The 139,412-nt window shown below is 47.9% G+C and overlaps 6 protein-coding genes, 2 long non-coding RNA genes and 3 other non-coding genes across 21 annotated transcripts; 7 read left to right on the forward strand and 4 right to left on the reverse strand.

The window, feature by feature from the left end:
- Positions 1–1,674: 1,674 nt before the first annotated feature.
- On the forward strand, positions 1,675–35,201 carry LOC149315315 (protein kintoun-like). Of its 3 annotated transcripts, none has more exons than XM_089522948.1 (3): positions 1,675–4,336; positions 27,608–27,754; positions 32,920–35,201. In XM_089522948.1, exons 1-3 carry the CDS (start codon positions 1,712–1,714, stop codon positions 33,418–33,420), a joined length of 3,273 nt encoding a protein of 1,090 aa, XP_089379074.1. In that variant the 5' UTR covers positions 1,675–1,711; the 3' UTR covers positions 33,421–35,201. The 3 variants fall into 3 exon arrangements, with proteins under 3 accessions (XP_089379074.1, XP_089379075.1, XP_089379076.1); XM_089522949.1 differs by having other exon boundaries at positions 32,923–35,201; XM_089522950.1 differs by lacking the exons at positions 27,608–27,754; positions 32,920–35,201 and adding an exon at positions 7,238–7,725.
- Positions 35,202–36,176: 975 nt separating this feature from the next.
- Positions 36,177–38,614, reverse strand: LOC149315316 (alpha-1,6-mannosyl-glycoprotein 2-beta-N-acetylglucosaminyltransferase-like). Its single transcript, XM_089522954.1, has one exon. The coding sequence runs from the start codon at positions 38,418–38,420 to the stop codon at positions 37,008–37,010; it is 1,413 nt and encodes a 470-aa protein (XP_089379080.1). The 5' UTR covers positions 38,421–38,614; the 3' UTR covers positions 36,177–37,007.
- Positions 38,615–42,567: 3,953 nt separating this feature from the next.
- Positions 42,568–55,228, reverse strand: LOC149315317 (leucine-rich repeat protein 1-like). Of its 5 annotated transcripts, none has more exons than XM_089522960.1 (4): positions 54,820–55,228; positions 46,421–46,519; positions 45,255–45,982; positions 42,568–44,146 (listed from the first exon to the last, which is right to left on the reverse strand). In XM_089522960.1, the coding sequence occupies exons 2-4, from the start codon at positions 46,460–46,462 to the stop codon at positions 43,894–43,896; spliced, it is 1,023 nt and encodes a 340-aa protein (XP_089379086.1). In that variant the 5' UTR covers positions 46,463–46,519; positions 54,820–55,228; the 3' UTR covers positions 42,568–43,893. The 5 variants fall into 5 exon arrangements, with proteins under 5 accessions (XP_089379086.1, XP_089379085.1, XP_089379083.1 ...); XM_089522959.1 differs by lacking the exon at positions 54,820–55,228 and adding an exon at positions 48,233–48,435 and having other exon boundaries at positions 46,421–46,573; XM_089522957.1 differs by lacking the exon at positions 54,820–55,228 and adding an exon at positions 47,839–48,066.
- Positions 54,944–55,240, reverse strand: LOC149315318 (signal recognition particle RNA). The gene has a single exon (XR_016281174.1).
- A 364-nt stretch (positions 55,241–55,604) lies between these two features.
- Positions 55,605–67,661, forward strand: LOC149315319 (small ribosomal subunit protein uS14-like). The gene is made up of 3 exons (XM_089523644.1): positions 55,605–55,746; positions 55,861–55,960; positions 67,460–67,661. Exons 1-3 carry the CDS (start codon positions 55,685–55,687, stop codon positions 67,559–67,561), a joined length of 264 nt encoding a protein of 87 aa, XP_089379770.1. The 5' UTR covers positions 55,605–55,684; the 3' UTR covers positions 67,562–67,661.
- Positions 67,662–73,383: 5,722 nt separating this feature from the next.
- On the forward strand, positions 73,384–81,758 carry LOC149315320 (zinc finger protein 174-like). Of its 2 annotated transcripts, XR_016281054.1 has the most exons (5): positions 73,384–73,532; positions 74,335–75,231; positions 76,880–77,000; positions 78,093–79,616; positions 81,470–81,758. XR_016281054.1 is itself a non-coding variant. In XM_089522963.1 (4 exons), the coding sequence occupies exons 2-4, from the start codon at positions 74,440–74,442 to the stop codon at positions 78,779–78,781; spliced, it is 1,602 nt and encodes a 533-aa protein (XP_089379089.1). In that variant the 5' UTR covers positions 73,384–73,532; positions 74,335–74,439; the 3' UTR covers positions 78,782–81,758. The 2 variants fall into 2 exon arrangements, 1 of the variants encoding a protein (XP_089379089.1); XM_089522963.1 differs by having other exon boundaries at positions 78,093–81,758.
- A 63-nt stretch (positions 81,759–81,821) lies between these two features.
- Positions 81,822–87,805, forward strand: LOC149315321 (uncharacterized). Of its 3 annotated transcripts, none has more exons than XR_016281056.1 (3): positions 81,822–82,942; positions 84,334–84,631; positions 87,673–87,805. It is a non-coding gene; the product is annotated as an uncharacterized LOC149315321 (long non-coding RNA). The 3 variants fall into 3 exon arrangements; XR_016281055.1 differs by lacking the exon at positions 87,673–87,805 and having other exon boundaries at positions 81,822–82,568; positions 82,811–82,942; positions 84,334–84,756; XR_016281057.1 differs by lacking the exon at positions 87,673–87,805 and having other exon boundaries at positions 81,822–82,250; positions 82,472–82,942; positions 84,334–84,756.
- Positions 87,806–88,073: 268 nt separating this feature from the next.
- LOC149315322 (small ribosomal subunit protein uS14) lies at positions 88,074–90,492 on the reverse strand. The gene is made up of 3 exons (XM_089522964.1): positions 90,353–90,492; positions 90,139–90,238; positions 88,074–88,265 (listed from the first exon to the last, which is right to left on the reverse strand). Exons 1-3 carry the CDS (start codon positions 90,412–90,414, stop codon positions 88,257–88,259), a joined length of 171 nt encoding a protein of 56 aa, XP_089379090.1. The 5' UTR covers positions 90,415–90,492; the 3' UTR covers positions 88,074–88,256.
- A 366-nt stretch (positions 90,493–90,858) lies between these two features.
- LOC149315323 (signal recognition particle RNA) lies at positions 90,859–91,155 on the forward strand. The gene has a single exon (XR_016281175.1).
- Positions 91,156–98,872: 7,717 nt separating this feature from the next.
- LOC149315324 (uncharacterized) lies at positions 98,873–103,900 on the forward strand. 2 transcript variants are annotated; one of them, XR_016281167.1, is made up of 5 exons: positions 98,873–98,896; positions 100,867–100,942; positions 101,108–101,183; positions 101,814–101,887; positions 103,354–103,900. It is a non-coding gene; the product is annotated as an uncharacterized LOC149315324 (long non-coding RNA). The 2 variants fall into 2 exon arrangements; XR_016281166.1 differs by lacking the exon at positions 98,873–98,896 and having other exon boundaries at positions 99,737–100,942.
- Positions 103,901–104,006: 106 nt separating this feature from the next.
- Positions 104,007–104,304, forward strand: LOC149315325 (signal recognition particle RNA). Its single transcript, XR_016281173.1, has one exon.
- The last annotated feature ends 35,108 nt before the right edge of the window (positions 104,305–139,412 follow it).

A 139,412-nucleotide genomic window follows, 5' to 3' on the forward strand; every position in this document is an offset into this window, starting at 1 on the left:
CAGAGGCAGAGATAATATGGAAAGTATAAGGATAGGTACCGACACAACACACAAACAAACAATGCAACAAGTTTCAGCAAACTTTTTATTCAAAACAACATGCATGTATGAAATGAAACAACCAGGTCAGGGAAGACATTCTGAGCATTCAAGAGACCATTTGAAGGCTTCTTCCAAAACGCATCCAAGGATGACTTCTTCTGTTACTTGTCTTTCTTATGATTTCTATCTTGGTGGCCATAAATCTTCGTTGCTCTGTGTCTCCAAGTCATTTTTTTACTTACAGTGACCCTAAAGCAAACCTATCATAGGGTTTTCTTGGCAGGTTTCTTCAGAAGGGGGTTGCCATTGGCATCCTCTGAGGCTGAGAGAATCTGACTTGTCCAACGTCATCCAGTGGGTTTACATGGCAGAGCTGGCATTCGAACCCTGGCCTCCAGAGTCCTAGTCCAATGCTTAAACCACTGTGCTTTAAAAAAAACAATGCTTGAGTAGCAGACTTGCCCTTCTTTCTTCTGTCTGTTTTGGTCTTCAAGTATCCTCTGTCAGGCAGACACTACTATCATAGGGCCAGCTAGATTAGCATCCTGCTCTTTCCCAGCCCAAGCTTTGTTGCACTGTCTACAGGAAAGAGGCTGCTGCAAATCAACAGTGGTCCAAAACAAACCGCAGAAATAACCCAGTTTGAGACCGCTTTAACTGCCCTGGCTCAATGCTAAAGGATTCTGGGAACTGTAGTTTTGTGAGACATTGAGCCTTCTCTGGCTGCATTGACACATGTTTTTCCTGGGTGGCTGAGATTGCACATACAGAACTGTAAGAAAGCAAAGATGTCACTACCTTTGCTTCATGCACAAAGCTATTTTAAAATACACAATTACTTTCAGGCTGTGTGTATAGAGTATATGAAAGGTACAACAACTCTTGTGTAGTGACTCCAGGATGGCTCTTGTACATATATGCCAATACAGGTATTCCCAAAACAAAACTCGAAGTCCAAAATCCCAAACACCTTTGGTCCCACGCATTTTGGGTCCAAAGCGCACTTCAGAAATAATCCAGTTTCAGACCGCTTTAAGTGCCCTGGCTCAGTGCTAAGGAATCCTGGGAATTGTAGTTTATTCTGGTGCCTGGCCAAACTGCAAAGCCCAGGATTTCTAAGGCATGTTTTATATTGTGTCTATTTTATGTGGTTTTATATTGACTACATTTTTATGTGATTTTTGTATTTTATACTGCGTCCATTTTAAGTGATTTTTATATACATTTTAATGGTTTGAATTTTGTAATAGTTTTAAAGGTTTTTCTCCGTGGGTCTCTCTGGGGAGGAAAAGGGGGGAGAGAAAACAATGAAGTAAATAATGAAGTAAGTATAAAGTATTAAAATAAATATACAATAAGTAAATAAAAATACTGTGTAATAAATAAAAACAATAAAAATAACGAACAAATAAAATAATAAAATAAATAATAAAATATTAATAAACTAAGATGGAGCCAATGCTCTGGGGCCTTTGCCGGTCTCCATGGCAACGCAGCCCAGCGGCGGCCATCTTGTTAGCCGGGTAACCATAGCAACCCGCCAGGCCCTCAGCGCCGCCGCCGCCGCCGCCATCTTGTTTGCCTGGGTCTCCCGGGCGACGGCGCGGCCTTCTCTCTCTGTCTCTCTCTCTCTCTGTCTCCGGCCAGCAGTAGCTTCCTCGGGGCCGCCATGGCGGCAGCGCCGCGGCCCTCGCCGCCCTCGGGGCGAGAGGAGCTGGAGCTGACGGGGGAGGAAGCGGAGCGTCTGGCGCGGGCCTTCCAGGACGAGGGCTTCCGGCAGCTGTTCGCGGAGTACGCGGCGGAGCTGGCCGACCCCTCGCAGCGGGCCTTGTACGAGGCGGAGGTGGCGGCGCTGGAGCGCGAGCGCGGCGTGGAGGCCCGCTTCCTGCACCCGACGCCCGGCTGGGTGCTGCGGACCAGCCAGGAGGGCTCCCGCCGCTGCTACCTCAACCTCTGCAGCCACGCCGCCGTCGGAAGGCCCCAGGCCCGCCCCGCGCCCGGAGGCAGCGCCTGGCGGCTCCCGCACTGCCTGGGCCCCGGCCGGGAGGAGCTGGGCCGCCGCCGCCCCGGCCCTGGGCCGCCCCGGCGCCACTGGGTCTACGACGTGCTCTTCCACCCGGAGGCCCTGCGCCTGGCCGCCCGCTCGCCCCGCTTCCGGCGCCTGCTGGAGGCCACCGCTCTGGAGGCCGTCGAGAAGCACTTCGCCCCGGGCCTCGACCGCGCCAACGCCGCCACGCTCCGCGGCGTCAAGTACAAGGGCGTCCCGCAGGCCTCGCTGCTCCGGACCCCGCTCCCCGGAGGGCCTCCCCCGGTGCCCGAGCCCCCCTCGCCCCTGCCGCCCTTCCCCTCGCCCTACGCCTACCCGCCCCCGGCGCCCCAGGCCCAGCCCCAGCCGCGCCCGCCCTCGCCGCCCCCCGACGCCGCCACCCCCCGATGGAGCCTCCTGCAGCGCTCCTTCGTGGACCTCCAGGACTACCGCCACAGCCGAGACTCGGCGCCCAGCCCCATCCCCCGGGAGCTGGAGGTCTCCGTGGAGCTGCCCTTGCTCCGCTCCGCCGCCGCGGCCCAGCTGGAGGTGGTCGGCAGGGAGCTCCGGCTCGACTCGCCGCCGCCGGCCGCCTACCGCCTCCGGCTGCCTCTGCCTTACGCCGTGGACGAGGCCCGCGCCAAGGCCGCCTTCGACAAGGCCAAGCGGCGACTGGTGGTCACGCTCCCCGTCCTCCGCAGCCAGGCCTCCCCTCGGCAGGAACAGGAAGAAGGAGAAGGGGAAGAAGCCTCCGCCTCCTCCGAGGCCCAAGGGCCGCCTCCTCCGCCTCCGCCTCCGCCCGGCCCCCACGCGGCCCAGGCCCCCTCGAGCCCCGCCGCCAAGGACCCCCATCTCCCGGCGATGCCTGGCCCCGATCCTGCCGCTGGATCCGCCCCCAAGAGGAGCCCCCCAGAGACTGCAACGCCCATCATCCCCGACCTGCCAGTAAGGCAGGAAGAGGCCGGGTCACTTGCCCTCCTGCCCTCCTCCTCCTCCTCGGCTGGGAGTCTGCCAGAGCAGCCCAGGAGCCCCGCCGGGAGCAGCATCCCTCCTGAAGGCCAGCCCCGTCCTTCCAAGGCGGACAGGGACCATCATCATCATCATCAGAGCCACCACGTCGCCCCACTGCTGTCTCCGCCAGCTGCCCATCTCTCCTCCAGCGCCATCATCTCCCAGCCTCCCGGGAGCCCCAGGGCAAGCAGTGACCATCCCAGCCTAAGTCAAGGCACGGAGCTCTCCACGGACGCACACCGCCCCATGCCACCTCTCTCAGATGCAGCTGCTGTTGCCCCTGCCTTGGCTGCCCAGAGTGGGGCCTCTGCCTCTGAGCCTCCTCTGCCCTCTTCAGCAGGCCTAGATCTTCCTCCAGTTCCAACCTGCAACAAGGACATGGATCCAGTGGTTCCAGACATGGCTGCTGCTGAATTCGCCCAGAAGAGGAGTCCTCCAGAGACTGCAACATCCACCATCCCCGACTTGCCAGTGGGCCAGGAGGAGGAGGAGGAGGAGGCCTTGCCCCTGCCCCTGCCCCCCTCCCTGTCTGCTGGTAAGACTTTGGAGCAGCCTGGCACCTCTGCCAGGAGCAGCAGCCCTCCTGAAGGCCAGCCCCATCCTTCCAAAAGTGACAGGGATCATCATCAGGGCCGCAACATTGCCCCACTGCTGTCTCCGCCAGGTGCCCATCTCTCCTCCAACACCATCTCCAAGCCTTCCGAGAGCCCCAGGGCAAGCGGTGACTGCTCCAGTTTAAGTCAAAGTACAGAGCTCTCCACAAATGCATGCAGCCCTGTGCCGCCTCTGTGCTCACAGTCACAGGTGGATGTTGTTGCACCTGCTTTGTGTCCCAGGAGTGGGACCTCCGCCTCCACTTCTCCTCTGCCCTCCTCTGCAGGCCCAGATGCTCCTCCGACTCCATTCCCTGGCCCTGACTCTTCAGGGTCCCCTGCCAGCCCAGCTCTGCTCCTGTGCCCTCCTTTTCATTGCACACAGGATGAGAAGGTGCTGACCCTCCTCTTGCAGGTGCCAGGCGTGGTTCCCCAGAGCCTCAAGGAGGAAGTGGGCACAAATCAATATAGGGTTAGTTTCCACAACAAAGACTCTGCCTCCTTCACCATCCTCTTGCGGTTCCTTCCTGAAAATAAATTGGCTCCTCCAGAGAGCGAAGTCAGTGTGTCTCCCAACAACGTCATCGTCATCCTGGCTAAGTCTCCGGAGGCCACCGGACTTTGGACCAAACTGTACTTTGGCCCAAATGTCGATACATTGCAGGTAATTATTTTTCAACTTTTCACACTGGTCCCATGCTTTATATGACAGACTCCTTGCTGTCTGTCAGATATTGTTGGGGGGCATTCATTTCAACCTAACATTGTGCAACATATTTTTGCCCATGCCACCCCGTGGTTTTATTTTCACAACAAGCCTTTGAGCCAGTGAGTTTTACATATATATAACTAAGGCCCCATACAGACTGCCAAAATAAAGCTGCTCCAGGTCACTCTGGAAGTATGCTGTTTAAATAATGCATGAGTCCTAAGAGTCCGGAATCTGTGCTCCAGTCCTTAGGGCTGGATTGTGGCTTTGGCACGGCTTCCAGACTCTTAGGACGCATGCAGCATTTAAACAGCATACCACAAAGTGACCCAAAGCAGCTTTATTTTGGCCTGTCTGTATGGGGCCTAAGTCAAACTAAGTGATACCCTCACATTCAGCCGTTCACATGCCAGAGACTTGGAAACAGGGCTGATATAGGGCTGGAGCAGACAAGTGGGAAAAAGTGGCTTGATCCTGGGTTTTCTAAATGCTGGTCAAAACCCCACTGTTCACATGTTCCTATTGCAAGGCAGGCCAAACAGCCACAAACACCACAACGTAGTGTCAAGCTGTGCCACTGGGTTATTTTTTTCCTCCTCCCTACAATGCATGCAAACCATCACACGAATGCAGCGCCTGTGACCACCAATTACATGCCCCCTTTCCCCCCAATTCACCTGATACCCCCCATGAGTTGTGATGTGACCAGACAGTATTTCTTAATACTGATTTGTGTATGTTGTAATTACATCCACTGCATTATTGGTAACCTTCTGTATTTGTCATACTGTCAAGTCATGGGGTGTGTGACAGCTGTGTGGTGTTGTTGGCCAGGCGTGCGCACATAAGCTCAAATGGCCACATCTCTCCAGGATTTTGTGCAGGGCTCTTTTCAATTTGTTGTGGCACCAAAGCTCTCTGATAGAGAAGGCTAAACGTCTCACAAAACTACAGTTCTGTTATAGTGCTGTCAACCTGGATTATTTCTGCAGTGCAGATATGGTCTTTGTCTAGTATGATGCTTACGTTTGTGAGAGGGAACTTCTGGACTTTCACCTGTTGGCTGGGTCTCTGTCAGAGCTCCAAAATGGAAATCAAAGGATTATTTCATCTTGCAGTGTTCACTCTTGTTCTGTGTTTATAAAGAGCAGCTCTAAAGAGAAGACATTGTTTAAAACGAAATTTGCCAGGATTTGCTACTCTGCTGTTCCATTATACTGTAACACTTTCAGAGCAGATCATGCTAATTGTAACGCCCAATAACAATAAATTAAACACTTTTTTTAAAAAAAGGGTAGCATTAACAAGAGATTCTGTATAAAACAAACACTCACCATCATCTAAAATGTTCTGGGCAAATATGTCTTTACCTTAATCCAAAAAGAGACTTAGATGCTATTCACATTTCCCTAAGGCATGGGTGGGCACAGTGCAGCCCATAGACCACATACAGCCCCTAGACTCCTTCTGTGGCCCCTGAAATCCCCTATCCATCCCACAAAGCATTTTCTGTCATGAAACACCACTGCAGAAAATGTCTCATCTCCAGGAACCATTTTTCTCACCTCCCAAGACAGGAAGACCTGGAAGGTGCTTGTAATAAGTGAAGAAGTTCATGCTGGAAAAAGGCCATTCTTCCACAAACTGGGTCCCAAGCTGTTTTGGGGTTCACATTTAAGATTATTGAATCTACTGTTCAATTAAAGACGTGTGAGCATAATACTCTGGGCCTTTGATATCTGCTGGGATTTTGTTCCAAGATCCCCTGTGGATACCAAAATCTGTGCTCAAGTCCCATTGTATACAGTGGCATAGTAAAATGGTGTCCTTCGTGTCAAATGGCAAAATCAAAGTTTGCTTTTTTAATTTTTGGGTGGCAGGGAATATTTTCAAGCCATGAATGGTGGAATCTGTGGATGCAGAATTCGTAGACTGTATTCAAAATAAATAAATGGCAGCTAACCCATTGCTCTGGTATTTATATTCAACAAGTATTTTATCTATTGCTCAGAGGGGCCTGAGTATCTTTACATTTACAGTCAACAGGTCAGCTAACTGCTAAGAGTTGCACCAGATCCTCATTGCACCAGATGTGTGCTTGCTTAAAAAGTCTATATCCATGAGGGAATAAGACAAAAGTGGCTCAACGGCTGCTCCCTTGTGACCAAATGAGGTTTGTGGTCTCTGTTCTGTAGAAACAGAAGCATCACAGAGAGCTGAAGGAAATACCCCATTGGGAGAGGTGGGCAAGTGGTGCAAGTCTGGGAGCTGTTTATCTTCTAATCTAGGATCTTTCAGAGGCTGCATGGATTGCCCAAAATTAAGCTTATTAAAAATAGAGAGAGAGAAGTCAGCTTCTGCTTCTGGAAAAAAACGATTTTTATGTTAAATAGTGTGTGTGTGTGTGTATGTGTGTGTCTGTTTCCAGTCTGTTTAAATATATGACTTGCCATTCCATGCCGTCCCATAAGCACACTTTGCTCGCTTCTCATGGGCAATCTGTCACTGCCTAGGAGAACAGGGACTCTACAAAGATTGGCATATAAGAAAATTCTATTCTTTGAAGTTGCTTTGATGTTGATATTATTAAAGTCTTTGTTCATGAAATCACTAGTGAGCAAAACCACCACCACCTGAACCTCATAGTGAATAAAGAGGTGTAGTGGTCTGGAATGTGCATTATTGTTATTGTTATTTATATTGTGCCCTTTTCCCAATACTGGGACTCAGGGTGGTTCACAACCTTAATAAACAGTACACTTAAAAGCATACAAAAATAGTACATTAAAATAGAATTAAATAATTACAATATTAAAACAAGTTACATGTTAAAAGATTTTTCTCATGTTTTTCCAGAAACGGGGAGGCACATCAAAAGTGTCCCTGCCTGCTTTGCCTCCCAAATGAGCACTTTTCAACTCTGCTCCTAGAAGATGACATTTGCAGATAATGGAAGGGCCTTTGTGAAGTCCCAGGGGTGCTGGAAGGTCCTGGAATTTGTAGATTGGATTTCTGTAGCATTTAAAGACTCAGATTGTAATGTTGAATTGGGGCAAGGCTATGAAGGAGGAGGAGAATATGCTGGTTTTGTACTTTTTGCCATTGTCAGGGCAGCTATTACTATGATTTTCTCTCTTGAAAAGGAGCCTTTTCCTTTTTTGAACTACTAACACTGAGAATCGGGTCAGTAGGGTCCTAGAGTGCCCTCTTGCTCTGTGATACACATCTGTTGCATTCACATTTTTCAATTTTAGATGTACAATTTTTGAGTATACAAAGTAATGTATGGCATTTACCCTTGGGAAATAATAAAATAGGGTTTTGTGGGTTTTTCGGTCTCTGTGGCCATGTTCTAGAAGAGTTTCTTCCTGACGTTTCACCAGCATCTCTGGCTGGCATCTTCAGAGAATGCTTGCCTGGAAAGGAGTTGGGTGTGTGTGTGTGTGTGTGTGTGTGTGTGTGTATTTTGTGTGACCTGGGAAGGCAGGAGTGATTTGCCTTCCCAGCAGACTGTAGAATTAAGCAAAAGCTAGCAGTTTGAAAATCTAGCAGTTTAAAATGTTAGTCACTTGGACAAATGAATTTCTGATGGCCTTTGTGTTGTGTCAGAAGGAAATGAAAGGTTCTTCCATAGGAAAGGAGTACCAATGCTCACACATGGCTGCTAAGAAGACCTTCTAATCAATTCAAGACAGTTTTGAATTGATTCTCTGAAGATGCCAGCCACAGATGCTGGCGAAACGTCAGGAATTTAACTCTTCTAGGACATGGCCACATAGCCCGAAAAACCCACAAAAAAACTACACTTTGGTTTATTTGTTTATAACATTTATGAACTCCCCCTCTTGAATATTTCAGAATGAGTACAATAGATTAAAACAAACAAATCTCCCCCCTCCCCCCCAAAAAAGATAGCAAGAATTAAGGTAGTAAAACCATAGTTGGATTATCACTCAAGACACACTTATGCAGAGACAGCAGTTTTCTGCAAAGACGAAAAACAAAGAAACATAGGCCTAACCACAGTTGATCCCAGGTCCAAGTGGGATGGACAGGAGCACTTCGTCAGAAGGCCTTGGTGACTGTCTAGGATGGTATTCAATTCAGGTGTTGGTGAATTGCAAAAGGGAGCTTCTCTGGGGTCTTAGTGTATAGAAAGGCCTATATTGAGAAACCATTGATTCTTGAAGTAAGTTGGTCACAAGCTTCTTAGGGATTAGGTTGGAATCTATGCCTGGAAGAGAACCAGCCACCAATAAAACTGTTGTAAGAAATAATAATCAACTGTTGTCATCAGTCTGAGCACAGCATTATGGACCAGCTGAGGCTTCTGTTCAATGGCTGCCCCATGCAAAGCACTAATAGTCTTGTTATGATAAAATGGTAAAATTAGTACCAAATCAGACTTCTTTGCAAAACCTTGCCACTGGCTTACCAACCCAACTTCAGCAGAGGCACCTCTGTCCACAGCCACTGCTGAAAAAGCAAGTTTCAAAGAGACCATGAACCTGAAACTCCGTAGAGTGCTGCCTCATCAAAGATAGTTTTATATAGAGTTGGCCTTCCATATCCATGGATTCAACCATCTGCGACTTGAAAATATTTCCAAAATGAAAAAAATTCCAGAAAGCAAACCTTGATTTTGCCATTTTATATAAGGGACACCATTTTACTAACACACTGTATATAATGGGGCTTGAGCATCCATGGACTTTGATATCCATGGGAGGTCGTGACCAAATCCTAGTAGATACCAAATGCCCATAGAACCAATTCTGAGGGCTGTGTGTGTAGGAATTAAAGAAATAATGATCTGACGTTACTTGTACTGTATATTGTTTGGACTAAAAATGATTTTAACACATCAAACTGCTGCTGCTAATACCATACAATACTAGCAGAAGACTCACAGAAGAGTATGTGAGTAACCACTTATAAATATATACTGGGTGCACAGCAGGTCTGATGGTTCTGCAATGGTTATTTCATCATATAAAATTGCTCTGTATATTGCTCAATGTTTTTGCATCGTTCAGGCTTCTGTCTTGCTCTGGAAGCTGTCACTTATGTTCTTGCTTTTCATTTCTGGTTTGGACTAAGTTTTTCTTCAAAGGCCTTTGCAACGCACACATGGGGTTTCTTGTTCAGAGCCAGTTCAGGACCTTTTAGGGCTAAGCAAAGAGGTTTTGTTCACTCTTTTCAGCATGCACATCCTCTAGGTCTTCCTCTGTTCCCTCAGTTCTTTTTTGGCCATCAGACTAGCAGAAGATCTGTAACACTCCTTGTCAAGTCTCCTAATACTTGTATTTTGCTCACCCTCCAGTAGAGAAGTTGTGTATTATGGTAACGTCTTGACCATATTAACCACATGTCTCTTCTTCTATAGCCAGCTCCTCAGTTTGGGAAACTAAATTGTCAAAAGGAGTGAGGGAGAGCTCCAGATAAGGATGATATTTTCCTATTGTGACTTCTTTATTGGTTGTGCCTTCTGGAGTGGCAATGTGACTTTTCGTTCAGAGGTTGCTTGAAGGTCACTGGTTTGTTAAATGGGTTTTCAACAGATCAAGTGCCCTTTTGCTTTAAATTATATTACCCCCTTCAGTGTGAATCAGTGATGGCAGAGAGATAAAAAAATAGCAGTGGCATTTCTATTAGAGGCCACTGAAAGGTCATTCATCTAGTGGTTTATAGAAACCATTAACTTCTTATGTCAGGCCTTGCCCTTGGGGGTAAGACTTCCACACTGGAGAAGATAAAATTGCAGATGACTGGTTTCAGTTCATCTCATTTTTCAACCAAGCTGTGCAGCAAAGGCAAAGAATGTTTTAAACCCAGAGAACAGCTTCCACCTGGAGAGTAGGGTTGGCCTGTGTACATGGACCCTCCTCTTTGACTTCTGCTGACCCTATGAAAGAGAGAAACGCAGTAATCAATAGCCTTGATGGACCAGTCTGTGCACCTGTTAGAAAACTGATTTTTCTTTTCAGCTGAGGGGTGTGGAGGGAATTGAAGGTTACCAAAAATGGAGGTGTGGTTAGTCCACTTCCACACTATTTCCACCCCTGCTGTTAGCTTTAGAGACCAAGGCAGGGCTGGGTATCTTTGAGAGGCCTTCAGGCCCTACATATCTATCTCCCCCTGGAACTCAGATGGTTGCCCATGTTCCCTCATTTGTTAAAAAATAGATTGGAAAATGCTCCTTTTGCCCTCCAAGGGGATTTCTTACTGTCCCTTGTGACTTATATTAGCCCAGGAGAAGCCTTCTTCTTTTTTCAAAACTAAAAATGATCAGAAGCAACTTTTTAATTCTGGGAATGGATGGGTACCTCTTATCCTCCAGCCGTTGCAATTTGCCAGGGACAGTCCTAAGTAATGCCTTATTGTCCCACTTTTTCAGCTGCTTTCAAAAGGAAGAAACTCTTCTAGAACATGGCCACATAGCCCGAAAACCCCACAAAAAACTATGCTTTCAAAATGTCCCAGCATCTCTCTCTTCCTTCCAATTTCCCCCTTTGTCCTCATCTGACTTCACCTGTTGCAATGTGAGCTCAAAGCATAAAAACAGTTTGCACTCCATTAACTCAGCAGGGGAGACTGGGGAAAAGGGAGCAGAGTTTTGCCCTTCCCAGCAAGTTCAGGCCAAAGCAAACTGCTGCAGTTTCTCCTAACTTGTGCATTTTTCCTCATCAATAACTTTTGCCAACTTCAGTGACACTCCAGTGTTTCTTGGCCATATGTGTCCCAGTTTTTATCTGTAAAATGTTGGGAGAGATGGGTACCTGATGCTGCATGTGGCCCACAGGCTGCACTTTGCCGTCTTAGTCTGAGAATTAAAGGCTTTTGGCCCCACTTTTCAGGATTCAAGCCTCATGGAGACAGAGCTATTGATAGAATCCTACAGTTGGAAGGAGCCTCAAGGGCCACTGAGTCCAGCTACCTACCCCCTGTTCAATGCAAGATCTCCAGCTAAAGTATCCCCAACAGGGAGCTGTCAAATCTCTTTTTGAAGGCATCCAGAGAAGGTGACCCCACCACCTCTCTAGGCAATGGGCCCGTTGCCAAGTCGCTCTTATTTCCTTCTAATATTCAGTTGAAATTGTGTAAATCTGCAGTGCTATATAAATAAAGCATAATAATAATAATAATAATAATAATAATAATAATAATAATGTTGAAGTTGCAAGAGGAGAGCAACCAAAATGGTGAAAGGTCTGGAAACCATGACCTATGAGGTATGAGGAGCAATGTATGCATGCTACAGGAAAATTGATTCCACCTCAAAATTAGAAAGAGCTTGTTGAGGGTAAGGGCTGTTTGACAGTGGAAGACGCTGCTGCCTTGGAGGGTGGTGGAGTCTCCTCCTCTGGAGTTTTTTTAACAGAGGCTAGATGGCCATCTGTCAAGGTCCTTTGATTGTGTAAACCTGCATGGCAGAATGGGATTGGACTGGATGTCCCTTGGGGTCTTTTACAACTCTGTAATTCTGTGAGTCTATCAAATCTGCTCTCCTGTAACTTTAAACCATTGGGCCTTGTTCTACCCTCTGCAACAGGCAGCTCTTGAGGTCTTTAAAGAAGGCAATCATGTCACCCAATATGCCCAGGTTCTCCAGCCTTTCTTCATCTTGCTCTCCATACCTCTTACCATCCTTTTTGCCTTTCTCTTAGCCTGCTCCAAGTTATCTATATGTTCAAAGGCAAGCAGGGATTCCAGGGGGAAAGCCTTCAAACAGAGGTGCATTACTTAGAAAAACTTTACTGAGGAATGAAAGGTACAGAATTACCAATTTAATAAAACAAACTCTTTGTCAAAGGTACAAAGAAGGCTATGTGGTTACAATCTACATATTTCCAACAGCAACGTCTCCCTGTATTTTAAATCCTTCTGGAGGCCACCACTGTCTTGCCACACTTTCAACTCTCACGTGGGGCCTGGAAATAAAATATATATTCAGGTGTAAACAGTAAACGCAATAGTTGTTTTTGAATTCTTCTTTTCCTAAAATTGATGCATGGGGAGTTACTGATAGGTTTTTGACACGCACATATCTTCCGATCACTCTTTTGGGAAAAGTTGTTGGATCATTGTCACATCTATTCCATGATTATTGGTCCACTTGTGTGTTGTTTTCTGTATAAATTGGCTAGGTGGAATAATTAAGGAGTGTGTATTTTTTACTCCACATGCACAAAAATGAGAGTTAAATTTAAGGGCAGGTGGATTTGTGTGTGTGCAACATTTCTGACCTTATCAGTTAAACATCCTTTGGCTTAAAGTGGGATGAAGGCACTTTGCCTCTCCAGATGTTTTGAATTATAACCCCCTCAGTCCCTTCCCATTGGCTGTGCTGGGTGGGAGTTGTAGGCCAAAACATCTGTAGGACCAAAAGTTCCTTATTCTGGCTGTAAAACTGCAAAAGATTGAAATCTTCTGAACAGTTAGTGGAAAATTCCAAGGGGAAATTGTATCTCAGCAGGCTATAGTGTGCCAGCAGACAATAAATTAGCTGCTCTGATTAAATATTGAGCTGGTAAAAAAGGGAACCAACAACAGAGATGAGCTGATAACACTTTTGCTGATAGTACAGTCCTTGTGACTGAAATGTGTGTAATTTGCTCCCCTGTAATTGCAGTTTTTGGCTCAGTCTCAGCCCTGTCTTAATCACTCTGTTACTCAAAGGTAAGTGTATCTCCCTGTTAGTTCTCTGCAAAATGTACCATGGTTTGTCACAGTAGCCTTCTCAAGCACACGGTGACCTTTGCAAGCTTCTTGATCCCAACATGACTGTGCAGTTGTAGGTTTTATACTAACTACAGTTAGTAGAACCTGGGTAGACTGTAGTTCATCTTGTTGTTTAATGGAACAAGTCAATTTCAAAACTGAGTATACAAATCTGGCTTGTTTCAATAAAGCATTATTTAATTAATCACCGTTTAGTGCGCTGATATAAATTCTAATTAAAAACAAGAAGCAAAGACTTCCATCTCATCTTGTCTGTGGCAGAGGGGGAGTGAAAAGTGTCAGCACTAAAGACTTACCTGGATTTGTTACCATAATGATAAGCTGAAGCTGCATGCTTAATGAAAAGGCTATGATATATCTTGGTGTGATAATATTAACTGGACCTTTGAGAAGTATCTAGTGCATAAGATAGTTCAAGTAAATGAAATAATCTCCCACAGAGTGGGAAAGCAACAGTTATTTTCTTCTAATTTTACATTTTATTTCTTTGCTGTAAGATGTGAGAATTACAGCTGCATGTTTGGAAAAAATACAGATAAACTAAGATCAAATATTTGAATCTTCTGAGTAAAAGAATTTGGAAAACATTTCTAATATTTTCTTTAAAATTTCCCCATTATATTGCAGTTTTATAAGAAACTAATAGTTTTGGTTTCCACTGTATCCAAATATATTCCACAATAGGTTCAACTTAATTTAATACAGTGGGCCCTTGTTAGCTGCTGGTTTGGTTCCAGGGCCCCTGTGGATACCAAAATCCATAGATACTCAAATCCATTATATGCAGTGACATAGTAAAATTGTGTTCCTTTTATAAAATGGCAAAATAAAGGTTTGCTTTTTGGAATTTCTATATTTTTAAAATATTTTCAAGCTGTGGATGCTTGAATCATCGGATAAAGAATCTGGGGATATGGAGGGATACAGGTTTAGTATCCCCTTATCTGGAATTCTGAATTCCGAAATAATCCAAAAACCAATTTTTTTAAATGGGTGGCTGAGATAGTGGCACCTTTGCTTTTTGATGGTTTAATGTACACAACCTTTGTTTCATTTACAGAATTATTTTAAAATACTGTCTAAAATTACCTTCATGCTATATGTATAAGATGAACATGAAACAAAAATGAATTTTGTGTTAGACTTGGGTCCCACCTCCAAGATATCTTATTTTGTACGTACATGCAAATACGGGTATTCCAAAATCCAAAATACTTCCCAGGCATTTCGGATAAGAGATTTTGGATCAGGGAGACTCAACTGATACTGTCAAAATTAACAGCTTTTTTCCTTCTTTGACTTGCCTCCAGTTTGCATGTTGCAGATGAAACCCATGTTAGGGCAGAATATTCTAATTTCCCCCCTGTCTTGCTATTTTTCTGTGATGCAAGTTTTCCCATGATTATTGGCTTCCATTGTGGCTCTGTAGATTATACGTTGGCCTTGCCATTTGTTTCCAAAAAGTGAGCAATTTCATATTTTGCCAGTGAAAGCCAAAATAGTTTTGGAAGCCTTTTAGTTCCTGGTGGTTTCCAGCTGAGCAGAGAAATGCCAGCTGGTTTGGTTTTGGCACTTGGCTGTTTTGAGGAGATACTCCATGGTGAAATATACTTTTAGAAAAGCTGCAACTTATTATAAACCAGCCTGTACGCAGTGAGTTTCTGCCTTGTAGTAAGTATGGGATGGATGTGTATACATGCGTCTGATTGTTAGTATGTGAGAGGATTTTTTTAAAAAAAAAAATGCTTTGCAGAGGCTTCCTTACCTTTGTATATACTCATTTGTGCCTAGGTTTCCAAACTTGAACCAAATCAGAATTACTGTTGGGATAAACCAAAACCTTTGGTACACATAAACCAAACCTTTGATACACCATTTGTGAAATAAGCAGACTGATTCACTATGCTTTGCATGAATAGTGACCTAAACAAGAAATCTAAATTTTAACTTAATCTTGTTAGAATCATAGAATCATAGAGTTGGAAGACACCACAAATGCCATCCAGTCCAACCCTATTCTGCCATGCCCCCTCTCTGGCTTTACTTCACAAATGAAGATTCAGGAAGGACTCATGATCCCGCACTTTCTTCAAGCGCATTGATGACTAAAAAGGCCAATCCGAGATAAACAAGTCCAGTTGCAGAAAGCACAGCAGAAAGTCTCCTTGGGTGATGTTTCTGGGTTATGGTTCTTTCTGATTGTCGTTTCTCTTCGAGACTCGTTCACTGTGAGCTTTCGAAAAAGGCTGCAGCATCGTGGATAGTGCGTATCCATGCCTCCAGATGCGAGGCCAGGGCAGACCATTGTTGATGATTGATTTGGCCAAGCCTGAGATGCTGTTTCAGGGAGTCCTTGTATCTCTTCTTTGGGGGCCCCTCTTACACTGACCCGTGGCGAGTTCACCGTAGAATACTATTATTGGGAGGCGATGGTCCTTCATCCTAGAAACGTGTCCTGACCAGTGCAGCTGCGTCCTCAATAGCATGGCCTCAATGCCCCACCATGTAGGAACTCACAGTCAAAGCATCTCCGACCGATGGCCATCCAGCCTCTGTTTAAGAAGGAGACTACACCACTCTCCAAGAGAGCGTCTTCCACTGTTGAACAGCTCTTACTGTCAGGAAGTTCCTCCTAATATTGAAGTGGAACCTCTTTTACTGTAGCTTGCATCCATTGCTCCATGTCCTGTTCTCTGGAGCTGCAGAAAACAAGCTTGCTGGATCCTCAATGTGACACCCCTTCAAATACTTAAACATAGCCATCATATCACCTCTTAAACATCTTTTTTCCAGGCTAAACATACCCATCTCCTTAAGTTGCTCCTCATAGGGCATGGTTTCTAGATCATTCACCATTTTGGTTTCCCTCCAGCTTGTCAACATCCTTTTTGAATTTGAATTTGTCTAGAACTGGACACAGGAGTCCAGGTGACCAAAGCAAAACAGAGTGAGACTATTATTTCTAGACTTTATACTTCTATTGATCCAGCCTAGAATTTCATTGGCCTTTTTAGCTGCCGCAGCACACTGTTAACTCATGTTCAGTTTGTGGTCTACTAGCACTCCTAGATCCTTTTCACATATAGTCTTGTTAAGCCAGATGTCCCTGCATCCTATATCTATGCATTTCATTTTTTCTTCCTAAGTGCAGTACTTTACAACCTTACATATTATGTGCCTTCAAATTGTTTCCAACTTATGCTGACCCTATCATGGGGGTTTCTTGGCAAGAATTGTTCAAAAGAGGTATGCCACCATTGCCGTCCTTTAAGGCTGAGGGACTGTGGCTTGCCAAAGGTCACCCAGGGAGTTTCCATGGCTGAGCAGGGATTCGAACCCTCATCTCCCAGAGTCTCATAGAATCATAGAGTTGGAAGAGACCACAAGGGCCATCCAGTTCAACCCCCTGCCATGCAGGAAATCACAATCAAAGCATCCCTGACAGATGGCCATCCAGCCTCTGTTTAAAGACCTCTAAGGAAGGAGACTCCACTACACTCCGAGGGAGTGAGTTCCACTGTTGAACAGCCCATACTGTCAGGAACTTCTTCCTAATGTTGAGGTGGAATCACTTTTTCTGTAGCTTGCATCCATTGTTCTGGGTCCTAGTCTCTGGAGCAGCAGGAAACAAGCTTGCTCCCTCCTCAATACGACATCCCTTCAAATATTTAAACAGGGCTATCATATCACCTCTTAACCTTCTCTTCTCCAGGCTAAACATCCCCAGCTCCCTAAGGCGATCCTCATAGGGCATAGTTTCCAGACCCTTCACCATTTTAGTCGCTCTCCTTTGGACATGCTCCAGTTTCTCCACATCCTTTTTAAATTGTGGTGCCTAGACCTGGACACACTATTCCAGGTGGGGCCTGACCAAAGCAGAATAGAGTGGCACTATTACTTCTCTTGATCTAGACACTATACTTCTGTTGATGCAGCCTAAAATCGCATTGGCCTTATTAGCTGCCGCATCGCACTGTTGACTCATGTTCAATTTGTGGTCTACTTGGACTCCTAGATCCCTTTCACACGTAGTCTCGTTCAGCCAGGTCTGAGTCCAATGCTCAAAGCACTATACCACACTGCTTCCCAACCTAATATTAACCCAAACCAGGGGTTCCCATCCTGTGCTCCGAAGAGCGCTTGGGGCTCCTCATGCATTTTCCAGATGCTCCACTGCCACTCCAGGACAATGGAAGAAATAAAAAATGAATGAAATACAAGAATATTTTCTTATACTTTAATTTCATTAAATGTTTATTTCTTTCATTGTCCTGGAGCGGCAGTGGAGCATCTGGGAAATGGGAAAGAATAACTTGTAAGATATAGGGTAGGCTTCTTGGGGGGCTCTGCCATAGAAATAAGGGCTCTGCAAGTCCAAAAGGTTGGAAACCCCAGATCTAAACAATTAACCATTAACAAATAACACAAATTTTCTTTAAAACTACATTTGGAGTGTTGCTTCTACTTCAGTGCTTCTTTTCGCAAATCATCAGCAGTAATGGATTGTCTGGAAATAATTTGATGTGAGTTATGCTCTCCAGTTATTCTGCAGATAACTAATCTACAGAATTCATGGATTTCTATTAAAGCTGTGTCTTATTTTCTCAATTCAGCTTTTCCCAGTGTTTCCTTGCTTGATGTCTGATGTAAAAACAAAGAATACACAGTACAACCAGGACCCCTTTTGTAACAGGACTGTACATTGTGGTTGCACTCAGCTGTGACTTTTAATTGTGCAGAAGAATTCAATAATAAATCTTCACTATTCATTTAGACTGCAGTCATCTGCACACTTACTTCAGAGCTAATCCCATTGAACTCAGTTGGGCTTATTCCTGAATACACATGTCTAAGATTGTATTGCATGCCTTTTGTCTGATAACGTTAATGGAAAGCTGTTTCTTGTGAAGGCATTTTGTTATTAATGGTGGCAGTACCTCCCATGCTAAAAACCTAACATGTTTTCCCATGCTTTTTCATGTCCTCTTTTATTTATCAAGCAGTGATAGGTAATCTCAGTTCAGCATTTTTTGAAATTTAAGAAGAAATAATTACTCCCAATATCAACACAGGTGTAGAGGACATTTATAATAAAAACGTTAAAAATACTAATTTTTAAATTGTAAGGAATTCCTTACACTTTAAAATTTTACACACACACACACATATAGTGTGATGTTGAATCTCTCAAGAGCACTATATATGTGTGTGTGTAAAATTTTAAAGTGTAAGGAATTCCTTACAATTTAAAAATTAATATAATTATTTGGAAGTCCTATGCAAATTAATTCTGAATAGACATGACCAGAGACAGTGTGATATGGTGGTATGAGTGTTGTGTTATACCACCAGGAGACCAGGGTTTAAATACCGGCTTAGCCATAGAAACACACTGGGTGATCTTGGCCAAGTCACACTTTCTCAGCCTCAGAGAACAGCAGAAGCAAACTTCCTCTAAACAGATCTTGGGAAGAGAACCATGAGTTGTTTATCTTAAGGTCTGCATAACATGACTTGAATGTAGGCAGCTACAACAAACATGACTAGTATCTACAGGTCTCATACATGCCAAAAGAGAATGTAGCATGTATTTGACTTCATCCAGTTGAACACAGAAATATATAAAGTGCTTAACTGAACCTGGATTGTGCCTGTTGCTCCTAGTACCACACAGGCCAGCTACTAGATTGCCCACAGTGATTGTGTAAATGTAGAGAGATAGTTTTTTGTGGGTTTTTCGGTCTCTGTGGCCATGTTCTAGAAGATTTTCTTCCTGACGTTTCACCAGCATCTGTGGCTGGCATCTTCAGAGAATGCTTGCCTGGAAAAAGTGGGTCTATATATATATACTGTGTGAGCCTGGGAATGCAGGAGTGATTTGCATGTGTCTTGTTCTGTGCTGATGGTAGGCCTCAGGCTGGGAGGCTAATGCAAAAGAGGATTAGTGTTTGCTAATTGGGGACCATTATCTGCAGACATTAGCAGACATTAATCCCTTTTTGCATTAGCCTCCCAGCCTGAGGCCTACCATCAGCACAGAACAATATACATGCAAATCAACTTTGCATGCCTTGCCTGAAATACTGTGTCCAGTTCTGGGCACCACTTTTCAAAAAGGATGTTGACAAGCTGGAGCGTGTCCAAAGGAGGGTGACCAAAATGGTGAAGTCTGAAAACCATTAATCTGAAGTCTGAAAACCATTAATCATAGAATCGTAGAGTTGGAAGAGACCACAAGGGCCATCCAGTCCAACCCCATTCTGCCATGCAGGAAATTCAGATCAAAGCATCCCCGACAGATGGCCATCCAGCCTCTTTTTAAAGACCTCCAAGGAGGAAGGCCTCCACTCTCCGAGGGACTGTGTTCCACTGTCGAACAGTCAGGAAGTTCCTCCTAATGTTGAGGTAGAATCTCTTTTCCTTTGCTTTGATTGAGATTTCCTGCATGGCAGGGGGTTGTACTGGATTCTTCCAACTCTACGATTCTATGATTCTATGTAATTAAAATAATAATTTTAAAAAGGACAAATCAATGCAAAGAGGAGAAAATCATAGTCAAGAGATTAGTAGCTCTCTAGAGGCCATTTTGAATAATGAGCCTCTCTGTCCAAATAATCTTTGTATAGCTAGGTCCCCCCCCACCCCAGTGCGAATCAAAGCAGTTGTTTTTTTTTCCATTTCCTGTATTTTGAAAATCTCTGAAGAAATTAAGCTCATATTTTCACATTTCAGATTTTATTTTATTTGAAAGCACTTTCCCCTCTTCTGTTTATAAATAGCCAATGCACAAACAAAACATTAACAAAAATACAACCCTTAAACACAAAAACCATTAATACAGGAAACTAAAATACAAAGCAGTAATTAGAAACATCATAAAAAGCTGGAGATAAAACTCAGAGAAACAGCCTCTAGATGAGGGGTTCCAAACCTGGGGGTCATGACCCCTTTGGGGTTCGCTCAACCCTTTCTCAGGGGTCACCAGGTTGGGAATCCCCCCTGCCTCCCCCTCCCCTTCTCCCTGCGGATGCTGGTGCCGGCACCGGCACACGCGGGGAGAAGGGGACGGGGGCGAGGCTACTTCCTCCTTCCCTCCTCTCCGCCGCTGCAAGGCAACCGCAGGGAGAAGGGGACGGGGTCGTGGCTCCTTCCTCCTCCTCTCCGCCACTGCAAGGCAACCGCGGGGAGAAGGGGACTCTTCTCTGCGGCTGCCAGGCAACCGCGGGGAGAGGGGGACGGGGTCGGAGCTCCTTCTTCCTCCCCTTGTCCCTGCAGCTGCCAGGCAACCGCAGGGAGAGGAGGAAGGGGACGGGACTGCAAGCCCCAGCAGCCTTTGCAGCCAGAAGTCCCACCCCTTCCCCTGGTGGCCTCCCTAATTGGTTGGGAGGCTGGGAAAGGGCAGGGCTTCCGGCCGCAAAGGCTGCTGGGGCTTGTAGGCGGCCGAAAGTCCCACCCCTTCCTGACCTCCCAACCAATCAGGGAGGCCGCAGGCGGGACTTTCGTCGCCAGTGGAGGGTCACGGCCCAACAAAGGTTGGGAACCACTGCTCTAGATGCTTGTTACTTGTTCTTTGAATATTTGCTACAGTTCTCCATGTTTTGTAGCTTTGGTGTTGTATTTGTTCAAGCACATGGTTGACAGGAATATAATTGGGATTAAAATACTTATTGTAATATAAGCACATTAAACCCTGAATGGTGCCAAGACTGTTTTTAATGTTTCAGGGCATTCGGCCATTTCAATATTTCACAAAATCTAGAATAAAGAATAGAAAAATACATTTTGGGAGAATTCAGTTTCAGTGAAACGGTTGCTGGTTTGATTAGCTATACAATGAGGAAACTGAAAAGTTAAAGATTTTGTTAAACAGAACTGAGGTTGCAGTCAAGAAATGAGAAGACTAGGAATGGGAAGGGCAGCCATGAAAGAACTAGGCAAGATCCTAAAAAGTAAAGATCTATATCTCAGCACTAAAGTTAGGATCGTCCAAGCCATGGTTTTCCCCATCACCATGTACATATGGGAGAGTTGGACAGTGAAGAAAGCAGATAGGAAGAAAATAAACTCTTTTGAGCTGTAGTGCTGGAAAAGAGTGCTGAGGATCTCAGCAAATGGATCCTAGAATAGATCAAGCCTGAAATCTCCTTGGAAGCCAAGGTGATCAATGAGGCTGTCGTACTTTGACCGCATCATGAGAAGGAGCAACTCATTCGAAAAGACAATAAGGCTAGAAAAGGTGAAGGGGCAGCAGAAAGAGAGGAAGGCCACATGCCAGATGGCTAGACTCCATCAGGGAGGTCATGGACCTGAATCTGCAAAATCTGAACAGAGCAGGGTCTTGAATAGGGGGTCTTGGAGATGACCAAGACTACAGGGTCACTATGAGTTGAGGCTGGCCGGAGGGCAGTTAACAAGAACAAACAATGTAAGTGGCACGTGACATTTCCTGTATATAGAAAGCCTGTGTCAGAGAATTATTAACCTCCTCCCTAAGCAATTGAAAACAATTTCGGGGCTTCTTTTATTCTTGTCATTGCAAATACTTCCTGGGAGATTCTGTTTCCTTCCACTCTCCCATCACTGAGACTTTCATCTTGCACTGCTGTATAGACTTTGACTTTGGCTGATCTCCTCTGTGCCAGGATCTTAACAAAAGCTGGGAAGCCTCTGAGATTTGCAGATTTAAGTTCCTTTTGAACCTGCTCTTTGAATTTCAACACTGAGGGAGCCTCCCTTAATTTCAGATCTAGTGCATGACCTACTTTTAAAATGCCTGCAGTCTCCTTGAGAGAGGCTTTCAGTTCTAATAACCTGGCACTGGGTGTTATTGATAAATGAGCAAAATTGGCCTTGTTAGCATTGCAAAAGCAGTAACAGCTGCAGCAGCTGCTTCTTATTTATGATGGGCACACGCTTCAAGCCAAGAGTCCTGGGGAGTGACAGCACACTTTATGAATAATTTTTATTTGATGTCCATTCAGCAACATGACCGAGTAGACATATTGTAAGGCAAAAGACATATAGTGAGACACTGAATAAAACAGTTTGTTGTTGTTAACTGGCCTTGAGTAAAGTAGGAGTCACCCTGTGGATGAGACATCTTCAAGATAGCCCTGTTTAAATATTTGAAGGGGTGTCATACTGAAGATGGAGCAAGCTTGTTTTCTGCTGCTCCAGAGAATAGGACCCAGAGCAATGGATTCAAAGGAGAGGAAAAGAGATTCCATCTCAACATTAGAAGGAACTTCCTAACAGTAAGAGCTGTTCAACAGTAGAACATACTCCCTCGGAGAATGGTGGAGTCTCCTTCTTTGGAGGTCTTTAAACAGAGGCTGGATGGTCATCTGTCAGGGATGCTTTGATTCTGTGTTCCTGCATAGATTCTAAGATTCCCTGTCTTCCACTGCTCTGCTCAGGTCCTACAAACTCAGGCTTGTGTCCTCCCTGATTGACTCTATCCATCTGGCGTGTGGTCTTGCTCTCTTTCTGCTGCCTTCTACCTTTCCTAGCATCATTGTCTATTTAAATTAATCATGCGGTCTCACAATGGGGCCAAAGTACAACAGCCTCAGTTTAGTGATCCTGGCTTCCAGGGAGAGTTCAATCTTGATTTGTTCTAAGACCCATTTGTTTGTCTTTTTGGCCATCCTGGTATCTTCAGCCTTCTTCTCCAGCACCACATCTCAAATGAGTTGATTCTCTTTCTGTTGGCTTTCCTCGCTATCCATCTCCACCATTCCCTTCTCCTTTTGTTTCGTGTCTTTTAGATTGTAAGCCTGAGGGCAGGGAACTGTCTGATTAAAAATAATTGTAAGCCGCCCTGAGAGCCATTAGGGCTGAAGGGCGGGATATAAATACCTAAATAAATAAATAAAAATAAATAAATAAACTCACCAGAGAGCATTTTCATCAGCTGCACCAATGCACTGGAATAAACTTCCAGAAGAGCTTCGCATGATCCCCACACTGGATGCCTTTAAAGACTTTAAAGACCCACCTCTTCCGGTTAGCATTTCCTTCAGACTCCTCATAGAGTCTGTTTCCCCTGATATGACTGGCTAATCACAATTGATAGATTCCTTGCATGTTTATTGTTTGCTTGTTTTATTGATGTTGGATTTTATTGGTTTTTATTGATATATGCACTGAGATGATGTTTTTATGACGTGAATGTTTTAAATGATGATGTAAACCGCTTTGATCGTCTCGGAAGATCAGTATATAAATAAAGCATATATTATTATTATTATTATTATTATTATTATTATTATTGCAGTCTAGACTCTAGAATCTCATTGGCCCTTTTAGCTGCCGCATCACACTGTTGGTTCATGTTCAACTTGTGGTGTACTAGAACTCCTAGATCCCTTTCACATGTAGTCTTGCATGGGAGAAAGTTGTCACCTTGTAAATGGACTTTCCAGAGTAGAAGGGAGAGTCTTGTGCTAGCACAGAGTTCTGAGGAAGCAGATGGAGGCCAATGGGACCCCAGACTTATTGTTACAGCTGAGGCACACAAGCATGAGGAGTAGTCAAATAGAATGAATGAATGTTGGCTACCCCAAATCTTCCGTTTTCCTGCCACAGCATTAGTGTGGTTTCTTCAGGTGTGGAAAGTCCCTTAAACCTCTGCCTGTTCGCCTTGGTCTTTGGGAGTGCCTCTCTTTTAATATGATTACCATGGAGAGACACAAGCACTCTTTTGACTCTTAGGCATCTTCAGCCTCAGTTGTGTGCCAGCCAGGTGCTCAGCAGTGTCATCCAGCACTAAATGGTTTGTTGAGCCCAGTTGTCAAAGTGATGGACAGTAACCCTGCAGCTGACTTCCGCCAGCATGTCTGGCGTAGCTCTGTGATAATTGTTTTAGGCTCCTCTTGCACTGGTTGCTGCAGCCAGACAGTAAATCTATGGGTTTCCCTATTCAGATATCATGGTTTCATGTTGCTTTAGCAGTGTAAGTGTAAGCTGATTCATGAGACTTTATAATCGGAAAAGTAGGCTTCACGGGTTTGGATTTAGAGATGTTTTAGATAAGTGGAAGAGCACCTTGTCCATGCAAGACAGCCTGGCCATGTTCTCCCAGTTTCCCCATCCCATTGCTGCACCTTCTATCACACATCATCTTTTCGTTTCATGATTAAATAATTCAGTTTGAATTTTCCATTGAGTCAGAAATTTATCTCTATGATCTAAATGTCTTTAAAATGTAGCTGAGAATCTTTCCCCCCCAAAGGTTAATCAACTAAGCAAGTTCCTTATTTGATTATTGTTACAGTATATTACCTGAATATATATCCAAGAGAAGGTTGTCTAGCTAAGATAATAATGAGAGTGTGGGGGCAGGAGGTAGGAAGTGAGAAAAATATTAAAACCCATTTTACAGACATTGAAGTGTGGCATTGTGGAATGATGGCACAAACTGACATCCTGTTAGTTTCTTATACATGTGTAAGTTCCTCTAAAGAAGTGGTTTGACATTTTTGGTTGATGCAGAAATCCACATTCGGTTGAAGGTTGTGGAAGCATTGTTGCAGATGCGGTGTCATTGAGTATGCGGTGCCACTGTGCTTCGTACAAGCAAATGTGCATTGTGATTATGTGTATCACATTTGCTTGTGCAGTATTGCAGTTCATTAAAGAAAATCCATCACATAACCCTTGTGAGTGTAAATTTATCTTCTGCCTCTTTTTTGGTGTTGGATTGCAGACACCCTGAGGAAATGAAGGCCTGCTAAATACTGAAAGAGTCTTCTTTGAAACTCCTTTTTACTGTGCCTCAAACTCTGTGGGTTTTCCCCTCCATGGTTTTCAAAAAGAAGCCATTTGTCAACCTTGTGGACAGAGGAGAGCAAGGGTCAACTGCTTGCTGGGCTCTGGAGCGCATTGGTTGCCTTGAGCAGAACTTTGCCCTTCAGGCAGACAACTTCACAGGCTGGGGGAAAATAATTTTCTGAATGCCTCAGGGAAAGGTTGGGGAACACAGGTACTACAGAATACAAAGTGTGGAAGGGGAATCAGTGCTCACATTAATGAGGTGAAGCTGAAGCCATCAAACAGGTACCTAGAGATCTGACCTGGAATGGTTTGTTGCATGGAGTTGCCACCCCTTATCACAGTCCTGGTTATTTTCCATTAACATCAATCCGGTCAATTGATCCCACTCTTCAGGCAAAAATTTGTTTCCCAAGGCAGTTCAAAGCAATTAAAACTGTATGTACATTGCAGCTTGTGAGTGCTCCATTCAAATGAAAAGCAAGGCAAGGGGACGTGGAGAGGAGGGAAAAGCTGGAGGAGGCTGATCAGTTTGACAACATCACAAAGGCATTCCCAGCAGTTATTTCCATCCATTGGATTTGGGGTCACACCAATCTTGTTGGGACAGGGACAGAGCAGCCACCCAGCAGCCTTGTGGTCCCTTACTCAGCAGCAGAGGGGAGATTCCCCATCTACACCACAAGCCAGGTGAATTTGCATCATTCATAGTCAACAGGTGCCTTTGCTTCTCTGGCAGATAAGGAGATATCGTGCCAGGGAAAAAGCAACCTTGGCGACAGGAGCAGTGCTTTATTTTCTGTCAAAACTACTCTTCTTTGCTGTCAAGAAAGCAGCCATGGCCTGAATCCCTGGCAACTCTATTTGTGCTGCTTAACAGGATGAGACGAGCATCACCAAGACAGCATTCCTGCCTCCCGCTACCCTTTCAGTCAAAGCTCTGACAGGCATACTCTCTCCTACAGTGCCCAGGGTCTCTGATGGGCTGGATGATGGGTCTGCTTCTTTCCCCTGCCCCAAATATACTTGCAAAACAGAAGCATTACTGTTCTTAAAGATACAGTTAAGTTGACTTGAGTGTACATATGGGTGCAATTATATATCTCTCTCTCAGGGCCTAAATACCCAGGGTCTCTAGGCTGTATTTTAGTGGAAGGAACTGGCAAAACCACCTCTGAATACTCCTTGCCTAAGTAAATGTATGAAATTCATAGGGTCACCATAAGTCGACAAGCTACTTGGAACACACACACACACACACAATCTCTCTCTCTCTCGCTCACAAAAATAGATCTGTTTATATAAAAATTCCTCATGATCTTATGCATATATAATAGTTAATATATGTGGCCAGTTGCATTTGTATCAGCTTTAGCAGTTTAGTTCTTGTAGCTTAGGAAACCTCAAATGAAGACACATATACAATTCTGATAGTTTTTCTTCTTCCCATTCCACACCTTTCAGCATTTTAAAATATTCTTCAGTGACCACCGTTTTTTTTAGCAACAGAGAAGTTTCTGATATGCATAATTTAGAATGACAACTCTAGAAGGCCTGATCCTGATATCCGAGAACTTGACTGAGTTCAGAGTTACAGCTCACTATACATTTCCAGTGAGAGAGTAGTCAGCAAAAAACTCTTGACTCACAGGTGGTTTTGCCAGTTCCTTCATCTGAAATAGAGCCCATAGCATCTGGTATTTGTTGGTGGTTTCCCATCAGGAACGTAGCCAAGGGGGGGTTCTTGGGGTCCGGACCCCCCCCCCTTCCATTAGAAAAATGAATGGTGTGTGCTACTGTGCCGCCGTGCCCAAGCCCCATTATAATGGTGGCACTTAGTCTGGACCCCCCCCCCTTCCTAAAATCCTGGCTACGTCCCTGTTCCCATGCAAGTACTAACCAGTGCTGACCTGGCTTAGCTTCCAAGATCAGAGAAATCTTGTTCCTTTAGGGTATTTAGGCCTTCACATATATGTATTCTACAAAAATTATTTCTTTAAAAAAACATATGACAGAAAGACTGGTGTACAACAACATGCAGTACATGATCATTGCAATTCCTGGTTGGTATCTTTATGGGAATGAATGCTTTATGTCTGCTTCATACTATGGAAGACAAAATGATTTTCTCTGAGCTCTAAATAAATAAAGGGAGCAGATCCTGTCTGATCTTGAAAGCTTAAACAGGGTCAGTTCTGGCTAAACCCTATGAAATTCATGGGGTCTTGACAGGCAACTTGATGGTGCATACACACACACAAACACACTAAAGCTGATAGCCTTTTGTTGTTTTTTGCCTGCTCCTGATAAAGTGGCAAAATCAAATAAGTTCCTTATAATTCAGGATCTTGTAGCTCCATTTGTAAGCAATTAAACAAAATTAGAGAATTCATTATGTAACTATTATCTGAATGAACTGCACTTTTAATATACCAAACATGGTAATTTTATGCCAAATAAAATGATGTGACTGTTTTCATATTATGTACATTATACATTTTATGTGCTTAAAAGTAGCATTGATTTTCATCTGATAGAGGATACTAATAGCATATTTGTCAATTTTTCTGAACATTTCGGGGGGTTTGGAGAAAAACTGAAAAAATATTTTCTGGTTTCAAAATTTTGAGAAATTTTACATCTTTGTTAAGGAGTAATGTTTTCATTTGAACTGAAATTTTAACTAATTGTACTTGTGCCTCCCCTCTCCAGGAAAGGTGGTTTGTCACCGAAAGCAATGTGGACAAGTTCCTGAGCAGCCTGCCATCTACTTCCTGCTCCGGCCAGTTTGATATGAAAGAGCAGCCATTAATTGAAGTGCTGGATATCTCTGAGGGCAAAAGTCAGATCAGATTAAAGGTAAAGGTTGGTCCACACACCTGCCTCACATCCACATACAGCACTGGAGGAACCTATCAAATGTAGATTTAGGTGAAGTGTGAAGTAAGTTTTTAAAATAGATATGAAATACATATGTAAGAACATTTCTAAGTGACCATGTCCTTGTGCCTGGAACAGACCAGTTCCAGCATATTCAGAGATCTTAATCACCTACCTGGAGACAGGATTTGGTCCCTTTGTGGATCTTTTTGTGGTTTTTAAACCCTTCAGGTAAGCATCAAAACATTTCTGCCTTATAGAATACTGGCAAGGCAGAGAGGTCCAAAACTGAATATAGAGACAATAATGTAACAAGGTGACTTCATGGAGTCAGTGTGGTGTAGTGGCTTGAGCTCTGGGCTATGACTCTGGAGATCCGGGTTCAAATCCCGGCTTAGATATGAAACGCACAAGGTGATTTTGGGCAAGTCACACTCTCTGTCTCAGAGGTTGGCAATGCCAAATCCCCTCTGAAGAAACTTGCCAAAAAACCCCAAAAAACAACCATGATAGGTTCACCTGAGGGCTCACACAAGTCAGAAATGATTTGAAAGCGCACAACAACAACAATCATCTCACTTAACCTTCTCTTCCTTGAGTTAAACATACTCAGCTCCCTAAGCTGCTGCTCATAAGGAATACAGTCGTTTCCTGAGCTTTTGCCATTTCGTTTGCCCTATAAATATTGAAATACAGCAAATCTCTTTTTCATGAGATCACAGGGCAAAATCAATATGCACAGCCTGCCCTAGGACAATAGCAATAATGTCAATAGATTTAAAAATACTTAACAAGTTAGCAAGTTAAAACCAGTTAAACAGGTTAAAACACATAGATGCTTTGGAGTGACTCGGACTCTAGAGGCTTTAGTGAACAGCCATGTTTTAACTTTGTGCCTAAATAAAGCCAATGCTGGTGCTTGTTGAGTCTCGAAGGGGAGGGCATTCTGCAGTTGGGGTGCCACAGCTGAAAAGGCCCTCTGCCACAGCCTTACACAGTATATTGGCCTCACTGGTGAGGAAGAGGATAGAGCAGGCCTGTTGTACAACCTATGGCCTGGGGGCCATGTGTGGTCCGCCAAAGGATTTCAGGTAATCCAGAAGAATGTGGAGTGACTTCAAGGCTTGTCTTCTGATAGGGCCATGTGGAAGAGGCTGAGGAAGGGCAAACACCCACCCTGGAAGGCTCCTTTGCCACCTGGCTTTCTCCTGAGAAGAAGGCTGGTCAGTGGAGGAGGAGGGGAACAGGCAAACACCCTGCAAGGCTCCTCCATTGCTTGGCTTTCTCCCAAAGAGAAGGATGGGCAAATGCTCGCCCCTCAAGGTTCCTCCATAGCCCAGCTCTCTCCAGTTGGCGGAGGAGAAAGATGGGCTGGCGCTTCGAGGCTCCTCTTTTGCTTAGCTTTCTCTCAAGGAGAAATCTGGACAGCGGCAGAGAAGGACGGGAAAGGTTCCGCCACCCAGCTTTCTCTTGAGGAGAGGGCAGGGCATAGATCGAGGAGGACCGAATTAATATTAATAATATTAATAATTGTTAATAATGAATAATTAATTTATTAGTACTTAATTAAAACCTATGTGCAGCCCGAAAAAAAATGTAGTGTAGCCTGTTTTAATTTTGGCCCCTACCTACTGCCAAGTTGTGCAAGTCTGGGATAGAGAGAAGGGCCCCTCCAGAAAAAAAATTCTTGGACAGGGCTATGATTCACCCCTTGCATCCTTAACTCCCTACATGCTGCAGTCTGAAAAACCACTATAAACAACTTTGCAAATACTTTGAAAAGAAACAGAACAAGCATATAAACCCAGTAAGAAATATTGACTAAAACTGCCAGAGGAACAGTTGGAGTCTCTGTCTGAAAGAGAGTGGTTCAAACCCTTTAGAGCACTGGATGCTGCACTTGCAAATATTGATTGCTTCCATGTCTCAGCCAGCTTTTATCTTGAACTGGGCTACTAAAGCTCATGGCCATTGATTGGACTTTGCTTCCTGGCTGGAGGAGAGTGGAGGAATGCATTGAGTGCATTAAGCAAGGACGCTAAAGGCAGAGCATTTTCAGGCTACTTCTGAGTCTGCTCCTACATATTAAAATAGCATTTCAATCTTTATAGGCATCGACCTTCCCATATTTAGTTGCTCTTTAAATGCTCACAAGCGCCTAGTCTGGCGTCTTGTTTTTTTTGCTAATACTGGCAATATTCCATCTTTCTGTTATAAGTCTCTACCTGACTACTCAGTGCCACTGAGTTCACCGGACTTTTTCCCCGGGTCATTTGTTACAGGATTGCAGCACAGACCATTGTTAAGAAGACTAGATCCCATAGCAAACACTAGAACTTGTTTGTGTCCAACCCCTAGTTTGCGACCTTATTTCCCATCCCACTCTGCTTGGAGAGTGACATAAAGAGGCACAGTTCTCTTCCTCAATTTATTTTGAGATGGCTGGATGGATGGAGATTTTAGAGACATAGCTGTGTTACTTTGGAATATCAGTAGGCAAAGGGATCTTGCAGCATCTTTGCAAAAGAAATTGTAGCTTAAGCTTTTGTAGACTTGGATCTATTTCCTAAGACGCATGGCTCTACAAAAACTTATGCTACAACTTCTTTTCCACAGTTAGTTTCAAAGGTGCTACAAAATCCCTTTGCATATTCATGGATGGAGGTCACCCATCCTCTGGGTTGAGCAAAACCACCTCTTGGAATGTTTATGTGGACGAGTATCATTTTGGCAGGTTTGCTTCAGCCACCAGGAGCTTCTGGGTCAGCCTGCACTCATTGTTCTCCACTAGCAGTATTCTCAGGATGGCAGGTGGAGCAATCCACTACATATGAGTTTTACCTCATATGCCAACCTGATAAGGCAGAAAATTAAAAACTAAAATAGAAACCTTGTGCTGCCCAAGCAGGGGCCCGTGCATGAAGCAACACAAAGACCCTACAGCAGGAAAGGAGGGAGTGTGGCCCTCTACTCAGCTGCAAGGAGGAGAGATTAACAGATCTAGCTCAACCTCTGTGGCAATGTGTAGCTCTGTGGTGGAGATCAGGTCTGTGCCTTCAATTGCACTAGGCCAAAGGCAACCACACAATGCTAATTTCCTGGTTGGTTTGCCAACCTTTCCATGAGTTAAGAACCTCATCCTGTGCCCCAGAGGCACTGCTTTCTTTGGCTATTTAAGCGGGAGTCAGCTTGAGCTTTCTACATAGCACAGAAATGTCTTGGCCCAAGTTATCTGCAGGCACAGGTGGCTGGAGGCAACTTTAAATCAGCTGTCAGCAACTCTTTAGGGGTAGGGATGAGCCACATTGAGTCCCACAAGAACCCTGTGGGGCTCTCACAAGAAGGTGAGCTCAGGACAGATAGGCAAAAATCCTATTGCTTGTTTAGAGTAAAGCAGGCCCACTGAATCACAGGGAAGTAACAGTGCCACTCTCTTCTGCTTTTGTTAAATCTCACCGGGAATACTGTGTCCGGTTCTGCACAAAACTCAAGAGGAATATTAATGCATCCAGAGGAGGGTGAACAAAATGGTAAAGGGCCTGGAAACTGTACCCTATGAGGAGCAACTTAGGGAGCTGGGTATGTTTAGTCTGGGGAAGAAAAGATTAAGAAGAGACATAACCATGTTGAAATATCTGAAGGGATGTCACGTTGAGGATGGAGAAAGTTTGTTTTCTGCTGCTCCAGAGACTAGGACACAGAGCCATTAATTCAAACTACAGGAAAAGGGATCCCACCTAAACATTAGGAAGAACTTCCTGAGAGCAAGAGCTGTTCGACAGTGGAAAACACTCCTTTGGCGAATGATGGAGTCTCCTCCTCTGGAGGTTTTTTAACAGAGACTGGATCGCCATCTGTCAGGAATGCTTTGATGGTATCTTAATGGCTGAAAGCCGGGCGGGGGGGCGTTGGATTGGATGCCCCGTGGGGTACTTTCCAACTCTAGGATTCTCTGACCTGGTTAATTATTCTGCTCTAGCTAGAAGCAGCAGTAGGGCCACAGACTCACAACTATTCATCTAGAGAATTAGGATTGGTGGGGAGGGAAGTGAGATTACTCTCCCTCAGCAACATTACCAGAGGTAGGGAAACAATAGCCTTCTGATCATGATTGCTGTGGGCAGGGAAGGCCCTGAAGCGTCTACCCATCCCACTTCTGATCAGCTAATAGCAACAAGTAAACAATGATGGTGCCTGTAGGCCAGGGGCCACTATCACCTGCTAGTGGGCCCCTTGGCTTCCCAAGGGACCTGGGGAGGACATATCTCCTGAAAACTTTCAAGATCTTTGTGAGCAATTCATTTTTGAACAAATTCCCTGGAGCATCCTGAGCCACAGAAATGTCCCTGGGGCATGTGGCCCACAAGCCCCCACCACCACCACCACTGTAGATGTTGCTAGTGAATGGGAGACACTTTAACCTCCACCACATTCCCCCTCCCCCCCCCCCCCCGCCAAATCCTGGCCATGAGTGCTGTTCAGCTGAGGGTGGATTTGAGTTAAGGATGACGAAAGCCTTGCCAGGGAGAGTGTCAATGAGGAAGGAGGTTGATCTTTTGAGCACTGAGAGCAGGGGGCGGACAAAGTGTTACCCTCCAGATGTTGTTAGGCTGCAGCTCCCTTCGGCCCTACCTGCACAACAGGTCCAACAAATAAAGGGGCACACTTTGCTCACCCAGTTTGGAAACCAGTCTACATCTCCTCCCTTTCTCCTTTCCTCCTGTTCACCAGCCAGGTGCCAAAATTCCCAAACATACTTCAGTGGTTGTCAGAGGAGAACCAGTCAGTACTCATCACCAAGACAAAAGGCCCAGAAACACAAAAGACCCATGTGGCCCCTGGACCCTGGGTGACTAGAGCTCTGTGCCAAGCAGAAGGGCTTTGGTTCTTCAGCTTACTCAAGTACACAGCAGTTACTTGCACCATGCCTTGAAGCCATGCCCCCATATCTTTGTACATCAGGTTCTGCTGCCAGGCTTGTGAAACCCCCCAATTTTACTTACAGGAAACCCAGCACCACATATGAATGTAGAGACCTGTTGAGGAGGAAACCCAGGTTCTTCCTGTTTGATAGCTGAGTGTGCTTTCAAACAGAAGTTCTCCACCTTTAGTCTACAAAAGTAACTTCCTTTCCCTCCTCTTAGCAGGCACAGGAACCTGACAAAACCGAACCAGGGAGAGGGAATGGTAAACAAAGCAACGGCAGCAAACTTTCAACTGACGCAGAGGACTGCCTCGTACAATCGGAGAGAGTTTTGGGTTCACTCACAGCTGTGGAAACAATGGGGCAAGTTGGCAAGGGACCCAGCCATTGTTTGGCACTTGACCTCCATGATCCCAGCTCAGCAATTCCTCAGAAATCACAGAGACATGATTTCCATGAGTCAGAACTTGCTTCCTCAACAAGCAACAGAGCCACATCCACAACATCAGCCCAGCTCAGTTTGGAGCAGCCTGCCCAGACAGGAGAGGAAGGAGAAATATGTTCAAAGGCAACAGAAAACAAACAAGGGAGGGAAGGCAGCCCAGCAGCCCCTGTGATTATGGAGACCAACATGCAAGATGGAAGCGTACAGTATATTAGCGATCACACCACACACTGTGCTGTTACCTTTCAGAATGCTTTCTTGTATGAACTGGATTGATAGCCTTTTGTTAAGCCTTGAACAGGGGCCCAGCAGGTACACAACCTCAAGCACAGATCCTGTCTTTACTTTGAAAAGCCCTGGAAAAAGGAAGGTTAGGCAGAAACCCAACCTCAGATCTTCCATTCCCTTGAAATATTTACTTTTGGAAAGTCAAAGATGCCCAACTGGTTGCTGAATTTCAAAAAGAAATGGGTCAGCTCCTTCAAGTCAAGCAGCTCTGTTTTGTGCTGAATTGGGTTTAGCTGGGCCACAAGGCACACCCACGCATGGGCCATGTTGAGACAATCTTCTCTCAGCCAGTTAGGCTGAGGGGTGGACTGTGCCTTCTTTCCATGCATGCAGAGCCTTCATTTGTGCTATGATAAATGAAGGAGTCTAATTAATGTTCAAGTGTCTTAATTAAATATTGCACAGAAACTGGTCTCTCACACGAAGCCTGTTTACATTTGTAAGGCTTGTGTGGGTGATCTGTTGTGATGCCTTCCCTCCCGCTTTCCCTCCACCTCTGCCACTGCTCTTCAACTGAATGACAAACAGCAGCCGGCTGTTTTGACTAAATGCCCCTCTCCAAAGTTTCAGCACATTTCATGGACACTGTCAGGACATTTCTCGGATGTGAGTTGGATCGCCAAAAAGGTGTTGCTCAACTCTAATTCCCATCAATTTTTCCCACTGGTTGTGTTCAGTGGGGTTCATTGCAAGTGCAGTCCAGCAACATCTGGATGGCCAAAAAACCCCACCTCATGACCCCTTTGTATGTTACCAGCCCACAGATATAACATTGTACCAGTACCAGAACATATTGACCAGTTTATTTCCATAGCACCTGCCCAGACTAGCCCATCTCACCTTATGCACATTGAATTTTTGCCTGGTCCTTCAAGGGCTTGATGTACATCACTGAAATGTCGGTGAACACCTCCACTGGGAAAACTAGTCTCATGGGAATTCTGGCTCTCTGAAATTACTGGGATCTCCATGTAACCTGTTTTGGGTGGGCTGACATGCCAAATACAGATTGCAGTTACATCTACATCTCCTGCTTTCAGCAGAACTGATTTCAGAGCAAGCATGAGTTCAAATGCTGACCCTGCATCCAACCCCACCATCACTTCCATCTCAGTCATATCAGGCCCAGTGCAGAACAGCTGGATGGAGCTACTCCTGTCAGGAACCCTCCATGTCCAGAATAACCATCCACACTGTAGAGTCAGCCATACTCTGGAAGTATTAAGGCGAGTAGAACAAGTTGAAAGGATTTGCTGCCTTACTCTTTGAATGTGCACCACTCAAAATTAAAGCTTATTTTCAAACCAGTTAATGCAGCGGCCCTCCGTTTTATTTTTCCAAGAAGAGTACAAACAGAGCGGGGGGTGGAGGGAGAATCTTGTGGCACCTTTAAGACTACACACTTTATTGGGCTCAGATGGAAGATTTATGCTGAAATAGACTCATTGGCTTTAAAGGTGCTACAAGACACCATTTCCCTTTCCTCCTCCTTTTATACTGAAATAGATACACACCACTGTCTCTTTGGCCTGTTACAGACTGCCAAAATAAAGCTGCTTTGGGTCTCTTTGGAGGTATGCTATTTAAATGATGCATGGGTCCTAAGAGCCCAGAGATCACGCCAAAGCCACACTCCATTCCTAAGCACTGGAGTGCAGCTTTGGTGCAGCTTCCGGATTCTTAGGGTGCATGCATCATTTAAACAGCATATCTCCAAAGAGACCCGAAGCAGCTTTATTTTGGCAGTCTGTAACAGGCCTTTGAAAACTTTTAAGACTAGCACAGAGGAATGCAGAACTGCTCTACATTATAACACAGAATCTTCCTTTCTGGTCTTCCACATAACAAGCCAAGCTAATTTTCACATCTCAAAGCAACATCTGTTTGGGAACGCTTGCAATTTGCAAGGAAAGTATATAGTTCTTATATTTGTGCCAGCTGTTCAGCAAGAGTTAATTGACTTCCTGAATAGATCATAAACCTTAAAGCCAAGATTTACCAGTGCAGAAAATCATATTTGTTTTCAACTGAACATCTCTCTTCCCATGGCCTAAATGAGCTCTAATAGTGCTTTGACCAAGCAGTCCCAGTGATTTCAACTGCTGTGTCCATTTAAGACTCCTTTAACACACCATTCTGCATTCCTTAAAGTCATTAGACGTTCTAATCACCATTAAATTGTTTTAATACTGAAATGGTGAGAGACTCCATGTAACCTAATAAAAGCCTCTCTTGCCTAAAACTCCTAGGAGATGTATTTCTATATCAGAGAATCAACACCTAGAATACAGAGTTCATTTTCTGGTTGCAGCAAAGGGCAGAATCCAGAAGGAAGGAAGGTAGACAGGGAGGCAGGCACAAGCTGATGCAGAACACTCCAGTGGACTGTGCTTTAAAACCAATTGGATAGTTTGGTTCATTCTCTAAAAACCCTGGTCTTTTTGAAGGTGCTGATTCTTTAACACAGAGACAGAATGGCCTGACAATTCTTTTGCTCTTTCTCACAATACTGTTTTATATTTGTTTGAAGGTTTCAGTTCTCCTTTTCTCTCCTCTTTCCTCACTCCAACCTATTTTGAAACTGTAAAACTGAGCTGCCTGACTTGAAACCAGAACCGTTTCATTAACAGGAGGCAAACAGTTGCACAGTCGTTTTCGGTTCCATTCCTGAAATAGTTACCGAAGTCTTTGTGACCACTGTATTTTTACAACTTGATTTGTATACAGAATTTTTAATTTTGTAATTAATCTGACTTTCAAATAAAATTGATTCTTCCAAACTTGTAACTTGTACATATTACAAAAAAATGTGAATTTTTTTTTAATTTGGGCACAACCAAAAAAAAAAAAAAGTTGCATATTTCTACATTAAAGTGAAAAGGTTTCCCTTTTCTCTCTCTCCATATAACAAGCACATAGCAAATAAACTAGAATGTTGCTTCTGAAGATATTAAGATATCAGACTCCAAGCATTCCCATTCAAGATTATGGAAAACTGAACGATTGAGAGTTTCAGACTGTAAAGATAAAAAGGTAGGGAAATAGGAAAGTTACAAAGCCAATTAAAGGCTACATTTGGAAAAGTGAGTGGCTCTGGCTCCCAAAAGAGCTCAGCCATAGTGTTTTGTGGGGTTTTTGGGCTATGTGGCCATGCTCTAGAAAAGCATAAAAATCCCAACTAAAATACTATGGAAGCCGGCTGTGAAAGCCTTCGACTTCACATTGGAGCTCAGCCATCTTAGGAACACTCACCATTCCCTCTTTTCTTGCTTAAAACAAAAAGAACACTTGTCTGAATAAATTAGGAACACCCATAAAAAGGCCCCGATAAAAACCTTGATCTCCCTTGTAAACAAGCCGCATGTTTTCGTGTTCCCCCACATTCTGCCTCCAAGTGACCCTTTCTGTGATCCCTGCTTTCCCCATACAAAAAGGAGAAAACCCAAGCACATTTGTTTTCTTTTTCCTTTGTTTAATGGTTGCGTCTGTAATAAGGCTAGACAAGGCCCAGTTGGGAAAAGGGGGCTAAAAAGTCTCCCGCAGAGAGTGGCAACCGTTCCTCCTCCTCCTCTCTCTCATTGCAACCGCCGGTAACTTTTGCAGAGTTCGTGGTCCCGAATGTCGCCCCATCCGCCGTTCTTCACATGGGGGCTGAGAGGGGCCACCGAGTACCTCTTGCTGATGGCCATGGCCTCGGGGAAGAGGTGCTGCTGGTTGGCGCTCAAGAGCGAGTCGATTTTGGCACTCTGGGCAGAAGGCTGGCACGACTTCTTGTGGTGCATGCCACAGTCGCCGGTGTGGAAGACCCGCGGGATCTCGGGCACCAGGACCTTCCAGAAGTGGGGCAGGCAGCTGACGGTCAAGTGCTGGAGGGTCCAGTCCCAGTTGTAGTCGTCGTAGGAACAGAAGGCCTCGGAGCAGGCCATCAGCTGCTGGTAGGTCTCCCGGGCGAAGGCCATGCCCATGTTGTGCTCGGTGGACTTCCATGTCTTCAGCTCCACCTTGTCGGCCCGGCCGGCGAAGGCACCCCCGCGCACGGGAGCATAGGTGCCCAAGGAGAGGACCTGGCACTCGGGGCACTCCCGCTGGCGCAGGGCCCACAGTTTAGCCAAGACGTGGAGGAAGTCCGGGGCCAGGTAGTGGTCTTCCTCCAAGAAGAGGACCAAGCCCGGCGGGTGTTCCTCCAGGACCCGGACCCTCTCCCAGACGAAGTGGAGCTTCCACCACCAGTGGTGCTTGGTCTGGGCGAAGGCGGCCTCCCGGTAGTGTCCAAAGGAGTCCGGGTAGCGGGCGTTGAGGCACCCCGAGCGGAGGGCGGCCGCCTGGCCCAGGTCCCGGGGGCAGTCCCGGGGGTCGGTGCCCGGGAACTCTCCCGGGTAGAGCTGGAGGCTGAAGGGGAAGAAGACCTGGAGGACGGCGCAGAAGTCCACCCCGGCGGCCAAGGCGTTGAGCTCCGGGGACCAGACGTCGTGGCTGAGGACCAGCAGCAGCCGCTCCACGCCGGCCGCCCGCCGCAGGGAGGCCAGCAGCAGGCGCAGGTGCTCCGTCCGCTGGTGCACCTGGACCACCAGCGCCACCCGAAGGGCCCCCTCGCCCCCGGCAGCCCCCGCCTGCCCCCATCGCTCCAGGTGGCGCACCGGCTGGTCGAAGTTGAGCCGGTAGACCCTGGAGCGGAGGAGCAGGGTCCGGTTGGGCCCCGACAGGCCTCCCTCCTCTTCCTGCTCCTCCTCCTCCCTCCCCATCAGCCCCAAGACGCCTGGTCCAGAGGAAGAGGAGGAGGAGGAGGAGGCGTTGGCCCTCGGGGGGCCCCTGGGCCAGGGCTCGGAGGGGGCCGGGGCCTTGGCGGTGCCCTGCTCCTGCTGCTGCTGCTGCTGCTCCGCCGCCATCCTCTCGGGGCTCCCCCAAAGGGTCAGCGAGGCGCAGGCGGCGGCGGCCAGCAGGGCCAGCACCAGCGCCAGCACCTTGCGCTTGTAGACGCGGAGCCTCATGGCCCTGGAGCCCAGCACCGGCGGCACCGGCAGCAGGCAGCGCTCAGCATCCGCCCAACGGATCCCCTTCCCCCGCAGCAGCAGCAGCAGCAGCAGCAGCAGCAGCAGCAGCCTCCGCTCGCGCCCACCGGCCCAGCATCCTCGGAAGGAGGAGCAGCAGAGGAGAGGCAAGGCGAGGCAAGGCAAGGCAAGGCAGGCGCCGCTCCAGCTGCAGCTGCAATCGCAGCTCCTCCCCCTCCTTTTGGGAAGCAGCGTCGCTTCCGGATCCGGCGGGAGACCAGGCCCAGAAGGAAGAAGGCCTTGCCAGCATCATGGGAGCCTGGCACGGAGCCACTTTAGGTCCCGATCCAGGGAGTCATAGCAAAGGCCACTCCTGCTAGGATGCTGCTAAGGGGCTTGGAGGCCATGCCTCTCAGGAAAGACTCAGGGAGCTGGGGATCTTTAGCCTAGAAAAGGTTCAGAGGCCATATGAGGATAGTAGCCCTGTTTAAACATTTGAAGGGATGACATATTGAGGAGGGAGCAAGCTTGTTTTCTGCTGCCCCAGAGAACAGGACCCGGAACAATGGGTGCAAGCTGCAGGAAAAGAGATTCCAGCTCAACATTAGGAGGAACCTCCTGAGAGTAAGGGCTGTTCGGCAGTGGGACAGACTCCTTCCTCGGAGTGGAGTGGAGTCTCCTTCCTTGGAGGCTGTCTTTAAGCAGAGGCTGGATGGCCATCTGTCAGTGGGGATGCTTTGATTGGATTTCCTGCATGGCAGAAGGGGTTGGACTGGGTGGCCCTTGGGGTCTCTTCCAACTCTAGGATTCTATGATTCTGTCATTATTTCAGGGTGACCAGAGGTCCTCCTTTTCCAGGACATGTCTAACATTTCAACCTTCTGACCAGCAGGAGCTTCAAAATGCTGCTTCCATCATCCCCTGTCCAGCACAGCCACTCATAAGGGATGCTGGGAGTTGCACTTCAACCACATCTGGAGGGCCTTAGGATTCCCATCCAGCTCTCTGCAGATTGGATTGGCATTCAAAATTAAAATTGGCCTTACTTTCAGAGCAGCTGTGTCTCTGTTGCGATTGGGGGAAGAAGTAATTCTTGCCTCAACAAGGAACCCTTCATTTCTACCCCTTCCAGCCTGTAGTTGCCTTGCCAGTTTGAAAGAATTTACCCCCCTTCAGGCTGAGTGTTGCAAAATACTATGATCATAGAATCATAGAGTTGGAGGAGACCCCAAGGGCCATCAGTCCAGCCCCCTTCTGCCATGCAGGAGCTCTCAATCAAAGCATCCCCATTGACAGATGGCCATCCAGCCTCTGCTTAAAGACAGCCTCCAACGAAGGAGACTCCACTACACTCCGAGGAAAGAGTGTGTTCCCCTGTCAAACAGCCCTTACTCTCAGGAAGTTCTCCTAATGTTGAGCTGGAATCTCTTTCCCTGTAGCTTGCATCCATTGTTCCGTGTTCTAGTCTCTGGAGCAGCAGAAAACAAGTTTGCGCCAGAAACTAGAACATTAAACAAATTTGGCTCAGGGAAAGTTCTAGAAATGTAGGGAAGCCATCTGACCAGATTCGCAGTTCAGGGGCTGAGGAAACTCCACCAGTCTGTGGACAAGAAAAAGAACGTTGCCAGTCATGCATCACGTTGGCAGACCATCAAGTCCCATGATGGGTAGCTATATGGCTTCCCTCTGCTCCCCAGCAACCATTTTGTAGCCAAAGGAGGATCCAGCCAGCCAGCCAGCTTCCTTCCTATGGCTGGCAGGAGAAAGAAGACATCATCCTCTTGAACCTCTGGAGGAACTCATATGGTCCAGGGAGGTACCCTTTTCTTTCAGTGGGTGGCTGTAGGCTCCCATGCCACTTGTTGTATGGCTACCTCTTGGTCTCCTTTGGCCACTGAATGGCCATGAGGAGGGCTGCAGGGCCAGGGAACAGGTAGATGGCTCAGTTACGTTGTCCTAGCACCTGGGAGATGCCCAATTCCTCCATCCACCGTGGTCAGAAATGTTCCATGGGCAGGTCTACATCCATTACACCTACTTACGTTATTAATATGGCACCAGCCTATGTATAACAGGGTACAAGCCAGTCTATTCTTATTACCATGTATGGTTGCAAGAGCTGGACAGTTAAGAAAACGGATAAAAAGAAAACTCATTTGAGATGTGATGCTGGAGAAAAGTGCTGAGGATACCATGGATGGCCAAGAAGACAAACAAATGGGTCCTAGAACAGATCAAGCTGGAAATCTCCCTGGAAGCCAAGATGACTAAACTGAGGTTGTTATATTTTGGCCGCATCACAAGAAGAGATGACTCATTGGAAAAAACAATAATGCTAGGAACGATGGAGGGAAGCAGAAACAGAGGAAACCCGCATGCCAGATGGATGGATTATATTAAGGAGATTGTGGGTATGAGTTCACAGGAACTAAGCAGAGCAGTGGAGGGCAGGGAGTCTTGGCGGTGCCTTATCCAAAGGGTTGCCATGAGTTGAGATCGACTCAAGGGCGGTTAACAACAAACCAGCCTGTGGCCTAGACCAGTATTGCACAGCATAGCATAATGGAGATCTACACAACACCTACTATCTCAGTCCCCCCAGACTCACTGTTTAGCTGCTGCAATAGCCTTCCATGGCTGGTGAAGAGTGAAGGGGGGGGGGGGACTGGAGACACATGTCTGTGTCCCAGTAGCAACCTGACAACATCATCCTCTGAGATCTGCCAGGGTCCTCCAGAGGTCTCAGCAAATGATGTAATCACACTTCTGGCTGTGAGGACAGAACTCTCCACCCGCCGTGGAATTGCTGTGGGGTGTTTGTAAAGGGGCACAGAACTCTCCACCCGCCGTGGAATTGCTGTGGGGTGTTTGTAAAGGGGCACAGAACTCTCCACCCGCCGTGGAATTGCTGTGGGGTGTTTGTAAAGGGGCACAGAACTCTCCACCCGCCGTGGAATTGCTGTGGGGTGTTTGTAAAGGGGCACATACACAGAGCTGGGGGCAGGCTTGGGTCATTGCAGGAAGCAGAAGAGAACACCTGTCTCTGTAATGGACAGAAGAGGCATCTGCAGGCATACACTGGAATTGCAGCCATGTATACTGGATTTTGCGCTCAGCTGTGTATTTTAGGATCTTTTCTAGTTCTTTCATAACTGCCTTCTCTATTCTTAGCCTTCTTATGATTTCTTGACTGCAGTCTCCCTCTGATCAATGTTTGATCTCAGATATAAGAACCCTTTTACTATTTCTGTTTCCTCATTGGAAATTGAACTGTTTGAAATGTGGTGCTGGAGAAGAGTGCTGAGGATCCCCCGGACGGCCAAAAAGACAAACAAAATGGGTCCTCCATCAGATCAACCCAGAAATCTCCCTAGGAGCCAAGATGACAAAACTGAGGCTGTCATACTTCAGGCACATTGTGAGAAGAGAGGACTTGTTGGAAAAAATAATGCTAGGAAAGGTGGAGGGAAGCAGAAAAGGAAGACCTCATGCTAGATGGATAGACTCAATATTAAGAAGCTCATGGATATTACTTCGCAGGACCTGAGCAGAGGCTGACATCGACTTGAGGCCAGTTACCAACAAATACTGTGTCTGCTGTGTGGAGTGAGAGAACATAGGGGCCCATAGCCCCCTCCCCAAATGTGACACCATTCAGAAAGCCCACCACCACATTCCCTCCTTTAGTGACCAGAAAACAATAAAATTGTTTGAATGAAATAAAAGTAATGCATCCTCATTATTTGTTAGTGTTTCCTTCGTTGTCCTTAAACGTACCTCTTTCTGAAGAAGACACTTTATTCCCATTTTGTTGTTGTGTGCCTTCGCTTAAATCAAGGAAAGCTCAGAATGAAACTGGCCATAAGATGAATTCAGCTCTGGTTCTGACCACATACTTCTAGTTTCTTAATAGGTTCAGACATTATATTCTTTAGTTTCAAGTCTTATTCACTATATGCAGGGTGGTGGCTCTTAGGACTCTAAAACAAATCAAACCCAGTTATGTCATATAAAAGGCCACCGAAGAGATAAATGCTGCTGCTACTCCTTGTTTCTACAGAGCCCCATTTTACATGGGATTAATGCAACAATAATCTCAGTGAATCTGTAAACTACTCCAGAATCTTTATGAATGTATTTATTTTATTTTATTAATAGAAGGAGAAGATTTCAATAGAGCTGCACAGAATGCTAATCAATAAATCAGTTCCCAAGTACCTTGCTGGCAAAATCTGTATTACCAGGAGCCCTGTCTCTTCACATCCCTGCATAACACATTCTGCGGACTAAAGTTACAATTTCTGGACACGAACACCCACTCGCAAATGCATTTTATACTCAGGAAATTAGCTTGTTCGTGCAAACTTCATAATCTGAAGTGACATTTACAGTACATGCTACAGTACATGACATTACAGTTCTCTAGCATGTAGAAAGTTTTGCATCAATATGTCAGTGAACAGTGATGGTGTGCATTTAAGACAAACTATCAAAAATGCAAAGGTATAAAAATTGCTCAAATGTTTGCACTGTTAACAATTTTAGAAGTAGCACCATGTTCAAGGATTACTTCTTCAACTATGCAAAAATATCCTGGGTTTTTTTTAAAGACCAAATTCTGCTGCTGTGCAAATAACATGTCTTCTTGTTCTAAGCCAGCTGAGCTTCTAAACATATTTTGGAGATTGTTTTAACTCTGACAACACTACTGAGAATTTCCTTAAAAAAGAAAGAAAGAAAGATGATCAGTTCTTATATGGAAGAATAAAAGTCATTCTTTTTGAGGCCTAACCTCTTTACCAGTCAAAGCATCATTTAAGCAGTGATAAGGAAACACATCCTTGTCATCAAGAACAGAACCTGAAGCCCTCAATAATTCTGACAGGCAAAAAACAGCTTCAGGGAGGAGAACATAGACCAGGATTAGGCAAAGGCAACCCTCCAGATGTTTAACTGTACTTCTCAACCTTCCTTACCACTGGCTTGGGCTGATGGGAGGGGAAGTCCAACAGTATCCAGAGGGCCGCACTTAGGAAAACATGGCATCTCTCCTAATTCAAGCCACATTCCGTTGAAAAGCCAAGCTTCCTTTCCTTCCTCTTTTTGGATAATGAAAAAGGCAAAGCAAGTGATAAGATTACTGTTCTCTTGACTAATCACACAGTCTGCCTAGTACTGCCTCCTTGCGTCTGGAGATCCCCGAGTTAGTGAAGCTTCTGAAATCCCATGTAATGGTTCCTTAAAGCAAGGGTGTATAACCTTTAGGGTCGCCAAGGGCCACAAGTGATGTTGGCCTGTGGACCACAAACATACATGTGAGATCACATGCTAACACAAGCAGTGATTCTTTTGATTTGGAAGGGAGCAGAAGGCCTTCTCTCCTCCCATTCCGTTAACCATGTGTAAGGAAACAGGAGGATTCTATAGTATCAGCCAGGCAGCACTTGAGCATCCTGGAAGGCTAGATATATGGTCACCGGATGCTTTGCAGATGTCTGTCCAGAAACTGGGAGTAGCAAGTCAGAGAACAGAAGCAGCAGAGTAAGGGGGCCTCTGTGCCACCCATGTTATCAACTAGGACAACTGTGTGGGCCACATTGTGCAGATTCATGGTCACTGTTGTCTGAATGAAGCAGCTCAAACAGGCGCGTCCACACTGACAGGTCTTCGCCATGTCCAGATCAATGCAGAGGTGAGAAGGGAGGGTGTGGTGGTCGTAGGGCATCCTACAAAAGAACCAGGACCAGAAGTGAATATACTGATCCTGTTAGGAAGAGTCAGTTCTCTGAAACACTAAATTAAACACAGAACCCTGAACTACACAGCCATAGGCAGCACTGACAGCATTTTGACTTGTCCCCCCTCCCCCTAGATACTGTAATCCAGACTAAGCTGAAAAGCATCCAGTACTTTCCCAGAGAAATAAAAAAAAAAAACCCTCTCCATTGGATAAACACTTACATCACAGCTTTAAAAAGATGTAAGAACGCACACCATACAAAGAAAGGAAAGCAAGTGAAGCATTCTGTCAACATTGTTCATATTACAGCAGTTATAAAATGGATGGGACTTATTTGTAGCCCTCCAGAGATTCCTGGACAGCAACTCACGAGAGTCCTACCCAGCACAGCCAAAGGTGAGGAATGTTGTGAGTTGCTGTTCAACATCTGGAAACCCACAGGATCCCCTCCTTCTTGCTGTGTGCTTTCAAGTCGTTTCTGACTTCTGGAGACCTTCCTCTGAGGCTGAGAGTGTGTAACTTGCCCAAGGTCACCCAGCCGGTTTCTATGGCTGTACAGTGATTTGAATCCTGGCTTCCCTGAATCATAGTCCAGTGCTCAAATTACTATACCATGCATGCTCTAGACTCTACCACTAGACTATCACTAGAAAACTACTCTCTAGGAAACATAAAACCTGCCCAGTCTTACTTGTTATCTAGCACAGTACTGTTTACTGCACATTCAGTCAGTTCTCAAGTTATATGTGATCCTTGGACACTCTGTTTGCAGCTGCAAAGTTGCCCTACTCTCCAGAGATATGGCTCTGGACTGCTGTGGGGAGGACCAGGAAAAAGCCTCTCCTCAAGAACAGTATTCTGGATCAGGACTGCAGGAGTGAGAGGTATAGGCAAAAGATAGTGTAAATTTTCAGAAAGCTTTACAATATGCATCGCCTTTATCCAGGAGAATTACCTATTTTCCTCTCACCACTATTGCTCATCACAGTTATTAACCATCCCAGTTTAAAACAGTTCTTAAAATTGGGGTGGGGGAATTTGAAGTGAAATATGTTATCATTCCTGGGGTTGTGAGTCAGTCTGTCCACCTTTACCTGTAATGGACTATTGCTCTTGCAGCACATTCTAATAAAGTCAGTGGGACTTCCAGATGCATTTCAGGAAGCAGAGGTGTGGGCTGCTCAAAAGGATTGCCAAATAAATCCAGGCTCTCGAGGGTGAGTTTTGCAAACTCACTAGGCAAAAACGGGAGCTTATTACGAGCCACTGACAAGAAGCGGAGCTGGCTCAGCTGGCCGATCTTGAATGGCAGCCGGATGAGGTGGTTGTCATCCAACTTCAGGTGAACGAGTTCCCGCAACTGGCAAAACTGTGCTGGAAGTGCTCTGATCTTGTTCTGGCTGAGATCCAGGGACTGGAGTGACTTTCGGAGGGTAGAGTTGCACAGAGCTACACTGAATGACTCCAGGTGATTGTCCTGAAGGTTGAGTTCCTGAAGGCACATGAGGTCCCCGATAGTTGCAGGAAGATTTTTAATCCGGTTGTGGCTCAGGTCCAGTTTCCGGAGGCTTTTTAGGCAAAGCATGCGCATATCGACACGGGCCAGTTTACAGTAGGAGGCTTGGAGATGCTCTAAGGAGTATGGGAAGTTTCGGGTTAAAGGATAATCCTTCTTTGAAGTGATGGTCATTTTTGTCTTTGGTTTCTCAACTTCGGAAGCTTTTGCTGGGATCAAAGCAGAGAGCGGTAATGTTTCCTCATTAGTACCTTGGTGAGCCAGCTTCACTGCAGACAGGAAGGTCTTCAGCTGGCTCACATTTGCCTGCAGCCAAAATGACATACAAAGATTGTCAACAAGTGCAGTACTTTTTGGAGGACAAAGGCAAGATTTAAATCCAGTGAAATAAATAAATGGGGAAAAAGGCACTTGGAGAATACATTCTCCGATCAGTTTAAGAAATTGGTCCTATAATGACTACAAAAGAGACATATGTGCCCCCCCATCATCATCATTTACTATAAGATGGTCAAGAAGCTCCTGCTTTCTTCTCGATTTTTAATTGTCAAGGCAATGAGCCAGTGGACTTTCCTTGACTGCTGAATCCAAACCACAACAAACCAGCCCCAGATGCTCCACCTGGAATAAATGTGGGTATCTTTCTTCAAATGGGGCTGCCCTGAAAATCGCCCTGAACTAGGCAAGCACAAATCACTGCTCTGCACACAGAGGACACAGCTGTTGCCTCAGGCGTGATCCTACCTTGCTGAGATGGACATCCACCGCTGGTTCTTTCAGCCTCATGGTGGCTTTTCCTTCTTCCACAAACTTGGTGAAAAGGTGCTCTACATTCTCTCTCAGCTGTTTTCAAGGAAAGGAACACAATAGATCCATGAGTCTACAAACAAACATGCCCTGCAGAAAGCAAAACAAACAAGCAATGTATAAGAATAGCACAGTCTTAGGGATTACTACCAGATGCTGAAGCCACTCCCAAAGGGGGGAAGGCAGCTCCTCCTCATCCCATTCACTTTGTAAAGCAGGGTGAGCAGCTGCCAGAGCTCCCAGGGGACCCTGAACTCTGCACCCCTGCAGCTGTTTTGTTTTGTGGGCCAGTGCTGGAGACAGTCGAGCCGCAGGGAACACCAGCCTGATTCGGCAAAGCCATTCGTACACTGTAAAGTTCTCCACTCACCGGAAGCAAAGGCTACCTTATCTCTCTCTACCATTCCCTCAGAGACCACAGGGCAATACAGCGGGCCCTTGGTATCCGCTGGGGCTTGGTTCCAGGACCCCCTGTGGATACTGACATCTGTGGATGCTCAAGTCCCATTCAACACAATGGGGGAGTAGAATGGCGTCCCTCATATAAAATGGCAAAATCAAGGTTTGCTTTTTGGGTTTTAAAACACATTTCCAAGCAGCAGATGCAGAACCTGTGGATGTGACCCTATGATCCCTGTCTGCCCCTGAGAGGAGGAAACAGGCAGCCCGCTTAAAACCCTTTGGGAAGAGCATTCAGTGTGAAGGATGGTAAAACCCTGGCCAGAGACACAAGAAGGCAGTGGCCGCAGTGCCTCCCAGGCCCCCTCTCCCTGCTCCTCAGGCAGGGCCCTTCCTTCCACCGGAGCCACAAGGCCCTCTCCTGGCAAGGGGTCGCGAGGCACACTTTCATGGTGCGCTGGCTCCTGCATGGCAGAAGGGGGCTGGGCTCAGGGCTGACCTAAGCCCCCAGGACTGTTGCTAGGCCCTGTCAAAGGGAGAGCTTTGGAGGAGGCTTCCTGTGCGGCTGAAGCGGGTCGGACTGCATGGCCTCTTGGGCCTCCTCCAACTCCAGGATGCGATGATCCTATGGCTGAAGCCAGAGAGAGCCAGTGTCTTGGTGGCCTGAGCAATGGACTCTGACCCTGGAAACCTATTGGGCAAATCACTCTCTCAGCCTCAGAGCAAGCCTTGCCACGAAAGCCGCCTTAGGGTCGAAAACAAGGCACCCAGCAGCAGCAGCAGCAGCAGCAGCAGCGTGGCTTAAACCAGTGCTGCCCATCCTTTGCTCCTCTCTAGCTACTTCGGACTCCGTTTCCCAGAATCCTTGACTATCGGCCGAGGAGGCTGAGGCTTCTGGGAGATGAAGTCCGGGGGGAAACACCCGGGGGCCTCTTCTTTCTCCTGCCGCCGCCGACCTGGTACTTGGATCCGGGGCGGTGTCGGGCGGTGCTGACCAGGAGCCAGACCCCGGCAGCTCCGGGCGGCCTCCCGAGGGAGAGCAGGGCCCTGACGGCGCGCCCCGGGCCCCGGAGCCCCGCCGAGGGCAGCAGCCGGCTGGCCACCGCCGCCTCGCACTGCAGGCGCATGGCCCTCTCCCTCCGGCGCCTCTTCCCGGCCCTCGAACCCGGCGCCGCTTTCCCGCCTCCTGCGCGCGCAGCCCCTCTGCGCCACTTCCGCTCCCAACTCTATGGTTCCATGCCAGCTTCCGCTCGGGGTCCTTCTCAGCCAGAGCGGGCGGCCCTTCGTTGGGGTCGTCTATCTCACTGCCTGATGGAAACGCGCCTCCCTCGCCTCCCTCCTCATTCCGACCCGTTTCTTAGGTCTCTTTCCCCCGAAGGATGTATCTGCGCTGCAGAAGTAGTCAGGGGCGGCGCCGCATTAACTGCCACGGAATTAACTGCTGTGGAATTCTGGGAATGGCAGTTTGTTGTGGCGCCGGGGCACATTAACTGCCACGGCTCTGTGCTGTGGAATTCTGGGAACGGTACTTTCTGAGACATTTAGCCTTCTCTGTCAGGACAGCCCTAGTTCCACAACAAACTACGAACCCCAGAGCCTTGAGCCTTTGTTTTCCCTTTCAAGACAGTTTACCACACAGGTGACAAAAAAACCACACACTCACAGCTAAAAAGCAATTACAATAATAAAAGAGGGTTTTTAATTAGTCAGAAGCAAAGAAGAATAAAAAATAGTAGGGAGATCTGGATCAGGAAAAAGAAACACGAAGTAGCTGGGCCTCTGATAGGTTTTTGTGAAGCCAGCAAGTGTTCGTTGCAAAGACATTTTCCATCAGGAAGGCTGAAGAAAACAGACTCACGCTACTAAGCATAACAGACCCAGAACCAGAGGAACCATGGTCTAAAGCCAGGGACATAATGAAAGAAGAAGGCAGACAGACACTTTCAATAAACAAAAAGAAAGGGGGGGAAACATGGGTGATAGGAAAAAACGCCACAAGCAATAAAGAAAAGAAGAGAAGAAAAACAAAAGGGAGATAGGCACAAACTAAGAACTATGAATGCAACAGAACAACGGCTTGCATGGAAAGATAAGGAAAATTACTACAATGACCAATGCAGAGAAACAGAAGACAACAACAATAAGGGAGGAACAAGAGATCTATTCACAAGATCTGGGAAATCAAAGGAAAATCCAAGCCAAGGACCGGGATGCTCTATGGCAATAAAAATAACATAATTCAGGACCAGGAAAGAATAAAAAAAAGGTTAGATGCAAGACACAGAAGAATTATACTAAAGGTATGACAAAATGAAGGACACACAGAAAGAAGAGCCACATGAAGATGAACCCCAGGCTCTAAAAAGAGAAATGGAAACTGCAGTAAGAGAAATAGCGAAGAACAAATCACCAGCAACAGATGATATTCCCATTGAACTGCTGCAATCCACCCTGACAGAGTCAAGTGCTAACCAACATGTTTCAGCAGATATGGAAAACAACAGGATGGCCAACAGATTGGAAGTGATCAATATACATCAACAAAAAGGGACACTGAAGAGACTACAGCAACTATAGAAATATAGCACTGATCTCCCACGCAAGCAAAATCATGCTCAAAATTTTGCAACATAGACTCCAACAATAGGGAGGGCAGCAGCCCCAGGGCTGGTGACTGTGAGTGGCTTAAGGCTTTGGAGAGGGGCCTTCACTCCTTTCCTGGAGATGAGATGAGGAAATGACCCTTTCCAGAGGTGAAGCCATCCCTGCTTCCTGCCTGCAGTGATGGCCAATGGGCTTTTGGGGGATGAGGGAGAGTGGGTTTAGGAAGAAAGAGGCTGAGACTGGACTGTCCATGGCGCCTTTGAAGAGGAGCACCAGTAGGAGCAGGCTGTAGGCCACCTCCTTCGTCAGGTCCTTGTCAGCTTTCCTGGCATTCATCACTAACTGTCCAAACAAAGTGAAGGCGCTGCCTTTCCTGGAGAGAGGAGAGAAATGCATGGCAAGAAGGGCACAGGGAATCCACACCGGGTCAAGTGTGTGGGAGCCACACTGTCCTCTGGCACATCAGGAGACCCCTTCATCAGGAGACTCCACCATCAAATGCTAGAGTGTTCATCCAGGGGCCTCGAGGAGGGCAGCGGCCCCAGGGCTGGCGAGGGTGAGTGGCTCGACACTTCCGAGAAGGGTCTTCTCTGGGGATGCCAAATGATCCCTTTCAGAGGGGACTTTCAGATGAGGTTCAGACTTCCTGCCTGCAGGGATGGCCAATTGGCTTTCGGCGGATGAGGGGGAGTGGGTCTGGGAAGAAAGAGGCTCTGGCTGGACTTGAAGTGACAGGGCTGGGGAGTGAGAGTGGATCAAGGCACCCTGCCCTTTGGTCTGCCTGTCCTGGCCCCTCTCCAATGTGGAAAGACTCTCTGGGGGATGGTTCCCCCCACGCCTGTGTTCAAGACAAAGGCCGAAACTGTAGTATCACCCCAATGACCGCAAAGTGCTCCATTATCTGTTTTTCAAACCAGTATATTATTACTATTACTATTATTATTAAAATACATATCAAGAATGGGCAAGTCTGCAGTACTGCAGCCAGTTTACCAGCATTTTCCTGATCTAAGGAAACCTTCTGTTCACAATATTTGGAAGGAATTAGATGTAAGTTAACAACCAAGATGTCAGTGTTTGGGGTTTGTTTGTTTTTCACATCTCCCCTTAATTTTTCCTGTTACATTGTCTTTCTCCGTTCCTTTACATTACCTATTTTTTATCTGTAGAATTTGCAATATAAAATTCATTAGCTACTTCAGGACTCAAATCATGTATTTGATTAAAATTAATATGTCAAATCAATGAACCACTTTGCACTAACTTATTTAATTCTAAGGTCCAAAACACACTGTGGAAATAATCCAGTTTAAGATCAGTTTAACTGCCATACCTCGGTGCTAGGGAATTCTGGGAAATGTAGTTTCGTGAGACATTTAGCCTTCTCTGTCACAGAGCTCTGGTGCCACAATAAACTACAATTCCCAAGATTTCCTAGCAGTGAGCCAGTGCAGTGGCCTCAGACTGCAAAATCACACTTCTTGCTAAACAAGGCTTATCCCTCTTGCCAACCTCCATGCCCTCTCCTCAGTTTTCTTTCATAGCTTTGTCAGTTGTCCAGGACAACATTCCTACATTTATCTAATCTGAGCACTACTTTCTGCCCTCCAACTGTCCAAGTTTGGCAGGAACAGTCCTTGATCCAGACACTATACTTCTATTGATGCAGCCTAAAATCGCATTCAGGGGCCACAGCCAGCATGGCCTGAGGGACCTCCTCCTGCCGACAACTCAGCTGTCTTGGATGGTGGCTTCTGGTCATTTAGGGTCCAAAATGTCCAGAGCGCCAAAGGTTCCCTGCCCCATCGAGAGCCCTTCAGCAACCAAGAAAGAAGCTCTTGCAAAGGTGCTACTAGATGCTTTTGCATTTTAATGCAAGTGGACAATATACAGTTATGTTCATTTTGCAGAGAAACATATGAGACGGTGAACTGAAGCCTACGCTTCCCTTTGGTATTTGGAGAAGGCCCACAGTGCCTTAGGGCTGTTCTGAAAGCCCTGCAGTGCCACCTTCCACCGCTGGTGGCGCCCTCGAGCGCCGCCTCCTTCTTCCGGCTCTTGAGCGCCCTCTGCGGGACGCACTGGGGAATTTCCCGGCGTTTGGGCGGCAGTACCGGCGCTGGCCAGCAGGAGCCGCCACAGAGAGAGCGGTTTTCGCGGAGGAAGAAGCTGCAGCTCTCTGAAAATAAGCCCTTCTGTCCGGGGAAAAGCATAGCCACCAATGGCAGCGTAGAAGTGTAGGTTCCTGATTCCAAGGGGGTCTTTTCCACTTAAAACTGTAAGAAGAGTCCAAAGACAAAAGACCACTGGAAGGATTTTGTATAGGCACATCATCATCTTCAGCACCATCATCAAAACTGATGTTATGGCTGTGGGGGATCCCATCCAACAGAATGGAAACTGTTGAAACTTTCTCTTTGGACCGCAAGTCCCAGAATCCCCGAGTGGGTATTCCTCCCCACATACACACATCTCCAAATTCTACCTTTCAATATCTACGCTCCGACTGTGAGGTTGGTTAGTCCAAAGTCTAGCAGAACTTGGGTCTGAGTTGGACTGCAACTCCCAGAATCCCTGACTAGAGATTCCTCTCTCCCCACCTTCCCCAAAACCCATCTTTCCGACTCTCAAGTGGATGTTCGTTCTTGGCATATCTAGGCTCTCTATATCTGCCTGCAGAGAAGAGAAGGACCAGGAGGGACCCAGGGATGGTGAGGGAGCCCCATGGGCCTCCCAGTCCTCCTGTGGCCCCTTCCTTCCAGGGGTTCCTGGGACCCTCCTCTTCCTCTCTGCTAAGGAAGGAAGGAAGGAAGGAGGGAGGGAATAATAATAATAATAATAATAATAATAGATTTTATTTTTATCCCGCTTTTCTGCGATGATCAAAGCGGCTTACAGATTAAAATTCAACATAAAAATACATACATATCAATAAAAACAATGTAAAAATATCATATTAAAAACTATTACACAGCCAGCTTGGTTGAACTGATCCAAAAACATTGCAAAAATCGTTACACAATAGGGGGAGAGGGCATAATATCCCATCTCATGGGGGAAAGCTTGGTGAAAGAAAAAGCTCTTAAGGTTCTTTCTGAAAAGGTCCAGGGAGGTGGTGGAACGGAGCTCATCGGGAAGGTTGGTCCACATTTTTGGGGCCAAGATGGAAAAGGCCCTTTGCGAGGTCGCCACATATTGCGCAGTTAGGACCTTCAGCAGATTCTTCCCGGCTGACCTGAGTGTGCGGGGCGGATTATATGGGGGGAGGTGGTCCTCCAAGTACCCTGGGCTCAAACCATTTAGGGCTTTATAGGTAATTACCAACACCTTGTATTGGGCCCGGAAGCGAATAGGCAGCCAATGGAGATCTTTTCAGATAGGTGTTATATGGTCTGCCCTGGAACATCCAACGACCAATCTCACAGCCATGTTCTGCACTAATTGAAGCTTCTGGGTTTGGTACAAGGGTTGCCCCATGTAGAGCGCATTACAGAAATCCAATCGAGAGGTTACCAGAGCGTGTACTAGTTTCAAGGTCCCCCCGGTCCAGGCAGGGTCGCAGCTGGCGTATCAGCCAAAGCTGGTAACAAGTGCTTCTGACCGTCGTATCCACCTGAGATGTCAGTTGGAGCGACAAGTCCAGAAGCATCCCCAAACTATGAACTGAGTCCTTCAGGAGGAGAATGAGCCGATTCAGGACAGGTGGGCAAATTTCACCACCTGGACCAGGAGAACCTATCACTAGTACTTCTGTTTTCTCTGGATTCAAACTGAGTTTGTTTTCCCTCATCCAGCCCATTACTGACTCCAAGCAGGCATTTAGAGGAGAGATGCCATCCCTAGTCACTGCATCAGTCAGAGACACAGGCGCGTTACAGACCGCTGAAAAGCGGTGTCCTGCACCCGCCCCTTTCCCCGACGGATCGAGGCCTCAGCAGCCAGAGTGGCGATCTGCCTCTTTCCAGGCTACGGGGAAGCAGCAAAAGGCCACTTCCCTGAGGCCTGGAAAGGGGTGTCTTTGGGGCTTCAAGCCACAAGGACACCCCGCAGTGGCGGGGAGGAGGAGAAAGGGGGGCCCCTTTCTCCCTTGCGTCGCTGGGCGCAGCCATCTAAAGGCACAGCAATGTAAGACCTACCTGCTCCGATGAAAGGGTGCACTAAGTGCTCTCGCACAGTGCAATTGTGTCATGTCTGTGCCACCTCGTTTGGAGGCGGCGCGTTCGTGACGCCATCATGGCGGCCCCCATGTAGATGGGGCGCCGCCATCTTGTATGTCCTCAGGACGTATTAGGCTTGGGGGCGTCAAGAAGTGACGCCCCTTTTTAAACCTAGGACATCCTGAGGACGTCCCTTATGGTGGTTTGTAAGGCGCCACAGAGAAACATATTTGGGTGTCATCAGCATACTGATAACACCGCGCCCCGTATCTCTGGATGATCTCTCCTAGCAGTTTCATGTAAATGTTAAAGAGCATGGGGGACAGAATGGCTCCTTGAGGGACACCAGATGTAAGTGCCCTCTTAGCGGAGCAAACGTCCCCCAGCTGCACCATCTGGAATCTGCCTGAGAGGTAGGAACGGAACCACTGGAGCACAGTGCCTCCGATACCCAACTCCCTCAGGCGTTGCAGAAGGATACCATGGTCAGTGGTATCGAAAGCCGCTGAGATGTCCAAAAGCACTAACAGGGACACGCTTCCCCTGTCCATGCCCAGACGGAGATCATCGACTAAGGCGACCATGGCAGTCTCAACTCCATAGCCCGCCCGGAAGCCAGCTTGAAATGGGTCTAGAAAATCAGTTTCATTCAAGATCCCTTGAAGCTGGAAGGGTCTCCATCATCCGCGGAACCAGAGCCAGCGTTTCCCTCTCTAGTCTCCCCATCCCTTCCTCCGCCGGAGTTCTCGCTCGCCCTCTGCTGGCGGAGGAGGGGAAATTCCCGGCGTTTCCCTGCACTTCCCAAAAAGGCCATCAGGAGTCGCTGCGGAGGAGGAGGAAGAAAGGGAGCCCAAAGGAGCAGGGAGGAGGGGGGACCTCGATCCCTCCTTATTGATAACTGCACAAAGTCCACAAAGGCAGGCACTGGGACCCCCCAAAGGAGACTCCGGGTCTCCCTCTCACCTGCCCCCCCCCGCGGGCACTGGCTGTCCCCCAATTTCAACCCACCCCTTAAAAAGGAAGGGGGACCCCTAGCTATCAGAACGTGAGGCTGGTGGGACAGAGGTATTCCCATGGGGGAAAGGGATTCCCCTTGTGGGAGTGGGGGTCCTGCCTTCCTTGGCCCCCCAGAATAAAGGGGGATCCCCCATAGCCCATGCCTACAAGGGTACAGACCTGGTGCGGCTGTGTGGCCCAGGCTGTTGGGGCACAGCTCTTCTTATGGGGGAAAGGGGCTCCCTTGTGTGAGTGGCCCCCCAGAATAGTAATAAAGGGAGATCCTCGTCCATAAGCCAAAAGGTAGAGCGCCGGTGCGGCTGTGTCGCCGAGGCTGGTGGGGCGGGCCTATTCACGGGCGCGGTCCCACTACTGATCGGCGCGGGAGCTTTGACCTGCTCCGTCTCCGACCTGGGCCGGTTCACCCCTCCTTAGGCAACCTGGCGGCCCCCGGCTCCCCGGGGCTCCCCATATTGACGCCGGACTTAGTGCGGACACCCGATCGGCATAGCCCCCGCCGGCCCAGAACTCCTCGGCTCAAGACGGCCCGGCGCTCAGCCTCCCCGCAGCGGGATTACAGGCGCGCGCCACCACGCCCGGCTGGAAAACTGAGCGGCAGACAGAGTACTAGAAGGAGAGGAGGCGTGACGTCACAAAAGGAAACACGCCCACGGACACGCCTACTCCGTAGAGAGAAATCCAGAGGGGAGGGGCACAGGGGAAAGGATACACGCCCACCGTCACGCCCCCTCCTCCTCCCATTCCCAGGGGCTCAGGAGGTGCCTGAAGGGAAGAGGCGGGGCCTAGACTGTGACGTCAGCTCCCGGGGCGGAGCAGAGTGGTTAGTAGAAGGCGCCTCAAGCGAAGGGGCGGGGCCTCGAGCGTGACGTCACCGCGTCTCCATTCCGGAACGTGCGCAGTGGCGAGTGCCTGGGGGCGTGGCCTGTTCTGCGCGTGCGCAGTCCTTCCCGGCCTTTCTCTCTCTCCCTCCTGAGCCGAGCGCAGGGCTCCTTCCGCGTCCTCTCCGTTCCTCCCTTCCTTCGCCATGGGCCACCAGCAGCTCTACTGGAGCCACCCGAGGAAGTTCGGCCAGGGCTCCCGCTCCTGGTGGGTCCCTTTCCCTTTCCCTTTCCCTTGGGCATGATTATGGGGAGGAGAAGGGGGGTCTGGTTCTCGTGTGAAGGGCCTGACACGTGTCTGTCTCTCTGTCCCTCCGCTCAGCCGCGTCTGCTCCAACCGCCACGGCCTCATCCGCAAGTACGGCCTCAACATGTGCCGCCAGTGCTTCCGCCAGTACGCCAAGGACATCGGATTCGTCAAGGTCCGGAAGGGGAAGCAGGGAGGCAGGACTACAGCGCCCATCGTCCCCTGGGAGGGGGGCCCCAGGGGACCCTCTTTGCGGGGAAGGGGTCGCACACCGAGGGACTGCAGCCCCCATCGTCCCCTGCCTTCTCCCGCAGAGGAGGGAGGGAGGAGGAAAGGGGGCGCCCCTAGACATTTAAGGAGGACCCCTGGGGCCCTTCTTTGAGGGAAGGAAGGGGTGGCACACTGAGGGACTGCAGAGCCCATCGTCCCCTGCCCTCTCCCGCAAAGGAGGGAGGAAGAAAGGGGGCGCCCCTAGACAGTTAACGAGGACCCCTGGGGCCCTTCTTTGAGGGAAGGAAGGGGTGGCACACTGAGGGACTGCAGAGCCCATTGTCCCCTGCCCTCTCCCGCAGAGGAGGGAGGGAGGAGGAAAGGGGGCGCCCTGGAGAGTTAAGGAGAACCCCTGGAGCCCTTCTTTGGGGGAAGGAAGGGGTGGCACACTGAGAGACTGCACAGCCCATCGTCCCCTGCCCTCTCCCGCAGAGGAGGGAGGGAGGAGGAAAGGGGGCGCCCTGGAGAGTTAAGGAGAACCCCTGGAGCCCTTCTTTGGGGGAAGGAAGGGGTGGCACACTGAGAGACTGCACAGCCCATCGTCCCCTGCCCTCTCCCGCAGAGGAGGGAGGGAGGAGGAAAGGGGGCGCCCTGGAGAGTTAAGGAGGACCCCTGGAGCCCTTCTTTGGGGGAAGGAAGGGGTGACACACTGAGAGACTGCAGAGCCCATCGTCCCCAGCCCTCTCCCGCAGAGGAGGGAGGAGGAAAGGGGGCGCCCCTAGACATTTAAGGAGGACCCCTGGGGCCCTTCTTTGAGGGAAGGAAGGGGTGACACACTGAGAGACTGCAGAGCCCATCGTCCCCTGCCCTCTCCCGCAGAGGAGGGAGGGAGGAGGAAAGGGGGCGCCCTGGAGAGTTAAGGAGGACCCCTGGAGCCCTTCTTTGGGGGAAGGAAGGGGTGGCACACTGAGGGACTGCAGAGCCCATCGTCCCCTGCCCTCTCCCGCAGAGGAGGGAGGGAGGAGGAAAGGGGGCGCCCTGGAGAGTTAAGGAGAACCCCTGGAGCCCTTCTTTGGGGGAAGGAAGGGGTGGCACACTGAGAGACTGCAGAGCCCATCGTCCCCTGCCCTCTCCCGCAGAGGAGGGAGGGAGGAGGAAAGGGGGCGTCCCTAGACATTTAAGGAGGACCCCTGGGGCCCTTCTTTGAGGGAAGGAAGGGGTGGCACACTGAGGGACTGCAGAGCCCATCGTCCCCTGCCCTCTCCCGCAGAGGAGGGAGGGAGGAGGAAAGGGGGCGCCCCTAGACATTTAAGGAGGACCCCTGGGACCCTTCTTTGAGGGAAGGAAGGGGTGACACACTGAGAGACTGCAGAGCCCATTGTCCCCTGCCCTCTCCCGCAGAGGAGGGAGGGAGGAGGAAAGGGGGCGCCCCTAGACATTTAAGGAGGACCCCTGGGGCCCTTCTTTGAGGGAAGGAAGGGGTGACACACTGAGAGACTGCAGAGCCCATCGTCCCCTGCCCTCTCCCGCAGAGGAGGGAGGGAGGAGGAAAGGGGGCGCCCTGGAGAGTTAAGGAGGACCCCTGGAGCCCTTCTTTGGGGGAAGGAAGGGGTGGCACACTGAGGGACTGCAGAGCCCATCGTCCCCTGCCCTCTCCCGCAAAGGAGGGAGGGAGGAGGAAAGGGGGCGCCCCTGGACAGTTAAGGAGAACCCCTGGGGCCCTTCTTTGAGGGAAGGAAGGGGTGGCACACTGAGGGACTGCAGAACCCATCGTCCCCTGCCCTCTCCCGCAAAGGAGGGAGGGAGTCTTCCCTGGGCAGACGAGGGAGGGAGGGAGGAGGAAAGGGGGCGCCCCTGGAGAGTTAAGGAGGACCCCTGGAGACCTTCTTTGGGGGAAGGAAGGGGTGGCACAATGAGGGACTGCAGAGCCCATCGTCCCCTGGGAGGGGGGCCCCAGGGGACCCTCTTTGGGGGGAAGGGGTCACACACCGAAGGACTGCAGCCCCCATCGTCCCCTGGGAGAGGGGCCCCAGGGGACCCTCTTTGGGGGGAAGGGGTCACACACCGAGGGACTGCAGCTCCCATCGTCCCCTGCCCTCTCCCGCAGAGGAGGGAGGGAGGAGGAAAGGGGGCGCCCCTAGACAGTTAAGGAGAACCCCTGGGGCCCTTCTTTGAGGGAAGGAAGGGGTGGCACACTGAGGGACTGCAGAACCCATCGTCCCCTGCCCTCTCCCGCAAAGGAGGGAGGGAGTCTTCCCTGGGCAGACGAGGGAGGGAGGGAGGAGGAAAGGGGGCGCCCTGGAGAGTTAAGGAGGACCCCTGGAGCCCTTCTTTGAGGGAAGGAAGGGGTGGCACACTGAGGGACTGCAGAGCCCATCGTCCCCTGCCCTCTCCCGCAGAGGAGGGAGGGAGGAGGAAAGGGGGCGCCCTGGAGAGTTAAGGAGAACCCCTGGAGCCCTTCTTTGGGGGAAGGAAGGGGTGGCACACTGAGGGACTGCAGCCCCCATCGTCCCCTGCCCTCTCCCGTAGAGGAGGGAGGGAGGAGGAAAGGGGGCGCCCTGGAGAGTTAAGGAGAACCCCTGGAGCCCTTCTTTGGGGGAAGGAAGGGGTGGCACACTGAGAGACTGCACAGCCCATCGTCCCCTGCCCTCTCCCGCAGAGGAGGGAGGGAGGAGGAAAGGGGGCGCCCCTAGACATTTAAGGAGGACCCCTGGGGCCCTTCTTTGGGGGAAGGAAGGGGTGACACACTGAGAGACTGCAGAGCCCATCGTCCCCAGCCCTCTCCCGCAGAGGAGGGAGGAGGAAAGGGGGCGCCCCTAGACATTTAAGGAGGACCCCTGGGGCCCTTCTTTGAGGGAAGGAAGGGGTGACACACTGAGAGACTGCAGAGCCCATCGTCCCCTGCCCTCTCCCGCAGAGGAGGGAGGGAGGAGGAAAGGGGGCGCCCTGGAGAGTTAAGGAGAACCCCTGGAGCCCTTCTTTGGGGGAAGGAAGGGGTGGCACACTGAGGGACTGCAGCCCCCATCGTCCCCTGCCCTCTCCCGCAGAGGAGGGAGGGAGGAGGAAAGGGGGCGCCCTGGAGATTTAAGGAGAACCCCTGGAGCCCTTCTTTGGGGGAAGGAAGGGGTGGCACACTGAGAGACTGCAGAGCCCATCGTCCCCTGCCCTCTCCCGCAGAGGAGGGAGGGAGGAGGAAAGGGGGCGTCCCTAGACATTTAAGGAGGACCCCTGGGGCCCTTCTTTGAGGGAAGGAAGGGGTGGCACACTGAGGGACTGCAGAGCCCATCGTCCCCTGCCCTCTCCCGCAGAGGAGGGAGGGAGGAGGAAAGGGGGCGCCCCTAGACATTTAAGGAGGACCCCTGGGGCCCTTCTTTGAGGGAAGGAAGGGGTGACACACTGAGAGACTGCAGAGCCCATTGTCCCCTGCCCTCTCCCGCAGAGGAGGGAGGGAGGAGGAAAGGGGGCGCCCCTAGACATTTAAGGAGGACCCCTGGGGCCCTTCTTTGAGGGAAGGAAGGGGTGACACACTGAGAGACTGCAGAGCCCATCGTCCCCTGCCCTCTCCCGCAGAGGAGGGAGGGAGGAGGAAAGGGGGCGCCCTGGAGAGTTAAGGAGGACCCCTGGAGCCCTTCTTTGGGGGAAGGAAGGGGTGGCACACTGAGGGACTGCAGAGCCCATCGTCCCCTGCCCTCTCCCGCAAAGGAGGGAGGGAGGAGGAAAGGGGGCGCCCCTGGACAGTTAAGGAGAACCCCTGGGGCCCTTCTTTGAGGGAAGGAAGGGGTGGCACACTGAGGGACTGCAGAACCCATCGTCCCCTGCCCTCTCCCGCAAAGGAGGGAGGGAGTCTTCCCTGGGCAGACGAGGGAGGGAGGGAGGAGGAAAGGGGGCGCCCCTGGAGAGTTAAGGAGGACCCCTGGAGACCTCCTTTGGGGGAAGGAAGGGGTGGCACAATGAGGGACTGCAGAGCCCATCGTCCCCTGGGAGGGGGGGCCCAGGGGACCCTCTTTGGGGGGAAGGGGTCACACACCGAAGGACTGCAGCCCCCATCGTCCCCTGGGAGAGGGGCCCCAGGGGACCCTCTTTGGGGGGAAGGGGTCACACACCGAGGGACTGCAGCTCCCATCGTCCCCTGCCCTCTCCCGCAGAGGAGGGAGGGAGGAGGAAAGGGGGCGCCCCTAGACAGTTAAGGAGAACCCCTGGGGCCCTTCTTTGAGGGAAGGAAGGGGTGGCACACTGAGGGACTGCAGAACCCATCGTCCCCTGCCCTCTCCCGCAAAGGAGGGAGGGAGTCTTCCCTGGGCAGACGAGGGAGGGAGGGAGGAGGAAAGGGGGCGCCCTGGAGAGTTAAGGAGGACCCCTGGAGCCCTTCTTTGAGGGAAGGAAGGGGTGGCACACTGAGGGACTGCAGAGCCCATCGTCCCCTGCCCTCTCCCGCAGAGGAGGGAGGGAGGAGGAAAGGGGGCGCCCTGGAGAGTTAAGGAGAACCCCTGGAGCCCTTCTTTGGGGGAAGGAAGGGGTGGCACACTGAGGGACTGCAGCCCCCATCGTCCCCTGCCCTCTCCCGTAGAGGAGGGAGGGAGGAGGAAAGGGGGCGCCCTGGAGAGTTAAGGAGAACCCCTGGAGCCCTTCTTTGGGGGAAGGAAGGGGTGGCACACTGAGAGACTGCACAGCCCATCGTCCCCTGCCCTCTCCCGCAGAGGAGGGAGGGAGGAGGAAAGGGGGCGCCCCTAGACATTTAAGGAGGACCCCTGGGGCCCTTCTTTGGGGGAAGGAAGGGGTGACACACTGAGAGACTGCAGAGCCCATCGTCCCCAGCCCTCTCCCGCAGAGGAGGGAGGAGGAAAGGGGGCGCCCCTAGACATTTAAGGAGGACCCCTGGGGCCCTTCTTTGAGGGAAGGAAGGGGTGACACACTGAGAGACTGCAGAGCCCATCGTCCCCTGCCCTCTCCCGCAGAGGAGGGAGGGAGGAGGAAAGGGGGCGCCCTGGAGAGTTAAGGAGAACCCCTGGAGCCCTTCTTTGGGGGAAGGAAGGGGTGGCACACTGAGGGACTGCAGCCCCCATCGTCCCCTGCCCTCTCCCGCAGAGGAGGGAGGGAGGAGGAAAGGGGGCGCCCTGGAGATTTAAGGAGAACCCCTGGAGCCCTTCTTTGGGGGAAGGAAGGGGTGGCACACTGAGAGACTGCAGAGCCCATCGTCCCCTGCCCTCTCCCGCAGAGGAGGGAGGGAGGAGGAAAGGGGGCGTCCCTAGACATTTAAGGAGGACCCCTGGGGCCCTTCTTTGAGGGAAGGAAGGGGTGGCACACTGAGGGACTGCAGAGCCCATCGTCCCCTGCCCTCTCCCGCAGAGGAGGGAGGGAGGAGGAAAGGGGGCGCCCCTAGACATTTAAGGAGGACCCCTGGGGCCCTTCTTTGAGGGAAGGAAGGGGTGACACACTGAGAGACTGCAGAGCCCATTGTCCCCTGCCCTCTCCCGCAGAGGAGGGAGGGAGGAGGAAAGGGGGCGCCCCTAGACATTTAAGGAGGACCCCTGGGGCCCTTCTTTGAGGGAAGGAAGGGGTGACACACTGAGAGACTGCAGAGCCCATCGTCCCCTGCCCTCTCCCGCAGAGGAGGGAGGGAGGAGGAAAGGGGGCGCCCTGGAGAGTTAAGGAGGACCCCTGGAGCCCTTCTTTGGGGGAAGGAAGGGGTGGCACACTGAGGGACTGCAGAGCCCATCGTCCCCTGCCCTCTCCCGCAAAGGAGGGAGGGAGGAGGAAAGGGGGCGCCCCTGGACAGTTAAGGAGAACCCCTGGGGCCCTTCTTTGAGGGAAGGAAGGGGTGGCACACTGAGGGACTGCAGAACCCATCGTCCCCTGCCCTCTCCCGCAAAGGAGGGAGGGAGTCTTCCCTGGGCAGACGAGGGAGGGAGGGAGGAGGAAAGGGGGCGCCCCTGGAGAGTTAAGGAGGACCCCTGGAGACCTCCTTTGGGGGAAGGAAGGGGTGGCACAATGAGGGACTGCAGAGCCCATCGTCCCCTGGGAGGGGGGGCCCCAGGGGACCCTCTTTGGGGGGAAGGGGTCACACACCGAAGGACTGCAGCCCCCATCGTCCCCTGGGAGAGGGGCCCCAGGGGACCCTCTTTGGGGGGAAGGGGTCACACACCGAGGGACTGCAGCTCCCATCGTCCCCTGCCCTCTCCCGCAGAGGAGGGAGGGAGGAGGAAAGGGGGCGCCCCTAGACAGTTAAGGAGAACCCCTGGGGCCCTTCTTTGAGGGAAGGAAGGGGTGGCACACTGAGGGACTGCAGAACCCATCGTCCCCTGCCCTCTCCCGCAAAGGAGGGAGGGAGTCTTCCCTGGGCAGACGAGGGAGGGAGGGAGGAGGAAAGGGGGCGCCCTGGAGAGTTAAGGAGGACCCCTGGAGCCCTTCTTTGAGGGAAGGAAGGGGTGGCACACTGAGAGACTGCAGAGCCCATCGTCCCCTGCCCTCTCCCGCAAAGGAGGGAGGGAGGAGGAAAGGGGGCGCCCCTGGACATTTAAGGAGGACCCCTGGGGCCCTTCTTTGAGGGAAGGAAGGGGTGGCACACTGAGGGAGTGCAGAACCCATCGTCCCCTGCCCTCTCCCGCAAAGGAGGAAGGGAGTCTTCCCTGGGCAGACGAGGGAGGGAGGGAGGGAGGAGGAAAGGGGGCGCCCTGGAGAGTTAAGGAGGACCCCTGGAGCCCTTCTTTGAGGGAAGGAAGGGGTGGCACACTGAGAGACTGCAGAGCCCATCGTCCCCTGCCCTCTCCCGCAAAGGAGGGAGGGAGGAGGAAAGGGGGTGCCCCTGGACAGTTAAGGTGGACCCCTGGAGCCCTTCTTTGGGGGAAGGGAAGGGGTGGCACACTGAGGGACTGCGGCCCCCATCCTCCCCTGCCCTCTCCCGCAGAGGATGGAGGGAGGAGGAAAGGGGGCGCCCCTAGACAGTTAAGGAGGAAACCTGGACCCCTTCTTTGGGGGAAGGGAAGGGGTGGCACACTGAGGGACTGCAGCCCCCATCGTCCCCTGCCCTCTCCCGCAGAGGAGGGAGGGAGGAGGAAAGGGGGCGCCCCTAGACAGTTAAGGAGGACCCCTGGGGCCCTTCTTTGAGGGAAGGAAGGGGTGGCACACTGAGGGACTGCAGAACCCATCGTCCCCTGCCCTCTCCCGCAAAGGAGGGAGGGAGTCTTCCCTGGGCAGACGAGGGAGGGAGGGAGGAGGAAAGGGGGCGCCCCTGGAGAGTTAAGGAGGACCCCTGGAGACCTTCTTTGGGGGAAGGAAGGGGTGGCACAATGAGGGACTGCAGAGCCCATCGTCCCCTGGGAGGGGGGCCCCAGGGGACCCTCTTTGGGGGGAAGGGGTCACACACCGAAGGACTGCAGCCCCCATCGTCCCCTGGGAGAGGGGCCCCAGGGGACCCTCTTTGGGGGGAAGGGGTCACACACCGAGGGACTGCAGCTCCCATCGTCCCCTGCCCTCTCCCGCAGAGGAGGGAGTGAGGAGGAAAGGGGGCGCCCCTAGACAGTTAAGGAGAACCCCTGGGGCCCTTCTTTGAGGGAAGGAAGGGGTGGCACACTGAGGGACTGCAGAACCCATCGTCCCCTGCCCTCTCCCGCAAAGGAGGGAGGGAGTCTTCCCTGGGCAGACGAGGGAGGGAGGGAGGAGGAAAGGGGGCGCCCTGGAGAGTTAAGGAGGACCCCTGGAGCCCTTCTTTGAGGGAAGGAAGGGGTGGCACACTGAGAGACTGCAGAGCCCATCGTCCCCTGCCCTCTCCCGCAAAGGAGGGAGGGAGGAGGAAAGGGGGCGCCCCTGGACATTTAAGGAGGACCCCTGGGGCCCTTCTTTGAGGGAAGGAAGGGGTGGCACACTGAGGGAGTGCAGAACCCATCGTCCCCTGCCCTCTCCCGCAAAGGAGGAAGGGAGTCTTCCCTGGGCAGACGAGGGAGGGAGGGAGGGAGGAGGAAAGGGGGCGCCCTGGAGAGTTAAGGAGGACCCCTGGAGCCCTTCTTTGAGGGAAGGAAGGGGTGGCACACTGAGAGACTGCAGAGCCCATCGTCCCCTGCCCTCTCCCGCAAAGGAGGGAGGGAGGAGGAAAGGGGGTGCCCCTGGACAGTTAAGGTGGACCCCTGGAGCCCTTCTTTGGGGGAAGGGAAGGGGTGGCACACTGAGGGACTGCGGCCCCCATCCTCCCCTGCCCTCTCCCGCAGAGGATGGAGGGAGGAGGAAAGGGGGCGCCCCTAGACAGTTAAGGAGGAAACCTGGAGCCCTTCTTTGGGGGAAGGGAAGGGGTGGCACACTGAGGGGACTGCAGCCCCCATCGTCCCCTGCCCTCTCCCGCAGAGGAGGGAGGGAGGAGGAAAGGGGGCGCCCCTAGACAGTTAAGGAGGACCCCTGGACCCCTTCTTTGGGGGAAGGAAGGGGTCGCACACCGAGGGACTGCAGAGCCCATCGTCCCCTGCCCTCTCCCGCAGAGGGGGGAGGAGAAAAGGGGGCGCCCCTGGAGAGTTAAAGAGGACCCCTGGAGCCCTTCTTTGGGAGAAGGAAGGGGCCACACACCGAAGGACTGCAGCCCCCCATCATCCCCTGCCCTCTTCCGCACAGGAGGGGGGGAGGCTTCCCTGGCCAGACAAGGGAGGGAGGGAGGAGGAAAGGGGATGCCCCTGGAGAGTGTTACAGCTTCGGGGGACCCTGGGCCCGACTCCACAAAAAAGAAGGCTCCGCAGGGAGCTTCCTGGCTAAGGACCCCCTGGGGCCCTTCTTTGAGGGAAGGGAGGGATCGCACACTGAGGGACTGCAGCCCCCATCATTCCCTGCCTTCTCACGCAGAGGAGGGAGGAGGAAAGGGGGCGCCCCTAGACAGTTAAGGAGGACCCCTGGAGCCCTTCTTTGGGGGAAGGAAGGGGTGCCATACTGAGAGACTGCAGAGCCCATCGTCCCCTGCCCTCTCCCGCAAAGGAGGGAGGGAGGGAGGGAGGGAGGAGGAAAGGGGGCGCCCCTAGAGAGTTAAAGAGGACCCCTAGAGCCCTTCTTTGGGGGAAGGAAGGGGCCGCACACTGAAGGACTTCAGCTCCCATCGTCCCCTGCCCTCTCCCGCAGAGGAAGCAGGGAGGAGGAAAGGGGGCGCCCCTGAAGAGTTAAGGAGGACCCCTGGAGCCCTTCTTTGGGGGAAGGGAAGGGGTGGCACACTGAGGGACTGCAGAGCCCATCGTCCCCTGCCCTCTCACGCAGGGGAGGTGCTCAGGGAGGGGGAACTGCAGCCAGGGAGCTCCCTGTGGAGCCTTCTTTTTTTTTGGGGGGGGGGGGGTTCCAGGGTTCTTGCATGCTGCAACACCCATCATCCCCTGCCATTCATGTGAGGGGAGGGGGTTCTCCGCTCTGCTCACACAAAACACAGAGCCCTCCTTCCGCCCCTGTAGAAGCCTGGCCAAGGGACCTTGCCTCCCTCTAGGAGTGGACTTTGGATGAGGCTCCTAGTGGGGGAGGTCAGGGTGGCTGCTTGGCTGTAGCTGGACTCCAAAGCCCCTTGTCCCCTTTCCTCCCTTCCAGGGGACAGAGGGGATTGCAGGCAGCCATACAACAGGGGATGCCCCCGCTCTGCCCTGTCCCTTCACACACATTCGCAACCCACCCCCAAAAGCTCAGTCCAAAGTCCCTCTCCTGGAGCGGGAGCAGGAATGGCAGCCCTTGGGCATCTCTGCCTTGGTCTCCTCAGGGGTAGGGCTGGTGGGGGGCTCATCCTACAGAGCCATGCCCAGGCCTCCCAATGGAGGGGAGCACGGAGAGGGCAGCGGGGGTCTTCTTTTTGTGAAACCAAAGGGGCTTCAGCTGGTATGGCTATGGAGAAAAAGAAAAGCCACAACAACAAGAAGAATGAGCCTCCAGTGCCCACCTTCTGAAAACACCTCAACCATAGAATCACAGTTGGAAGAGGCCCCAAGGGCCATCCAGCCCAACCTCCTGCAGCACAAAGCAAGCATGTCCCCTCCTCAATATGACATCCCTTCAAATATTTAAACAGGACTATCATATCACCTCTTAACCTTCTCTTCTCCAGGCTAAACATCCCCAGCTCCCTAAGGCGTTCCCTCATAGGGCATGGTTTCCAGGCCCTTCACCATTTTAGTTGCCCTCCTTTGGACATGCTCCAGTTTCTCATTGTCCTTTTTGAATTGTGGTGCCCAGATCTGGACACAATATTCCAGGTGGGGGCCTGGAATACTCTCCCCTCCTCACCCCTATAGAGAACGTTTCTAAAGCTGCCTGCTTTCTGGGTTTTGCATTCAGCTGGGGATATTGATTGGTTTTGAGCCTAGCTCTGTACCTTGGCGCTCAAAACAGACTAGCCATGTTAATCTGGACCAGTACACAAAGGGATCCCGGGGCACCTTTGAGACTATGGAGATTACTGCAGTATGCTCTTACTGTGCTGCTGTTCCACTTTTATGGGACACGGTGGCTTAGTGGTTAAGACACCAGTTCTAATGATCAGCAGTTTGAGGCCCCAAGTGCCAGAGGATGGGTGACCTCCCATCACTAGTCCCAGCTTCCGCCAGCCTAGCAGTTTGAAAGCATGTAAAAGGGCAAATAAATAAGTGCCACTTTGGTGGGAAAGTAAACAGCACTCATGCTGGCCCTAGGACCACAAAGTCATCTTTGAACAATGGTGACTCTTTTGTCTTAGTAACGGAGATGAGCACCACCTCTAAAGTTTGTTGTGACTAGACAGTCATGTCAAAGGGAATCCTTTACCTTTTATTCCACTTCTGCTGCTCAGACCTGCCTCCTGTGGCATATCTGGGATTTGCAGTTTAGAAAGGGGCATATTAGAATTCCTGAACAGAGAGCTCTTAGGCCTCACTGAACTACAAACCCCAGAATGCTACAGGAGGCACTCAGAGCAGTAAAAGTGAAATAACACCACTACAAAGAGTGCGGTATGGTAATCCCCTAACTGATGGAAGAGAAGGAGAGATGGGTAGCATAAGCTTTCCATGCATCTGATGAAGGGGACTTGGTCTACCAAAGCTGCTTCCTGCAATTGGTTAGTCTCAAAGGTACTTTGAGATCCCTTGGCAGGACCAGAAGAGCAGGAAAATGAGAGATGTACTCTGGTGTTTTTATGGAGCAAAGTGTCGCTAAGCATGCAATTTTTAAAAGGGGGCTTTATATTTGTCCTGCTGATGCGTTTCAGGGAAAACTCTTCTTCTGGTTCTCTTTTTTTGGATTCAACACTAGAAACTCTGGCTACAGAAAACAGAAGAATCAGCTCGTGAAAAAGGGTTTTCCCAAAACCTGTCAGCAGGACAAACAAAAGCCTTTTTTAACAACATCATGATTTACATGAGGGAGTACATCTCCCAGAACCAGAAGCCCCAGTTAGTGGGTCTATTTCAATGGGTTGTGCAACAGGAGAAAGATAGGCCTCAGCTCCTAAGAACAATAGATTGACAATCTTTGTCCTTTCCTCCAGTTGGACTGCCTGGTCGTCTGCAGAAACAGCTGCCAAGCCTTGCCATGGAAGGACCAGCCTGTGGAGGTGGTACACAGCCGTGTGATCTATGGAGGCATGTGAAGCGGTTGGCAGACCTGGAGGACTTCTTCAGATGAACATCTCTAGCTGTACATGCTGTTGTATACATACACAATAAATATGAAAACATGGTTTTGTTTAACATGGTTTCAAATCCAATAATTGCTCTTTTTAATTTGACAGAGGATGAGAAACCTAAGTGATGTACTGTCACCCTTCTAATTTCCGGTAGAAAAAAAGTGATTCATTTTCTGTGTTCTTAATTAAAAACGGTTCTGCTCAGATGTCTCTGATAACAGGAAACAGGTTCCATTTAAGAGAGTTGCATTTGTTGTGTGCCTTCAAGTCATTTCCAATCATGGTGACCCCTATCATGAGGTTTTCTGGGGCTGAGAGAGTGTGATTTGCCCAAGGTCACACAGTGGGTCTCCATCGCCAAGCAGGGAAATGAACCCTGATCTCCAGAGCCCTAGTCCTACTCTCAAACCACTAGGCCATGCTGGCTCTCGAGAGTTTCATAGCCTCAAAGATACTGGTATTAAATTAAATATGAACCAGTGTGGCATAGTGGTGTCAGTATAGGAGTATGACTAGATCAGGGTTCAGATCCTGGCTTGTTCACGGAAATTCACTGGGTGGCCTTGGGCAAGCCACACTCTCAGCCTCAGAGGATGGCAATGGCAAACTCCCCTCTGAAGAAAGGTGCCAAGAAAAACTCATAATGGGGTTGTCTTATGGTCACCATAAGTCAGAAATGATTAGACATAAAACAACAATTAAATTTCTGCCTAATTTTTTTGATCCTGGCAGACTTGCTCATTGTTGCTAGCTAATGTTTCAAATTTATTATTTGCATAGGCAATACTCGACATCACATCTCATTCTGGGGGGGGGGGGAATGGCATACAAATTAAAGGCAAATGTTTTTATCAGTGGAGTTGGGAATATCGGTTTGGGAAAGGATGGTGTGAGAAATGTGGATTCTCCTCAGCTGCTGTCCTTTTGTGGGAGTACAGGCTTCTCTCTTGACTGCTTAGATCCAGGTGGGCCTAATGGCCATGGGGGATTGTGTGACCTGTACATAGGCTTCCTTTGGGTAAAGGAGAGACTTGTCTTCTAATGTGGGCCATTTTCCTGGCAAGGGGAATGGAGGGAGATGATTAATGCCCTTCAGTAAGGAAGAGGGTCTCATTTCTCCCTCTTGGGGGAAAAACTTTACCCTCACCTGCAGCCAATTCAGTGTGCAGCACTTGCAAAAGCAGTTTCAGTGGCAGCTGTTTCCTTGTTGGGTAAACCATGAAGAACATTTTCTGCCACAAGCAAGGGGAATGCTGACAGGTGGGTTGACTTTCCTTGGCCCATTTTCACATTCCAGCCTAAACACTTGTTTAGGCCTTCAAGTGGTGCCAGAGTGACCAGATTTCTTTTTCGCAGCCCATCTTTCTTGCTGGCTCGACAAAATGGTTGCAACACACAGAGCTATGATTTTTAAGAGGAAAAGCCCTTCAGCTGACTTAGAGCAAAATAAGGAGGTGATGGTTACAGTTCTGTTTACACACAGTTGTAGCTCACCAGTGGATTTATGCTGAAGAGTATCCCGGTCTAATTTATACATAGCATGTTTTGGTAAGCTTCCCTTTTAGCAGGATACCCAAAAGGCTCCCCATCCCGACTGATCTTGGAAGCTAAGCAGGTCAGCAGCTCTGGTCAATATTTGATGGGAGACTGCCAATGAATCCCAGGTGCTGCAGGCTGCATTTCAGAGGAAGGAACTGGCAAAAGCACCTCTGAGGATTCATTGCTTAGGAAACAGGGTTGCCATAAATTGACAGGCAACTTGAGGTTATGTACAAACACTGGGGATCATGTGGCCCTTCAGCGTTTGGCCCCTAGCCACAGTCCTCAGGATGCTGCCGTTTGAAGCTGGAGAGAATTCAGAGGTCTTACAAGGGGCCCCTTGTCTCATAAGATAAGGGGGTTTGATAGGTTCATTCTTCCTACACATTTTGCCTCAAAAGGATTTTCTAGTCCTGCCCTCCCTTCTCCAAATGTTTTGCCTCAACAATCTGCTCAGAGCAAAAACAAGACCACAGAACAGACTAGAACAGTGATGGCGAACCTCTGGCACGCGTGCCAGAAGTGGCACTCGGAGCCCTCTCTGTGGGCACATCTGCTGTGTCCCAGCACAGAGTTTGTTACTAGAAAGCCAGAGGGACATGGCACTTTGCAATAAATAAGTGGGTTTTGGGTTGCAGTTTGGGCACTCGGCCTCTAAAAGGTTCACCATCACTGGACTAGAAGGATGTTTTGCCTCTGAACAGCAGATGAAGAAGAGGCACTTTGCAAGTAGTAGTATGGTTTTACCTGTACTGCTTTTAATATACTGGGGGGGGGGGGGGGGGAGTCAGCTGGTCCCCTTTGTTTTTATTATATTATTCAGGGAGCTGGGGGTGTTTAGCCTGGAGAAGAGAAGGGTAAAGGGCAACATGAGAGCCAGGTTTAATTCATGGAATCAGAGTTGGAAGGGCCATCCAGTCCAGCCCCCTTCTGCCCTGCAGGAACTCACAACCAAAGCATCTCCATTGACAGATGGCCATCCAGACTCTCTTTAACAATTAAATTAACATTTATAAAATAAAATAATTTTCTTTGAGGATGGAGCAAGCTTGTTTTCTGCTGCTCTGGAGAATAGGATTCAGAGCAATGGATGCAAACTGCAGGAAAAGAGCATGGTTAAGGCCTGCCTGCTCACACATGCCTTTAAGGAATTGTTATGAGGACAGGCTGGGATGCTGCATGTCTTTTATTCTTTCAATAACTATCTGTTTTGATATGGTGATACTGTAATTTAATTCCTTTTTAATGTACTTTTCCCCTCTGTTTTTAATTGTACTGTTTGCTCTGAGTCCTAGTTCTGGAAAAGAGTGGGATACGAATAAATATAATAATAATAATAATAATAATAATAATAATTCCACATCAACATTAGGAGATTTATTTCTGCTGGAAGTAGAACTAGTACAGAAAGTATCAATTATACTTCATATACTTTATATATTGGATCACTTTTGGGGTGCCCTGAACCCTAAACAAGCCCCTCACAGTGGAGGGATCCAGGGTGACATGCCTGGAATAAAGGTATATTCAAAAGCCTCTCTTCTCTTGAAGGGGGAACTTTGCGAGAAGAACCCTCTTGAAAGGAAAGAGAGGCCTGCAGTTTCTAAAGGGTTAAAGCAATAGAGTGCTGCTGGCTAGAGGGGCCAACCAACAATTAAAAGGTCTATGAACACAACATAGACTTTTACAGTGAAAATGTAGACTCACATGCAACGGTAGCTTCTGGGTTCAGTTTGGGATCCAGTTTGTTATTTTGTTGTTGTTTTTTGGTTGCCTTAAAATAAAAACTATTTTGTCTTTTAATGGAGGGGCTTTAATTTATTTTGAATTGTATAATTTAATTACATTTGAAAAATAATATTTTATGTGTGTTTACAGACATGTTAACTCTCATAAGCCATCCTGAGCCCAGTGGGAGACAAATAAATCATTTAAATAAATTACAAACTATTTTAATTTCTTTACATTACAAATTCCAGGATTCCATTGGCTGGAGCTACAGAACTTAAAGTGGTCTCAAACTGCATTCTTTCTTCAGTGCAGATGCACCCAGCTCCCCTTCGGGTGGCCAGATGTCCTCCTTTTCCAGGACATGTCCTCCATGTCAACATTTTGTTCAGGAGGAATTTCAAAATGTCCTCCATTTTGAGCCTGACTAAGAAGCATGAGTTGATGTGTGTATTCGTGTTTCCTTTTGTACATTGCATGCATGCAATCAAGTGAGAAACAGTATGCAGCTGCTTCTTGAGCCCAAGCTGCAGGATTATTATTAAGTTTGTTTATATAGCGCTGTACATACAACCAATTACAACAGATAAAATAAACCTGCCCATGGCATATATTCTTCAAAAATAATTAAATATAATAATAACAACAACAGTAATAATAAAATTTATTCATATCCCGCCCCTCTACAAAATGCGGCTTACAAATATTAAAAAAATATGCAATGCACAGCAAATGTAGTATATATTCGTACATGTTAACATTCAGTAAAATGTTGGGGACAAGCAATTAAAATAATTTAAATTTAAAAATAATTTAAAATAAAATAACGACTAGATGGTTTTAAATGTTTGTCCAGTGTCATATTGTGATGGTTTATTAATGTTTTGCCTTGTTGGGTCCTGTGTTGGGAGAAAGGCAGAGAAAGCAATCAATAGGCTTTCTTAGGATGGAGCTACAGCACTCAAAGTGCAGTCAAAACTGCATTATTTCTCCAGTGTAGATGCTCCCAGGACACTTCACCAGCTGAACCTTTCCCCAATCCAAGGCTGATTCCCTCTATTTATTTATGTTCCCTGACACAGGCAGGGCTCCTTTGTGCCAGGCTGCCAATGCAACTGGTGCAGTTAAAGTTCCCTTATGGGGCATTGCAGCTTCACCAGTTGAATTGCTGCCTGCTTTGCAGCTGCAAAAGGTGCAAGGGCAAAAAAAAAGGGGGGGGGGTTGACTTCTGCCTCACAAATAGCAGTGAAAACCTGGGGGAAGAGTCCTTTCCTTGCAGAAACCTTCCCTTGCAGGAGCTCTCAACCTGAGCATCATGCTCTGTCCTCTCTCCCTCTCTTCCTATCTCTATGCAGCAGAAGAGTGGATGCTCTGCTGCTGCAAAGCAAAAGCAAGGTCTGTTTTAGTCCCCAGCTGGAGCTGCAAGAGCAAGGGAAGGTGAGTGGAGGAAGGAGCTGCTCTTTGCAAGGAAGGGGCAGCAGGGGGCAAGGAAAAGACCCAGCACCCCCCTCCTTTCATGCCACAAAGGGGCCTGTCTGCTCCCCTTCAGCCCCCAGAGAAGAGAGGGGTCCCTCCCCCCTCTCCCTTAGGCCTCTTCTTTGTATCCCCTTCTTCTTGCCATTCTGGGGGTGGGGGGCTTTGCAAAAGATGGCCTGGGGCCCAGGGTGACCACAGATGTCCTGGCTGCAAAGGAGGAGGAGGAGGCACTGCAAAATGTAGGGCATTCCAGAAAAAAAAGGGGGGACATGACCAAACATTTGCTACTTAGGCATGCTCAGAATGGAGGACCTTTTGGAATTCTTCTTGGACAGAAAGCTGAGACATAGGACTGTGTCCTAGAAAAGGAGGACGTGTCTGGTGGTCACCCTGTGTGGGTGGGTGGGGGGGTGTCTGTTGGACCCATGGGGTGGGGATGAGGGGTTCAAGGGTCCTCGAGTTTCTTATTTATTTATTTGATTTCTATCCTGCTTTTCTCCCCCCCCCCCCCAAAAAAAAATAGTTGGCAGAGACCTTTCTGCCATGAAGGAAGAACCCATCCAAAGATCCCTTGTGACAGATGGCCATCAAGCCTCTGTTTAGAATCATAGAATGAGAGTTGGATTGGAAGAGACCCCCAAGGGCCATCCAGTCCAGCCCCCTTCTGCCATGCAGGAGCTCTCAATCAAAGCATCCCCATTGACAGATGGCCATCCAGCCTCTGCTTAAAGACAGCCTCCAAGGAAGGAGACTCCACTACACTCCGAGGAAGGAGTCTGTTCCACTGTCAAACAGCCCTTACTCTCAGGAAGTTCTCCTAATGTTGAGGTGGAATCTCTTTTCCTGGAGCTTGCATCCATTTCTCTGTGTCCTATTCTGTACAGCAGCAGAAAACAAACTTCCTCCCTCCTCAATATGTCATCCCTTCAAATGTTTAAACAGGGCTGTCATGTCACCTACCAACTGTCAGGACCATGGTAAACAGGTCTGAGAAAACGACATGGATGTGGCCACTAGGCGGAGCTGTTGTGCAAGTTATTTACAGCCCTAGTGGCAGTTCTATGTGTCAGCATTCAAACAGTGCATCATTGGAATGTTGATGCAACTGTCAACTGTCCTTCTCAACTGTCACTGAGGGAGAGTGAGACAGTCGGTCCTTCTGAGAGAGAGTGTCAGTTATGACAGTTGGTGTGTGAGTAACTGCCTCTGTTTTGTTGTTACGGTTGTTTGGTTGGCAAAGTAACTTATTTATTAAAGTAACTTATTTATTAAAGCCCTCATGTAGAGTGAAGGCTTGAAGTGCTCTTGTCGTTATTTCTCAAGCCGGGAGCTTAAGGCCGTTTGCATTGGTGAAGGAATACTTTCCTTCTTGGCCTGAATGCCTTTGCAGACATCTCTTCAGATTCCTTCTCCCTGGCGTCCTCTCGACGTGGTTCAACTCTGCAGTTGGTCGTGGTGGACACAGCGCGTCTTTCCATGCCCCAACACCAACCATTTCTTCTCCAGACTAAACACATCTAGCTCCCTAAGCCTCTCCCCGGAGGGTTTGGTGGTTTCCATACCTTTCACCAACTTCTTTGTGCCACCTTGGCCAAAGCTCTTAGGAGGTTTTTAAGCAGAGGCTGGATGGCAATCCAATAAATAAATAAAATAAATATGTTGGGAGTGCTTTGATAGTGAATTCCTGCATGGCAGAAAGGGTTGGACTGGGTGGCCCTTGGGGGTTCTTCCAGCTCTATGGTTCTGTGAAAACAACGCAAAATGGTGATGCCTTCAAGGTATTGAGATACAGATGATGACAGTGATGATGATGATCTTGCAGAATAGTCTAACACTGCAGGCTTTCCATCCTTGGAAAATCCCATGTAATCTATAGAATGACTTCATGAAGTGCCAGCAGGTTTAAGAAACATCAGCAGCTCTAGAATAACACGGCTGATGGCTTGTTGCTAATTCTGTGTTTACTTCCCCCCCTTTTTCATCTCTACTTCTAGGCAGAAGCTCAGGGAGGCTGACCAGATTACTCCCATATTATTCTGAAAGAAGGGGTTTTTGGCCATTTTGAGGCAGAAGATCCGCATTTGCAAGGGCAACCAAGGATGAAAATGGAGGAGCGGGTCTCTGTGGGTCATCCACAAGAGGGAGTCCCAGATGGAAGAAAGGAAGGCCCTCCTGTCTTCTGGGCCACTGGAGAAGGCAAGGCCAAGATGGAGGATAACCACAGGCCCCCTCACGCAATGCATGCTGAGAGTGGTGAGGTGTCCTCTGTCAGAGTGACCACAACTCAGGTGAAGGAGGAACCAGAAGATGGTCAGGACTCCCGCTGGGAAACCCATTGGCAGGAGTTCCTCAAAATAGTGGGATCCCCTCCATCAGAGCAGGAGATCCCCGAGGAAGCCACCCCATGGGGGGACACAAAGGCCTTCCTGGACTCCTTTGAGCAAGTGGCCAAAGCCTGTAGGTGGCCCAGGGAGGAGTGGATGGCTCGGCTGTTGCCTGCCCTCAGCGGTGAAGCGGAGATGACCTTCCAGATGATGGAAGCTGGAGAGAAAGAGGATTATGGGAAGGTGAAGGTGGCCCTCTTGCGAAGAGATGCCCTCAACAGGGAGAAGAGCCGCCAGCACTTCCGACAGTTCTGCTACATGGAGGCCAAGGGTCCAAGAGCCACATACGACCAGCTCCAGCGACTCTGCCGGCGGTGGCTGGAGGTCGAGAAGCACACCAAGGAGCAGATCCTGGAGCTGCTCATCTTGGAGCAGTTCCTCACAGTCCTGCCATTGGAGACCCAGAGCTGGGTGAGAGAATGTGGCCCGGAGACCTGCTCCCAGGCGGTGGCCCTGGCCGAGGCGTTTCTGCTGAAGCAGCAAGAGGTTGAGAGGCACAATAACCCGGTGAGGCCATCTTGGTGCCAGGTGCCTCCTTGGCATCTGGTGGAACGTGGGTAGAGGTTCAGCACAGAGGAAAAGAAAGTCTAAACAGTGGAACTCACTGTAGCGACTGCTGCCAACTTGGATGTTTTGATAAGGGGATTGGAAAAGTTTGTGGGAAACCAGGACTACCATCCCTCTCTCCTAGGCACAGTGGCTCCCACTGAAGCAGCCACCAGTCCTGTTCTGTTTCTGTTGTGGGTTTGTCTTTGCTGCCCCATTTCCTCGTCCCCTCCCTCCAACCCCACCTAAGCACTGGTGCTTGTTCCGCCACCACTACCTAGTTGCCCTGCTGGGGTAGCAGTTTGGGATTGGACTTGTGCCCACAGCACCTCCACTGCATGAGTGGCAAGGGGCACTGCCCCTTGGCATGGTCAGAGGTGGCTCAGCTGGGATAGGTGGAGGATGTAGGGGCAGTGAAAGCAAAGGGGAGGACAGTGACCACCTCATTGAGGATTCATTGACCATGTTGAGCAGTGGATACAGCATCATGACGGGTGGAGGAAAAGGCGGTGGCAAAGACGAGGAAGTGGACAGTGACTCAGTTCTCCACCTGGCCTTGCCAAACTTTCACTGGTCATGCTGAGGAGAGGATTAATTGCCTTGACAGATGGCAGAAGCAGAAACATTGTGCTAAGGTCCAAGTCACCACCCTTCCCTTTGTCTTCACTGCTGCTTCCTCCACCCAGCCTTCACTGACCATGCCGAGTGGCAGCTGATCCATGGATGGAGGAAGCAGTCGCTCCACAAAGCCTCACTGAGCCTTCACTGACTATTGGTGGTATGTGGGAGATTTAAAAGCCCCTGAAAAAGCAGGAAGGCAGAGAATTAAGCATGGCTGTCCCACCTAAAGCAGGAGGGGTGTGGGTTATGCAGCAAAGGCTCAGGCCCTTAGTTCAAGGTAGTTTGTTTGTTTATTAAAATATTTATTTTGATGTATTAAAATAGTTCTCCCCCATCCTTCCTTGTTGAATCCCAGGACAGCATGCAATATAAACAATTTAAACCAGTTCCAGATTTAAAGCATCAATAATGTAGACAAAATAAAAAATATAATAAATAAGACAGTTTGTCAATGAGTGACTGTAAAAGTGCCAAAGACATAAAACCATGTGAAGTCGGCCCTCCATCTCCATGGATTCTGCATCCATGGATTCAACCATCTACAGCTTGAAAATATATACATTCCAAAAAGCAAACCTTGATTTTGCCATTTTATGTAAGGGACACCATTTTACTATCCCACTGTATTTAATGGGACTTGAGCATCCATGGATTTTGGTATCGATGGGGATTCCTGGAGCCAAACCCCAGCAGATACTGAGGGCCCACTGTACATTTCAAATGAAATTAGTTCACAAAGACTTTAATAAAAAGCCTTGTTTTTACGCAGCACTCAAGTAAAGCAAGGGTTGGCTCCTTTCAGGCCTCCAAGGGCAGGACATTTCACCATTGGGGTGCCATAACCAAGAGGGTCCTCTCTTCCACCTTATATTGCCCTGTCAGGACACAGAGGAGGGTCTCGCCTGCAGATCTCTGTTCTCAAACAGGTATATATATAGACACCCCCTTCCAGTGTGGTCTTTCTAACAGTCCCTTGCTGTTCTTGCAGGTGGTCTCGGATGCAGGGGCCGTAGATTTTTCTGAAGCAGAATGTGCTCCTGCTGGAACCGAACAGATACACCTGTATGTCGAAACCAAGCAGGAGGAGGAGGAGGATGACAGTCCTTTGGGTAAGAAGTATCATAGAACCATCAAGTAGGAAGACACCCCATCCAGCCCAGCCCCATCTGTCAGCACTCCTGACAGATGACCATCTAGTCCCTGTTTAAAAACTTCTGAAAGAGGCGACTCCACTATCCTCGGAGGCAACATCTTTCACTGTTGAACAGCTTTTACCAACAGAAAGTTTATCCTCAAGTTTAGGTGGAATCTCTTTTCCAGGAGTTTGCATCCATTGCTCCGGCTCCTTTTCTCTGGAGCAATGAAAAACAAGCTTGCTCCATCCTGAATATGGCACCCCTTCACATATTTAAGCCGGGCTATCATATCACCTTTTAACCATCTCTTCTCCAGGCTGAACATACCAAGCTCCATAAGCGGCTCCTCAGAGGGCTTTGTGGTTCCCATGCTTTGTGCCGTACGGTTTCATTCTCTCTTCAGAGAGCTCTGGATCTGATCTGGCCTTAGAGCCAGGCTACCTTTTGGTGTCTAAGGAGAAGGGGTAGCATATAGAAGTGGGGGGGGGGGGGGAGGCTTAGAAAACATTTCCAAAGTTTTGGGAGTAATCTGGGAATTTGTTTTGCTTTTTTCCTCTTGCATTTCCATTTGGGTCTCCAATTGCAGGAAGGAACGTCCTTTGAGAACATGCTGTGAAGGCACAGTAGATCAAAGTAGCCAGGGTTGCAGCCTGGGCTCTTTGCTTCTCCACTTTGCATCGCCCAGATATCCACCCAGTTGAGCTGTGGCTTGGACTAGTTATAAAATACATTTTGTGTTTTAATGGATTTGTTTTAAATGGTTTTAATTATTTAGATTGCTGCACTTTAACTTATATGTAATTGCTTTAAATTTTGTAAGCTGCCCTGAATTCCAGTTTGCAGTCTGGAATTCAGGGCATGTTACAAAAATTAAAACAATTACATATAAGTAAAAATGCAGCTATCCGAAGGGAGTAGCGGGTGCTTCTCTGTTACCTTTGTCGTCTTGGCCCTGTTCTCCTTGCCTCCCAATTTTAAGTGTCTTTATTTTCCCTAACTTTCAAATTCTTTTTTACATCTAGCCCATGGAGTGAGTCATTTGGGATTCTCTTGTTTCTCAACCAGGTAAGGGGTGGATGCCCATGTTTGAGAGGGAAAGAGATGTGGCAGAAGACTCAGAACCAGCGAGGCCGTGCAGAGTGTCCCGATGGAAAGCCGAAGAGGTTGTTCTTCAGTGTTGTGTTCAAGAAAGTGCCTCAACCAGTCAGGAGAGACTGGACCATCGACAGCAAACCTATGCAGGGAGTGAAGCAGATGGATCCGGACCTTACGGGGGAGAGTACAAGGCCCGGATTGTAACCGCAGTGCAGACAGAAATTGACCCTAATAAAAAACGGAATGCCTGCAGAGCTTACGGAAAAGGTTTCAGTCGCCGGACAGGCTCAAAGGCACACAAATGCTCAGTCTGTGGGAAATTCTTTCTTTCAGGCTCAAAGCTGATTATTCACCAAAGGACCCACACAGGGGAGAAGCCGTATGAATGTCCTTCCTGTGGGAAAACCTTCCGCTCCAGTTCAATTCTTTATCGTCACCAGAGAATTCACACTGGAGAGAAACCGCACAAATGCCCTGTCTGTGGGAGACGATTTGGCAGGAATTCAAACCTTAATCGACATCAGAGGATCCATACCGGGGAGAGGCCGTATGAATGCTTGGATTGTGGGAAAAGCTTCATCCAGAGAGCCAACCTCAAAAAGCATCACAAAATCCACAAAGTGGAAGGGAAGCGCGAGGAAAGTCTCACCACGAGCTGAGACTTTCCTTGCTTTGTGAGGCAGCACTTGGGAACACAAAAAGTGAATTTTGCAAAAGCACATTTCAGAGGATTGTTTTGAGAAAAGGACACACAGTACTTCCAGCAATTTACTTGGTCAGTTGACCCCTTATGACTATTTTGGACTGTTTTGGATGCTTTGATGGAATTATAGGATGGCAAGATGACGCTGTCAAATGAGAGCTCTCCAGTCTTCATTTGTCGTTGATGGACAGTTGCGTTTTGGGACATACTGCTCAGTGCCACTTTGAACAGCAGGATTTCTAAAGACAATTTCTTTGTCACTGTATTTTGTGTGAAGGCATTCTTACCTTGCTGCTGTCACTCTCAAATAGGCAAGGACTTTAGGTCTGAGCCAAGTCTGTTTGCTTCTGGGTGTGATATATATTTTACAGAGGTGTTTTGTCTTGATATTTGGGACTTTTTCCTCTAGTACTACAGGCAGTGTTAGTTGATGGCTCCCATGCCAGTAGGGCAGTGAGTCCATTCCAGGTTTTGGCTGGCTTTAAAGGAGCTTGGCCTGTTTATCACCATGGATCACTTCTTAAAACTTGCAGTAAATCTTGGAGTGCCTCATTGGCACGGGAGACATCAGCCACCGCAAGTGAAAGGCTGTACAGCATTAAAAGAGGGGTGCACGTTTCGCTCAATAAGTAACTCCAACTGCATCCTTTGTGGAAATAATATTCCTCTGTACTTAATTTTTATGCCACTCTGACTCCCAAAATTGCCAGTTTGTTTACAGTTTTAAGTGTTCCTCATGTTTAGAGAGAGATGCACAAATAAAACGGAGAATGAAGCAAGGAAAAGCAATGGTAAGTAGAAGTGTAATTTAATAAATACCTTTCGGTGAATGTTTATATATTCATTCAAAGATATAGCCGTGTTAGTCTGTAAAATGCATCTGAGATAATAGACTTAGCTTTGTGAAAGCTCATGCTACCAACTTCTTTCTTTCAGTTAGTCTCAAAGATGCTGCAAGATTTCCTTCCGTATATATTTATTGGAGAAGTTCTTAGGTTGTGATATAAATACGAAACTAAGAGTCTCCATCTCATGTTCCATTGATAGAAGCTGTAATGAAATCTTATCTTCTGTGCTCTTCATCTTAGCCCACCTGTCAAGTTTCCATTTTGGCCTAGCCAGCTTTCCCACAGTCTTTGAAAAGTTACTCTGGGGCTGCATCTGCACTGCAGAAATAATGCAGTTTGACACTACTTTATCTGCCATGCCTCTTTGCTATGGAATCCTGGAATTTGTAGTTTGTTGTGTCAACAGAGAAGACTAAATAGCTCACAAAACTACAATCCCAGAATTCCATTTTGTTGAGCCATGGCAGTTAAAGCGATGTCAAACTGCATTATTTCTGCAGTGAAGATGCAGCCTGGGATAGCATAGCCATCAAAACAATTGCATTATCTCTTGTGGTTTAAGAATGTTTAGACGCCTTGTTGTTGTTGTTGTTGTTATTGTGTGCCTTCAAGTAATTTCCAAGTTAACGCAAAGCAATCACAGGAGTTTCTTGGCAAGATTTTTAAAGAGGGGGTTTGCCTTTGCCTTCATCTGAGACTGAGAGAGAGTGACTTCCTCAAAGTCACCCAGATTATTATTATTATTATTATTATTATTAAACTTTATTTCTATAGCGCTGTAATTATGCTTCCGAGATGCTTCCGAGGCTGAGCAGGGATTTGAACCCTGGCCTCTAGAGTCCCATTCCAATATTCAAACCACTATACCATGCTGACTTTGTATAAAGGCCTTGATGATTAGTTTTTAACACATTGGGAAAGTACCTGGTTAGATGTCAAACTACCTAAGAGGTAGTTTGCTTAATTAGTCAGTTATACTCACTTGTGGCCATTTGACATTTCAGGTAGCTTCTTTGTTGCCTGAAAATTCCTGCATTTCTCATTCCATCTATGGCCTCCTTCTTGCTTATGGTGAACCCTCATCTCGAATCAGGCCTTGTGTGTGATATCCACAGAAGCCAGGTTAATTAGCTTTCTTTTTTTGTTGCTGCTATGTGGATTCTTAATTCCCTCTCAATTCTTCCTCCTCTTTTCCCCCTTATCATTTACTTGTACATGATCTTCAGTTCTTTTACTGCCTCTTCTACATAATTTGGTTTGTGTATGTGGACATTATTTGGGACAGCCATGTTCTAAATCCAGCACTTTGATGTTCTATGATTGGCACTTAATTTTGGGCCAGCATTGCCTTTTCAAGAGCTTTTGAATAAACATTGGCTTTGCAAGTACAAAATCCAAACTAAGAATTTCTGTGTTTCCTTTGGGAAGTTCCAGTTTAGATTTTGAGCAAACCTATAACTAAATAGAGAGCCAGCATGGCATAGTGGCTATGAAACCAACTGGGGGACCTTGCGCAAGTGACATGCTCTCAGCCTCAAGCAATGGCAAACCTCTTCTGAGCAAATCTTGCCAAGAAAATCCCATGATAGGGTCGCCTTAGGGTCGCCATAAGTCAGAAACAACTTGAAGGCACATGACAACAACAGCAAATCCAAGGACATCTTGTCTTAAACATTTTTTCATTCATCATGCTTCAACAAAATTATTTGATAAATCATTTTGCCAAACTTTTCTGAGGGGAAAAATGAGGAAATGAGGGTATTTACAAAACATTTTTTCTGTTTTTTTTTTTGCAGGCTTACACACCTGGAAACACAATTCCTTTCGTGGTAGAAGGCTAGAAATACGCCATGTTAAATCCACATAATAGTTGAGAACATTCTGACAAAAGATATCAAAACATAATTGCAAACCAGTTTTGAGATGACAATTGTACCTTGTTGGCTTTTTTGTTGCACTTTTACCTCTGTTTTTTGCTCACAGTTTCAGATGTTTATCACACTATACCCTTAAAGTGCTACTATTCCACTTTGACTCCTCTAGCTGCCTCCTGTTGCATTCTGGGATTGGCAGTTTTAAGGAGGGGTATTTAGAATTCTCAGGCAGATCCCTCCTTAAAACTGCCAATCCCAGAATGCAACAGGAGGCAGCTAGAGGAGTCAAACTGGAATAGTAGCACTTTAAGGGTATAGTGTGATAAACATCTCAATCTCCTGTCATCATGGCTCTAAGCCGCATGCCTTTTTGGGAGCATGCCCCATACAGATGAGACCCACAGACCCAAGAAGAAGTGCCTTACAAGAATTATTTCTGTGTACACTGAGTTTTTAAAAACTGTTTCTGGCTATCAGCTGAAAGCATAAGCAACAGCTCAAGGAAAAATGTTTACATTGGCGTGAACTTAAAGCGGACTTAGGGAGACCAAAGTGGCCTCTCTGAAACCAGAGACCCTTGAATCCTAGAACTGGAAGAGGCCCCAAGGGCAATCTACCCATGCCATGCAGAAGACACCATCAAAGCACTCCTGAAAGATGCCCATCTGAGAGGAAGAAAGAGAAACCTAAGAGGAAGTAGTAGGTGAGCTTGTGGTTGCGACAGTGATGGAACAAATGGTCCCTTTGCTGTGTTCCTCCTTTGGAAGGGGCATTTTGGGCAGTCTTGCATAAACTGAGTAGCACTATCTCTGGTGCAAAGCACCAACAAAGCTCAGCTAAAATTAATGAGGACTAGACAGCTCAACTGTTTATTAGAATAGGAATGAGAAGAAATAACTGGTTTGTTTGTTTCCTCCCAAGAAGGACTCCCAAATTGTGACCACCTCTCAGGCCTGGAAGACATGAACAATCCAGTGGTCCATGGCTTGGAGGAAACAGAAGAATTCCTTTCTCCTTTCAAGTATGTTCTTTCAGTGGCAAGTAGGTTCCTATCTTGTTTGAAAACAGTGTGTGTGTATTTTTTGGGGGGGCGGGGATAAGGCAGGAGATGATTCTTAAAATGTCAAGTCCTCCAAGTGATTTTGGCATATAGCCCTCTCTAGGGTAGGGTGGGCCACTGTGTGGGGACTGGGGCCAATTTCTTCCCTCAGAGATCACCCTTGCACACACAGCAAGCCTAAATATCTCCATTGTCTTCTGCAGACCCTTTCAAAATGGCAATCAGAAGGAGCCCTGGTGGCGCAATGGTTAAATGCTGGTCCTGGAGCCACAACGTTGTAAGTTTGCTCCTAGAGGACTGCTCCAAGGTCCATTCAGCCTTCCATCATTTTGTAGGTTGGTAAAATGAGCACCAAGCTTGTTGGGGGCAATTGGCTTAGACTGTAAACTGCTAGTTCACTGATAGGCGGTATAGAAATTTACTTGCTGTTGCTATATTACATCACGTCTGGTCACCATTTTGAGAGATGCTGCAATCGAAAATGGAGGTACAAAGGCAATAGTGACCGAAAATATCCTCTGGGTAACAATTGCCCATCTAGCCTTGGCCAACTGAAGCAAATGTTGCCCAGAGAACCTGAGTGTACTCGGCAGATTATATGGAAAGAGGTGATCCTCCCTTCATTGTAACCTGGACCCAAACCATGTAAGGTTTTAAAGGTAATAACCAACACTTGGTGCCTTGCCTGGAAACTAACTGGATGCCAGTGAAGTGATTTTAATACAAGCAGCACAGAATCTTGGAAGAGACCCCAAGGGCCATCTAATCCAAACCTCCCAATGCCATGCAGAAAGAGACAAAGCACTTACAAGAGATGGCCAGCCTCTGTTTAAAGACCTCCAAAGGAAGAGACTCCACCATTCTCTGAAGGAGTGTGTTCCACTCTTGAACAGGTCAAGAAGTTCCTCCTAACATTTAGGTGGAATCTATGTTCCTGTAGTTTGTATCTATTGCTCCGGCTGTGTCCCAGTCTCTGGAGCTGTAGGAAAGAAAATTGCTCTATTCTCAATATGACAGCCTTTCAAATATTTAATTAAGGTGTCCATGTTCCCTCTTAACCTCATCTGCAGGCAAAACCTATCCAGCTCCCATAGGGCTTGGTGGTTTCCAGACCTTCCACCATTCTGGTTGCCTTCCTCTGGACATGCTCCAGCTTGTCAATGTCACCCTTGAATTATGGTGACCAGAACTGGACCCAGGATTCCTGCACCAGTAACCAATCTGGCTCCCACATTTTGCACCAAATGAAGTTTCCAAACTTGATACAGAGATAGCCCAACGTATAGTACATGGCAGAAATGCAGCTTTGAGGTTACCACTACCAACTCTAGGTCCTCCAGTTTTAGGAAGGAGTGCAGCCAATGCATTGATGATAATCAGTTCGCTAATGAGTTGGCATGGTACAATCATCATGTACATCTGGTGGTGCAATGGTTAAATGTTGGTACTACAGCCACAAGGTTGTGAGTTCAGTCCCAGGGCTCTAGGGTACACTCTTAGCCTTTCATAGGTGGGTAAAATTGCTTGTTGGCGATTGGCTTACAGATTGTATACTGCTTAGAGAGTTCTGCATTAACTATTAAGCGATAAAGAAATGTGAATGCTATTGCTAACTCTGAGCTTAAAGTTACACTTCATCACCTCAGTGCTGGATCTCAGTGACCATTTAGGAATGGCTGGACTTTAGGTTCTTACCCTTTCCTGAGTTTCTTCTTTATTTCAGTAGATGATGCGTGGGAGACTAAAAAGAAGGGAAACTTGGTTAAATGCCATCAGAAAGAGGGAAGCATGAGGAATTGAAATGTCTGAATCAAGATGGAACAAGGAATCAAGAGAAAAACCAGGTGGAGAAAAGCACAGAAAAAAAATCTGTTCTTTATAAAGATTTAGTCTAATAGAAGAAAACCGAAGAAAAGGGACAGTAAACATCCCACAGTGCAAAGGAGAAAACCATACAGATGTTTTGAATGTAGAAAAAATGTGACTCAAAACAAATCCCAGTAAACAGCAAATAAGACACGAAGGTGAGAAACCAATCCCTTCCATTGCCTTCAGTCCTATACAGGATTATAATGTATAATCAATTATCTGGTTCACTATGGTTTTGCTTGTGGTTTTTAGTATGTATGTTTCTTGATTGGCCTTAATTATATGCATAATTTTAATTACATATAATCTAAGTGCATTTTATTTATTTACCCGATTAAGGTGTCACCAAATAAACTCATAGCAACATGCAAAGTTTCAGGTCTTAAAACTCAAAGATCAGACCATTAACAGATGTTAAAACTAAGTTCCAAAATCATAGAATCATAGAGTTGGAAGAGACTGCAAGGGCCATCCAGTCCAACCCCCGCCATGCAGGAAATCTCAATCAAAGCATCCCTGACAGCTTTGTTAGCTTTGGCCCAGATTTTTAGTCTATTCAGGTCATTTTGAATTTTGATCCTGTCCTCTCGAGTATTAGTTACTCCTCCTAATTTGGTGTCATCTGCAAATTTGATAAGTATGCCCCCATGTTCAACTCTGAAGATGCCACCCACAAATGCTGGCAAAACGTCAGGAATAAACTCTTATAGAACATGGCCACATAGCCCAAAAAACCCACAAAAAACTACAGATGCCTACCATGAAAGCTTTTGACTTCACATGACTTGGGGCACTTTCATTCAACAATATCATAGCACGATGATTCCACCTTAATTTCCATGGCTGCATTCTATGGAATCCTGAGATATATAGTTCAGGGAGGTGTATTTAGACTTCCCAGATTGCTGTAGTGCCTCCGCAAACTGCAAGACACAAGATTCCATAAAGGATAGCCATGACAGTTAATGTGGAATGATAGTGCTGTAATTGTGGCACACGAAGGAACCCCAGGTGCTGAAACCCCAGGTACTCAAAGGATGGATACCAGGTGTCAGAGTCTTCACCACCCAAAAGACCATCACTGCACCTCATTAGGATGGTACACCCAGAGAAGGGCTTTCAGGACGGATCTTGAAAACTTAGTATGTAAGAGGAGGAGAATGTCAAGTAAGTAGTCTTGAAAGTTTAATAGTAGTACTTTTAGAGCCAGAACCAGACTTGGTGCTTGTGTAGTTAACAAAGGTGCATTCCAGACGGGCAAAAAGTACGTAATAGGTACGTACAAGGATTAGGAAAGGGTTAGTATGTGCAAAATGGTGGCGCCCATTCTACATGGGCGCCGCCATTGGGATGTCACGACCGCACCGCCTCCAAACGAAGCGGGGCGGAAGTGACGTCCTGGTGCTGTGCGAGGACGCCGGAAGGAGCTCCGAAATGGAGCTCCTTCCAGGTTTGTGTCGCTAGAGCAGCCTTTACACGGCTGCGCCAGCAACACAAATGAGAAAGGGGCCGCTTTGTCCCCGCCGCTGTTGGGTGTCATTGGGGCATTAAGCCCCAAGGACACCCCTTTCCAGGCTTCTGTGGCAGCTGAGGCCCCGATCCAGTGGGGAATGAGGCGGGAACAGGCCGCCCCAAAAGGGCAGTCTGTAAACCGCCAAAGTTGGTGAAATGCACTCATACTTCCCATTCCCTGTCAATAGACTTGTTGCCTTGTTTGGGATAAACTGGCATTTCAAAGTCTCCCCTAGGTAGTTATCCAATGGATTAGGGACTGCAGCACTGTAAATAAACTGAAACTGATTAAAAAGCAGAACCCACAGAAGAAACGTGAATTACGGTGGCTTGCTTGGGACTGCCTGCATGCCACTTAGCACTGTTAGCCAAGTTTCTTAGTTGGCCTGATGCCTTTCCTCCCCTCTCAACTTTGCAAGAGGCATGTGCAGTTGGCCCCAAGCAAGCCTCTATAAGAAAGAACTGATGAAAGAGCAGACTCTTTTTGGATTAGGGGAACTGGGTTTTGACTACCTATGGCCATAACAAAACTTCATTGTGGTTAAGGTGGCAAAAGGTGTTGATGAGAAAGAACACACAAGCTAAGTGATGCTGCAGAACTTTGCTTTTGCTTGAACTTACAAGGAAAAGAGGCCCTAAGTACCCTAAAAGGCACCAGATCCTATCTGATCTCAGAAACTAACAGGGTCAGCCCTGGTGGGTACTTGGATGGGAGACCATCAATGAATACCAGGTGCTGTAGGCTATATTTCAAAGGAAGGAACTGGCAAAACCACCGCTGACGATTCCTTGCCTAAGAAAAGCCTGTAATTTATGGGGTCCTTGTAAGTCAACTGACAATCTGATAGAACATAAATACACAAAGTAGATTCATTGCATCAAAAGGGTCAATGCTCACGCTGACTCGCCATTCAACCAAATATTCAATAGGTCTACCAAATAAGATTCAGGCTTAAAAGCCATTTTTATAGCCACTCAGTTTAACTGCCCAACTTGTCTGACTCAAAAGGGTTTTGCCTGCTGATGGGAGGAGGAGGGCTGGGCAGTTAGCCACTAGTGATAGGGAGCACCACAAACGGCAGATAGGGATCTCTCCCAGTCCCACAATGTGCCTCTGAAAAGGGTGAGGCAGAGGAGGATTTTGAAAATCTGAGGTGAGGGAAGTTTGCATTGGAGAACATGGTCTTTTGGGAATGGCTGCACTGAAGTCATATCAGATTAAAAGATCTTAACAAATTGGGTGACACAGGTGAGAAGAGTGATACATCCTTTTTACATTGGATGGTATCACTGAAATTAAACGCTACATGATTTTTCCACACATGTGATGGACTTAATAAACTGCCATGGTGAAGAGAACACACTTTAATTTGTGCTGTTTGTGGGTGTGTATTGGAAAGCATTCAGATATACCTTAAACATGGTGTACTTATTCTTTAGCCAGGACTGATCCTCCTGTCGTCTCTCAAGCGTTAACCAGTCACTGGCTTCCATTTTCTTGCTGTATTCAATTAAAATGGCTATTTTTGATTAACAGAACCCTAAAGGGCCAAATGCTGAAAGACCTGAACAAATGCTCACATCTACCTGAGCACATACCAAGTTCAGAAGTTAAGCCAACTTGTTGCATGCTTATTTTTGTTTCTCTCCTCACACAATTTTGCCCACATTTCCTACCATTTAGGCACCAGAAGTATGCTGACAGCAGAGAGAAAAAAAGCACCGTCTAATGAGTTATGTAGGCTGTAGCTCAGTCAAGGGAGGCCTCTACAACAGTCAAGAAACAGCAGGATTGTGGTGTCTGCTTAAAGATAAACATTTAAAATACTTACAAAATCCTATAGTCTTAATTTTATGTATTGGCCAGCTTTAAGGCCAAATTGCATTCAGTAAGAGCATGAATATAGTGAACACCCCCAGCTTTACATTTTAAACACTGATGCACAAAGATTTTAAAACCTGTTCCCTCGATGTTGGGAGACCCAATGGCGAACCTCCTCCTCTTACCCCAAGCGACAGAAGCTTCTCTTTGGGAGCTCAAAAGGCGTAGTCAGCAGGGAGTCAGGAACAGAGGCAACCCCAGGATGAACAAAATATTATTTATTCTTACATACACAATCGCATGTACAGCAAGAGATGTTCATCTGGAGAAATCCGCCAGGTCTGCCAGCCATTTCACACGCTCCTGGATATCCTAGGAATGTGTACCACCTCCAAGGCCAGTCCTTCCGTAGCCAAGGCTTGGCAGCTGCTTCTCCAAGTGTTCATTTAATCCAACTGGAGGGAAAGAAAAAGGCCAAGGGAGTGAGTGTCAACCTACTGTCCTAAGAGTTGAGGTCTTCCTTTGCCCTGTTAAACAACCTGTGAAATGGCCCCACTAACTCGGGCGCCTCCCAACTTCCTCCAGTTTGGCAAAGGGATCTGGCAGCGCCTTTGAGACCCACTGAGAGAAAGAGGTGAGCAGCAGGAGCTTTCGTAAACCGTGTCCCCTTCATCAGATGCATGGAGCAGACACAGTCGAGGAAAGCTCAGGCTGCTAACTTCTTCCTCTCATTGGTTCGCCTCAAAAGGAGCCGCCAGATCCCTTTGCGTCCTGAGATTCCGGACGAGTCTCCGTCTTGAGTCCCTATATTGAGAGAAAGGGGGCATATAAGTAAACAATGATGATGATAATACAGCAATGGAACAGTCTGTCTTTCAGCCCCTTCAGTTCTCCCTCACCTGGGAGGCCTGGCATTGCTCTATGCAGTGGTTCCCAAACATTGGCTCCCAGAAGCCCCTGCCAGCTTGGTCAGTAGTCAGGAATTCTGGGAACTGAAGTCCAAACACCTCGGGGACCAAAGTTTGGGCATCACGGCTCCATAGGCTCCGCAGTAGCCCCATCTCTAAGCAGACCAAGGTGGAGAGGGCCCTGCTGCCTCGGGGGGGGGGATATCCCTCCATGCCCCCCATGAGCCCCTTCTCCCAGTTGAGTTCACAGAGTGGGTGGGATGTCTCTTTGTGAACTGACTGGGCAGAGAGGGGGCCCTTGTATGGATTACCCACAGCCCCCTCCCTCCCGATGAGGGCAGGGGATGATGGGTGCTGCGGTTCCCTGCAGCTGAGGAGGCACACTGACCCCTCCAGGGACACCCCCCAATCGATGAAAGCAAGGGCCTTTGGCTGGGCTTCCCGGGGGCAGGGGCTCTGTGTGAACCCACTGGGGAGCCCCCCTTGGGATGCAGCCCCCTCCCTCACTTGGCTGGAGAGCAGGGGGTGATGGGCGCTGCAGTTCGGGAGTACCCAGGACCCCACCCCCCAAAAAAAGAGGGCTCCACAGAGAGCTCCCTGGCTGCAGTTCCCCCTCCCTGAGCCCCTCCCCTGCGTGAGAAGGCAGGGGATGATGGGGGCTGCAGTCCCTCAGTGTGCGATCCCTCCCTTCCCCCAAAGAAGGGCTCCAGGGGTCCTCCTTAACTGTCCAGGGGCGCCCCCTTTCCTCCTCCCTCCCTCCTCTGCGGGAGAGGGCAGGGGACGATGGGCTCTGCAGTCCCTCAGTGTGCCACCCCTTTCTTCCCCCAAAGAAGGGCTCCAGGGGTCCTCCTTAACTGTCCAGGGGCGCCCCCTTTCCTCCTCCCTCCCTCCTCTGCGGGAGAGGGCAGGGGACGATGGTAGCTGCAGTCCCTCAGTGTGCCACCCCTTCCCTTCCCCCAAAGAAGGGCTCCAGGGGTCCTCCTTAACTGTCCAGGGGCGCCCCCTTTCCTCCTCCCTCCCTCCTCTGCGGGAGAGGGCAGGGGACGATGGGAGCTGCAGTCCTTCAGTGTGCGGCCCCTTCCTTCCCCCAAAGAAGGGCTCCAGGGGTCCTCTTTAACTCTCTAGGGGCGCCCCCTTTTCTCCTCCCCCTCTGTGGGAGAGGGCAGGGGACGATGGGAGCTGCAGTCCCTCAGTGTGCCACCCCTTCCCTTCCCCCAAAGAAGGGCTCCAGGGGTCCTCCTTAACTCTCCAGGGCGCCCCCTTTCCTCCTCCCTCCCTCCTCTGCGGGAGAGGGCAGGGGACGATGGGGGCTGCAGTCCCTCGGTGTGCGACCCCTTCCCCGCAAAGAGGGTCCCCTGGGGCCCCCCTCCCAGGGGACGATGGGCGCTGTAGTCCTGCCTCCCTGCTTCCCCTTCCGGACCTTGACGAATCCGATGTCCTTGGCGTACTGGCGGAAGCACTGGCGGCACATGTTGAGGCCGTACTTGCGGATGAGGCCGTGGCGGTTGGAGCAGACGCGGCTGAGCGGAGGGACAGAGAGACAGACACGTGTCAGGCCCTTCACACGAGAACCAGACCCCCCTTCTCCTCCCCATAATCATGCCCAAGGGAAAGGGAAAGGGAAAGGGACCCACCAGGAGCGGGAGCCCTGGCCGAACTTCCTCGGGTGGCTCCAGTAGAGCTGCTGGTGGCCCATGGCGAAGGAAGGGAGGAACGGAGAGGACGCGGAAGGAGCCCTGCGCTCGGCTCAGGAGGGAGAGAGAGAAAGGCCGGGAAGGACTGCGCACGCGCAGAACAGGCCACGCCCCCAGGCACTCGCCACTGCGCACGTTCCGGAATGGAGACGCGGTGACGTCACGCTCGAGGCCCCGCCCCTTCGCTTGAGGCGCCTTCTACTAACCACTCTGCTCCGCCCCGGGAGCTGACGTCACAGTCTAGGCCCCGCCTCTTCCCTTCAGGCACCTCCTGAGCCCCTGGGAATGGGAGGAGGAGGGGGCGTGACGGTGGGCGTGTATCCTTTCCCCTGTGCCCCTCCCCTCTGGATTTCTCTCTACGGAGTAGGCGTGTCCGTGGGCGTGTTTCCTTTTGTGACGTCACGCCTCCTCTCCTTCTAGTACTCTGTCTGCCGCTCAGTTTTCCAGCCGGGCGTGGTGGCGCGCGCCTGTAATCCCGCTGCGGGGAGGCTGAGCGCCGGGCCGTCTTGAGCCGAGGAGTTCTGGGCCGGCGGGGGCTATGCCGATCGGGTGTCCGCACTAAGTCCGGCGTCAATATGGGGAGCCCCGGGGAGCCGGGGGCCGCCAGGTTGCCTAAGGAGGGGTGAACCGGCCCAGGTCGGAGACGGAGCAGGTCAAAGCTCCCGCGCCGATCAGTAGTGGGACCGCGCCCGTGAATAGGCCCGCCCCACCAGCCTCGGCGACACAGCCGCACCGGCGCTCTACCTTTTGGCTTATGGACGAGGATCTCCCTTTATTACTATTCTGGGGGGCCACTCACACAAGGGAGCCCCTTTCCCCCATAAGAAGAGCTGTGCCCCAACAGCCTGGGCCACACAGCCGCACCAGGTCTGTACCCTTGTAGGCATGGGCTATGGGGGATCCCCCTTTATTCTGGGGGGCCAAGGAAGGCAGGACCCCCACTCCCACAAGGGGAATCCCTTTCCCCCATGGGAATACCTCTGTCCCACCAGCCTCACGTTCTGATAGCTAGGGGTCCCCCTTCCTTTTTAAGGGGTGGGTTGAAATTGGGGGACAGCCAGTGCCCGCGGGGGGGGGGCAGGTGAGAGGGAGACCCGGAGTCTCCTTTGGGGGGTCCCAGTGCCTGCCTTTGTGGACTTTGTGCAGTTATCAATAAGGAGGGATCGAGGTCCCCCCTCCTCCCTGCTCCTTTGGGCTCCCTTTCTTCCTCCTCCTCCGCAGCGACTCCTGATGGCCTTTTTGGGAAGTGCAGGGAAACGCCGGGAATTTCCCCTCCTCCGCCAGCAGAGGGCGAGCGAGAGGGGGAGAGTTTTGCCAATCTGGTGACTTTCACACCAAAATGGGTACTTTTCAGAGCCTTTGGTGTGATTTTGGTGCCTGGCTCTAATTTGGTGAAGATTTGGTGACTTTTGCACATTTCAGCTCCAGCCTGAGAGCGAGGCTGGCTGCAGAGCAACCAATTCTTTGGAGTCTAACACAGGGGTAGGCAACCTTTTTGAGCCGGGGCCGGGTTGCTGTCCCTCAGACAACTGGGGTGGTGGAAGCCAGGGGGTGGAGCTTCCACCCTCTGGGGGCGGGGCCACATGCAAGGGGCGGAGTTTCCACCCTCTGGGGCAGAGCTGCATGTCGGGGGCGGAGCTTCCACCGAAGCCCTGCGGGGAGGAGGAGGCGTTTGCCCGCCCTCTCCTCCTCGGTCCCTTTCTGGCCAAACACCCCCAACCTGCATTCCAAAACACACACAACAGCACATTTGGGCATTTCACATGGCTTTACTTAATGTGGCCTCTTGCATATTTCAGAGGCTTATTCCATAACCAAACCCCTTGGGTTTAACACTTAGCATGGTTTAACATGGCTATGCATATTTAACATGTTAAGCTGGTTTCACCGTTCTTGCACCAAGTGTACTTCTCAGAAGTGTGTACTTGGTCAAGGGACTTTGGTTTTTCTTCACTGCGCATGGGTTTGTAAAAATCACAGCAGTTTACATTGGCCTTGCCTCAGAGGCTTTCTGATATCAATACCACCATTAAAGAACCAAAAACACAAAGAAAAGGCACTTTGGAAAGTCACACTCTCTTGGCTTCAGAAACTGCATGCATGCCTCTCAAGCTGAATCATATCATCATCATCATCATCATCATCATCATCATCACACTATCACTGTCAAAGCAAGGGAGACTTGTTAGCATTAAAAGCACCCAAAATAAAAATTTAAAAAACCTTGAGGCCTCTGGCCACTCACCACCTCTTCCTTCCTCCTCCTCCTCCTCCTCCTTCTGCTCCCCCCTCCTCCTCTTCCTCCTTCTCTTCCTTCTTCTCTTCCCCCTCCTCCTCTTCCGCCTTCTCTTCCTTCTTCTCTTCCCCCTCCTCCTCTTCCTCCTCTTCTTTCTTCCCTTCCCCCTTCTCCTCTTCCTCCTCTTCCTTCTTCTCTTCCCCCTCCTCCTCTTCCTCCTCTTCTTATCTTCCCCCTCCTCCTCTTCCTTCTCCTCTCCCTCCTCTTCCTTCTTCTCTTCCCCCTCCTCCTCTTCCTCCTCTTCTTATCTTCCCCCTCCTCCTCTTCTTCTCTTCCCCTCCTCCTCTTCCTTCTCCTCTTCCTCCTCTTCCTTCTTCTCTTCCCCCTCCTCCTCTTCCTCCTCCTCCTCTTCTTATCTTCCCCCTCCTCCTCTTCTTCTTCTCTTCCCCCTCCTCCTCTTCTTCTCTTCCCCCCTCCTCCTCTTCCTTCTCCTCTTCCTCCTCTTCCTTCTTCTCTTCCCCCTCCTCCTCTTCCTCCTCCTCCTCTTCTTATCTTCCCCCCTCCTCTTCTTCTTCTCTTCCCCCTCCTCCTCTTCCTTCTCCTCTTCCTCCTCTTCCTTCTTCTCTTCCCCCTCCTCCTCTTCCTCCTCCTCCTCTTCTTATCTTCCCCCTCCTCCTCTTCTTCTTCTCTTCCCCCTCCTCCTCTTCTTCTCTTCCCCCTCCTCCTCTTCTTCTCTTCCCCCTCCTCCTCTTCCTTCTCTTCCTTCTTCTCTTCCCCCTCCTCCTCTTCCTCCTCCTCCTCTTCCTCCTCCTCCTCTTATCTTCTCGGCCTCAGAGGGAGCCATCAGGCAGACCCAGCAACATCAAGGTCTGCCTGAAGGAAGAGGCCCCTCCCTCCTCAACTGTCATCTCGGCCTCAGAGGGAGCCATCAGGCAGACCCAGCAACATCGGGGACTGCCTGAAGGAAGAGGCCCCTCCCTCCTCAACTGTCATCTCGGCCTCAGAGGGAGCCATCAGGCAGACCAGCAACATCAAGGACTGCCTGAAGGAAGAGGCCCCTCCCTCTTCAACTGTCATCTCGGCCTCAGAGGGAGCCATCAGGCAGACCAGCAACATCAAGGTCTGCCTGAAGGAAGAGGCCCCTCCCTCCTCAACTGTCATCTCGGCCTCAGAGGGAGCCATCAGGCAGACCCAGCAACATCGGGGACTGCCTGAAGGAAGAGGCCCCTCCCTCCTCAACTGTCATCTCGGCCTCAGAGGGAGCCATCAGGCAGACCAGCAACATCAAGGACTGCCTGAAGGAAGAGGCCCCTCCCTCTTCAACTGTCATCTCGGCCTCAGAGGGAGCCATCAGGCAGACCCAGCAACATCAAGGTCTGCCTGAAGGAAGAGGCCCCTCCCTCCTCAACTGTCATCTCGGCCTCAGAGGGAGCCATCAGGCAGACCCAGCAACATCAAGGACTGCCTGAAGGAAGAGGCCCCTCCCTCCTCAACTGTCATCTCGGCCTCAGAGGGAGCCATCAGGCAGACCAGCAACATCAAGGACTGCCTGAAGGAAGAGGCCCCTCCCTCTTCAACTGTCATCTCGGCCTCAGAGGGAGCCATCAGGCAGACCCAGCAACATCAAGGACTGCCTGAAGGAAGAGGCCCCTCCCTCCTCAACTGTCATCTCGGCCTCAGAGGGAGCCATCAGGCAGACCCAGCAACATCAAGGACTGCCTGAAGGAAGAGGCCCCTCCCTCTTCAACTGTCATCTCGGCCTCAGAGGGAGCCATCAGGCAGACCCAGCAACATCAAGGACTGCCTGAAGGAAGAGGCCCCTCCCTCCTCAACTGTCATCTCGGCCTCAGAGGGAGCCATCAGGCAGACCCAGCAACATCAAGGACTGCCTGAAGGAAGAGGCCCCTCCCTCTTCAACTGTCATCTCGGCCTCAGAGGGAGCCATCAGGCAGACCCAGCAACATCAGGGACTGTCTGAAGGACGAGACTTCTCCCTGCTTTAATTGTCACATTGTATTTGTATTGTATTCAATTTTCACTGTACACCGCTATGATCATTGCGGAATAGCGGTCTATAAATAAAACGTATTATTATTATTATTATTATTATTATTATCTTCCCCCTCCTCCTCTTCTTCTTCTCTTCCCCCTCCTCCTCTTCCTCCTCCTCCTCTTCTTATCTTCCCCCTCCTCCTCTTCTTCTTCTCTTCCCCCCTCCTCCTCTTCCTCCTCCTCCTCTTCTTCTCTTCCCCCCTCCTCCTCTTCCTCCTCCTCCTCTTATCTTCCCCCTCCTCCTCTTCTTCTTCTCTTCCCCCCTCCTCCTCTTCCTCCTCCTCCTCTTCTTATCTTCCCCCTCCTCCTCTTCTTCTTCTCTTCCCCCCTCCTCCTCTTCCTCCTCCTCCTCTTCTTCTCTTCCCCCCTCCTCCTTCTCTTCCCCCTCCTCCTCTTCCTCCTCCTCCTCTTCTTCTCTTCCCCCTCCTCCTCTTCCTTCTCCTCTTCCTCCTCTTCCTTCTTCTCTTCCCCCTCCTCCTCTTCCTCCTCCTCCTCCTCTTCTCTTCCCCCCTCCTCCTCTTCTTCTCTTCCCCCTCCTCCTCTTCCTTCTCCTCTTCCTCCTCTGCCTTCTTCTCGTTCCCCTCCTCCTCTTCCTCCTCCTCTTCTTCTTCTCTTCCTCCTCCTCCTCTTCTTATCTTCCCCCCTCCTCCTCTTCTTCTCTTCCCCCCTCCTCCTCTTCCTTCTTCTCTTCCCCCTCCTCCTCTTCTTCTCTTCCCCCCTCCTCCTCTTCCCCCCTCCTTTTCTTCCTTCTCCTCTTCCTCCTTCTCTTCCCTACTCCTCCTCCCCCCTCCTCCATGCGCCGCATGGCCTGGGGGTGGGGTGGAGGAGGCAGAGGAGAAGGAGGTGGGCGGTGCAGGCCTGCACAGGGAGGCAGGGAGGGAAGCGCAGGTCCATGCGGGGAGGCGGGGAGGGCAGCGCAGGGCTTCCCCCTTTGCCTCCTCTGCGCCAGGCTGCACGGCCCTCCTCTTCCTCCTCCGCGCGGTGGAGGAGGAGGAGGGTTGTGTGGCCTGGGGCAGAGGAGGCGGCGGCGGCAGGACCGGACTGGGGCTGGTCCTGCTGCCTCTGCGGGCCGCCTCCGGCCCGCGGGCTGGGGGTTGCCGACCCCTGGTCTAACAGTTTTCAGCCAATCAGAGAGAGGACAGTGGTTGCCCCCGCCTTCAGGAATTGTCAGGCTCTCAGCCAGGGCAGACGCAAAGCGGGAGACAAGGGCCAGGAGGCAGGCAACCAGCACAAAGTGTTGCTTGCTTCTTCTTCTCCTAAGCTTGGCTCTCTTGCTTTGCAGCCCTGAAGCTGTGTGGGTTGCTTGAGCCTGTTGCACAGGAGCAGTGAGGGATCTTGGCTTCCCAATTGCCTTAGGATTTCCAAGTCAGAAATAGGTTTTAAGGCACACAAAGGCAATAGTTGATAATGGTATCATGGCTTGATGTTGTGGTAATTAATGCATTTGGATTCAATAATGATAATAATAATGGTGATGATGATAGAGAGATCTTGTAGCACCTTTGAGACTCACTGAAAGAAAAGTTGGCAGCATGAGCTTTCCTAGATTTAAGCGTATTTCCTCAGATTCATGGGAATTGTAGTTCATTGTGGCACCAGAGCTCTTTCTCACAAAACTACAATTTCCAGGGTTCTCTAGCACTGAGGCAGGGCAGCTAAAGCGGTATCAAACTGGATTATTTCTGCAGTATGGATTGGACCTTGAGCATTTTTAATAACTAAGGTCCAAAACACACTGCAGAAATAATCCAGTTTGTGACCCCTTTAACTCTTCTGGCTCAGTGCTAGGGAATCCTGGGAATTGTAGTTTGTTGTGGCACCAGAGCTCTTTCTGATAGAGAACGCTCAATGTCTCACAAAACTACAATTTCCAGGATTCCCTAGCACTGAGCCAGGGCAGCTAAAGGAGTGTCAAACTGGATTATTTCTGCAGTGCAGTTGCAGCCAAACACGTTTCTATTTGGCACAAAGTTTCCTGGACCCCCTTCATGTCAAAATAAACATCTTAAAAGTATTATAAGGACTAAAAGATTCTTTGGTTGGTTTTAATGGTAATTTTGAGAGTTGAAATAAGTTCCAATTATTTTTATTCAATTAGGGCTACATTTTATTGCCATATTAACATTATGGGGACTTTTCGGGGATTTTGACTGAATATTTGGTGAGGATTTGGTGAGTTTTGGTCAAACGTTTGGGGAATTATCTTTGAGGTTTGTTGGCAACACTGGGAGGAAACGCTGGCTCTGGTTCCGTGGATGATGGAGACCCTGCCTCTCTCCTTCCTTGGCAGAGAGGAGGAAGAGGATCCCTGGAACCCCTGGAAGGAGGACTGGGAGGCCCATGGGGCTCCCTCACCATCCCTGGGTCCCGGCTGCTCCTGCTCCTTAGACCAGGAAGGGCCAACTTGTGCTGGAAAATAACTTCAGAATCCAAGATACAACACTAATAGTGTCAGAATTCAAAGATATAGCCGTGTTAGTCTGTAGAATCTCTGTGTAGAGAGATCTTGTAGCACCTTTGAGACTAACTAAAGAAAGAAGTTAGCAGCAGGAGCTTTCCTTGACTTCAGTCCACTCCCTCAGATGCATCCTCGCACCAGATGCATAGAAAGCTCATGCTGCCACCTTTCTTCCAGTGAGTCTCAAAGGGGCGACAAGATCTCTCTCTTTGTGCTGAGAGCAGTCTCACAGTACATTATGGGTCAAGATTTCAGAGTGTGGTTAAGATGGCTAAAGACGCACTCCCTCATTAATTGACTCTTAGGGGCTGACATGATGCCGCCTTAAATGACCCCAAGGGCTGCCCCAGAGAAGAGGAGATGGGTCTGGTCTCTTCTGTCCCAAAAGGTCAATGGTTGGAAGTTCTTGGAGGGTAGATTTTGGTTGACCATTAGAAGGACTTTCTGGAAATCAAGAGAGGTTCTGCAATGGACCCCATTCCTTTAGAGACAGAGATGGTTGAGTCGCCTTCCCTGGATATCTTCTCAAAAGAGGCCAAACACCTGGAAGGGAGGCACTGACCCTCCGTTGAGCCCTGGGTTGGACTGGATGGGCTCATGGGACCCTTTCTGACTCTTCAAACCCTTTCCCCATCTTGAACTTCATTTGCAGCAACTGAGGACAAAGGGGGAAAGGGGGAGAAACCGGGACATTTAAAAACCCTCCAAAATATTGGGATGAGAGAGGATTAAGGGGGATTGTTGCAGCCAAAATAGGACCGTTGGTGGGTATGTCACAGATAATTATGGGCACCTTTTCTCCTAACAGAAAGTTTCCTTTTCAGACAAAGAGTTCCTAGTAAGAGACAGAGAGAGCGCTTTGGTGCCACAACAAATTACAAATCCCAGAATTCCACAGTATAGAGTCATAGCAGTTAAAGAGGTTTCAATCAGAGGCGCGACTGTTATGCTATCCCCTTCCAGAAGGGGGCGATAGAGAGGCTTTAGGGCCGTTCAGGTGCGCCATAGACTTTAAGATAGAAAAAGATAGACTGACATATTCACACACAGAGATATAGAAACAACCATAGTCCTTATATGCGTTCTCTGTTTTAATTGGCTATAGCATTCCCTTGGGAACTGCAGGAGGCCTTCCTCGAGGCCTCCATTTTGTGATGGTTTGTATCAGCTCACAGTGACGCAGGTGGTTCTATACTTTTCCTAGCTCTATGACTCCCTTGGCTTGGCGAGGGAGGGGTCCTTGCGCCTGTTGAGGCGTCTATCTCACTCGCCTGCCCCTCTGTCCCTTTGACAGCCACGACTGTGGAAGAACCCCTTCGACGCCTCTTTATTATTTAAACTTTAAACTCAGTGGCTCGATGCTACGGAATTTTTTAGTTTGGTGAGGCACCAGAGCTCTCTAAGCGTCTCACAAAGGCTAAACGTCTCACAAAACCATTAAATCCTGGGATTCCGTAGCATTTAAGGCCCTGACGGTTAAACTGGTGTCAAACTGGATTATTTCTCCAAGAATATAGGACAGAAACGAAGCAAGAGAAGGAAGAGGGGGAAGGGAGAGTCCATCAGGCACTGAAGTAGACAGCCCCAACGGCCTCTGGCTGAGAAGGGCCCCAAGTGGGCCTCCAGCCCTTTGGACTTCAGCTCCCAGAAGCCTCAGCCATCCTGGCTAGTGGGCAGGGGTTCTGGGAAATGGAGTCCAAGAAACCTGCTGTGGCTCTCAGCCATTTAATGCCCAAATGTGAGTCTCTCCCCTGGGGAAATCTCTCTTGGCAAGTTTCTTCAGAGGGCTTTTTTTGCCATGGCCTTCCCCAGAGGCTGAGAGAGTGTGACTTGAGAGTGTCCAAGGGCGCCCAGTGGGTTTCCAGGGCCAATCTGGGAATCCAACCCTGGGCTTTGATTGGGTTTAAACTGTGGGCCTTCTTTCCGAAGTATAGCCACCGTAAGGCGACTCCAGCCTGGGTTCTCTTGGCAAGGTTTGTTTGGAGGAGGTTCCGCCATGGCCCTCCCTTGAGGCTGAGAGAGTGTGACTTGACCAAGTAGGTCAGCCATTGGGTTTCCATGACACCAAACGGGCTCCAAAGACCACTCCAGGAATAGACTCCTGGCTGGGAATAAGCTCCCCTTTTGCAAAACTCTCCCTTGAAAGCCTTGTTTATTTGGTCCCCCTTTTGAGCCTCTGCTTCCTGAAATGCATCTGGAAGCCCCACTGACTTTATTAGAGCAACCGTCCATTACAGGAAAAGATGGAAAGACTGACCCAGAGCCCCAGGAATGATAACATCTTTCCCATCACCCCCCCCCCCCCCCCAGTCTAGAGGTGTTTTAAACTGGGAAGGTTGTCATTGACTGTGATGAGCAATTCTAACGAGAGTAAAGTGGGTAAAATGCATGGATAAAGACAAAAACCCACCAGGGATACCTTGATTGGCCAACTGAAATGCACAATATACGTGTTGCAAGCTTTCGAAGCTCCATGGGATTCTTCATCAGGCAAGATGTTACAAACCAAACAGGAGGGGAAAAACAATTATTATTATTAACCTTTATTTATGAAGCGCTGTAAATTTACACAGCGCTGTACATGCAATCTTTTTAGTTAGACGGATCCCTGCCCACAGGCTTACAATCTAAAAAGACATGACACAGAAGGAGAAGGGAGTGGTGGAGGGAAAGGGTAAGAGGTCCAGCAGTTCCTCTCTACCTCCGAGGCCTGGACCAAGGCAGATGGACTGGAGGGAGGGCTTGGCTTCATAATGGATGGTTAATCTTCTACCAGGGAGGCCTGGTAACAACTGCATGTCTTAGATAGAACAATAGCAAGTTGGATGGATAAAGGTTGGTTGGATAAGGTTTATTGAAAATGCACACTATCTTTTGCTTGCCCCCCTCTCTCCTGCAGGCCTGGTCAAGATGGTTGTGTCAGGAGGGGGAGCTATTGTGCAGATAATTTACAGTTCCAGTGGCAGCTAATGTGTCAGCATTCAAACAGTGCATCATCAGAATGTTGATGCAATGGTCAACTGTCAGTTCTCAACTGTCACTGAGGGAGAGTGAGACAGTTGGTGCCTGAGAGTGGGCTGAGTCTGTTACTGAGGCAGTGAGATGGTTGTGTGTTAATGTGGCTGCCTCAGAGGTTGTGTTATTGTTGGCTGGTGTAAATAGTGTGTATTAGAGACGGATGTCCAATACACTGTGTATATCTATGTTGTAAATACTGCAAAGGAAGATTAAAGCCCTCGTTTAGAGTGAAGACTTGTAAGAGTCATTATTAGTTGAAGACATCTTCACAGAATCCTTCTTCTTGGCGTCCTGTCGATGTGGTTGAACTCTGCAGGTGGTCGTGGTGGACACTGCGCGTCATTTCCATAGGTCCCAACAAGGGTTATGGGCGCAGCACTCAAGCCACAATGGCTGATCTTGAGGGGAGGCAATCCCTACAGTAGTCCTGGGCCGTTTCCCCGGAGGGCAAGGAGCAAAGGCAGTGGCAGCACTCCCACCCATCACCTTTCAGCTGCCAGGCTCACATGTCACAAGGCGCAGATTCGGCCGGTCCTTCGGCACGCGAGACTAAAGGTTTTTGGGACTGGGTTTGAAGATGGTTGTGGGACAAGGGTGGTGCTCCAGGGGTCAATCTCTGTTTTCAAAGGGATGGTTTGATGGGATGCAGAGAATAATTCCTGAGGTCTCAGGGTGGTCCTTTCTGTTTAGGCAATATGGTGAGCTGTTACAGCAATGACACTGAACAAAAATCTGGAGGAGGATGACATTCTTCGTCTGAGGAAAGGTAAGGCTGCTGGGTTTCGTGTTGGATGGGGTAGCTGGGAGAGAGCAGTTTTTCTTCATCCCGGGCCTCCTGGGCCAATATGATGGTTTTGGGGCATGGGTTTGCGTGTTGTGGAAGGGTAGGCAGAGCATAAGTCCGGAGGTCTCAGACTTTCTTTCTGCTTAGGCTACACAGTGAGCTGTTACAGCAATGACGCTGAACAAAAAAGTGGAGGAGGATGACATTCTCTATCTGAGGAAAGGTAAGAGAGGGCTGGTGGGTTTCCTGTTGAATGGGGCAGTTCTTCTGCCCTGCACCCCCTGGGGCAACTGAAGGGTGCTGTACACATGGTGTGTGTGAGAGGCGAGGGAGAGGCTGGCCCTTCGTCCATGGGTACAGGAGGTGGCACTATCTGGAAATCATCCACACCATCTGGGTTCATCAGTATTCCAGCACTTCCTACTTGGTCACCTGTGGACTGCTTTTTACTCCAGTTTTCCAGTAGATGGAGGGAAATCAAAGCCACAGCCTCATGTGCCAGAATCTTTCAGGGGGCTGTAGAAAATCTCTACAGCATTGAATAAAAAATATTTTATTAATAATATAAAAAAAATAACATCTCTATAGCCATAAAGCAATGGTCAAAGAAAACCCATCAAAGAGAGCATGGCATTCTTGTTGGTGAGGGAGGGAATGAGGGGTTCCCCTGTGGGGTGTGCCCACATGTTTGCGCACAAAATGGCAGGCATGAATGTGGCCGGCATGGCTACTAGACAGGCTAGCCAGGAATCCCATGGGGCCTCTGGCTTCTGCCAAGGGATGAACAAGAGCCAGAGCTGGAGAAGCTGCTCCAAGCCCCCCCCACACTTTGTGCCATCTGCTCCCTCCACAGGCTATGGAGAGCAGAAGAGAAGGAGCTTCAAGGGATCCCTAAGGAGGAGGAGAAGCAGGATGACCCCCTCAAAGGTGAGAGCCCTTTGGCCCCACATCCCCTCTGGGACCCCCAGAAGGTCATTGCACAGTCTAGAGGCAGCTGAAGAAAATGTCCCCTGGCTGACTGTTGCCAGCCTAGTCCTGGCTGACTGGAGTACATGCCTGCCAGAGGACCGGAGAATATACGGCGGATTGTATGGGAGGAGACAATCTCGTAGATAACCTGAAGGCAAAGCAGTAATAACCAACACTCTGTATTTTGCCTGCAAACTAATTGGCAGCGAATTGAATGATTTTAATATTGGTGTGATATGTTTTGTAAAGTGATATAAATTGAAAAACAAGAAGGAGGTTGGTGGAGTCTCCTTCTTTGGAGGCTGTTTTCAAACAGAGGCTGGGGGTGCCAAGAGCTTTGAGGGTGTCTTCCTGTGCGGCCAAAGAGGGTTGGACAAGATTGACCCTCAAGGTTTCTTCCAGCTCTATCATTCTATGAGACGCTGCTTAGGAGGAGGCGCAGAGTGGCGTTGGCACTGTGTCACGTGTGTGTCCCTAAAGGGGGCAGTTCAGCAGATGGAGACCTCTCCACCTGCTCTCCTTTGGAGGAGCACCTGATGTGCTCTGACCTTTGTCCAGACCCAAAAATCTGTGGAGCTGGGATGCAGCACACCTTACCAAGAGTGATCACTCTTGTGAGATTGAAAGAAACAGTCCACCAGGGAGAAATAAATAACTGATCAATTTTCCCCAGACCCACATACTGTACTTAAATTTTATGATAGTATTGAATAAATAGGAAAATTTCAATTTCTGCAAGTAGTAAATTTCAAAGTAAACAGTAGTAGTGTTAAAATATTAGCAATGGCAGTAGTGATAAGTTTCAAGAAAGTAGTGTCCAAGTTAGATAATTGTAGGAATGTTTTCCTGAACAATTGACAAAGCTACAAAAGAAAACTGAGGAGAGCAAGAATCAAGGTTGGCACGAGGGATAAACTTTGTTTAGCATAAGTATAATTTACAATCAAGTTATTGCAAAGTGGTTCATTGATTCGACTTATTAATTCTAATGAAATACATGATTTAAGTGCTAGTATAACTAATGAATTTTATGTTGCAAACTGTACAGATAAAAATGAAATAGTAATGTAGAGCAACAGAGAAAGAAGATGTAACAGCAAGAGTTAAGGGAAAATAAAAAACCCCACAAACACTGACATCTTGATGTTGTTAATTTAAATCTAATTTCTTCCAAACAGTTTGAACAGAAGGTTTCCTAAGATCAGGAAAATGCCAGTAAATTGGCTACAGTATTGCAGCAAATCCCACTTCAGAATGTAAAACTGCAGTTTCAGCCCTTGTCTTGAACTTGGCACTTCCACATGAACAGGAGTGGTGGGAACCATCCCCCAGAATGTCATTCCGCACCAGAGAGGGACCAGGACAGGCAGACCAAAGGGCAGGGTGAACACTTCTTGCCACGTTTTTCTCTCCCCTCTCTCCAGGAAAGCAACCGCCTTCACCTTTTTGGACAGCTGGTGATGAACGCCAGGAAAGGGACAAGACCCTGACAAATAAGGTGGTCTACAGCCTGCTTCCACTGAAGCCCCTCTTCAGGGACCTGGACAGCACCCCACCATGGCAAGTCCAGTCAGAGGCTCTTTCTTTCCAGATGCACTCTCCCTCATCCCCCAAAAGCCCATTGGCCATCCCTGCAGGCAGGAAGCAGGGATGGCTTCACCTGAACCTCGCTTTTGGAAGGTTTCATGAATGAATCTCATCTCCAGGAAAGGAGTGGAGGGGAAGGGCCCTTGAGCTGCTCACACTCGCCAGCCCTGAGGCTCCTGTGCAAATCCACAGCACTTTATAAATGACATGTAATACTAATGATACTAATACTGTCGACCCTGAGGCTTCCCGGATGGACTCTCTAGCACTCAGTGGTGGACAGTCCTGACAAAGGGGGCCTCCCAGTTGTCAAGCTAAATAGATTACATTTGTAAATGTATAAATAACTTTGTTTAACAATCAAGCCTGCCACTGAGCCACACTCCTTCTCCATGCGCTCTCTGAGGGGGGCGTGTCGGTGGGCGTGCCTCCCTCTCTGACGTCAGGCCCTCTCTCCTTCTAGTACTCTTTCTGTCCTGCTCTTCCTCCAGCCGGGCGTGGTGGCGCGCGCCTGTAATCCTGTGACTGGGAGGCTGAGTCCGGTGGATGTCTTGAGCTGAGGAGTTCTGGGCCGGCGGGGGCTATGCCGATCGGGTGTCCGCACTAAGTCCGGCGTCAATATGGGGAGCCCCGGGGAGCCGGGGGCCGCCAGGTTGCCTAAGGAGGGGTGAACCGGCCCAGGTCGGAGACGGAGCAGGTCAAAGCTCCCGCGCCGATCAGTAGTGGGACCGCGCCCGTGAATAGGCCCGCCCCACCAGCCTCGGCGACACAGCCACACCCGGACTCTACCTTTTGGGGGGAAGTGGGGCCTTCGGGGGTGTCCCCTTTTATTGAGGGGTGGTTCGGAAATGGGAGAAGGAAGGCAAGACCCCCTTCCAGGTGTCTCCCCTTTTCCTCTTTATCCTCCTCCTCGCCTGTGAATAGATATCCAGACATGGGCTCTACTTTTGGGGGATCCAAGGGTCCCCCTTCCTTTTTTAGGGGGAGGTTTAGAAAGGGGGAGACATCAGGAGCCCTCTCCCCAGGTGTCCCCCATCTTCCTTTGCTCTGAGGAGCAGGAGAGAGTGGGACCCGGAGTCTCCTTTTGTGTGTGAGGAGTTATAAACCGGGGGGAATCAAGAAGACCCCCCTTCCTCCCTGCTACTTTGGTCTCCCTTTTTTCCTCCTCGGCAGCGACTCCTGCTGGCCTTCTTGGGAGGTGCAGGGAAAAGGACGGGAGAGTCCCCTCCGCTGCCATCAGAGGGCGAGCGAGAGCTCCAGCGGAGGAAGGGAGGGGGGAAGAGAGGGAAACACTGGCTCTGAGTCCGCAAAAGATAACCCTTCCCTCCCTCCCTCCCTCCTTGGCAGAGAGGGTCCCTGGAAGGAAGGAACTCTGTTTAAATATTTGAAGGGATTCCATATTGAGGAGGGAGCAAGCTTGTTTTTTGCTGCTCCAGAGAACAGGACCCGGAGCAATGGATGCAAGCTACAGGGAAAGAGATTCCAGCTCAACATTAGGAGGAACTTCCTGAGAGTAAGGGCTGTTCGACAGTCGAACACACTCTTTCCTCGAAGTGTAGTGGAGTCTCCTTCCTTAGAGGTTTTCAAACAGAGGCTGGATGGCCATCTGTCAGGGATGATTTGATTGAGATTTCCTGCATGGCAGAATGGGGTTGGACTGGATGGCCCTTGGGGTCTCTTCCAACTCTAGGATTCTCTGATTCTAAGCCTAGCAGCCCCACTCCGCCAGGAGGACTTGGAGGCCCATGGTGCCCCCTCACCATCCCTGGGTCCCTCCTGGCCCTCCTCCTCTTTGCAGGTAGAGAGAGAGCCAAGGTCTGCTAGGAACCAACATCCACCTGAGAGTCAAGAGTCTGGAAAGATGGGTTTTGGGGAAGGTGGGGAGAGAGGAATCTCCAGTCAGGGATTCTGGGAGTTGCAGTCCAACTCAGAGCCAAGTTCTGCTGGAATGGGAAGTGACCAACCTCACAGTCGGAGCCTGGAAATTGAAAGATGGATTTTGGAGATGTTTGTGTATGTGTTGGGGGCATTCCCTAGTCAGGGATTCTGGGAGTTTCAGTCAAAAAATAAACTTTAAACAGTTTTGTTCCTTTTCGATGCGATCAGGAGAAAGGTTTTGTTCTCCCAGAAGGGAGTTGAAAAGGTGACCCTAAAGGGGCAGCTGTATTTTCTGGCCATGCAGAGCAATGGCCGTTGCTGGGGGATTCTGGGTATTTCCACCCCCTCAATGCATGCTGGAGGCAACCCCAACCCTAACCCTAAAACCACTTTTGATGAGATCTGTGTATACAAAATCCTTCCAGTTGTCTTTAGTCTTTTTGGACTCTTCTTGCAGTTTTAAGTGGAAAAGACCCCCTTTGAGGCAGGAAACTAGACTCCTACGTTGCCATGTAAGGGATTCCTGTGTGCCTTCAAGTCCCTTTAACTTAGGGCGACCCTAAGGCAAACCTGTCGCAGGGTTTTCTTGCCAAGATTTGTTCAGAGGGGTTTGACTTCCTCTGAGGTTGAGAGAGTGTGGCTTGAGCAAAGTCACTCAGTGGATTTCTATGGCTGAGTGGAGAATCGAATCCTGGTCTGCACAGTCATAGTCAACACTCATAGCCACAGCAGCACAGTGACATGGTTTTTCACAGCACACACTCAAACCTCTCAGAGATGACTCTGGGACACGTGTGACTACAGGTGCATCTACACTGTAGAAATCATGCAGTTGGACACCACTTTAACTGCCTACAGAATCCTGGGATTTGCAGTTTTGTAAAACACCAGCACTTCCTTTGGCAGAGGCCCATGCTAAACTACAAATCTCAGGACTCTATAGAATGGAGCTAGAGCAGTTAAGCTGGTGCCAAATTGCATTATCTCTAGTGTGGATGCACCCCATTTCAGAGTGCAGTCAAGACAGATACAAGTTTTCCTTCATTAATAAGAAGCCACAAGGCTGGGGAGCCGGCTGGTGTTTGCTTTTGCCTGAGCCTTCTGGGAAGGGCGAGATTCAGCCATTTCCTCTCCTTTCTGCCCAGCTGAGTGAACTGAATGCGATAAAAGGTCTGGAAGGCAAAACCCATGAGGAAAGTGGACCTGGGCCTTTCATCCTGGCAAAGGGGAGGCTCTTAGGAAAAGTCCCTTTCCAGACAAAGGATTCCTAGTAAGACTGAGACAATGTGCAGCTCTTCCATCCTTCCCCAAGTTTTCTTCTCTTAAGAAAAAGAGAAACTAGGACATTTTAAAGCCTCTGCAAAAGTGGCTGAGGAAGGAGTTCTCCATTGAGCTGCAGCTTCTTCCTCCGCGAAAACCGCTCTCTCTGTGGCGGCTCCTGCTGGCCAGCGCCGGTACTGCCGCCCAAACGCCGGGAAATTCCCCAGTGCGTCCCGCAGAGGGCGCTCAAGAGCCGGAAGAAGGAGGCGGCGCTCGAGGGCGCCACCAGCGGTGGAAGGTGGCACTGCAGGGCTTTTAGAACAGCCCTAAGGCACTGTGGGCCTTCTCCAAATACCAAAGGGAAGCGTAGGCTTCAGTTCACCGTCTCATATGTTTCTCTGCAAAATGAACATAACTGTATATTGTCCACTTGCATTAAAATGCAAAAGCATCTAGTAGCACCTTTGCAAGAGCTTCTTTCTTGGTTGCTGAAGGGCTCTCGATGGGGCAGGGAACCTTTGGCGCTCTGGACATTTTGGACCCTAAATGACCAGAAGCCACCATCCAAGACAGCTGAGTTGTCGGCAGGAGGAGGTCCCTCAGGCCATGCTGGCTGTGGCCCCTGTGTCTGTGGGGTGGTGAATCTACTCCCAGCGTTTGGCCTGAACCCCAAACCACTATCCATTTGCAGCAATTGAGTCCCTGATAATCTGGCCCTGCTTCCTGGGCTTTGTCTCGGGGGCCAGGAGAGCCTCTTCTGTCCCCCAGCTTTGCTTGGTGGGTTGGCCAAGTATGCACCTTCTTCTGAGGAGCCAAGAGCCCAATCTCAGACCGCTATGGCCACCTCTGATGGTTTTCAATGGGGGGGAGCCCTTAAACATCAGTGGGCACAGAAGCATAGAGTTGGGAGGGCCATCTGTTCCAAGCGCATGCCATGCAGAATACACAACCAAAGCACTCCCTGAAGATGATCATGACCATTCATCCACTCTTTGACAGCCCCCAATGAAGGTGGGTCCACCATCTTCTGAGGGAATTTATTCCATTGTCCAACTGCTCTTTCCACCAGGAAGTTCTTCCTAATGGTTGGCTGGAATATCTTCTCATTTGAATCCATTGGTTATGCCCTAGTTTCCAGAACAATACCTGCAGATATTAAAGATGGGTTCATCAGCCTCTCAGTCTTCTCTTCTCAAAGGTCAACATAGCCAATTCCTTCAACCATTCTTCATAAGACCTGGTGTCCATCTCAATTGTTCTTCTCTGTATACATTCTAGCATTTCAATGTTGTTCCTACATTGTGGTGCCCAGAATTCAGTAAAGAAGGTCTTCCTAATGTTTATTCAGAATATTCTTTCTGTTAATCTGAATCCATTGGTTTGTGTCTGACCCTCTAGAGCATCAGAAAAGAAGTTCTCTCCATCTTCCACCTGACAGCCCTTCCAATATAGAAAGATGATCTCATATTAATGTCTGGCCTGCTTTCATTGGTGCCAGAAGTGCTGTAACCCTTCTGCGCTCAGAATCCTACCCTCACTGCCAGTTTCAGCAGTGGCCAGAAGTGCATTTGCACAGCTAAAACTAGTGTGCCAGCTGTGCCTATTCCTTGAGACATCAGATCCGGCTACAGTGGCACATGCCTTGATTACATCCTGGTTAGACTACTGTAATACACTCTACATGGGGCTGCCCTTGTAAACTGTTTGGAAACATCAGTGGGTTCAAAACACAGCAGCCAGAACACAGATTCAATTCTCCAGTGACATCAGAGCTCTCAGCTGACACTGGGATCAATTTCCTGTTTCCTTTACATGGTTATTTATTTTTCCTTACTCCCAAGTTTTCTGGCCTAGGAGCAATTCTGCTAGCCATGGAAATCTACATTCAGCATTTTAAACCCTGATTGGCAGCGATGTAGACTTGAATCATAGAATCATAGAATCATAGAATTGGAAGAGACCGCACGGGCCATCCAGTCCAACCCCATTCTGCCATGCAGGAAATCCAAATCAAAGCATCCCCAGCAGATGTTTAAAGACCTCCAAGGAAGGAGACTCCACTACACTCCGAGGAAGGAGTGTGTTCCACTGTCGAACAGCCCTTATTGTCAGGAAGTTCTTCCTAATGTTGAGGTGGAATCTCTTTTCCTGGAGCTTGCATCCATTGCTCCGGGTCCTGTTCTCTGGAGCAGCAGAAAACAAGCTTGCACCTTCCTAAATATGGCATCCCTTCAAATATTTAAAGAGGGCTATCATATCACCTCTTAACCTTCTTTTCTCCAGGCTAAACATCCCCAGGTCCCTCAGTTGTTCCTCATAGGGCAAGGTTTCCAGTCCTTTCACCATTTTAGTCGCCCTCCTCTGGACACGCTCCAGTTTCTCAACGTCCTTTTTGAATTGTGGGGCCCAGAACTGGACACAATATTCCAGGTGGGGCCTGACCAGAGCAGAATACAGTGGCACTATTACTTCTCTTGATCTAGACACTATACTTCTATTGATGCAGCCTAAAATTGCATTGGCCTTTTTAGCTGCAGCATCACACTGTTCACTCATGTTCAACTTGTGGTCTACTTGGACTCCCAGATCCATTTCACACGTAGTTTCATTCAGCCAGGTGTCTCCCATCCTATATCTGTGCATTTCATTTTTCTGCCCTAAGTGCAGTACCTTACATTTCTCCATGTTGAATTTCATTTTGTTAGCTTTGGCTCAGCTTTCTAGTCTATTCAGGTCATTTTGAATCTTGATCCTGTCCTCTGGGGTATTAGCTATTCCTCCTAATTTGGTGTCATCTGCAAATTTGATAAGTATGCTCCCAATTCTGTCATCCAGGTCATTGATAAAGATGTTGAATAGCACTGGGCCCAGGACAGAGCCCTGTGGGACCCCACTGGTCACTTCTCTCCAGGATGAAAAGGAGCCATTGTTGAGCACCCTTTGGGTTCGGCCGGTCAACCAATTACAGATCCATGTAACAGTTCCTTTGTCTAGCCCACATTTTACAAGCTTGTTTGCAAGAATGTCATGGGGAACCTTGTCAAAGGCCTTACTGAAATCAAGATATACTATATCCACAGCATTCCCTTCATCTACCAAGCTAGTAATTTTATCAAAGAAAGAGATTAGATTTGTCTGGCATGACTTGTTTCTCTGAAACCCATGTTGACTTTTTGTGATTATGGCATTGCTTTCTAGATGTTCACAGACTCTCTGTTTAATGATCTGCTCCAGAATCTTTCCTGGGATTGATGTCAGACTAACTGGACGATAATTGTTGGGATCCTCTTTCCTCCCCTTTTTGAACATGGGGACTTGAGTTGGACTCAAGTTGCTTCAGTGACTTGACTTGGACTCGACTTGGCAGTAAATAAGCCATGGACATGAATCGACTTGTGACTTGTATATTTTTAGTGTCCGACTTGCTGATATCATTCACTTTGAGTAGCAGGTGAGACCTGCCCTTGGAGTGTGGGGCATGTTTCTTGGAGGAGAACAGCAAATGTCTTAGGCCAATGGTCCCCAAACTGGGCTCTTTAAAGGATTTTGGACTTCAGCTCCCAGAATCCAAGACTATTGGCCAATATGGCTGAGGTTTCCAGGAGCTGAAGTCCAGAATCCCTTAAAGGGCACAGTTTGGGGGCTTGATGTGGAAAGATCCTTCTAAACCTTTTGAAAAGCTCAATGCATTTGCTGTTCCCCTCCAATAAATGCACCTTGCCACCTTTTTTCCTGTTAAAAGTTGGCTCCCAGACTTGAGACTCAACTTGAAAATATCTCACAAGGACTTGAGACTCTACTTCAAACTTGAAGGTAGAGACTTGACTTGAGACTTGGAGTACAAGACTTGAATGCATCGCTGCTGCTTGGCCCAATGATCTCGCCATACAGTGTGGTTTGTGAATTAGTTTCAGAGGCATCATCAGTATTCACTGCAGGAGAATATAAACGGCAGGCTAATGGTCAAATAGCTATTTTAATTTAAAACAGGGCGGGGGTGTTGGAAGAAGTAGAGATCTATTATCCCTGGTGATAAATATTCGGCATCTGATGTGTGCTGGGTTAATAATCCTGCAGACGCATATGTTGGACTGAAATTAAATGAGAGACGGACTGTAAAGGAATGAATTCTGGACTCTGCTGTGCCTGCGTTTGTACACTAGGTGGCAGCATGGCTGCATGGCTGTGGATGATTTAGGCAGAGAGACAGGATCTCAGTTGGCAGCTAAAGGACATCCTCTTGGGCATTTTAAATTGATATCTTTATTACTGTGTGCCCTCTGGTCCTTTCTAACTTAAAGTGACCCTAATGCGACCCTGTCGCAGGATTTTCTTGGCATGATTTGTTCAAGGAGGGTTTGTTTGCCTTTTTCTGAGGCTGTGAGAGTGTGACTTGCCCAAGTGGGTTTCCATGGCTGAGCAAGGATTCAAAACATGGTCTCTTAAGGTCATAGAATCATAGGATTTATGGAAACTGGAAGGTTAACCAAAGGTTAATTTGAGGTCATCCAAGGTATTTCACGTAATTTCGCAAAAGATTTTCAAAGGACGTCGCATGCAAAGGGAAGGCAATCAAAACGCAATCGTGAGACATCCCAGGAATAGCTGAATTTGGAAAAATATTGAATTTATAAATCCTTTTCCACTGAGAATTTGCAGTCAATTCACATTTGCATTAGTGTGAAATGCATCTCCAGTTCAGCCATGGGATTACTGTCGGACACAGGAAACTATCCTCCCTGCGCATGCGCAGACATGCTAATTTGGAATCAAGAGGCCGATGGGTACATACTCATGTGATGATTTCATTCACATTCGCACTGCTTTCTCTTTCGGATGGATGCTGTGTTCGTCTCTGTGTGTGATAAACTACGACGGAATTTCTTGCATTTTTGGATTGTCCCCCGCTTTCTTCTTCTTTTGGGACGGTGATACATTCCTCCGTGTGAAAAAGTCCATAGAATCACAGAACTAGAAGAAACAGGCAGGAAGACACAACGACAGAGGATTAATCAGGACTGTTCCTGCCCAGTTGGGGCAGTTGGAGGGCAGGGCATTGGTCTGCATCCTGGGCCAAATCAAAACATTATTTAAAAAAAAAAACAACCCAAACCTTTGGGTTTTACGTTCCAAAAGAGGTTTTTACCTTGTAAGCAACTTCAGTTTGTTAAACTGCTTATTACGTTCTAAGTCTTAATTTTAATTGCTTTTATTGTTTTAAATGTGGATTTTTAAACACTGTTTATTCCCTGCTCCTTGCAAAATAAATAAAATAAAATAAATTGGAAGTCCTGATTTTGAAAAGCGGGTCTTTGAACATTAAATCTTGTTTAAAGGTGAATTGTTTCTCCTGGAAGTTTCTTTCCTTTCCTCTGTTTACAGAAAGGGCACTATAGGGCCTTTGAAAAGAGATGTAGAGATGTGAAATGTCCTTTCCTCTTTCCTCATTTACCTATTTATGAATTCTCTAGGCCACCCTTCAATAAAAAGCCTCTCATTTTCATATTGCCTTGACCAGCTGCTTGCTCAGGAGATGGTAAAAAATAAGATAAAGCACAAATGCTGACCAAGGACATCTGCTGAAACTCTGCCCTCCTTGGCAAGGAAAGAAACCCATTTCACCTGCCAGTGGCTCAGTTGATTTCCCAGGGAAGCCGTTGTCAGAGGTTGGCTTTCCAAATGTTGTGGACCTCAGTGCCCAGAATCCAAGAACGTTGTTTACAATGGCTGGGACTTCTCAAAGGGCTCCCAGGTCTCAGGGCCTGGATCTTCTTCTGTGGTCCTCAAAATGAGGGAGAGAAATCTCAGGGTGAGAACGCTGTCCTTAAAAATGTATATGTGTGTGTCTCTGTGTTGAAGCAAGATGAGAAGCCCAGGGTCCCCTGGCGATTTGGAGTCTGAGGGGTCATTCAGATGTTATTTTTAGCGGAACGATACAAAAAAACTCATTCATGTATTCCAGGTTTGTTCTTCATACTATGGAACCACATCTATGCGCGTCTCTGTGAGTTTGGTTGCTCACACATGCAACTGTATTTGAAACAAGTTGAAGGCATGCAGAGTTTAATCCTGATTTATCCCAAGTCTATTTGCATCTGTTATTCACACTGCTGACCAAGAGGTTTATCACATGGAGATTTTTAGAGCTTTTGCAGGTCAGTTCCAACATGAGTGCGCTTCCAATGATGCAGATTCACATCAGAATGTGAATGTGTTACTAGATGAGATTCCTTTCTATGGGCGCTCCTTCTGTGGGGCTTCCGCAGTGATTCCAAAGTGGCCCCTCATTTTGTTGAATTCAGAAATAAAGGAAATTCACAGAATTCGCATTCAAGCTCACTTCAATTTCACTTCAAATTGGTCTGGTGTGGAAAACCACTCCAATGTTGCCCCATTTGGCCCTCTGCGTCCTGCACCGTCATCCCCCTCCTCCTCCTTCATGTCATCTCGCCTCCTCTGCTGCCCTGCAACCCATCCCATCATCCTCTGCCTTCTCCAGCATCCTGATTGTGGCTCCAGTGATCCCCAGTGACCTATCCCATCGTCCTCTGCCTTCTCCTGCATCCCAACCCTGGCTCCAGTGACCCCCAGTGACCTATCCCATCATCCTCTGCCTTCTCCTGCATCCTGATCCTGGCCTCAGTGACCCCCTGCCATCCATCCCATCATCCCCCGACTGCTCCGGCATCCCCATCTCATGCTCTGGGTCCTATTCTCTGGAGCAGCAGAAAACAAGTTTGCTCCCTCCTCAATATAACATCCCTTCAAGTATTTAAACAGGGCTATCATATCACCTCTTAACCTTCTCTTCTCCAGGCTAAACATCCCCAGCTCCCTCAGTTGTTTCTGACAGAGCATGGTTTCCAGACCAATCACCATTTTGGTTGCCCTCCTCTGGACATGCTCCAGCTTGTCAACATCCTTTTTGAATTGTGGTGCCCAGTACTGGACACAGTGTTATTCCAGGTGAGGCCTGACCAAAGCAGACTAGCATGGTACTTTTATTGCCCTTGATTTAGACACTATACTTCTATGAATGCAACCTAGAATCACATTGGCCTTTTTAGCTGCTGCATATTTTGTGCCAGGCCAGTGGATCAGTACTTTGGGCAGTAATATGTGTGTGTGTGCCTGCAAGTCCCTTGTCAATGTTTTGTGAACCCATGAATTTCGTAGGGTTTTCTTAGGCAAGGAACACTCAGATATTGTTTTGCCAGCTCTTTCCTCTGAAACAGAGCCAGCAGCACTTGGTATTCCTTGGTGATCTCCTGTCCAAGAACAGTGGGCCCTTGATATCTGCTGGGGTTTGGTTCCAGGACCTCCCTGTGGATACCAAAATCCGTGGATGATTAAGTCCTGTTATACACAGTGGCATAGAAAAATGGTGTCCCTTATACAAAATGGCAAAATCAAGGTTTGTTTTTTGGAATTTTTGTGTGTAAATATTTTGGAAGCATGGCTGGTTGAGTCTGTGGATACAGAACCTGTGGATATGGAGGGCTGACTGTACTAACTAGGTCTTACCCTGCTTAGCTTTCAGATATGATGTGATGCCTTTAGGGTATTTAAGTGGAAGGGAAGCCAAGGGCCAACTAGTCCAACCCCCTGTCAAAGCCCTCCAGAAAGATGCCCATCCAACTTCTGTTGAAGGATCTCCAAAGAAGAGTTCTCAACCCTACTGAATAGTTCTTGCAGTTAAGAAGTTCTGCCAAATGTTTTGGTAGAATTTCTTTTCTTGTAAATTGAATCCTGCTAATTTCTGGAGCAGCAGGAAACAAGTTGATTCCATCTTCTACAAGACATCCCTTCAGATATTGAAAGATAGCTCTCATTTCACTTCTCGGTCTTCTCCAAGCTAAACAAACCTGGCTTTCTCAACCATTCCCGATAGGGATTGGTTACATATTTGCCTCATTTGTTGGAGGCTGCATCTACATTGCAGCATTAATACAGTTTGACACCGCTTTAACTATCATGGCTCAATGCTACGGACTTCTGGGATTTTTAGTTTGATGTGATATTTATTCTTTCTAGTTTAGTGAGAATGGAGAGCTCTGAGCTGGGCAATTCTGGGCAACTATAGTCCCAAAGGTTTTGCAACCTTGGATCAAAGATCTGTCAAGAGGAGACTGTTTGCTCACCTTGCTGGGTAGAACTGCAGGCAAAATCTGGGGTAGGTATAACCCCTCCCTGGTTTGCTAAGAGAAACCTGCCTTTCCTCCATCTCCGACGTTTCTAGGGAAGAAGGTGAAATTCAAAGTTCCCGGTTGACTTTAGTGCTTTGTGGGGTAATAATGCCAAATTGTGTCTCTCAATAAAAATGTTGTCTTGTGTTTGGATTGTCAGCAGACATCATTGAATCTTTAGTTCTTGCTAGTCGTTTGAAAGAATGTATTCATCTCCGACAATGTTTATTTATGGCATGCAAGGAAATCTACTTAAATCACATCATTTCCATAACTGAATATTTATGGATGCTGCTACTGGATGCTTCTCCTTGATTAAACTGAAAACCCTTCACTCACTTTATATAAATGTTTACTTGTCGGAGACTAAAATTGTCTTTAAACAAACTTGAAATCCAATTGATGTAATAAAATTTCCACAGGGCCAAATGACACTGGAGGAAAAGAATGTATACTCCATTATGGGTGTGAATGGACGATGTTGCTCCTTTTGGCTCAGTCTCCTAGCTGTGATGGGCAAGTGGGACTTCTTCTTCCTGAGCCACTGGTGTTGAGTATAGCCACAGTCCTTCATCAGGGTTGTGTAGCATACCATCTTTGCACATGAATCATGGAATCCTAGAGTTGGAAGAGACCCCAAGGGCCATCCAGTCCAACTGCCTGCCATGCAGGAAATCACAGTCAAAGCATCCCCGACAGATGGCCATCCAGCCTCTGTTTAAAGACTTCTAAGGAAGGAGATTCCACTACACTCCGAGGAAGGAGTGTGTTCCACAGTCGAATAGTTCTTACTCTCAGGAGGTACCTCCTAATGTTGAGCTGGAATCTCTTTTCCTGGAGCTTGCATCCATTGTTCCAGGTCCTGTTCTCTGGAGAAGCAGAAAACAAGTTTGCTCCATCCTCAGTATGACACACCTTCATATATTTAAATAGGGCTATCATATCACCTCTTAACCTTCTCTTCTCCAGGCTAAATATCCCTAGCTCCCTAAGTTGTTCCTTAGGGACCCGCTCCAGTTTGTCAAAATCTTTTTTGAATTGTGATGCCCAGAACTGGACACAGTATTCCAGGTGGGGCCTGACCAAAGCAGAATAGATCCCTTGATCTAGACATGGAGTCACACATTAGTTGTTCTACACAACCTTTGTGTTTAATGGCAATGTTGTTCAACTAAATGCACAACCATACATGCATGTTCATTCCATATGCCTCACATGTTTATCATACATGCACTCTACATCCCCAGTGAATAGCAATGCTGCCAGACTGGATGTGCAAATAAACATGCTGGCTTTGGTAAAACCTAGATCCACATGTTTGAACATCTCGGAGTCTTAGTAGACCACAAATTGAACATGAGCATGATGCAGCAGCTAAAAAGCCATTATGATCTTAGGCTGCCTCAATAGGAGTATAGTACAGTCATCCCTTCTTATCCACTGATTTTTTTTATCCATGGATTCAAGCATCCACAGCTTGAAAATCTTCCAAAAAAGTATAAATTCCAAATAGCAAGCCTTGATTTTCCATTTTACATAAGAGACACCATTTTGCTATGCCATTGTATTTAATGGGACTTGTGGTATTTGGTATTTGGGTATTCATGGGGGGTCCTGGAGCCAAGCCCCAGCAGATACCAAGGACCCACTGTATCTAGATGAAAAGAAATAACAGTCCCACTTTATTCTACTCTGGTCAGACCTCACATGGAATCTTGTGTCTAGTTCTGGGCAACACAATTCAAAAAGGATGTGTACAAGCTGGAGCGTGTCCAGAGGAGGGTGACCAAAATAGTGAAAGGTCTGAAAACCACCAAGTCCTATGAGGATTGGCTTAGGGACTTGGGTATGTTTAGCCTGGAATGTTAAGAGGTCAAATGATAGCCATGTCTAAATATTTGAAGGGGTGTCAAATTGAGGATGGAGCAAGTGTGTTTTCTTCTGCTCCAGAGACTAGGACACAGAGCATCTCGATCCATGGGGCGAGATGGGTAAGAAATAATATTATATTAACTACCACAGCCACATTTTCAATATAAATAAATCTCCCTTTACCTTAACTTCTTCAATCATTACATCAGTGGATTTGGAAATTCCTCAAACCCACAATTTTTCTTCTATTTAATTACATCTACTGTTATTCTACATCTTTCTATGTCTATATTAACCACAAATGATAAAGCTAGATTGTCCTTCCTACAATCAATAATTTCTATTTTCTTACCCTTATTATTCGATTCCTTCATTATTTTATCCAGACACATTTACATTTTACATATTTAATACCATTATGTCTTATAACCAATAATTACCGAATCTCCCCACTTCTCTTACTGGGATCTTATTTTTCAACCCAGGCTGCATACTGTCTTGGGTCGGCCTCTGCTGCTGGTATTTTCTCTTTCTTGGCACCTTCTAGTTCATAGCAAGAGGATATATTTCTTTTTTGCTGGGCCTTTCCTGTAGACATCTTGATTTAACAATTTTCTTTCTTTCTTTTTTTGGTGTTTTCTTTCTTTTTTTGGTGTTTTCCTGTGAATTGGAATGACTTGTCAAACTAAAGTATTTGAAAGAGAAATCCCTCCTGTGTAAAACCAAATGGGAAGAGACTGTCTTGCTCTTAGCTGTCATGAAGTGATGGCTTTTATCCTGTACTTTTAACCACAATCCATTTATTGGACCTGATTGCATGAACATGTCAGAAACACATGTCAGAAATCCTTCAGTAGAGCACTGTACATTAGCTGGCTTAGCCGGTGCTGCCATGTGCAGGACTGCTCTTTTCTTTCCACACCAGAGGCTGAAAAAAAGAACCAAGCAGAAGTTATGTCCTACCTTAACCCCAAAGGGCTCATTCCCATTTACTGTTTAATCTGACTTCTGATCCGGCTCCGCCTCATGTCAGGAATTGTTTCCAAAAGGCCGCCAGTTCCCACTATAAAAGGGAGCTTTTTAATCCTGCTGTGAAACCAGGTTTTTTGGCATGATTCTAGTCCCCATTTGGGCCACTCATGATGTCAATCATCATGACATCACAGCAGCCCGGACTGTGGGGAGGAAGGAAGGGTGTGGAGGAGGAAGAGGAGAGCAAAAGACAGCCTGGTGGAGTGGTTGGAGGAGGTGAACTCTCTGCTGAGCCATGGAAACCCACTGGATGGCCTCAGCTTCAGGAGGAGAAAGCTGACCAGGCACCTCCTCCTTTCCCAGGACATATCCTCCATCTCATCCTGGGAAGCCAGAGAGAGCGGAGAAGAGGAGGAGCAGGAGGAGGAAGAGGAGGAAGGGAAACCTTGGGTCTGGCCAGGAAGGCTGGGGAACACATTTTTAAAAAAATTAATTTAATCACAAAATCGGTTGAATGATTCAGCAGCTACTTGCTCTTGCAAGTAGTTGCTTTGCCAATCTATCAATTTTGCAATTAATTTAATTTAATTTTTTAAAAATCCACCCAAAAAGACAGCACTGGGGCTGTGTGTGACATGTCTGGGGAGGGATTGCACACACCCCTCTGCCATTTGTCCCTCCCTCAGAAAAAGAATCGAGTCTGATCTGGCGTTCCCACTGTTGTGAATCACGTCAGAACTGATTCTTTGCAAAAGAACCTCAACCCCCCCCTCCGAGGATTTTTTTGCCTCTGCTCCACTTTTTCCCCACTGGAATCAGTCAAATGAGGATCAGAATCGATTTCCAGTGGGAACTAGCGGCATATATCTCGAATCAGGATTCGGGTCTTTTCGTAGTGGGAATGACCCCTTGGTGTTATGTTCTACTTGGAGGAGGCCTAGATGAGGAACAGGAGAGCCAAGATAAGAGGCTCCAATCGAAAGCATGGAAAGCTGGCAAACCTCTTTTGGACCCGCTGGATGCAGAGATCCTGGGATGTCTCATAGAGTTCCTGTCCTGTTTGCCCTTGGGAAGATAGCCAGGCTCCCATCATGAAGCCTCAGTCTTGTGAAGCCTTTAAGCAAAGAGAAGGAAAGAGAGTCCCAGTTCACCAAGGCATCAGTAGAAAAACAGAGATAGTTAGCCTGGTCCAGGTAGGGTTGCCATACGTCTGGACCTCCAAACCGGGAAAAATGTAGGACAAAAATTTCAAATGTAGGACACATTTTGATCGCGGCGGGGAGCAGAGTCCAGGCGGCAAGGGAATCCTCCTCTGAGGGAGGCTTTCCCTCGCCTCCTGGGCCCCGGGCCTCACCGCGATCGCAGCAGGGAGCAGAGCCCAGGCGGCGAGTGAATCCTCCTCTGAGGGAGGCTTTCCCTCGCCGCCTGGGTCCCGGGCCTCGCTGCGATCGCGGCGGGCAGTGGAGCCCAAGCGGCGAGTGAATCCTCCTCTGAGGGAGGCTTTCCCTCGCCGCCTGGGCCCCGGGCCTCGCTGCGATCGCGGCGGGGAGCGGAGCCCAAGCGGCGAGGGAATCCTCTTCTGAGGGAGGCTTTCCCTCGCCGCCTGGGCCCCGGGCCTCGCTGCGATCGCGGAGGGGAGCGGAGCCCAGGCGGCGAGGGAATCCTCCTCTAGGCTTTCCCTCGCCGCCTGGGGCCCCGGCCTCACTGTGATCGCAGCGGGGAGCAGAGCCCAAGCGGCGAGGGAATCCTCCTCTGAGGGAGGCTTTCCCTCGCCGCCTGGGCCCCGGGCCTCACCGCGATCGCAGTGGGGAGCAGAGCCCAAGCGGCAAGGGAAAGCCTCCCTCAGCTTGCCATATCCTGCCCGGGGGCGGGGGCAAACCGGGGTGGGACAGTGGGGACCCGCCCCAAATCGGGAAAGTTCCGCCCCCAGGCGGGATATGGCAAGCCTAGGTCCAGGTCCTTCAAAAGTCAATATTCAGTTTAGGAAAGCAATCCAGAGGAAAATCCAAAAGAAGAGTTCAGGCAGACTTCAAGGCAATAGGCAATCAAAGAACAAGGCACCAGTGCGGCTTTCTTCCAGGGAAAAGGATGGTTGTCAGCCATACTGGACCATAGGAGGTGCTGAGTAGGCGCTCTACAGATGGGTGCAATGGGGCGTTGTTGTCACGTGTGAGGGGCGGCGCTTCCAGATGCCCCTCGCACATGACGAGGGCGCAATCATGCCATGATTACTTCACACGCGTGCCGCCTCCAAATGGCGTCGCAAGCGTGTGACACCCTTGCGCTTACAGCGGCTTGGGCACAGTTCTGGAAGGAGCTCCAAAACGGAGCTCCTTCTGGGGGAGTGCCTTGTTCCCGCAGCCACCAAACAGCTGCAGGAACGAAGCCAGGGGAAAGGGTCCGAGTGGCCCCTTTCTTTCCTGGCAGCGGCGTCCTGGGGTGTCCTGGGGCATGAAACCCAAGGACACCCCTTTTTGGGACCAGGGAGGAGCGGCATTTTGCCGCTTCTCCCTGGTCCCGAAAAGCGCTGGATTGGGGCCTTTGGGCTGCTGGTGAGGTCTCACAGATCTATCCAGGTCTATCCAGGTCTCACAGATGCTCCCTATTTGCAGTGTGGTTGTTATTTAAATGCTGAGAGTGCCGGCGTCTTTCTCTTTCCTGCCATCCCTCCACAGGGGTGGGTACTGGTAAGTCTGTCTCTCTACAGGGAGCTCTGTTCCTGTGCTGGCTGCAGAGTCTCCTTCTGAGGCTGCTGGAGTTGTGGCTGTAGCTCTGGCATCTCCCCTGGGCTCTTAGACTCTCCATCAGAGCATTCAGGCTCAGATGACCTGGCGGGATCCTGAAGGCAGGGCATGACAGTTCCTAAACATCCTGAAACAGATATAGAGCTACTTCACCCTATTGAGCATCACAGAGTGAAATGCCAGTTGCAAAGGAACAGGAAATGCCCTGACCTGTCTTAAAAGGAAAATGCTGAACTAGATAGGCTAGCTGTGCTGACATTTTCTTTCTTTCTTTCTTTCTTTCTTTCTTTCTTTCTTTCTTTCTTTGGTGTTTTCCTGTGGATCAGAATGACTTGTCAAACTAAAGTATTTGAAACTAAAATCCTTCCTGTGTAAAACCAAATGGGAAGAAACTGTCTTGCTCTTAGCTGTCATGAAGCGATGGTTTTTATCCTGTACTTTTAATCAGCACAAGAGCCATCATGTTGCAGTGGCATGACTACTGGACTAGGGCCCATTGGTCATGGAGAAGATGGATCTCCTTTGTTGTGAGGAACTGATACTGGCAATATAGGAAGCTGCACTCTACTGATCCACATAGCCAAGCCCTGACAGTAATGGCTCTCCAGGGTTTTTATGTATAGAGAGCCAACATGGTATAGTTGTCTGAGTGTTGGACTAAAGACATTGCCCATTCTCACAGCAATCGCATCTGTTTTTTAAAAAATGGAAACATACCATTTTCAGAACGGCCATTGCCACACATCTTCTCAGTCACACAACAGAGCCCTTTCACTGTGTTTAAATAAGTAATAAAATAAAATGAAAAAAATGAAAGGCATGCTAGGTAGGGCATAGGATAGGGAGGCAAGGGGAGTCTGGAGGAGAATGTAATGGAAACAGCAGCACCATGTGTGTGATTGTGAAGACATATGATAACGGCTGCTCACAAACCATTATGTTTGCATTTCCATTAACTGTGTGATTGCAGTGGGAACAGAACTCATGTGATAATGTCCTAAAATCAATGTCACTTCTTTGCCGGTCTGCAGATGAGAGTATGAGTGAGTCGGACTGCTGGCCCCAGCCTGGTTCATGCTTACTGATGATGTACAAATCCAACATGATTCACTCTCTGCACGTGTTTTAGCAAATCAGGTACTCTTATCTGCTCCGTCCTCCATACTGCATTATTTCCAGATTGTTTTTTCATGCTGGCAGAAGCTGGCTGAAATCCTACATTGGAACAGAACCCACACTTCTTTATCCTGCCCCCTTCTAGGCAACTATGAAGCTCTGTATTTGGTTGCTGCTACTGTGTACCAGTGGACAAGGAAGCAGAAGGTGATTCAGATCATGAAATTACAGCTGGACTCATTTGGGAGGGGGAAAGATATGAGGGTGAGGTCTTGGGTGGAGTGCATCTTCCTTCCGCCGTGAGCCAAGAACAGCAACAGTATTTCCATGGTCTGAATTGCCTCCCTGCTTCTTCCCTTTGCCACCAGTACGAAGCACCAGCAGCACAAGGTTTGACAGCTGCCAGAAGGCAGTGATGTAGACTCAAGTCAATTGATTTGGACTTAAGTCAGACTCAAGTAGTTTCAGTGACTTGACTTGGACTTGACTTGGCAAAAATGACACACTGACTTGTCTATTTTAGTGACTGACTTGGTGGTGCCATTCACTTTGAGCAGCCTGCCACCAAAGTGCGGGGCACATTTCTTGGAGGGGAGCCTCAAATGCATTAGGCAATGGGCTTGAGGCAGAAGGATCTTCTTAAAACTTTTGGAAAGGCTCCTGTGATGTGCAGAGGGGACCAGCTGCCAAATAGGCCTCAATCCTGGACTCAAGCCCATTGCCTAACACACTTGCTGTTCCCTCCGAGATATGCATCCCGCCTCTTTTTTCCATTAAAAGTTGGCTCCCAAACTTGAGACTTGACTTGAAAGTATTTTTCAAGAAATCGAGACTTGACCTGAAGTCTTGAGACTTGGACTAAAAGAATTGAATACATCACTGCCAGAGGAGGAGTTTTGCAGCAGATCATAAGGGGGAAATAGCACCTTGTGCTCCATGCAAAAATGGACATAGGTATGCAGAAGCCACACTTGTGGATGTACATGTTGCTCACAGAATTTCAGGTATGGATGGAATATAGAATACAAATAATGCCAGTACGAAGCCACTTTAATGCGTTTTTATAAGCAATAAATATTCTTCTTCTTTGTCATCTTTGATTTACATCTTCTTCGTCATCTGTTGCTTTTCCTACACATACCTATTTTGCTCTACTGTTTTTTTGTGTGATGTGGAATGGATATGTTTAGTCCAAGGTTGCAGGAGCAGAGTTGCACATGTGGTGTCATGGAAACAAATATATACGTACTGCACATTGTGTAAAGTGCTTGCAGGTCTGCATTGTGCATGATGTATTTGGGTGCATGTTCTGTTGCACAACTTCACAATTCTCTAACGAGATGATGTTGCACAATCATTCCACAACTTTGGGTGCATCTACACTGCAGTTTGATACCACTTAAACTGCCATGGCCCCATCCTACAGAATCCTGGGATTTGTAGCTATGTTTCCCTAGGCTGGAGCTACAGCACTTAAAGTAGCGTCAAACAGAATTATTTCTACAGTATAGACGTATCCTCTGTGAGTGTAAATGTAAGCTCTGTCTACTTGATTCTGACCATTGTTTAGAGCTTGGTAAAATCTGAGTAGGATGGACTGGCCTAGTTAGCCGTCATGACAAGACCCTTGGGCATCGTGAGCATTATGATGCATCCTTGGAACATGGAAAAACTTGTGCCATCAGATTCTGGGGCTGATTTCACCAGCAGTATCATTTGAAGCCAGAAGGCATTTTCCTACTTAATCTTGCTCCTAAAATAAATAAATAAAAATAAACTAAACATTCTCATTCTGTTCTACTCATGCTCTGTTGCAAATGGAGCCCTGTTCAGCATGGAACATGGCTTTGTACATAATAAGCAGTGTTGGTTGGGAGCCTTGGGGGACAAAAAACGCCCCATAAAACGTACTGGCGCTGATCGGAACAAACTAATTAAAATTGATGAAGTCGTGAATGAAGTTGGAAATTTGCTAACGGAAAGGGGAAACTTAATTTATTTTTTCCCCAACTTCAGTTGGCTATTCAGGATTAACTTTGCTCCAGTCTTAAGATACTAATTAGGTTATTAATTGATTAATTGAGTCAGAGTGTGAAAGTGCTACATATTTTGCATTACCCAGTTGGTTCTTTTAGGCAAAGCCTGGTTCACTTGAATTATTGCAAAAAGATTCATGGCTAAAAAAAACAAGGTTCCTCAGGGTTGGAGAAATACAAGATTTACTTCCGGTGGTGGGAACTGAGTAAAAGCCTTCTGGGGTTAATCCAATGCAATCCTGGGATATATAGTTTGGGAAGACACAACAGGTGCTTCCTAGCAGAGAATTCTAAGTGCTCCTCCTTAACATCAAAACCAAGGATTCCCCAGATGATGCTCAGGGTGACCAGATGTCATAACCACCAAAGAGGATGAGGCACTGCAAAATATAGGACTGATGTGCTTTTAAGCACCATTTTAATTGCTGCTCCATTGCCTTTTAATTTGATTGCTATTCCTAGTCAACTGCTTTGGGAAGCAGCTGCCTAAAAAGCAAATCAGAAATTGAAGGGAAGAAATATTAAATAATAATTTGAAGGACAGCTCTCTCTAGTGCTGTGGCTGTGGGGTTTTCCTTTGTTTCGTTTTTAAATCAGGAGTTCTCCCATTTGTAAAATTATTTCTCATTTTGCAAATGGAAGCTCTCATGCCAGTGGCTAAAGCCTTTTTTTAAAAAAAAGTTAACATCGGCACGATACATACTGCCCTTTTGCACCTTTTTGGGAGATCTGTCCCACACCATTGTAATTCTATGCCTACTTACTCAGTAGTGTGCCCCACTGCATATAATGTGGCTTACTCCTAAGTAAGCTTGTTTAGGATGGTGGTGGTGCTTTTGCCTTCAAGTCATTTCTGTGGCTTTGGTGTGGCTTCTGGACTTTTAGGACACATGCATCGTTTAAACAGCATACCTCCAAAGTGACCCAAAGCAGCTTTATTTTGGCCTGTCTGTATGGGCCCAATAAAATACAGTCTAATACAGCTTATATAGAGGTAATATAGAGGGAAGGTCAGTGTGAAAGGGATGATATTGTTGAAGGATGTGTTAATGTAAGCACTTGTTAAATTGGGTAGCCCTAGAGAAGGAATGGAACCTAGCCCAAAGGAAGTAATAGGATAATAGGTGGAATACTAGAATTATTGTATTTATATTTATGTAAGTTTTGTGAAAAATATTGTAAGTTTTAAGCATTTAATAAAAATTAATAATAAAAAAAAAAAAAAAAAAAAAAAAAAAAGCACATCAGTCAAAAAAGGGAAGAACAATGGAACCATGATAGCACCATTGCGTACACTGTGCTGTATTTTGGTGTTCTCATATTTTCCTGTCGCATATCCGTAGGTAGCATAGTTTGGAGGGATGGATGAACTTTCAAGAACACTAGGTCTGGTTCCCAGAAGAAAGGTAGATGACCCGAGGCATGTGTACATCCAAGTAAACAAGGCTATCAAATCTAAATGTGTGAATTAAGTAATCTGCATTTCCTCTTGCAACTTGAGATAAAGAGTCTCCTTGCATCCAAAGCAGTAAGCCAACTTCTCTGCCTACCCCCTCTTGTGTCTCCAGCCAAACTTCCTCATCCATCCATCTCAGGGATATCACAATCCAATTAAAGCCATCAAACATTTTGGAATCCCATTATCAATTCCTGGGAAATGCCATCGCTTGGGGCTAGTTTTTCGAGATAAATATGGTTCCAAAACCTCCGCACACACAGCCGGCATACACCTCTGCACTCTGTGTATGTTCTGTGTCACTCTCAGACCTCCCAGTTTGAGCCACTCCATCCCAGCTTCCCATGTTCTACTCATCGGACAGGTAATTATAATCCTCTGCAAAATCCTGAAACTCCGCTATCTTTTTCCATAATTCCAGTTTGGTTAGCTCTGAGTGCTGTGTCTGTATGAATTGCTATCTTGGGTGTGTGATTGCATTCTGCATACTTTATAATGAAGCTCTCTTAATTCACCCCAAGCCTGTTAGTACTGGTATAAATAGGTGCAAATGGTCCTAAGGTTACCCAACCTCTTGGTGGGGATCTCCCTCAGTTCCCCATCTTATTCTTATTCTTATTCTTATTCTTATTATTTGGATAGCAAGCAGAACCAAGGAGAATCTCAGTTCAACAGTTATTCAGCCCTGGGATTTGGCATGAAAAATTAGGTTTTTCACCTCTTGCTTTTCTTAAAAGCCTGCAGTGAACCAGGCCGATGACCAAGGAGATTTCATGAGGATCTTACCTTGAAAACAGCAAGGGGGGAAAGAGGAGAAGGACTTCTGGAACTTTTATTAGTTTGGCAAAAGAGGGAGTTTCATAAGAAGAAACTTTATCTGGTTTAGGGACTAAATACTCTAAAAGCACCAGATCCTCTCTGATCTTGGAAGCTAAACAGAGTCAGCCTTGGTTAGTATTTGGATGGGAGACTGCCAAGGAATACCAGGTACTTCCAACTATATTTCAGAGGAAGGAAATGGCAAAACCACCTCTGCATATTCCTTGCCTGAGAAAACCCCATGAAATGGGATGGATGAGGGACAACAGACTCAGCCTGAATCCAGAGAAGACGGAAGTACTCGTGATAGGTTCTCCCGGTTCAGGGTTGGCGGTGGTTCCACCCGTCCTGAACGGAATCACGCTCTCCGTGAAGGATTCTGTACGCAGCCTGGGGGTGCTCCTTGATTCGTCGCTCCACCTTACATCTCAGGTGGACGTGACGGTCAGGAGCACCTGTTATCAGCTTCGGCTGCGACCCTACCTTGACCGTGGGGACCTTGAAACTGTTGTACATGCCCTGGTAACCTCTCGTCTGGATTTCTGCAATGCGCTCTACATGGGGCAACCCTTGTACTATACCCGGAAGCTGCAACTTGTGCAGAATATGGCAGCTCGACTGGTCACTGGCGCTGCCAGGGCCAGTCATATAACACCAGTCCTTAAAGACCTACATTGGCTGCCTATTCGCTTCCGGGCGCAATACAAGGTGTTGGTTATTACCTATAAAGCCCTAAATGGCTTGGGCCCAGGGTATCTGGAGGACCGCCTCTCTCCGTACAATCCGCCCCGCACACTCAGATCATCAGGGCAGCAATTGCTAAGAGTTCCAGAGGGGAAATATATTTCCACTTCTAGGAGGGCCTTTTCCATCTCGGCCCCCAACCTCTGGAACTCGCTGCCCTTCGAGCTCCGCTCAACCACTTCCCTAGCCCAATTTAAGAAGGGGCTAAAAACCTACTTATTTGAGCAGGCTTACCCCTGACCTCTGCCCCAGAATACTTCCTCCCCCCCCTTTGTGGTCAGCACTGTTTCGCCGGCATGAATTTTATTATTTTTATTGAATTGTTTTAACCAATTTTGTATAGTTGCATTGTTGTATGTTGCATATTTGCTGTACACCGCCCTGATTCTAAGAAGGGCGGTATATAAATAAAATTTTTATTTTATTATTTTATTTAAATTCATGGGGTCACCATAACTTGACAGGCAACTTGAAGGTGTGCACATACAATTCACACACAATGCACACACAATGATCTAGTAGCCACTTATTCAGCTTTTGATAGAATGAACAGCCAAACAGCACTTCCTTCTGACCTGGACGTTATCTTCCAGAGCCTGGTATGTTCCTGATAATGTTGGATTGGAACTCCCAGACGACATAGATGTCTCCGTGCCACCCCTTTCATCACCGGATTGGGGCAGCAGCAACTACATGCCATGGCCCCAATCTGGCCTTCCTGTGGTGCAAAAAGAAGCCAAAAAGGCGGCTCCTTTTTGTGATGTGGAAAGGGTACCCTAGCCATGGTGGTAGTGGCTTTTTGTTGCTTCTTCAGCACAACACATGTAAGTGCTGTGCCCAAGATGTGGCGTAATGCCGTCTGCCATCTGGTCAGGGTGGTAGAGTTGGGGCAGCCAGCATGTGGACGCAACACCTCCACTCTGCCCCAAGATAACGCCAGTCTGTATAGCCTGTTAGTCAGCATGGGCAATTGTCAGGAATACTGGGAGTTGCAGTACAATAACATTTGGAGGGTTGCACAGATTTTTCTGATTCTTAGAGCTTGGGCACTTTCCTCCAGTACTCAGGGTGAAAGGAATCTTAGGGTGTGAGTGCTGACTTGAAAAGGGTATACAGGCTGAGTCTCCCTTATGCAAAATGCTTGGGACCAGAAACATTTTGGATTTTTTTGGATTTTGCAATACCTGTATTTGCATATACATACATAATGAGATGCAGAGCCAGCACGTAGAAGTTTGAGTGTCGAACTATGACTCTGGAGATCAGGGTTTAAATTTTCACTCAGCTATGGGTGACCTTAGGCAAGTCTCATTCTCTCAGGTTCAGAAGGAGATACTGGCAAACCTGCCCCCTGGACAAATCTTTCCAAGAAACCCCTGTGATAGAATTGCCTTAAGTCACCATAAGTAAGAAATGACTTGAAGGCACACAACAACCACAACAGCAACAACATGAGATATCTTGGAGATGGCACCCAAACCTAAACACAACATTCATTTATGTTTCATATGGACCAGGCAAAAATATCAGGCAAAAATATCCAACCACTTTGATAAGTCACTTGCAGGATGCCTGGCCACATGTATTTATGGACTTGCCTGCAGGGGAATTAATTTCCCTCTGGAGGGAGACATTTGGAGCTTTCAAGCTTATTGCTCTGAAATATTGTGATTTTCTTGGCTCTCCTGCATGTCCATTCGATCTGACTCACCAATATCATTCTGCAAGGTGCTCAGTGGTCCCCTGGGCCTAATTCCCAGGTCATGGTTTGTCAGCTCCTTGTCCGCATCCAGGTGGCTGAAGTGATGGAGGCAGCCCTTGGAAGGGCAGGTGATGAGCTAAGAAAGATAAAAATGCTGTTGGCACAGAGCAGAGCTTAGAGCGGACTTTGCAATTCCAGTATGTGTCTGTTGAATGAAGGAGTTACATATTGATTAGAATTCATGAGACCATGAAATAAAAAACCTTCGCTGAGATGTTACATTAGAGTTGCCTAGGGTAAATATTTTTGTGTGGAGGGGTGCCTGGATGATGCTATGCAATCATAAAATCTTAGAGTTGCAACGGACCCCAAGGTCCATCTAGTTCGCCCCACTTCTGCCATGCAGAAAGACACAACTAAATCACTCCCAAGAGATGCCCATCCAACTTCTATTTAAAGTCCTCCAAAGAGTTCAACCCCATCAGAGGCAGTCTATTGCACTGTTGAATAGTTCTCACCAGTGAGAACCACCATGTTTAGGTGGAATCCCTTTTCTTCTAATATGAATCCATCAATACCTGGTCTCTGGAGCTGCACAGAACAAGCTCACTCCATCTTCTACATGATATCCCTTCAGATATTTAAAAATGGTTGTCATATCACCTGTTGATCTTCTCTTTTCCAAGCTAATCATACCCAGCTTCCTCAGTTGTTCCTCATAATACTTGGTTTCTAGACTCTTAGTCATCCCTAGTCACTCTTCTCTGGACATGTTGTTAATAGCCTTCTTGAACTGTGGTGCCCAGAACTAGGACACAGTATTCCAGGTGAGATCTGACCAAAGCAGAATGGACTATTACACTATTGCGTCTCACTATCATTTCCTGATCTGAACATTACACTCCTGTTGATGCAGCCCAGTATTACATTGGCTTCTTTGACTGCTGCATTACACTGTATATCATGTATAATTTGTGGCCTACTAAGACTCATAAATCCTTTTCACATGCAGTTGTGCATTCTTGGATGGGGCATAATTATTTATCAGTGCTGCCTGTGTACCTCTTCATTCACTGGGACTGTGGAAACAGCAAACACATTTCCTGATATCTAATTGGTTTCACAATGTTGATATTCAGCAGAAGGATGTTGTAACTGAATTGGCACAATTATGTGAATGTAGACTTACACTATGCAAACATGAGTTAGGATTTTGGCTCTTGAGCAACCAGCAGTAACTTCTCTGTTACCCCAAGATCTAGCCTTCTGCACCTCCATCTGTGCCAATATCAAATTGATATCAAACAGGGTATTTAGGCGGGTTATAAACCGCCATAAAGTATGTGCTCCGCACGTACTAGGGTTAGGAAGGGCCGTATTAGGGTTAAGAAGATTCTTATCTTCCTGACGGCCCTTCCTCCCAGTACGTGCGGAGCGCGGACTTTATAGCGGCGCCCATCCACATGGGCGCCGCCATTTTGACGTCTTGGACACTGTGCATCCAGATGTGTCATGGCGGAAGTGACGCCGCGAGGGCGCGCTCCGCCCCTTGCGGCGCCACTTCCGCTTTCTGAAAAGGAGCGCCATTTTGGCGCTCCTTTTTCGCTGCGTGGGGAAGCCTCGCGGTCTGGCCGCTGGAGCCTCCCTACGCAGCGAATGGCGGTGGCGGGAAAACGGCCCCTTGAGGGCCGTTTGCAACCCGCCCTAGAGCACTTAGCTGTGAGGGCTCTCCAGTGCTGGAAATAGCCTTGCTCTATAAGGAGATCCAGGAGGCTCAGCATGAAAGAGCTCAAGAACACGTAAATAGGATAGATCGATCAAGATCAGAATCTACATAATCCCTGCACAACAAGAGTGATGTGGGTGACAGACCTTGTGTTTACACATGAACAGAAGTCCAGGTACACTCCCCCCCAGGAGCGATACTGTTTTGTCCAAGGATATTTGCACAGATTGTCCAGCCATTATCAACTTCTTTGCTCATTCTTCCCTCCTGAAAATCCATTCATGTCCTGAAATCTGCCCCAGGATATGTTTTGCCCTATAAATATGTTAGGAAATGACATGTATGTGACCACAAGATGGAGGTGTAGTGGAACCTATTACAGTTCCAGTGGCAGTTGACAGTTGACACTTGCATTATGGAATGTTGATGCAGTCAGTCTTTCTGAGAGAGAGTGTCAGTTATGACAGTTAGTGTGTAACTGCCTCTCTGTTTTGTTGTTATGGTTGTTTGCTTGGCAAAGTAACTTATTTATTAAAGTAACTTATTTATTAAAGCCCTCGTGTAGAGTGAAGGCTTGAAGTGCTCTTGTCGTTATTTCTCAAGCCGGGAGCTTAAGGCCGTTTGCAGTGGTGAAGGAATACTTTCCTTCTTGGCCTGAATGCCTTTGCAGACATCTCTTCAGATTCCTTCTCCCTGGCGTCCTCCCGACGTGGTTCAACTCTGCAGGTGGTCGTGGTGGACACAGCGCGTCTTTCCACGCCCCAACAAAATATGCCTGCCCAGGCACCTCCAATTTGGTCTGCTGGATTTCTCCTCAGTCTAAGCTGGCCACACCAAAATCTACAAGCAGTGGTACCATCTTTGGGCCAGCTCCAAAGAATATCTCATTAAGTGTGAGATATCTCATTGTGTACATATGTATAATACAGGTATTTAAAAAACAAAACAATACGGAAATCCCAAACACTTCTAACCATTTTGGATAAGGGAGACTCAACCTGTACTTTCAACCTGAGTGTCTTTTGCCAAAGCTGTCTAGACTATTTGAAATGGGGAATAATTGGGGGACTACCAATACTCTGTGGCTTTTCCTTCTTCTATGACTGCAGCACTTTCTTTTTCCTCTACCCTTTATTGTTGAAATGACCTTTAATTCTTTTTTTAAAGTGGGACTGTTTTAAGGGGGAAGAAGGCAACAAAATACACATGTACATCCATACCCACACAACCTATCCAACAGAGGAACACAATTTATTTGTTTATTTATTCATTAATTTATGGCGTTTATACCCTGCCCTTCAGCCCTGAAGGCTATGCACTTCTCTTCTCCTGGAATCATAGAACCATAGAGCTGGAAGAAACCCCAAGGGCTCCCCATTCTAACCCCCTTCAGCCAGGCAGGAAGATACAACCAAAGCACTCCTGACAGATGGCCATCCAGTTTTGCCATCACAATCTTGCACTGAATTAATTAATTAATTAATTAATTAATTTTACTTATTTATGGTATTTATACCCTGCTCTTCAGCCCTAAAAGCTATCAGAGCGGCTGATATGCTGATGTTCCACATTGCACAAAAACGTCCCATTGCTTTTACAGGGAAAATTGTTGTTTTTATATCCTGGAATTCTCCAGGGGCCACATGGACCTGTTGTTGTTATTTGCCATCAAGTCACTTTCAATGTTTGGTGACTTTATGAATGAGAGATCTCCAAGGGGCATCCACCCTCCCTACTCAGGTCTTGTCAAGTCAGGCTTTCCTTGACTGAGTCAAGCCACCCATAACATGGTCCCTCTTTTCCTGCTCCTTCTACCTTACCAAGCATTGTTGTCTTTTCTAGTGAATCAGATCTTCTCACAATGTGGCCAAGTATGATAGCCTCAGTTTAGTCATTTTGGCTTTTGGAGAGAGTTCAGGCCTGACTGGTTCTAGAATCCATTTGTTGTCTTGTTAGCAGTCCACGTTATCCATGGAACTCTCTTCTAGCACCACATTTCAAAACACTGAAATGTCCCACCAGCCTTCTTCACTGTCCGGCTTTCACAACTATACAGAGAAATCAGAAATAAGATGTCCTGGATGAGTCTGACTTTGGTATTTAATAGCGCATCTTTACAACTGACAATCTTATCTGGTTCCTTCATGGCTGCATTTCCAAGTCTTAGAAGGGAACTTGTGCATTTATAAAACCCCATAAGCCAAAGTCTTTGGTTCAGTATGTAATGAGGACATTTCAGGTCGGTCCAGGGGAGCACTCTGTTGGATTGGGTCTGGGGTGTGTGTAGAAGTTTGACCAATACCTTGAAGTGCATTGTAGCTAAAGCTGTTGCATTGCCACTAGAGCACAACCCAATCACTCCTTGAAGAAGAAACCATCCTTGCTTTGATAGACCTAAATGAAGGTCAGCATGTTGACCCCAACCACTTCCCCCATGAAATCTGTTATACCCCAGGATTGTAAAGCATATATATATATATATATATATATATATATAATCCCCCTTTTAAATGGTCCAAGATGGTCATAAATGTATACCGCAATTTCCTGTACATAAGAGTGGGGTGTGAAATTCCAGTTAACTGTTAATATTTCTAATGACATTGGTAGCAGATAATTTAAAGGGGGAGGAGAGACAAAGCTGTATTTTAGGATTATAAAGAACCAGAAAGTTGTCATATTCCTTTTAGCAGTGGGTAAGTTATAGAAATGTTCAAGCTATACTCTTCAGGCCAAGCTTGTAAGTACGATTGTGGCTTTCATCTGCTATAATGATCTATTTTCTCCTTCACAGTTCTGTGCCAGTTTTGAAACAAGAGTCCCTAAGACTTCAGAAAAAAACCCTTAGCATTACAATCTTAGACTCATTGATCCATAATTCATGGGCTTGCGGTCAATCAGTCATGCAAGACTGGATGGATGTTGAACTGAGCAGAATTGAGCGGATCTGAGCTCATCTGTACTGAACATAATGCAATGCAGAAGCCTCTCTATAGAGTTTTTAGTTGGTTTCATCTGACTTTCAATAGATCCAGCTTCTTGGTTTTTTTTAGCTCTTACAATGGGAGGTATGGTGCATTTTCTTGTAGCAAAAATCCTGCACATTAGTACACACAGTGATGGCTGGTAGCTCCCATGTCAATTGGGCCGTGCACCCATGTTGAGGTTTTGGATAGCTTTAAAGATGCTGAATGAGGATCAACATGTGTTCCACTGTTTGCTGTTGTGTGGCTGACTTCCTGCATCGAGGAGATGGAGCATAGCTTTACACTCTTGGAGTTACGTGTAGACAGAAAAAAAAAAAAGAAATGCACAGATATAAGATGGGGAACACTTGGCTTGGCAGCAGTACATGTGAAAGGGATTTAGGAGTCCTAGTAGATCACAAGCTGAACATGAGTTATTAGTGTGATGCGGCAGCTAAAAAAGCCAATGTGATTCTAGGCTGCATCAATAGAAGAATAGTGTCTAAATCAAGGGAAGTAATAGTACCTTGTGTCCTATTGACCACAAGCGGTTACTATGCACCACCTTACAGGCGGTTGCTCAAGAGTCAATATCCTAAATCATGCTTTCATAGTGTAAGTCTATGATCACATAATTGTGGCAATTCTGCAACCACACCCTTCTGCTGAACATCATTATTGTGAACCAATTAGACTTCTGCAAATATGCTTGCTGTTTCCACAGTCCCAGTGAATCCATCTCCAGTGAATCAAGGTGTACACAGGAGGTACTGATGCATAATTATGCTCCATCCAAGAATGCACAATTGTGTGTGAAAAGGATCTAGGACCACAAGCTAAACATGAGTCAACAGTGTGATGCAGCAGCCAAAAAAGCCAATGCTATTCTAGGCTGCACTGAGACTCTGAAACTCCCTTCCTAGGGAATCCAGAATGGCTCTCTCTTTGTTGTCCATCTGTTGGCAGGCAAAGTCCTTTTTCTTCCAACAGGTTTGTAGAAAGGAATGTTTTTAAAGAACAGGCTTTAAGTGGGTGCTGTATTGTTTTAAACTGAAACATTTTTGACAGCTTTTCCCTTTTTAAATTGCATTTTGCCTTTTAAAGTGTATGCTTAAATTATTTTAACATAGCAAATAGTTTATTTCCATTTTAATGTTCACATTTTGTATGATTTGGGCTGTATTGTTTTTGTTTTAAATTGGAAGCCACTATGAGTCCTAATTTTGGGAGCCATTGGGATTTACCGAGTGAGCGTAGTGTAGTAGTTTGAGGGTTGAGGGTTGAACTAGGATGCTGGGAGACCCATGGAAACACACTGGGTGACCTTAGGCAAGTCACACAGCCCCAAAGGCAATCGCCTTGTAAACAAATCATGCCAATAAAACCTCATGATAAGCTCACTTTAGGGTTATCATAAGTTGGAAATGACTTGAAGGCACACAGCAACAACAACAATGGGACTGATGTCTGCTGGAAAAAGAACGGAGCAGTTCTGCAACATTCATATTCAGCAAAGGGATGTGATGATGATACTATGTAGGAGAGCCCCCAGAGTCAGTCCCAATGCTCAATAGATCCTGATGTGATTCAGGGATTCCCAATACACATGCAGGCAATGGTTAGGGACTTATGATATGCCATAGGTAGAGCCTGCTGCACATTGGGACACTGGTTAGTGCCTGCCAATGTGGCTTGGGAGAACCTGATATGCATCGGGACACACTTGCCGGCACTCTGATGTGCATCTTTGCAATTCACTGAGAGGGTTGTGTAGTGCCTCTGCTGCATATCTAAGTATCTGTAAAGTTATGCAATGTAGACTGTGCTAGAGAGTCATGCCAATAATAATAGAGAGTTGTATGCTGGAGATTTATGGAGTAGAAAATTTAAAGGAGAAGAAAGGAAGCTGGGAGGAGAAGTGGCTGCTGTGGAGAACAAGATTTCTGTCTCAGCTGCATCGATTAATTATCTGGACGTTGGATGAAGTGAGTGCCAGGTGGACATCTCTTTCAGGCAGATGCTCCACAGATACCCTTAGGGACGTCCCCCCCCTTCCCTGATCCAGAGGGGAGGAGGACAGAAAAAGCTGATTTATGATTGTTAACAAGCATGGGTAAATAAGGGAATTGTACCGGTATGGATTCAGAGAGATGAGAAGAGATTCATCATAATTAAGGTGCCTGAGCTACTAGTCGAATGCCTGGCGAAGTTATTCCATAAACGTGACAAAAATATGTTTCTGCGTAGGTCCCTCCAAAGTACAATTTGGACATGGCCTCTAAATCTTTAAAGCCAGATGGGAAGCCAAGGATCGGAACAAAGAGACTAAAGAGGAGTAATAGGAAAAGGCTTTGGGGGACAATGGACCTGTCCCCCTTGATCACACATAATTGATCACTGAACAATTTGAGGCTGTCAAAAGCAAATGCCTTGCCTGGGACAGAGAAAATCCAGTTTTCACCAAGTAGGTCAGCATTTCTCTACAGGACAAGGCAGTTGTGATATATGTTGTATGTTTCTTTAAGTCTTACATCCTCTCTCTTCATTCACCTGTTCTGTGTTATTGTGTTCCTATAAATCATTATGTGATCTTGGGAGTGGTGGGAGTTGTTTGGAAAGAGACTGACTTTGTGTGTGAGTATTCTGAAGCTCCAGCGTTCCAGAAGATACTGTCTTTTGAATAAAATGTATTTATCTGTTTGAGAAACTTGATGGAGCATTCTTCACAACATTACAAGTCAAGGAGAAACCACAGTTCTAATGTTTAGCCTGAGCTAGTTTGGGTTCCTAGGTAGCTGGAAGCATTAAAAGGATTTACAACATATTTTTCTAAAACTGTTTTAACTCAGCTGTTCCACAGTGGGACAATCTTTCATTGGAGGGTTTTAAGCACAGGTTGGATGCCCACGTCTCAAGGGTGCCTTAGCTGTGGATTTTCCATTGTCATTAGATTAGATGGTCCTTGGATGTCTCTTCTGACTCTATGGCTGGAATACTTTTGGTTACTATCAGCTAGTGTTACCCCAAGTTATAGCCCTCTGCAACCTTGATATCAGAAGGGATGTTTAGAGCATGTAGCCCCAAGGGTGCCCCAGTGCAGGAGATTGCCTTGCCCAAAAAGTGATCCAGTAGGCTCAGCTTGAGGGTGCTGAAGAGCATGTAGCTGGGATAGATTGATCAAGAGTGAAATCTGCACAATTCCTGCACTGATAGGAGCGATGGTGGGTGATAGACCTTGTGTTTACATGTGAACAGAGATCCAAGTACCCTCCCCAAATACTCCTTTGTCCATGGACATTTGCTTTAATTACAAATGAAATTACGTTTGAATCTGCACTCTGGAGTTCTGTTTCTCAGAACTGTTATATACAGGCCTGACCCCCACTTTAGTTGCCTCAGCCCTCTTGGCTGCTCCCATTTAAGCTAATAAAATTCTCTGTTTGAATATTAATTGTGGGTGCACTCCCAGAACCCTTGCATTTTGGGTAACACTAGAGTTGACCTGTCAAGCCAATTTTTGAATGATGCATCAACATGTAGATGCGCATGCCAGTGCATCTACTCTGATTGGCATTAAGGAGAGAATTTAGCACTACTGTTTTTTTGGTTTTGTGAGTCATAGTTTTACGCAATAATTCGAAACCTCAGAATGAATGAATGAATTCCCCACCTTTCTCCCAAGATGACAATGAAAAAATACAGTACAATTTGACCATCTTCTCATTTGTTTATTATAGCACTTCTGTCCTGTCTTATATCAAAAGATTGCAGGAACAAGTTGGAACAATTAAAAATGATAAAAATAATTTAAGCAGATTAAAAAAGTCATAAAATACAATTAACATGTTGAAGCAACTTTGAAGGATTAAAACAGTTTTAAAACCATGTGCCTTTTGCATTTTGAGATAAATCAGTGAGGCCTAAAGGCTTTAATAAGTTTTTGCTATGTTTTAGTCGGTGTCCAAATGAAACCAGTGTTGGTGCCAGTCAGGCCTCCAAGGGGAAAGTGTGACACATTTGGGGTGCCACAGCTCAGAAGACCCTGCTTCCACATATTCACACAGTCCACTGAACTCAATGGTGGTGGGACAATAGACCATTCCTCTGGCTAGTCATGCTTGTTGGATGACAGCAATGGCTTAAGTGCAGCCTTATAATCCTGTGCATAGGATGGCTATGACAATCATGTTTATTGGGGCGTGGATGAGCAATGTGATGATTGCTTGGCTTGACTCCATGTATGGTTTTGTGCCTTTTTGGCTCAGGGGTCCAGTTCGCCTTCTGGTGTGATCAGTATTACTGGTCTGAACTTTCAAAATTGGGATACAATTGGGAAAAGCAAGAGGAGTCTGCTACTTCTAGGAGAATGTGTGTCGAAATGCAGTTAACATGCCCTGCAACCTTCCCAGATGAAAGCTGGGACACATGGGCCAAGTGACATCAGAGTGTGGCCAAGGTGGCAAAAAATATTAATGTGAATATAAATGTGAATATTAATTAATTAATATTAATGTTTAATAATATTAAAATATTAAAACCACACAAGCCAGAACAGGCTGCAGCAGTTTGTTTTAGTCTGAGCTTACTGAGAAGGGGAAGACTCTGTCTCCCCTGCATGGAGTTACTGTATATACTTATGTATAAGTCTAAACATTTTAGAGCCCAGACAGACAGGCCAAAATAAAGCTGTTTGGGGTCACTTTGGAGGTATGCTGTTTAAATGATGCATTCGTCCTAAGAGGCCAGAAACCGCGCCAAAGCCACGCTTCAGTCCTAAGGACTGGAACGCAGCTTTGGTGCCACTTCTGGCCTCTTAAAATGCATGTGTCATTTAAACAGCATATCTCCAAAGTGACCCGAAGCAGTTTATATTGGCCTGTCTGTATGGGCCCTTTAGTTAAAAAAATTGACCCCCAAAACCTGGATCAACTTATCCACTGGTCAGTGGATAAGTACTGTACTTTAACTCTTTTCTTTTGGTTGGGCACAAATAGTTATACCTAGTGGAATTTTATAAGTATTTTGGCATTATTTTCCTTTGCTTTGTCCTTTGCATCCTTTATTACAGGCTCCTAAGTTTTACCCTTGATTTATCCAAAGGTCATATCAAAATCCATAATGTTGACCTCCAAACCTGCTCTTGACATATACATGAGGGTGACTCATACTATATACAATATTTAAGCACAAAGTACTTTTGCACTTTGAACTCAGACTGCATCTACACTGCAGAAATAATGCAGTTTGACACCATTTTAATTGCCATGGCTCAGTTCTATGGTATTCTGGGATTTGTAGTTTGGTGACCCATTTAGCTTTCGCTGTCAGAGACCTCTGGTGCCACAAGAAACTACAAATCCCAGGTTTCCATTGGATGGAGCCATGGCAATTAAAGCAGTGTCAAAACTGTATTAATGCTGCAGTGAGGCAGCTGCCTCAGTTTACAGCAATTGAAGTAAGTTGAGGACAAAGAGGGAAAATGGGAGGAGGTGAAAGAAATATTTTATTTTAGAATAAAAAGTGGGAGGGCAGAGGATTATTTGGGACTGTCTCTGCCAAATCAGGACACTTGGAGGGGATGCCTTTCGGATGCTTTGAGAGTCAGTGCGCTCTTTTTGTCTGCCAAATTGGGAACATTGGAGTTGTACAAGTTAGGAATATAAGATGAAAGTTTCGCCATACAGAACTATGCATATAACTTTTAAAGATCTATAAATTATTACTACATTTCTCTCCCCTCCCTGCCATTTTAGACTTGAAAATGTGCTGGGGGAATAAAAGAAATCAATCTTTATAGCTGGAAAACTTTACAGCTTCCTTTAATTTATTACAAAGCCCAACAGAGAATTGGAAAATCAGAGGATGGTTTCAGAGTCCAGCTTTCTTGCGTGACATAATGAAATGAGTTATGCAGATGGGAAGAGAAAGGGAGAGGAATCAATGTCTCACTGGCTGCATCCATGCTTCAGCAATAATACGGTTTGACGCCACTTTAACTGCCATGGCTCAATGCTATGGAATTTTGGGAATTGTAGTTTGTTGGGGCACCATAACTCTGCTCTGGTGCTGCAACAAACTACAGTTCCCAGAATTCCATAGCATTGAGCCATGGCAGTTAAAGTACAGTCGTCCCTCTCGACTTGTGGATTTGGAGTCCATAGTCTTGCCCATTTGTGGATGGCAAGTGAGAAGGGGAAAAATGGTGCACGTGCTTGAGGCGCATGCACAGCAGTGCACATGGCAGCACATCACCATTGGAAACTCTGATAAAGCGTATACTGGATGGATGAGTGCGCCACCCTCCGAGGCAATCTGGGACTTCTTCTGTGCATAAAAATGCGTGATCTTTTTTTGGCTCAGAAAAATGGCATTTTCTGTGCAGAGAGCATTTTTCCTGCATAGAAAACATGAGTTTCTTC

The sequence above is a fragment of the Sceloporus occidentalis genome, unplaced genomic scaffold, assembly GCF_023333645.1.
Source record: "Sceloporus occidentalis isolate IW3139 unplaced genomic scaffold, rSceOcc1.0.p SCAF_4, whole genome shotgun sequence".
Taxonomy (NCBI): Eukaryota; Metazoa; Chordata; class Lepidosauria; order Squamata; family Phrynosomatidae; genus Sceloporus; species Sceloporus occidentalis.

What these genes read in the sequence shown, in the direction of transcription:
- LOC149315315 (XM_089522948.1), top strand. Translation starts at nt 1,712, where the DNA reads ATGGCGGCAGCGCCGCGGCCCTCGCCGCCCTCGGGGCGAGAGGAGCTG. An exon ending in CAAATGTCGATACATTGCAG is followed by an intron (nt 4,337 to 27,607) that starts GTAATTATTTTT and finishes TCCCCTCTCCAG; the next exon opens with GAAAGGTGGTTTGTCACCGA. An exon ending in AAAGTCAGATCAGATTAAAG is followed by an intron (nt 27,755 to 32,919) that starts GTAAAGGTTGGT and finishes CCCTCCTCTTAG; the next exon opens with CAGGCACAGGAACCTGACAA.
- LOC149315316 (XM_089522954.1), bottom strand. Translation starts at nt 38,420, where the DNA reads ATGAGGCTCCGCGTCTACAAGCGCAAGGTGCTGGCGCTGGTGCTGGCC.
- LOC149315317 (XM_089522957.1), bottom strand. Translation starts at nt 48,009, where the DNA reads ATGCGCCTGCAGTGCGAGGCGGCGGTGGCCAGCCGGCTGCTGCCCTCG. An exon ending in GCCCCGGATCCAAGTACCAG is followed by an intron (nt 46,520 to 47,838) that starts GTCGGCGGCGGC and finishes CCTTGAAAACAG; the next exon opens with CTGAGAGAGAATGTAGAGCA. An exon ending in AGAGCAATAGTCCATTACAG is followed by an intron (nt 44,147 to 45,254) that starts GTAAAGGTGGAC and finishes GTTCTTTTGTAG; the next exon opens with GATGCCCTACGACCACCACA.
- LOC149315319 (XM_089523644.1), top strand. Translation starts at nt 55,685, where the DNA reads ATGGGCCACCAGCAGCTCTACTGGAGCCACCCGAGGAAGTTCGGCCAG. An exon ending in GGCCAGGGCTCCCGCTCCTG is followed by an intron (nt 55,747 to 55,860) that starts GTGGGTCCCTTT and finishes CCCTCCGCTCAG; the next exon opens with CCGCGTCTGCTCCAACCGCC. An exon ending in AGGACATCGGATTCGTCAAG is followed by an intron (nt 55,961 to 67,459) that starts GTCCGGAAGGGG and finishes CCTTTCCTCCAG; the next exon opens with TTGGACTGCCTGGTCGTCTG.
- LOC149315320 (XM_089522963.1), top strand. Translation starts at nt 74,440, where the DNA reads ATGAAAATGGAGGAGCGGGTCTCTGTGGGTCATCCACAAGAGGGAGTC. An exon ending in TTGAGAGGCACAATAACCCG is followed by an intron (nt 75,232 to 76,879) that starts GTGAGGCCATCT and finishes CTGTTCTTGCAG; the next exon opens with GTGGTCTCGGATGCAGGGGC. An exon ending in GGAGGATGACAGTCCTTTGG is followed by an intron (nt 77,001 to 78,092) that starts GTAAGAAGTATC and finishes TTTCTCAACCAG; the next exon opens with GTAAGGGGTGGATGCCCATG.
- LOC149315322 (XM_089522964.1), bottom strand. Translation starts at nt 90,414, where the DNA reads ATGGGCCACCAGCAGCTCTACTGGAGCCACCCGAGGAAGTTCGGCCAG. An exon ending in GGCCAGGGCTCCCGCTCCTG is followed by an intron (nt 90,239 to 90,352) that starts GTGGGTCCCTTT and finishes CCCTCCGCTCAG; the next exon opens with CCGCGTCTGCTCCAACCGCC.